The sequence below is a fragment of the Hyperolius riggenbachi genome, chromosome 1 (assembly GCF_040937935.1).
Source record: "Hyperolius riggenbachi isolate aHypRig1 chromosome 1, aHypRig1.pri, whole genome shotgun sequence".
NCBI lineage: Eukaryota > Metazoa > Chordata > Amphibia > Anura > Hyperoliidae > Hyperolius > Hyperolius riggenbachi.
Window position 1 is genome coordinate 541,236,493 of NC_090646.1, and position 144,179 is coordinate 541,380,671.

The window sequence follows — 144,179 nt, forward strand, 5'->3', positions numbered from 1 at the left end:
ACCCCTTACCACCCCCACTCTCCCATAGTTACCAAAATAAAACACTTAATGATATAGTGTAAACGCACAACAAAACTGAAAAATATACCTTTATTTCTAAATCAAAGATTGTCACCATACATTGCATTAGGGACATAATTTGAATGTTGTAATAAGAAAAAATAGGCTAATAAATTGTGTGGGTTTTATCCACAGAAGCACATTTTATTATAAAACTATAATCAGGGCCGGATTTACAATTCAGGAGCCTGTAGGCACAGGGGTTTCTGGCGCCCTAAGCTCCTCCCTCAACACAGACCACACCCTCAAACACACCCATTTTACCTTATGACACATAAAGCACTCAACCTGTTTTTGGAATCAAAATTACACTAAGGCCTCGTTCACATAAAGATGTGCAGATGGCCATGCGATCGGAATGCAACGTGTACGATCGCATGCCATCTGCATTTCTATGCGTTGTGTGGCTGATCCCATTCACTGAAGTGAATGGGTCAGGAGTACGTTTTGCCAAAAAATGCGTGCAGCATGCATTCGCGCATCACACTGCTATGCAACGCATGTAACGTGAACATCAAACAGTGCAGTCTATGCACTTCTGATGCCCGCGCATGTCTGCCTCTGTACGCGTGCAATGTGAACGAGGCGTAACACAGTTACAATCAAGCCAACTAAAGTTCTTCTGTTTCAACAGCAAACATTTTGATATTGTTGCATGACTACATAATTTATCTAGAACCATAGAACAGGGGTCTTCAAACTATGTAAACTGGGGGCCAGTTCACGCTCAGACTGTTGCAAGGCTAGAATTATCATTAAAAAAAAACTATTACTACAGTGGGTTGCAAAAGTATTCGGCCTCCTTGAAGTTTTCCACATTTTGTCACATTACTGCCACAAACATGCATCAATTTTATTGGAATTCCACATGAAAGACCAATACAAAGTGGTGTACATGTGAGAAGTGGATCGAAAATCATACATCATTCCAAACATTTTTTACAAATAAATAACTGCAAAGTGGAGTGTGCGTAATTATTCGGCCCCCTGCAATTACAGCTGCCAGTCTTTTAGGGTATGTCTCTACCAGCTTTGCACATCTAGAGAATGAAATCCTTGGCCATTTTTCTTTGCAAAAAAGCTCCAGCTCAGTCAGATTAGATGGACAGCGTTTGTGAACAGCAGTTTTCAGATCTTGCCACAGATTCTCGATTAGATTTAGATCTGGACTTTGACTGGGCCATTCTAACACATGGATATGTTTTGTTTTAAACCATTCCATTGTTGCCCTGGCTTTATGTTTAGGGTCATTGTCCTGCTGGAAGGTGAACCTCCGCCCCAGTCTCAAGTCTTTTGCAGTCTCCAAGAGGTTTTCTTCCAAGTTTGCCCTGTATTTGGCTCCATCCATCTTCCCATCAACTCTGACCAGCTTCCCTGTCCCTGCTGAAGACAGAGATGCACCCCCCGAGCATGGTGCTGCCACCACCATATTTGACAGTGGGGATGGTGTGTTCAGAGTGATGTGCAGTGTTAGTTTTCCGCCACACATAGCGTTTTGCATTTTGGCCAAAAAGTTCCATTTTGGTCTCATCTGACCAGAGCACCTTCTTCCACATGGTTGCTGTGTCCCCCACATGGCTTGTGGCAAACTGCAAACGGGACTTCTTATGCTTTCTATTAACAATGCCTTTCTTCTTGCCACTCTTCCATAAAGGCCAACTTTGTACAGTGCATGACTAATAGTTGTCCCATGGGCAGAGTCTCCCACCTGAGCTGTAGATCTCTGCAGCTCGTCCAGAGTCACCATGGGCCTCTTGACTGCATTTCTGATCAGTGCTCTCCTTGTTCGGCTTGTGAGTTTAGGTGGATGGCCTTATCTTGGTAGGTTTACAGTTGTGCCATACTCCTTCCATTTCTGAATGATCGCTTGAACATTGCTCCGTGGGATGTTCAAGGCTCTGGAAATCTTTTTGTAGCCTAAGCCTGCTTTAAATTTCTCAATAACTTGATCCCTGACCTGTCTTGGACCTGTCTTGTGTGTTCTTTGGACTTCACGGTGTTGTTGCTCCCAATATTCTCTTAGACAACCTCTGAGGCCCTCACAGAGCAGCTGTATTTGTACTGACATTAGATTACACATAGGTGCACTCTATTTAGTCATTAGCACTCATCAGGCAATGTCTATAGGCAACTGACTGCACTCAGATCAAAGGGGGCCGAATAATTATGCACACACCACTTTGCAGTTATTTATTTGTAAAAAATGTTTGGAATCATGTATGATTTTCGTTCCACTTCTCATGTGTACACCACTTTGTATTGGTCTTTCATGTGGAATTCCAATAAAATTGATTCATGTTTGTGGCAGTAATATGACAAAATGTGGAAAAGTTTAAGTTGGCCGAATACTTTTGCAACCCACTGTATGTATACTGAAAACAAAAGTTTGCTTTCTTAAAATAGAAAGAATTTGCGATCATTCAGGTTGGAGTGAGCTCCCAGATTTCTCTCAGTGCATCACTGCTGAATGTTAGCCATGGGGGGTTATGCGGTGGCGGGGACAGTTAAGGTCAGGTGTGGGGCAGGGGTTGGTAAAGGTTAGGCATCTGTATTGGGAGGGTTCAGTTTGAGAACAGGCTTAGGTTTCGGTATAGTAAAATATCAGTATTTAATAACGATATCTCACTATCACTTTTACACATTAATAGTAAAATATCAGTAAATTTACTGATATTCCATTATGGTATTACTGGGCTCCCAAATTTCTGGGCATCCTTTTTGACATACTTTGACCTTCCGATGTTCCAGCACTGACACTCCCTTGTCCTCCCCACTCAGTCTTTGTTAAATGGTCAGTGAGATACCCACAACCCTGGCCTGCATGCAAGCCATCAAATTGCATGCCTAATGACAGTACAGCGGCAGCAGTGAGCAATCAAATCTGGGGACACTACCAGATGGTCAGTATGATTTTTCGCTGAACATCTGGCAGTGTCCCCAGATTTGATGGCTCATTGTCTTTAGGCATAGTGTACAATATGATGGCCTGCATGCAGAGCTGTAGCCTGAACATGAGAAAAGATGGAGGGGGGGAGGGGGAAGTAGAGCTGTAGCCTGGGGGGGAGAGGGGTGACGGCAGAGCTGTAGCCTGGACAAGGGGGGGGGGGCAGAGCTGTAGCCTGTACAGGGTGAAGGGGGGCAGAGCTGTAGCCTCCTGTACAAGGGAACAGAGCTTTAGTCTGTACAGGCGGAAAGGTGGGGGGCAGAGCTGTAGCTTGTACAGGGGAAAGGAGGGGGCGGAGGCATAGCTGTAGTCTGGACAGGGGAAGGGGGTAGAGCTGTAGCCTGGGGTAGGGAAGGGGGGGGGAGAGCTGTAGCCTGTAGTGGGGGGGGCATAGCTGTAGTCTGTACATGGGAAGGGAGGCAGGGCTGTAGCCTGGAGCAGGGAAGGGGGGGGGGGGCAGAGCTTTAGCCTGTAGGGGGGCATATCTGTATTCTGTACATGGGAAGGGGGCAGAGCTGTAGCCTGTAGGGAGGGCACAGCTGTAGTCTGTACATGGGAAGGGGGGCAGAGCTGTAGCCTGTGAGGGGGGGGGGCATAGCTGTAGTCTGTACATGGGAAGGGGGGCAGAGCTGTAGCCTGTAGGGAGGGGGGACATAGCTGTATTCTGTACATGGGAAGGGGGGCAGAGCTGTAGCCTGGGGCAGAGGTGTCACCTGGGGCAGGGAAGGGGCCCTGTACAAGCTATAGCATTGCTCCCTCCTCCCTTGTACATGCTACAGCTCTGTCCCCCCCCCCCCCCCCCGGCAGAGCTGTAGCATGTACAAGGGAGGAGGGAGCAGTGCTATAGCCTGTACAGGGATAATGGTTCCTGAGCTGCTCCATGCTGCCCTCCTCCACTCCTGCCTGTCACTATGCACTAGGCTGCCTATCCCTGTACTACGTGAAGAAACGGAGCTGTAAAATCCTGTGCAGGGATACTTGACACTGAGCTGCTCCACGATGCCCCCCTCCTCCCTGTTTGTCACTATGCACTGGCCTGCCATATCCCTGAAACATGTGAAGAGAGGAGCTGTAACCTGTGCAGGGATACTTGACACTGAGCTACTCCATGATGCCCCCCTCTTCTCCCTGCCTATCACTAAACACTAGGCTGCCTGCTGTAACCTGTGCAGGGATACTAGTTGACACTGAGCTGCTCCACGCTGGTGCTGACCCCCTCTTCTCCCTGCCTGTCACACATGCTTTTTTCACAGGTGAATCCGGTTCCCAGCAGCAGAAGCAGCCAGAGTCTTCACTGAGCCAGTGTTCCGCCCCCCCCCCCCCCCCTGGATGTCTATGCACGCAGCTGAAGTTACAGAGCTGCGTGCATGAATCATTGAATTACTGCATCAGGTGGCTGCTGGAGATTGGGACACACTAGCCTCAGCTTCTCACATGTGCGGTTGGGACTATGAGGCACGATCGCGACATGAGTGGGCGGGGCCAGCGGCGGTAACACTGACATCTTGTTCCCTGCTTTACAATTGGGGGACATTTGGAAAGCCTGCCTCTGCCCCATAAGGCGCTTGTAGACGCGTGCCTACAGTGCCTTATGGTAAATCCGGCCCTGACTAGTAATAGTTGAAAACTAAGAAATTTTTTTTTCCATTTTTTTCTTATTCTCATTAAAATACATATAGATTAAAATAATTCTTAGCAAAAAGTACCACCCAAAGAAAGCCTAATTGGTGGCGAAAAAATAAGATTGTCAGGCGTGTCTGGTCGCCTGCTGTGAGTCAGACTGTATGCCCATATGACTGACATATAACCCAGCCCTAACATCTGCAAAAGCTCCTGCCTAATACGAGCTACAACACCCTGCAGGCAGATGTAGCATACAAACTAGCAGACAGCAATCACCAAACACAGCAAGGCAATGTAACACAGTATACTGAATAGTCACCTGAGGCCTATAGGCAGAGGCAATCCAGACGAAGACAAGATGGCAGGGAATGGCTGAAGTATAATCTCTAGATGCGAGGTCAATCAGGTCAGGGTCAGTGCAGGCAGCGTTCATGCGAATCCTTTAAACAAGCCAGGTCGGTAACAGGGTATCCAATACAGTAGCATGGTCAGGTTCAAGCCGGGGCAGTAACAGGTAATCCAGTCTAGAAGAAGCTTAGTCAAGAGACAGGCACAAGTTTGCAGCAAGACAAGCACTTGGTGTGAGCACAATCTCAGCAACAAGCCCAGCATAGGCTATCACGGGCGATGACAGAGGGCGCTCACCTTTCCTTTATACTAGCACTAACCAATCAGAGACTAAAGGAATCCAAAGTGGTCATGGTTTACACCAGCGGAGCGCGTACTGAGAGCGTGTCCGCCGCTTATCCAATGGGAGCTGAGAGCCATGCACTCCAGTGATGTCATAGACAGGCCGAGACCCAGAGGCTTGCGCCTCAGCGTGGGTCTCGGCGTTCCGCCGCCATGAGCGGCCAGTGAACCTTACAAAGATATAGATCATTTTGGTGTGATAAGTAGTGATAAAGTTATTGGTGAATGAATGGGAGGAGTGCTGAAATGTGAAAATTGCTCTGGTCGATAAGGGGAACACTGCCTGTAGTGGTCAAGTGGTTCATAAATGATGACCTATATTTGAAACAAGAGATGCCATTAAGTAAGTAAGTTTGCTTTTCCAAGTTTTTTTTTCTTTTCACTAAAAATATCTCAAATGTACTAGCCTCTCCATCAGAAGAAGGATTATCTATATTTACATAAAGACACTACTTTTTGGTTTGGGAAACAATCTTGGATCCTGGCAGAAGATATGTCATAGTACAGGGAATTCTAATAGGTAAGAACATATTCTTATCTTCTTTACAAGCATTCATTGAAAACCACTCCAATTTCTCGAAAATATTTTTCTCCATCATCAGTCAGTTTCTTTGGAACTTTGTATCTCCTCTATCTATTGTACAGCACTGCATAATATGCTAGTGCTTTATAAATAAGTTTATTAATAGTAATATTGTTAGGAAGACACTATAATATAATACTTAATTCTGATCTAGAGAAGCATGAAATGAGACCTGGTGGAGTCTTCTCCACTAAGGACACAAGACTTTGTCAGCAGTGGAAGAAGGGACATACCCTAAAGGTGGCCATACACTACGCAAAATTGCGGTCCAATCAACCTTCCGGTTCACTAATTTTAATCAGAAGAGAATTGATGCCAGAACATGGCGCCCAATCCATCTTTCGATCATTTTACAGCCAAAACCATTCAAAAGGATCAACTGGACATGCTGGAAAATCTCAGACGCAAGTGCTCTATGGGGTGCATGGTGATAATTTGCGCTCAATATCTTGACAATCAACATCCCCAAAGAACCCCTGGCCTATGTTCCCCTAAATGTAAAAGTGTCCTCCATGCCCGTTTGCAGTGTAAAAGTCTCACCTCTCCACCTACGTGACGCCTGGTGTCACTACATGCGCCTGGTGCCACGTGGTACAGGCGCTCGCGGTGAAACTGAGCACTGGAAGAGGCTAGGGGTTACGCCGGTGAACAGGTGAGACTTAACTCGGCACGGGCACTGGGGAAAACACTTTTACACTTGGGAGGGTGGCCAGTGCTAAAATTATTGTACCTTATATCAGCAGGAAAAAGATCCCTATCTGATCAGATGCAATCAAAGAAGGATCTATCCTTCATGGCTGATCTGTCCATACATTGAACAGTGTATGGCTACCTTAACAGACTCCTGAATATGCATTCTAGAATAAATTGTTTTCTAAGTAGCATCAGATTTTTTCCATGAACTCCGAAAGTAGGGTATGACGAAATAGCATGGTTAGATCATAAAATTGCTCAGATTATTTATTTATTTATTTAAGTATTTATATAGCACTGACATATTATGCAGCGCTGTACAGACTATATTGTCTTGTCCCTAACTGTCCCTCAGAGGGGCTCACTATTTATTCCCTACCATAGTCATATGTCATGTAGTGCATGTATCATAGTCTAGGGCCATTTTTTTTAGGGGAAGCCAATTGACTTATCTGTATGTTTTTGAGATGTGGGAATAAATCGGAGTGCCCGGAGGAAACCCATGCAGACACAGGGAAAACATACAAACTCAGATGTTGACCTGGCTGGGATTCAAACCAGGGACCCAGCGGAGCAAGGCGAGAGCGCTAACCACTACGCCACCATGCTGCCACTGAGAGTTTCAAAGACAGGATAGTCTCCAAGAACGCTGAGGTTCTATGATAAACAGCTCCGGGAATCAGCAATAAGCAAGGAAATAGTTTTTTTTTTTAGAAAACTGAAGCTGACGATTGTCCATATTTACCCTAGAAAGTGCTATTAAAATACTTATAAAGAGGATATACAATCTTGAAATGAAAAAAAAAAGTAAAAAAATATGGTAACAAAATAAATATTTAATATATAATTACCTAAGTTGCAGAAGGAATGTAGAAACCTTGCAAAAGTTCCAAGATGTAAACTCTCAGGAACTTCTGAAGGAGTTAAATGAAATTAGATATATACGGTAAACGTGGCTATGGAACTGCCAGAAACTCAAAAGGCACACAAAACAAAACCCATTTTTTACATGAAAAGAACTAAGCCAAGCCGTTAAATTGCTAAAAAAAAAAAAAGAAAAATGAAAAAGGCACACTATTAATTAAGGCTTAATTTACTTGCTTATAGAAACTAGAGAATATCTATAGTTGGGATAAAACTTGTTCTATACAGAAGCAGAAGTATTATCTTTCTTAAACCATAATTCTGTATCAACCCAAATTGATAAGGAGGAGATACGGGATATGGCTTTTCAAAATCATTCAAAATATAAGGCCCAGATGTCCTTTCTAAATTATTTTACGAAAAACAAAAGTTTGCTTTCTTAAAACAGAAAGAATTTGCGATAATTCAGGTTGGAGTGAGCTTGAGATGTCTCCCAGAGCATCACTGCTAAATATATGCAAATTAACCATTGTACACTTAGAAGCTAAACACACCTCCAGAACCGCTGGAATGCAATGATGTGTCAGCTTGTTAATTTGTACAGAGCCATAATAATCCAACATGCATACAGACTGTTTCGGATTGTTTGACCCTCATCAGTGCATGGCATGGATTAATTTGGCTCTATGCAGTAGGGCTTGTAAAACCGAGAGGTACAGACTAACCAGCAGGCTCATGGTGACTCAGAACTCATTGTAGTGTGTAAGGGACTACAATGGTCCTAAAAGCCCCCTTACTAAGATGTTAAGAAAAACAAAAGTTTGCTTTCTTAAAACAGAAAGAATTTGCAATAATTCAGGTTGGAGTGAGCTTGAGATGTCTCCCAGGGCATCACTGCTTTTACAAAACTATAAGGTTTTAATTTGGACCATTTGAAAAGAGAAATGAAAATCTTTTTGGCTATCCAGGATGGCAACTCACCACTGTCTGAGATGTTCTCAGGTGACTGGAGTGAAAGTAGAAGAAAAAGGGAAGTCCCTTCAGTTCAATGTGCACCCAAAAATAAAGCTTTCAAAGAAAGTAACACCATACCAACTGTGAAACCTGACAGAGGCTCAATTACATTTTTTACTGATGTGTCTGTCTTAAGTCTGTGCAGTGAAAAATGAATCTCAAGACTATGAAGACATTCTGTAGCAAAAGATATTGGGCTTGATTCACAAAAGCGTGCTAAAGCACAGCATGACCGTGCTATGCGTTTAGCGTGCAATGTACCGCGTGTGAAGGTTTGCGAGCATACAGATTTACGTGCGCGCACTATCGCAGCAAAGGGCCTACGACAATCTACGTTAGCGCGTGTACGTAAATCTCTACGTGCGCAAACCTTCACGCGCAGTACATTGCGTGCTAAACGCATAGCACAGTCGTGTTATGCTTTAGCAAACTTCTGTGAAACAAAAGCCCATTGTCTCAGTCACATGGCAAGAATCCTCCAGCAGGATAATGACCCAAAACATACAGCTAAAACATCCAAGAAATGTTAAGAACAAAACATTGGACTATTGTGAAACTAACTTTTATAAGTCATGATTTGATTCCTATCCTGGAAAGAAATGAAACATGCAGTCTGGACAAAGCACCATTTAAACCTGACATCTGGAGAAGTTTACTCAGGGTCAAACTACCTGTTGCAAGCGCAAAAGTCTCACTGAGAGACGTAAGATTGGTTGGTTTGCAGTGATGGCTTCTAGAGGTTGGGCATGAAAATATTAGGCTAAAGGTGCCATCATTTTAGTCCATGCCATTTCCTTTGTGTTATTGTTTAAAACATTCATTTGACTCAAAACCAAAGTCTGATTTTTGTTAACTATGGAATAAACAATGATGGGTGCCAACTTCTTTTGTCAGTTTCAAGTTATTTCAGGGACAATTGTGGCTTCTTTTTTTGTTGAGGAGTACCAGCACATTTGTCCACATCTGTGGCAAAACCATTCCTAATACACACACTATTTTGCAATTTAATATTACAGGAATTACTTTTCCATTTCAGTCTGCAGCCAGCTATGATTTTACAGTCGTGCCAAATGATTCAAATTAAGTTTTGCTGCAACCACAACGCAATTAGTGAATCACATGCCCTAAATTCTCATTTAAAAAGCCTTAAAGCCCAAATTCAGGCACAGTTTTTATATGCATTTCATAGAACATTGCTTTATATGAATTATGCATAAACAATTTTGCAAAAAAAATATTTATGCGGCAAACAGTCTATCACATACATAATCCTCCTGTATCTGAGCTGAACACTACTAATGGATCACCCTGTGAGGAACTGTACAGGTCTGCTGGTCCTAAAAAGGTTTTTAATAAACTAAATATGCACTTGCTAGGGTTCAAGACAGGAAGGGGAACTGCTTAGCTTTTATTCTACCCTTAAAGCGGTATAAAACCCTGATATTATATTCAATAAAAACATGTTTTCCTACTGTTTATCATATTTGCATTTGTGCATAAGTATAATTCATTTAGAAATTACAAGTTCCCAAAAGTACAGTTTTTTGCTTTGAGAGCTGACTTTGCATTTTATTCACAACTGGTTTTATTCATTATGTATTGAAGGCAGAAATGCTTTGAGTGTCTTTCTGTGTCCAGGAGCTTCTGCACAGACAGATAATGTGTCACATTCCTCACTTGATGCAATTAAGTAAACACAATATAACATCATCTCCACTTCAGATGCCTCCAGATTTCTCTGCACTGAACTTTTAAGTCCTGTGTGTAACCCTTTGAATGCTGTTCTAGAAAAAAAAATGCTGGCTATATATAATATGCTGTAAATCATTTTCTAGAGCAAAGAAGAAATGCTGGGGTTCATTCCACTTTAAACACAATCACAGATGCACAGAACATGATGGTACGTCGTAAGCAACTTACCTCAGTATCCAATCTTTCAAGAGTTGTCTCAAGCAGCCGGCTTCCTCTTTCCCCACCGAGTAGCATCCCTGCATGAGCGTGTGCATGCAGCAGCAGGGATGATAGACAGGCACCTGTGTCTTATCCCCTCCAGTGGCACGACTAGCTGATGGAGAGCAGTGGGCTAAATCAAGGATGTCCAACTCCAGTACTGAGAAATAGCAAAAGTGTTCTACTTGATGATACACACCTTTCCTGTTTCAGTCCCATCAATAAAATTGAGCTGTGCCAAAAGTGTGTGAGGATCTCGGCCCTTGAGGACTGGAGGTGGGCATCCCTAGGCTAAATAATGTGTGGCCAATGAGCTGCTGTACTTCTGGTCCTACCTGATTGATTCCCACTCCAATAGAGTTCTGCAACTGTCCAGTGAGCCATTGCCCATGATAGTGTTTAGTTCTTGTGTGCTACTCTGCTGTGTGCCAATTCTGGAATGCTCTTGTGGACCTTGAATATGATTGCGGCTTGGACAGACCTTTATTGTGTACCTTGACCTGGTCTTTTTCTAGCTCCTCGTATACTAAGAACCTCTGACCTCTCATGTATGACCCTTGCTTGTTGGACCACTCTTTTGTTCAAGGGATTTGTACTGCCCTTCTATGTGAGATTTCCTGTCGCCAAGTTGGACAGCCTGATTACCTCTCTTGCCCAAACCGTGCCTGCTGGCACTATCATATCGGGACCCGGGTATGCTGCATAGAGTGAGTTGCTGCCAGAAGGAAGAGGAGACTTGATGCAGTAGAAGATGGTAAACATTACAGAGCTACCTGCGCTACTCTGCTGCCCGGGAATGGGGTGGGAAGTTGTTGGTGTTTGAAGTTTGATTGGCCACTACACCCGCGAGAAAGGATTTAGGGGTGCATGGGACCCCATGATAATTTTGCTTAGTGGTCCAGAGGTCTTTTGTTATGACCCTGCCTAGTGAGGTTCTGGTTGTAATTCTCCTTCAGACCATATACCTTGCGCACTCAAGGCCTGGGTGTAACAGACAGCTAGGAAGACACATAAAGTCTACCAAGACTGAGCAGGGATGCGCCACTTAGAGTAAATACTGTGGTGAATATTGGGTCATAGGGACAGAAAAGAAAGCAGGAGATCTGCCATACCTTACTTACAGCTTTATTTGTAGTCAGACTATGCTGAGGCTTTGATGTCAGTTTTCTGTATAGATCTAGAACATCTGGCCTTGCCATATTTCTCCATACCTGTGAAGTGTGATGTTACACTAGCATGTGGAACCTGACAGTTTTCCCAGTGTTTACATTTTCATTACTCTCAGCATACACGGGATTTAGATGAGTCATAATGCCTCATAGTGTTAAAATGGTTTTGTTAAAGTCATATTGCACACAGATGTGAAATATTAGTTTTTTAATTAGATTTTTCCCGCTTGCTCGTATACGGATGTTTGACAGTGGAAATAAAGAAAAATATGCCAGAACTGACCCGAAATAGTATTAATCTGGAGGTGTTTTGTCTCCCTTCAAAATTACTGCTGTCCAGCATGATGCCAAGATGCGTCTGCTGTCCTGAATATTTGTGTTGCTCTATAGTCGGCTCATCTTTAGGAAAAACAGAAGTTTGTCTTCTTAAAACAGAATATATTTTTGATTATTCAGGTTGGAGTGAGCTCCAAGATGTCCCACATTGCATCACTGCTGAATATGCAAATCATCTCTTTGTTGTCCCTTATAATAAACACACATCCAGAACCGCTGGAATGCAATGATGTGTCAGCTTGCTAATATTACAGAGTCAAACTATTCCAACATGCATACAGACTGTTTTGGATTGGATGATCCTCATCAGTGCATGGCATGGATTAAAATGGTTCTATGTGGTAGGACTTGATACACCTGAGTTACAGATTGGCCAGCAAGCTCATGGTGAACCAGAATTCCTAGAGTGTGTAAGGGTCTGAAAGATATCAAAAAGACCTCTTATTAAAATGCTTTGCAAAACAAAAGTCTGCCTTCTTAAAACAGAAAGTATTTGCGATCATTCAGGTTGGAGTGAGCTTTGAGGTGCTCCACAGGGCATCACTGCTGAATATGCAAACCATCCTATTGTTGTCCCTGATAGCTTAACACCCCCCCCCCCCCCCCCAGAACTGCTGGAAAGATGTGTTAGCTTTTTAATTACAGAGCCAAACTAATCCATCCAACATGAATACATGAGCTCTGTAAGCATGCTGGGCACAATGTAACTTTAGGCAAAGTACACCTTAGTACCCATAACTGCACACATATAGAATAAATATAAGATACTATTGTAGATATTATTGTGCACTGAGGTGATGTATGACTAACCTGTCCATTTACCCGAAATATGAACAAAGCACAATGTGGAAATTGTAAAGAGTGTTGAATAGTTATTTTCAACAGAAGATAAAGAATGGTCTCTTAGGAGAAAACTTAGGAGAAAAAGTGAATTGAATAAGGTCCCTTGACTTATTCAAGCACCATGTTTGTCAGTCCTTTATGCAGGCTTGGATATTTGTTTCTGAATCTTAATGGGTAAATTCAATGTGCTGACTATTATGATATTTATAATGAGAAAAGCATGATTTCTATTGCTTTGTATGTTTTGTTTTTTTTCAAGTCCTGCCTTCCTGAAGGTTCATTTCATCATGACGTTAGTGTGAGAGCCTCATGTCCTGATTTTCAACTGCTTGTTTGGACTAGTGTTGAAGGAAATTGAAATAGTGCTTTTCTACCGCCCTCTAGTGGCCATATATCAATAATGCCGGGTTACTGTTTCTCAATTTTGCTGTTCAGTTTTATTTATTTTTTGAATGCAATAACAAAAGATTTTGTCTAAGGCAAAAAGTTTTTTAGGATCATTTAAAACTGATGTATGTACAATAAAGCCACTTAGGATCTCTGAAAGTGAATCTATTATAAAAGTAATATAGGATTGTCCACAAGAGCCCATATGCATTTAACTTTTTTCTCCTGAGTTATCTCCTAGGAAATAATTTTTATATTTTCTTTAAAATAACTTTTAAGAGGTTTACAATTGAAAAAGTACTATCAAAATTATTTTGAGTATTTTCTTGCTTGCTGTTGGTTTAAAGGGTATTTTATGACAAGACGTGAAAATATCAAGTTGGAGAAAACTCAGGAGAAAAAAAAAGTAAATTGCATACAGGCCAGTATCTGATTAATTTTCTTTCTTACTTATTTTGACTGTATCTAAAAAAAAATTTTCCAACTAAGATTAAGCTGTTTCAGATAAAAAGGGTGAATACACTGTACGTCATTTAAAAAAAAATTGCAGGTTTTTCTATACAAACATATGAGCATGCACGGGTGTGTGCACCTGCCGATGCTCCAGTCAACGGAAGCAAGACCCTGAGCGGCGCATGCATGCACCTATGCATGTGCAGAAGCCACTGGCCCTGCTGGGACACTAACGGAGGTGACAGCAGAAGGCGGAATGACAGGGGAAAACATAGAGACTTCTAGGGTCTGGAAGAAGACCTAGGTAAGTAAATCTTTATCTGCCGTGTTCAGCTATTGTATCTTTTAAACTTGATGTTACTTCTCCCACCTTATTTTCTATTACATTATTGCTTCTTGGGTAAGTAAATGGTTTTATATAGATAAGGTAATATTATTCATCAAAGTGTGAAGGAATCACTGAGTGTCATGCTTATCCCAACACTTCACTGTCTACTAACTTAGTGGTTCTTATTCACGACATTGTTTTCTTGAGTTTTTATCAAAATAATAGATTTTCTGATGCAAGACAGCAAAAAAAGCACTGAAGTAGGCCGACCCAAAGTTACCCAAATATGATACATGTTACTGTTATAAACAATTCTTTAGTACTATATTACTTCCTAGGCTAGGCCCGAGGCACTGAAAACGTATTCTGTCAAAAAGATGAGAAAACATCTCCTTTGAGTAAAGTCAGGAGAAAAGTTAAAGCAAACCTGAAGTGAGAATAAACTGATTATAGTCTTAAGCGCAAATATCATTTTCCTATTTTCCTATATTCCATAGTCTTATTTTGTGTTTAAAGCTAAAAAAATATTGGTTTATTGTTGATTGTTTTTGTCTCAGACTCTCAGGTGAATGATGACAGTTTTTCAATGTTTTACAGCTTCCATGCACACGCATTTTAAACAATTAACTTTTCTATCTATTTCCTGCTCTCAGATGTGCTTCTTTGCCGTGCAAGAGTTTTATGGCCTGTAGTTAGTTATCAGTGAGAATAACAGTATGGTCTTGCTGGAGTTCGAATGGAGAGGAACTGTCATTTAGGGCACTGGATAGTTACATGTGACTTCAGATACCCATTAAAGTGAAACCGAGGTGAAATAAAAAACAAACAACAGATACTTACTTAGGTAGAGTGAAGCCTCTGGATAGTCCATAGGCTTCCAGTGTCCTCCTCACCCATCCTCCTCATCTGCACATATCCAAGAGCTCGCAGGATAAGTTCTCGTGCCCACACTCCCTGCTGTGTAGGAAGGGTGTACTGAACATACAGGAGTACAGCTGCTCCTGCGCCGTAAGCTGCAGCTGCTTGTTCACAAGCAGCTTCATGCTTCATGCCACTGCACACACGTGGCTGTACTCACTCAGGCACAGTACCGCCATTCTCCTGTAAAAAGGTGAGTGTGGCCGTGATCTATAAAAGGGTTCCAGCCAGTGGAGGTTAGTTCAAGCCTATTATCAAGTCTATGGCTAGCTTAGGCAGTGTTATTAGAGCTAAGAAGGATTCATTTAATTCAGTGTTAAAAAGGACAATGACATAATTAATAAAATTGCTTGTTGTTTACAATATTCATTTATAGATTATTTAGTCAATGTTTGCCTATTGTAAAATCTTTCTTCTCCCTGATTTACGTTCTGAAATTTATCACTGGTGGTGACATCTTTAGTTCTGCCAGGTAAACTATACAGAATGTTCATTACTGAGAGTTCTATGCACAAAGGAAGATATTGCTTGCTTGGTACAATGCAATGAGGTTTACAGACAGCAAACTGTCAGGACCATGGTCATGATATCACACTGTGGCAGGGGTTTCACCACAATATCAGCCATACAGACATCCATGATGATCTACTTTTTTGAGAAAAGGTAAACATTTATCTTGGGAAAGTGGGTATCAGCTACTGATTGGAATGAAGTTCAATCCTTGGTTAAAGTTCCTCTTTAGGGCTATATTCTCTGCAAGTTGTTATGCTGTATTTAGAACAAGCTTGCAACAAGATAAGCACATTTTTTGTGTTTTGTCATTTGACTCCTCATCTCATTCATTCAACACATTCACTCTCTGACCATCTCCTGTCATCTCCAATTCAAGAGCATAAATGACATTGCTAAAAGCATTGGGACAGATGCCTTTACACATGTATGAACCTGAATAACTTCCCTTTCTTAATCCATAGGATTCAATATAGATTTGGTCCACCCTTTGCAGCTACAGCAGTTTCAACTCTTGTGGGAAGGCTTTCCACAACGTTTAGAAGTCTGTTAATAGGAAAGTTTGACTATTCTTTCAGAAGGACATTTGTGAGGTCAGGCACTGATGTTGGATGAAAAGGCCTGGCTCACAGTCTCCACTCTTATTCATCCCAAAGGTGTTCTGTAGGGTTGGGGTCACGGTTCTGTGCAGACAAGTCAAGTTCCTCCATACCAAACTTGCTCACTCATGTCTTTGTGGACCTCGGTTTGTTGACTTGTGCCCAGTCATGTTGGAGCAAAGAGGTGCATCTCCAAACTGTTCCCACAAAGTTTAGAGCTTGAAATTGCCCAAAAATGTCTTAGTATCCTGAAGCATTCAGAGATCCTTTCACTGGAACTAATGGGCCAAGCCTGAGCCTTAAAAAACTTGCTGTACCTTTTGTTAGTCACAATCAGGGATGGTCAATGCTATGCAAATAGTTCAGTTGAGTTAATGGAGTTGATGCAAATTGTATGCACATGTAAACAGATTGAACATGGATTAATTAAATCCCGTCAAGGTGGATAATGATTGCATTTTCAAGCTGTATAAATATGTAAGCAGCATTTTCACATTCCTGCATCTTCTTGGAATTAATTGCATCTCATTAGCCTTCTCTACTTCTAGTGTAATATTGTAGCTACTGTGTGAAGTGTATGTTGTCTACTAACTACAGCACCACATAAATCCAATAGATTGTTTTGTAGCTGCAATGAAGAACTATTTCTTAAATAGCCACTTTAAATACTTAATGGGTTGTGGCATCCTAAAAAGACCAGAAGCATTGACATCCACAGGGAAAAATAATTCAACGCTAAAGGGGTTTGGGGAATATTTGCGGAATGTCTTCAAGCAAGAGACATCAGTGGTGGTACATGAAATGTCTCTCTATTATTATTATTATGATTATTATCACCATCATTATTATCTATTATATTTCTCTCTATTATTATTATGTATTTCATACTATTATCTATTTCTTACTGTAAATTATGTTTTTCAAAATATTACAGGATACTATCACAAAAAATTATAAAATGTAACCAGTTCCCAATCCCTACCATGAATATAATTTGCGGATATGGTGTGTAGATTTGCGTCTTTGTTTATTTACCTTCGCTGTTTGCGGTCGTGTATGTGCACCCATTTGCTATTTTGCCGATCTGTGCATAGAAACGTGTGTCCCCAAAACCGATCAAAGTTCTTGTAATGAGTGAACTCCAGCATCAGCGAGATGCTGGAGCTCATTCAGAAAATAAAAGTTAAAAAAATGAAAGTAAAAAACAAAGGGACAGCATTTTTTAAAAAAAGCATAAATAGTTACCTTAGCGGCTCAGCTTTTTGTCATTAGAATAGCATGAGGGTATATTACTGTTATTTTTTAAAATAAGAGCATTATTGATATAGTATACAGAAACACAAAAAATACACCCTTATTTCCAAATAAAATATTGTCGCCATATATTGTACTAGGGGCATCATTTAAATGTTGTAATAACCAAGACAAATGGGCAAATAAAATGTGTGGATTTTATCTACAGTATCACTTTTTTATTTTTAAACTATAATGACTTAAAACTGAGAAATAATGACTTTTTTCCATTTTTTTTATTTTTATCCCCTGTAAAATGCATATAAAATAATTCTTGGCAAAAAGTACCACCCAAAGAAAGCTTAATTTGTGGCAAAAAAACAATATATAGATCATTTCGGTGTGATAAGAAGTGATAACATTATTGGTGAATGAATGGGAGGAGCATGTGAAAATTGCTGTGTTTTTTTAAGGGGAAATAACCTGTGGTGGGGAAATGTGTACAAAAAGTACATTTTTCCCAAATTAAAATGCACAATACATTAATTTTCTCCTATGTCATTGTCGCTTACAGTAACCAGTAAAAATCTGACAGATCTGTCAGGTACTGGACTACTCAGTCTCCTCATGGGGAATTATCTGGGTTTTCTTTATTTTCAGAAGCACTTACTGAATGGCAGTTACTCAGTCCAACTGTCAAAATAGTATGCAAATTAGTAGGCAGGGTTGCTAACATCTTTGTACAGATCCTTTCCAGGAACTGCTTTTATAAAGAATAAAGGAGACAATGAGAACCCCCTCTGAGGAGATAGACTAATCCAAAACTGATCTGGCAGATTTTTGCTACCTTCTATAAGTGACAGCAACATAGGAGAAAAGTAATTTATGGAGTATTTTACTCTGGGAGAAGTGTACTACTTATAATTACTGTATGTGTACATATGTATTTTAAATTGTACTTTTTTTTTTTTTTTTTTGAAATAGTGGTCCTTTAAGATATCTTTCCAGCGCACTTAACAAACAAAAACACACCAAACAATAATTTTCTGAATAATTAAAGATCAATGTTTACTTTCATACCTAATATTTGGCATATATTAAGGAAAAACATACCATTTTGTATGATTGTGATTGCAGGACTGTTTTTAGTAAAGATTTTAAATGTATAACTAAAAATACAATTCTCTTCAGACGTTATTGTCTTCAAGCCTTTTTGATGTTAATAGTTTAAGACAATTAGTTGACTTTTGCCTTGGATGTGAAGCCGTAAATACTGTGATTATTTGATTTTTCATTCTAATCCACAACTTCTGATTTTCTCCATTGAGTTATAGCAGCGGTAATTTCACATACTGGCTTTACTTAATTACACGAGTTGAATGTTGAACTTCTTTATGATGGACAAACTACAAGAAAACTGAGAATGAAGCCAGAGAGCATTTATCTGATGTTCATGTGCACAGAAATGGAAAATCATTTTTCTTTAATCTGTACCTATTGCTATTGACGGTGACATTACTGTGATGTCAGTGTGTTTGGACCAGTGGCAGCTGCGGAGTGCCCACTGATGTGGTTCCAGAGACCATACAGAGGTGTTGACATTTTATGTAAGAGTTATTTCATCTTTACTCTGCAGACAAACATTGGTTTTGAATTGAATTTAGAATGGGATGTACCTCGTATTTATGTATAATGCCAATTCGTTGGTTTTTTTTTTTTTGTTTTATTTTCATTTTGCCTCATTTCTTTTTACCCTTTCCTTCTTTTTCCTTTAATCTTTTTTTCCCCTCCACCCTCCTTCCTTTCCTTTTCCCCACTACCCTTTCACTAACAGTAGGTCCACACTTGTCCGTGCACAGATCGGATCCATTTGAAACGGATCCGGTTTGGTAAATCTTCCCCCCCAGCATACATTTCCTGTGGGAACGTATGCCCGGGGGGGGGGGGAGGCGCCAAAGTGGGGGGGGGGACAGCCAGGACGGGGTGACAGCGGTTGGCGGGAAGGGTGGTCCCCCCCCTCCCTTACCTGGTTTCCCCGTCCCCACTTCCCTCCAGCTATTTGCGCAAATTGTTAAAATATACTGTAGTGTCGGCAGTAAGCGGGGACGCATCCCTCCTCTCTTTGCGTTCCACCGCCGCTTGACTTCCTGCCATGCCACCCTCTATACTTCGGAGCTGAGGAAGTAGAGAGAAGGTAATCTTCCTCAATCACTGCAGACATTATATTTTAACAAATTTTGCACAAATAGCTGGAGGGGGAGCGGGACCGTGTCCCAGGTGAGGAGGAGGGGGCGACTCGCCTCCCCGCCGCCTGCTGTTACCCCTGTCCTGGCTGCTACCCCCTCCAGCATGGTAGCCCCCTCCCCACCCACAGGCTGGGACACAGAAACAGATCAGTTTCTGTGTCCAGATCTGCCTGTGTAGAGGGGGATCCGTTTTGCCATTGATTTTCACTACCCCTCCGTGTATCCGGGGTCCGTGAAAATCATGCAAATTGAACTGCTTATTCCAATAGTAAAATATCAGTAAATGATACCAATATTTTACAAAAGCTAAATCTAACCCTATTCTTACACAGCACCCTCCCTCTACCATTGCCTAACCACCCTCCACTCCAATGCCTAACAATACCTAACCCTAACCACCCCCTCCGATACCTAACCCTAACCAACCCCCTCTGATGCCTAACCCTAAACACCCTCACCTCACGATGCCTAACCTTGTAAGACCCCTCATGCCTAACCTTACCCCTCCACTGCAAAAATGACAAATATCAGGTGCAGTGAAAGAGCCCATGCCCACTGTTTGTAGCCACAATTTGCATAGCAGACAGCCTCAGTGCCTGCTATGTTACCTATATTACCCACATTTCCCCCATAGCCAAACTTTAGCGTGCACCCATTTTTGGTTGCACTTGTGCTACAATCAGCTCTGGGTCCAGAGGCCCTTGTAAGGTAGCTACATCTACATCCCCTATTGCTACACCACTGTAGAGGGCAAAAAACAAATGAATCTGTCCCCTTCAAAGCTCTTTTAATCTTGCTAGAACCTTGGGTGCCAAAGCATGAGCCCCTGCATATTCTTTCTAGGACTCGAGCCGAGGGGAATCCCTTCTCTGGGCCTCTTTCACCTCTTTTCTTTACGTTCAGTTACTGAAAATGTGCCCTGCCACCTTGCTGCAGCATTTATAGGGAATTAAGGATAAGTTTATTTTAATGAGGGCAGAATTTTTATGTGTTTAGTTTGGTACACAATCCCCATAAAGAGCAGAATAACGTGTTACCTTCTTGTATTAGAAGAGTAAAAAAAAAGTTTTTCCTTAAAATTTCATTTCCAAAGCAGTAGAGCTATTGGAATGAACCTTACTAATCATTCCCCTGATGTCTGGAGCCTGGATGAGATTCAGTATAAGCAAGGCGGTGTGAAGTTGTCAATAGCAGCTGAGCGAACAACTGCAACAAGGCTGTTGAAATTGGCTGTTAACACCCACTGCGGACATGCATGTTCTTGCACTGCACTTTTCACACCCAAACTTTTACGCATTACTCAATTTATGGCCTGCGTAAGGAGGAAATTTGTTTGACTCTTACTGCTGTTTTGTTAGTGTAAAGAAAGGGGAGGGGGATTGATTGAAGAAATAAAATGCTTACTAAAGTTTAGTGTCTAATACACAAACTAGAACGCCCTTGTAATCTCCAAAGAGAAAGTGTGCTATGTGATGATATACCTAAGCATGGAGCCCCAAAGCTAAAGGAAATCAGTTAGCAATTTGATGGAACCACACCTACAAAATGTCACGTCTGCCAAGCAATCTGCATTTAAACATGGTAAGAGTGTAGCACAGTTCAGCCAAACATCACTTTAGAATACAATCTCTGACTACTTTACTAGCCTTTTGAAGGAAACTTGGACTGGGATGTGTATGGAGGCTGCCAGTTTGCTGGGTAAAGGTGCCAGTGTTTTATTTTAACACCTGCAGCATGCATGCAGCCAATGAGCTCACAGTAGAGTCAGCTCACCTGATCTACATACTTTTTTTTAGGTCAGTGATGGCTCCAGCATCTATCTAATGACAGCTTAATGTAACGCAAATGCTTAACCAAGGTCCAAGCAAGATAAGGATCACTCCTAATCCGTATATAATCTTTTCTCCTTTAAGATCACAATCGCGATTTATGACATACTCATAGCCGGCCTTTGACCTGAGTGACCGGTGCGGTCGCTCAGGGCGCCGGCTTCCAAGGGGGCACCTAGAGCTGGCTATCTAACTGAGGGAGGCCATCTACTCCTGGCTACCTATACTGAGGGCACCAACACCTGGCTATCTATACTGGAGGCACTGACGCCTGGCTACCTATGGAGGGAGACCTACACCTGACTTCCTATAATGGGGCGCCTATACTTGACTACCTATATTGAGGTCACCTACACATGAGATCCTATACTGGGGGCACCTATACCTGGCTACCTACCTATACTGAGTCTAAGGGTTATTTGATTATTTTTTTTTGGGGGGGGGGGGGGGGGCGCACTGCGGCTATAATGCATGGTGAAAATTGGCGGTACTGTACTATTATTCCAAATTTGAGGGGGGGGGGGGGGTGCCTAACTGTCCCACTAATTGTTTTTATTAATATTCCTGAAAGTTTCTATCCTTCATTTTTAAGTGTATTCATGATAATGCACTCTGTCCATCCATTTTGTGCTTATTAGTATTTTTGTTTTATACATATGTAATGTGTCACAGAGATCTGAGTGTTTGGTGTGATGTGTCACAACAACTTCAAAAAGGTTGAGATTCACTGTACTAGGAAGTAACTCAGGAGAAAAGGTGCATTGCATACGGGCCTCTGTATGTGTGTGTGTGTGCATATGCAAAGAGGATGAGAGGGGCACCAAAAACAGGTTTCGCTCGGGGTGCTGTGAAACCTAGGGCCGGCCCTGCATACTGAATAATGGAGAATAGAGCCAATGGATGATGGGCCTGGTATATATCAATAGATTCATCCGCATGCTGTGAATTGGGATGGACAAAATTGTCATACTGTGACCATGGTAATCAATCAATACCAGCTACATCTTCTCTTCAATCCTCCCTCAGGCAATGGTGTACCTTAAATATAAGCTAGCCCTAATGACTGCTTTTTGTGCATAAAATGCACAGCAACTGCACATACTTAATGGTTTGAGCCACAGCTATCTAGTGCCATTCTGTAGTGGTTAGTAGTGATGATCCTAATCTACTAATTGTGATTATGTGACATTTCACATACATTTTCACAATTATGGCCTTACAAAATTACGATTTGGAAACTCGATTTTGTGTAATCCATTCGTCATTTCCCATAATTTTTACATCATTGTGTGCCAAATTTAACGGTTAATAGAAAAGCCTCCATATACGCTGTCATAACCAAACTTGCTACATATGTTCAGGGGAATAGTGGCAACAAAGATACCATATCGTTTTTGAGAAAATTGATTTAAAGTGCAAAGAAAAAATATTTTTAAACTCAAAAAAATGACAATTTGAAAAAAAAGGACTTTTTGAAAAAAATGTTTTGTCTCATTCCCACTATTCCCATTACCGGTAACATACATAGCAGTTTTGATGATGGTAGCATGTATGGGGCCTTTAATAGTAACCCCTAACCGACACAACATTATGCAAAAATTATGTGAAAAGCAAAGTTACAGCTGCTGATTATGTTCATATACAAAATTAACTACGATTTTCTCCAAAATTTTGCACTATGATTTTGCACCGTAATTTGCGAATTATGATGCGAAATTACGCTTATGCGAGATGTGTGCTTATCACTAGTGGTTAGCTGTGTCCCATACATAGATGGCAAGTGGGGAAGGTATATAATGGGAGCTGGGCTGGTCAGAGCATGAGTGATGTCCCACTCCATTAGCCACAATGTATATCATGCTGCTCAGGTTTTATCTGCCTGGACTACCATCCTACCACTGCCAACCTAGTCACATGAGTCCTCCACATGATTCAGTTGTGTGATTGCTTTTACCAGTTTGGAATTCATAGTAAAGACAGGTTTGTGTACCTCTAAATGCCCACTTCAGGTAAATTCACAAGATATTCAATTTTTTATTCAACACTCTTGATTCCGGAAGCAAGGCTTGCACTGTCACACTCCATGAGAGAGGTCCGCTTTTTATGAAGATGTTTACCGATTGTGAATTGTCCCATTTTTATGAAATGATGAGCAACCAAAAACATGTTCCTATCCCTCATCTTGACACCACCTGTTATCTGGAAATGACTGGTTTGCTTGCATTCTCTCTCCACCTGCTCCAGAGCTCGGTGCAGAATACCAGACAGTGCGCTCTGCTGTCACAGACACACTCCACGCATGAAAATTAATATCTTAACATTTTAATGAGTTTAGCACACACATGTGTACATTGGCTATACACACTATCAAAGAATCTCATCATTTCAAGGGTATCCAATGGAAATCACGTCACCGCCAATATAGGAATATAATGTGTTATCCTGAAGGCACACTTACTGTGCAGAGATTTTATGGCTCCCACAAGTCCTTTATTACATTATTACACAGGACTGTGACTTGCACTACTTTGTTTTTTTGGGTTTACAGGACCTTTGGTGGATGAGGAGTCTGTCTGACAGGAAGGTACGTCCACAAATATCGCAGGCAACCAGTTGACTCTGGGCACTCTGCCAGGCAGCCTCATTTATGGCAACAATATCGTAGGAACCTTTTGCTGGGAAAAAGAGAAAAAAAGAGGGAGAGAATATCAATTTTCATCTCAGTCAAAGTAGGAAAATATTTTCAGGAAATACCTGTAGACCCAGTCATATTGCTTGTACAAGACGTTCTGGTTATTGTCTGGGGGAATGGTGAAAGGGAACACAGTTACACTCAGTTCCTTGTCGTGACAGAACGCTGCCTACAGATTGGCTTTGCATTGTTTATGTAACAGTATGAATATATGCCATCTATTTCTTGAGGCAGTTTAAAAGGATGAAAGTTAAAAATAAAAGCAATTGAATTGAAATGCTTTCTCCAGGCATACTATAAAGGCCATTACTATAATATGCTGCCCCCGTCTGCCCATGCTTGCATATTCAACCACTTTTTCCAAGAAAGGCTAAATCAGTGTTTTCATGAGGCCAGAATAGCATATATCAAATAAGGGTGCCAGGAAAAAAGGGTGCGGGGTATAGCTAAAATGTTAAGGTATTGTCTATAACAATGTTTTTATTGTTTCTTCATCTTTAGCTGAGATAGAATAATAAGTATGTTAAGATAACTGTAATAAAATTGCCAAATGTCATCTATAACAATGAAAATAAAAAATGTACTGTATTTACAGTCATAATTAGCATAGTAAAACATTGGAAAATATTACCGATATTATACTACAACTAAACCTAACCCTACTCTCATACAGAACCCTCCCTCTACCAATGCCTAACCCTAAGACCCCCCCCCCCCCTGGTGGTGCCTAACCCTAAGACCCCCCCCCCCTTGTGGTGCCTAACCCTAACACCCCCCTGTTAGTCCCTAACCCTAAGACCCCCCTTGTTTTGCCTAATCCTGAGACCCCCCCCCCCCTTGTGGTGCCTAACCCTAAAACTCCCCTTTCTGGCGCAGAACCCTAAAACCCCTTTCTCCTCTGCAAATAACATTAATACAATAAGGTGAGCACAGAGGTATGTTTATGCTGGATTCACATGTTCTGCTCCTTGTTCTGCCTGGTCTCATAATCACCGTTCGCTAAAGTCACATTTTCAGACAGGAAAAGGCAAGCTTGCAGTAATGTACCCTCATATCACCCACCCATTCCCTTCTCTTCTTCCCCCCATTCTTCACCCCATTCACTACCCTAAAGAGGAGGGAATGAAAGAATGATAGGAGAGAAGAAGCCTGCCTCTTACTGTCTGAAAATGTGAAAGCAAAAAGTCATATTTTTGAAGGAGTGATTTCTGGGACCAGTGAGGGGTGTGGAGAGGAAGGAAATAACGCACAGAGGTATGAGGATCGAGCATGAACATAACTCTGTGCTTAGCTTAAGTAGCTTTGCCTTGGGTCAGGTATCCTTTGAAAATGACAGATCTTTTACAGGAAACCTGAAGTCAGAGAAATATCGGAACTGGAATTTGTATATCCTTCCATAAAGATGCCAGTTGGCTCTCTATCAGTAGTCTTTAGGGTTTTCAGTAGGATTGCTCACCTTTCCGATAGGAATGAATCTTATGCCAATTCATACTTGCTATTTTTGGACTTAGTAATGACAAACCAAATTATGACAGAACAGTGATGTTTATAAGCTCAAGACTTCTGAATGCTGAATGCAGGGGTATTGTGCTAAGCCTTATTGCAACATGGTTTTAGCAGGGATAAATTATTTATGGGCTCTGCTGGGCCTCTCCACAGGTACTTTTTCTCTGAGCTTCATTAATAAAGCATCAGGATTGTATTTGGCAATCCTTTGACTCTTATTGCCCGGCAATAGAGCTTATCAGTGGCAGCTGAGGTGCTGGCATCACTGGGATGCTGGTGCATTCATTGTCCACCTCCTTCCTCTCTCCCATGTGATCATACCATTTGGAATACATTATCTGAAGAAAGCTGGTATATCTAGAGTAAATAGGAATCATGCTGCTTGCCCTTTTCTGATGAGAATGTACAAAGATGGTGTAATAATAATTCCTTTATTTGTATATAGCGGTTTTCTCCTATCAGACTCATAGTGCTTGCAAGGCAGCCACTAGAGCACAGTCAGTAGGCAGTAGCATTGTTAGGGAGTCTCGCACAAGAAATCCTTACTGAATAGGTGCTGGCTTACTGAACAAGAAGAGCTGTGAACCCAGGTCTTCTGTGTCAGAGGCAAAGCTCTTAACCACTTGCGGACCAGGCCCGTTGAATCAACGTCCAGCAGGTGGTGGTACCGTTCTGACCGGACATTGATTCAACGTCCAGCACTAACAAACCATCCCGACGCGATCGTGCGCACCCGGAGGGGGAGATTAAGCTGTCATCTCCCCCGAGTGATCAGCAGCCATCGCGTATGGCTGCTGATCACGTGATCACTACGATCGCCGTTGGATCATAGTGATCCACTTTGACAGCGGCGGCGGCAGGGGGGAAAGAAGAGGATCCACTCACCTCCCTGCCGTTCCAGCGACAATCGGCGCTCTTCTCTGCTCTGGCCGGCATCTCTGCTCCGTCTGGAGCGGATATGCCGGCTGGAGAAGTAGGGGGTACTGCGGCTCATCGCTGGAGCCTGGAAGGTGAGTGATGGCTGCTGCGCACAGGGGGGACACCTGGCCATACAGGGGGGAGACAGCCCAGCCAGCCACAGACGGGATTCGGCCACCTGACCCCCCCAAACGCGTGCACCCCCCTCCACCGCAAAATGCCCTGGTCCTTAAGGGGGTTTAGGCGGCCGGTCCCGAAGTGGTTAACCATTACACTATCTTTCCAGCAGCCACTGCTCCCTCAATCACACTACAGTTTATAAACGAGTAGCTAAAAACAAGACAAGGGTTTCAACTGCGTGAGTTTCCACACTTATGCTTAAATGCTACCACTGGCACTGTGGCATATTGGCTACTTGTTTTATATACACCTGTCATTCTGTATGGGTTTTTATTTGGCTTAAGTCTCTTAAGTTTTATCTTATACTGTGGAAACTTCATTAATTAAAACTCTAATTTGATTTTAGCTACTCATGCATAATTTTTCTGCTATAGATTCGAAGATAACCTTACATTGCACTAGGCTATTTCTCAGGTAGGCCAGAGATGTTATATTGTAATATAAATTGACTAATTAGAGTTTTAAACTGTAGGAAATCACTACAGCCAATAGATCCCTCTTTGATCAGATTCGATCACAGAGGGATCTATCTGCTGGTCGATCTGGTGGCAATCGACCAGTGTATGGCTGCCTTTGCTTTCTATACTTTCTTTTGGTACTTGCCTGTCCATTTTTCTTGGATGTCTCATCAGTCCATGCGTGTACCGCAAGTCCTCCTTTGCCTTTTAATAACTTTAGAAGCTGCTTGCATTTGCACTAATCTGCACAGGCCAGATTTATATAGTTTCTGACCAGGACAATTTTCTTGTGGCTCCCATTTCATGCACAGCAACCCTTCCCACAGTGTTGCCAACCGTCAGTAAATTTACTGACAGTCAGTAAAAAAGTCAACAAATCTGGACCGTCAGTAAAGTCCATGAAAAACCTTGTGGTGTCAGTAAAAAAAAAAACCTCTCTCTTTCCCAGAAGATCACAGCACTTACTGCTGTTCAGTTTACGTATCACTGTAGAATGTACACTGCTCTAGTTAAAGGTGGCCATACATCTGTAGACTTGGTGGCCGATCGACCATCAGATAAGACAATTATTATTATAAAAATCGGTGCCACCAATAGCATGCCTTATTGACAATCAAACCAATGTTGGGTCGATAATCGAGAACAAACGTGACGGAAACCCCCAGTCGCATCCCCCAAATGTAAATGTATCAAAGTCCCCCTCCCACAGATGCTGTGCATTGATACTTCACCTGTCCAGTGTCCGCCACTACACTCTTCTTCCTCACTCACGCCTCACGTGGTTGCATGTGGGGCGCATGTGTGATATCTTTCATTTAATTTCAGTAATATTAGATGTCAGTAAAAAAAAAGTGTTCTGTCAGTAAATTTTTTGTGCTTTGTCAGTAAAAATGTATTTCCGAAGTTGGCAGCACTGCCCTCCCATTCCATGCACAGCAGCCCCTCCCATTCCATGTGCAGGCCCTGCTTTAATATGTAACATTAATATTAACCACTTGAGGACCCACCCTTTACCCCCCCTTAAGGACCAGCGCTGTTGTAGCTGATCTGTGCTGGGTGGGCTCTGCAGCCCCCAGCACAGATCAGCGTGCAGGCAGAGCGACCAGATCGCCCCCCTTTTTTCCCCACTAGGGGGATGATGTGCTGGGGGGGTCTGATCGCTCCTGCCTGCCGGGTGTTGCGGGGGGGGGCACCTCAAAGCCCCCCTCCGCGGCGAAATCCTCCCCCTCCCTCTCCTACCTGGCCCCCCCCTGGAGATCCGGGCTGCACAGGACGCTATCCGTCCTGTGCAGCCAGTGACGGGATGTCCCCTGTCACATGGCGGTGATCCCCGGCCGCTGATTGGCCGGGGATCGCCGATCTGCCTTACGGCGCTGCTGCGCAGCAGCGCCGTACAAATGTAAACAAAGCGGATTATTTCCGCTTGTGTTTACATTTAGCCTGCGAGCCGCCATCGGCGGCCCGCAGGCTATTCACGGAGCCCCCCGCCGTGATTTGACAGGAAGCAGCCGCTCGCACGAGCGGCTGCTTCCTGATTAATCAGCCTGCAGCTGGCGACGCAATACTGCGTCGCTGGTCCTGCAGCTGCCACTTTGCCGACGCGCGTTATGAGTGCGCGGTCGGCAAGTGGTTAAACACATAAAAAGATAATTCTCCTGGTGGTTACTATAACTCCATGATCCTTTAAAAACAATAATAGGGATCAGGTACCCAAGGGTGCAGTATCTTCGGGTTAGTTGGTAAGTGCTATCAAATATTGTTGTTATACTCACAAAGTGGGTTGCAGCCTACCGGGAAATACAATCCTCGCTAGGTTTTTCCAAATCTGCTGGGTAGGAACTAGAGATGGCCCGAACGGTTCGCTGGCGAATGGTTCCAGACGAACTTTGGGTGGTTCGCCTTCTCCGGCGAAGGCGAACTTTCCCGGAAGTTCGATATGCCCCATAATGCTCCATTAGGGTCAACTTTGACTCTCTACATCACAGTCAGCAGGCACATTGTAGCCAATCAGGCTGCAGTCAGTCCTGGAGCCACTCCCCCCTTATATAAGGCAGGCTCCTCTGGTCATTACACTCACTCGTGTGCCTGCAATAGTGAGAGTAGGGCGAGCTGCTTCAGACTGTTTCTCATAGGGAAAGATTAGTTAGGCTCTTGGCTTGTTAGCTTGCTCCTGGCTGAAGCTTATTGCTATAATAGCACCCCTCAACAGCTCTTTTGAGAGCTAATGTTCTCCTGATGTGTTTTATTTTTGTGTTGCCCACTGACACTGACATTATACAGCCCTATCTGTTGCAGCTGGACCTTGGTAATTGTTATTACTGTGCCAGCCAGGCCCTGCCTAACTATCTATTCTGGGACACCTACCTATGCCTACCTAACTACTGGGGCACCTACTTATGCCTACCTACGTACCTATACTAGGGGACCTACCTATGCCTACCTACCTATACTGGGACTCCTACCTATGCCTAGCTAATTACTGGGACACCTACCTATGCCTACCTACCTATACTGGGACTCCTACCTATGCCTAGCTAACTACTGGGACACCTACCTATGCCTACCTACCTATACTGGGACTCCTATCTATGCCTAGCTAACTACTGGGACACCTACCTATGCCTACCTACCTATACTGGGACTCCTACCTATGCCTAGCTAACTACTGGGGCACCTTCCTATGCCTACCTACCTATACTGGGACTCCTACCCAGTGTTGCTCGTAATGGAAAAATCTACGCTTACGGATCATTACGCGTAATTTTACGCTATTATGCATTACGGAATTACGCTTACGGCGTAGACATTTACCTACGGTTCATGTCTGTAATTACGCATGGCCCTTACGCAATTACGCGTAAGAATACCGTAATGCAGGTTGTTACGTTATTGCCTTACGCATAATTTCCTACTAGCAATTAATGCGTAAGGCAATGCTCCCAAGCGGAGAAGTTGACGCATGGATCAATGTCAGGTAGCCGCCGACTTTAAGGGTTAATAGCAAAGCCCCCTTAATTGCTGAGAGCCTCAAATTTGGAGAATATATTAAGGAGATCAGAAGGAATAAGAGGAAAACATTTTTTTTCAAAAAGACCTTATAGTTTTTGAGAAAATCGATGTTTCAAAGGAAAAATATATACATTTAAAAACCCGCCGACTTTAACGATTAATAGCAAAGCCTGCTTAAAATTTAGGAACACCAAATGCCCAGGGTATATTAAGGGGATCAGTGGGAATAAGAGGGAAAAACATTTTTTCAAAAAGACCTTATAGTTTTTGAGAAAATCGATTTTTAAGTTTCAAGGGCAAAAATGTCTTTTAAATGCGGAAAATGTCAGTTTTTTTTGCACAGGTAACAATAGTGTATTATTTTCATAGATTCCCCCAAGTGGGAAGAGTTTTACTTACTTCGTTCTGAGTGTGGGAAATATAAAAAAAAAACGACGTGGGGTCCCCCCTCCAAGACCTCTTTAACCCCTTGTCCCCCATGCAGGCTGGGATAGCCAGAATGCGGAGCACCGGCCGCGTAGGGCTCCGCACCCTGACTATACCAGCCCGCATGGTCCATGGATTGGGGGGTCTCGGAAGGGGAGGGGCAGCCAAGCTTTCCCCTCCCCCTCCGAGCCCTTGTCCAATCCAAGGACAAGGGGCTCTTCTCCACCTCCGATGGGCGGTGGAGGCCGCGATTTCCTGGGGGGGGGGGTTCATGGTGGCATCTGGGAGTCCCCTTAAAAAGGGGTCCCCCAGATGCCCACCCCCCCTCCCAGGAGAAATGAGTATAGGGGTACTTGTACCTCTTACCCATTTCCTTTAAGAGTTAAAAGTAAATAAACACACAAACACTTAGAAAAAGTATTTTAATTGAACAAAAAACATAACCACGAAAAAAGTCCTTTAATATTCTTAAAGGGGAACTGAAGAGAGAGGTATATGGAGGCTGTCATGTTTATTTCCTTTTAGACAATACCAGTTGCCTGGCAGCCCTGCTGACCCTCTGCCTCTAATACTATTAGCCATAGCCCCTGAACAAGCATGCAGCAGATCAGGTGTTTCAGACTTTAAAGTCAGATCTGACAAGACTAGCTGCATGCTTGTTTCTGGTGTTATTCAGATACTACTGCAGAGAAATAGACCAGCAGGGCTGCCAGGCAACTGGTATTGATTAAAAGGAAATAAATATGGCAGCCTCCGTATTCCTCTTACTTCAGTTCCCCTTTAATTAACCATTAATACTTACCTGTCCCTTTAAATAAATGATCCCTCGCAATAGCCTCGGAAATGTTCTATCAGTTACAATGTAACAAAGTTATTACAATGTAACAACTTTGTTACATTGTAACTACGCCGCACCCGACGTCACTCGCCGCTCAGCCGCCGCATACACTTACGCGTCCGTGCAGGATGCTAAGTCCCCGCCAGCTCCCGCCGTCCACCCCGCCCACATCTGTCACCCACATGTGGGTGACATGTGGGTGACATGTGGGTGACATGTGGGTGACATGTGGGAGAGGCGGGGAGGGCAGCAGGAGCCGGCGGAACTTAGCGTCCTGCACGGACCCGACAGAGCTCTGAGCTATATAGCTCAGAGCTCTCTAAGCATCTTTGTATTTGGGCTCCAAGGAGCCCCATTGCTCCTTAGCAGACCAATGGGGTTCCTTTAAATCAGAAGGAAGCTCCTTGGAGCCCAAATACAAAGATGCTTAGAGAGCTCTGAGCTATATAGCTCAGAGCTCTGTCGGGTCCGGACTCCGTGCAGGACGCTAAGTCCCCGCCGGCTCCCACTGCCCTCCCCGCCTCTCCCACATGTCACCCACATGTCACCCACATGTGGGTGACAGATGTGGGCGGGGTGGACGGCGGGAGCCGGCGGGAACTTAGCGTCCTGCACGGACGCGTAAGTGTATGCGGCGGCTGAGCGGCGAGTGACGTCGGGTGCGGCGTAGTTACAATGTAACAAAGTTGTTACATTGTAATAACTTTGTTACATTGTAACTGATTAGCCAATTTCCGAGGATATTACGAGGGATCGTTTATTTAAAGGGACAGGTAAGTATTAATGGTTAATTAAGAATATTAAAGGACTTTTTTCGTGGTTATGTTTTTTGTTCAATTAAAATACTTTTTCTAAGTGTTTGTGTGTTTATTTACTTTTAACTCTTAAAGGAAATGGGTAAGGGGTACAAGTACCTCTATACTCATTTCTCCTGGGAGGGGGGGTGGGCATCTGGGGGACCCCTTTTTAAAGGGGACTCCCAGATGCCACCATGAAACCCCCCCCCCCCCCCCAGGAAATCGCGGCCTCCACCTCCACCGCCCATCGGAGGTGGAGAAGAGCCCCTTGTCCTTGGATTGGACAAGGGCTCGGAGGGGGAGGGGAAAGCTTGGCTGCCCCTCCCCTTCCGAGACCCCCCAATCCATGGACCATGCGGGCTGGTATAGTCAGCAGCCCCACGCGGCCGGTGCTCCGCATTCTGGCTATCCCCGCCTGCATGGGGGACAAGGGGTTAAAGAGGTCTGGGAGGGGGGACCCCACGCCGTTTTTTTTAAATATTTCCCACACTCAGAACGAAGTAAGTAAAACTCTTCCCACTTGGGGGAATCTATGAAAATAATACACTATTGTTACCTGTGCAAAAAAAAAACTGACATTTTCCGCATTTAAAAGACATTTTTGCCCTTGAAACTTAAAAATCGATTTTCTCAAAAACTATAAGGTCTTTTTGAAGAAATGTTTTTCCTCTTATTCCCACTGATCCCCTTAATATACCCTGGTCATTTGGTGTTCCTAAATTTTAAGCAGGCTTTGCTATTAACCGTTAAAGTCGGCAGGTTTTTAAATGTATATATTTTTCCTTTGAAACTTTAACATCGATTTTCTCAAAAACTATAAGGTCTTTTTGAAAAAAAAATGTTTCCTCTTATTCCTTCTGATCTCCTTAATATATTCTCCAAATTTGAGGCCCTTAGCACTTAAGGGGGCTTTGCTATTAACCCTTAAAGTCGGCGGCTTTTTTATATTATACGGGAGCGTAATATTACGCGATTACGGCAGACTGTGTAATTTCAATAGGAGTTTACTGTCTTACGCGTAATTTGTTACGCGTAATAACGTAACCTACGGTCTAATTACGTGTAATACTGTAACCTTACACGTAATGCTTACGGTTCATTTGTAGTGAATTACAATGCGTAATTACGCTAATGCGTAATTTCGGCCCAGCACTGCTCCTACCTATGCCTAGCTAACTACTGGGGCACCTACCTATGCCTACCTACCTATACTGGGACTCCTACCTATGCCTAGCTAACTACTGGGACACCTACCTATGCCTACCTACCTATACTGGGACTCCTATCCATGTCTAGCTAACTACTGGGACACCTACCTATGCCTACCTACCTATACTGGGACTCCTACCTATGCCTAGCTAACTACTGGGGCACCTACCTATGCCTACCTACCTATACTGGGACTCCTACCTATGCCTAGCTATCTACTGGGGCACCTACCTATGCCTACCTACCTATACTGGGACTCCTACCTATGCCTAGCTAACTACTGGGGCACCTACCTATGCCTACATACCTATACTGGGACTCCTACCTATGCCTACCTACATACAAGAAGATAATAAGGTTGTTGCTTCATTGTGGACAGAGCAAATTTGATCAGCTGGACAGTCACTGTTGTTCTATCATTGAGCTACCACAGCCCGGCGACCATATAGGCTTGAACACCGCCACGGCCTGCACTCTCGCCATGGTGCGCATCAGTCCAGCATGGCCGTCACTACACAAACAGCTGTTTGCGGTGCATTACACAGTGAGTTTGGTGTGTCAGTGTGAAGCAGTACTCTAATTACACTCCCTGATTGATGTATACACATGCAAGATGTTTTAAAGCACTTTAGGCCTGCAATTTAGCATTCAATGTGATTTCTGCCCTTAAAACGCTGCTTTGCGTCAAATCCAGATTTTTCCCCCGGGACTTTTGGCATGTATCCCACTCCGCCATGCCCCTCCTCCAGGTGTTAGACCCCTTGAAACATCTTTTCCATCACTTTTGTGGCCAACATAATTTTTTCTAGTGTTCAAAGTTCGCCTCCCCATTGAAGTCTATTGCGGTTCGCGAAAGTTCGTGCGAACCGAACCTTCCGCGAAAGTTTGCGAACCGAAAATCGCAAGTTCCGGCCATCTCTAGTAGGAACTGGTTGGTCCAACTGTTTTAATATTCTTTCAAAAAATGGACTAAAAAAAGACTACCTCCCATTTGAGGTGTGTTGTAACTAGAAAAAGCCAAAGCAGCGAAGCCCTGGGAATATATGTTATGGCCAGAACCCGAAGTCTAGCCACTTCCGGTTCAGGCCTGTCAAAACACGAAGTGGCCGTGCACCTGCGGCCAATGTTAGAAATGAAAGATTCCCGGCCGCATCGTGTTCTGGCCGTAACATATATACAAAACACATTAAAACAGTTTAATAAGAAGAGTTAGTGTTGACTGGAATGTATTTTTTATTCATGCACTAATATAGACAACGCATTTGATGAGTTGTATCGTGCTTCCTCAGGTCAGTGCATTTCAGTATGGCTAAACGTGCGTGAGCCAAAATTAAAAGGGGAATATGAAGCATGAAGTTTGAGGGTACAGCTGCATTGGCTGTTATACCAAAGATCAGTACTTAAAGGGACACTTAAGTCATCCCAAAAAATGAGTTTTACTCACCTGGGTCTTCCAGTAGCCCCCCTGCAGCTGTACGGTGCCCACGCCGTCTCCCTCCGATGCTCCTGGCCCCGCTGACAGCCACTTCTGGTTTCGGCGACAGGAGCCGACAGGTTGGGAACGCGAGTGATTCTTCGCGTTCCCGGCCACAATAGCGCCCTCTATGCTGCTATATAATATATCCTCTATGCTATAGCAGCATAGAGTGCGCTATTGTGGCCGGGAACGCGAAGAATTACTCACGTTCCCAGCCTGTCGGCTCCTGTCGCTGAAACCGGAAGTGGCTGCCGGCGGGGCCAGGAGGATCAGAGGGAGACGGCGTGGGCACCGTACAGCTGCAGGGGGCTATTGGAAGCCCCAGGTGGGTCAAACTCATTTTTTTTGAATGATTCAAGTGTCCCTTTAAGGCTAACCATAATGAAGCCTTATGACCAGTTTGACTTTTTGGGCCATCATGTTTACTTCAAACCAAAAAAGTTATGCGGGCCAAACATGTGGCATTTTTTTTTAAATCATCCAGTGCTTATGTTTCTGTTTAATTATTTTTTATTCCGTTTTCAGAAAATTATTGAATTACCGGTATCCCCGAGTAAAACCACTCACAAGTGCAGTAATTTGATTAAAAGAATTTGAAAAATGTCCCCCGTCTGTTGAGAAATCAAAATGTGCATTATATTGAATAGAAATGATCATTATTAAAGCTATTTCTAGACAATGTGCTGTAATAACATGATCACGAGACTTATACAACTATCACATGATCAAATCGATCACACGGCTTTCCAAAATTCTCCTTGTAGGTGAACATCTCTACTCTAGAGTGCCCTGTTATGAAATAAATATGTATATTGGCACCTGGGTAGCTTCTCCTATGAAAATGTTAATTTACGTATACTTGTTTCATTATGGGCTCTTTTAGATACAATAGTGAGTATCAATGGCCCTTATTCAATTCATTTTTTCTCCTAAGATTTATCCTAGGAGATAATTTTTCATCTTCTGTTTTACTTTTCAGCACTCTGCAATTGAAAAAGTACCAAAAAGTAGGAAAAAAAAGTACTGTCAGAATTATTCTAGTATTTTCTTGCTTACTGGTGGCTTAGCTCAGGGACGGATCTAGACCAAGTTGCGCCTGGGGCAAGGTCAGGTTTTGGCGCCTAAAAGTCAGGTTTTGGTGCCTAAACTGCCATTCACCATCCAGTTTTGGCGCGAAAAGGTCAGGTTTTGGTGCCTAAACTGCCATTCCCCATCCAGTTTTGGCGCCTAAAGGTCAGGTTTTGGTGCCTAAAGATCAGGTTTTGGCGCCTAAACTGCCATTCCCCATCCAAATTTTGACCGCCTTTTTAACAATTCAACAAACTGCGCCTGGGGCAAGGGACCCGTCTGCCCCCCCCTAGATCCGTCCCTGGCTTAACTATTTGCCGACTACCAATTGGCGTGAATGCGGCGGCTCCCCAAAGACCGCTCAACGCCAAATGGCTTGAAGTCCTGGGGGTGTGTTGTGTTTTGCAGGAGATCGAGATTGCGTACGCTGATGCGTGCGCATCTCCGCTTGAATGACAGAGCTCCGTCATCAGCCTCCCAGCGGCAATCGCCGCTAGGAGACTGTTAGACGGCAAAACCTCTGTCTGTTTACAATGTACAGCAGCACCAGTGGAGTAGCTAAGGAGCTGTGGGCCCCAATGCAAGTTTTACATTGGGCCCCCCTAAGCACTCTACATATAACAATTGATACGGTGCACCAAAACCTGCTAATGGCAACTACAGTGTCAGAGGTGCAAGAAGGGGATGGAGAACAGTTTGTTAAAGTGTAACTGTCGGGCATAAAATCAAAAATCAATTCTTTATTTTTATCTGGTAAACAAGTAATAAGCATGCTAACCAGGCAATCCAAAAGTACTTTAATGATTACCGCTATTCAAAGTATCTATAGAAGTGATTATTATGAACACAGGACCAATAAAGAGCTAATACTGCAGTTGAGGGAGGTCCCTTCAGGGCCCCTCTGGCCCAAGGGCCCCGATGCAGTCGCAACCTCTGCAACCCCTACTGTTACGCCCCTGTGCAGCGCTGCTATCTAAGTTGGGTGGGCAGAAAAGGTGGGGAGGGAATTACTTGTGTGCTGAGTTGTACAGCCCTGCAGTGAGCCCTTAAAGCTGCTGTGGCCTATTTTGTAAATATGTGCCTGGTCACTGGGGGGGGAGCCTTAAGTGGTTGAAGGGCATTTTATTGATAAGGTGTGAAAAAATCACCTAGGAGAAAACATCTGTGAATTCGATAAGGCCGAATGTGCTTATTTTACACCTCTTTTAAAAAGAATCATTTTGCATGTTGTTTACATACTTCAGTTTGCGTGACCTCTTGTTTACATGGCATATAATGGTTGTGTGTAATGCTTCCAAGTACAAGTGTATCTGTTTCCTAACAGTATTTTCCTGGCATGGCAGACAATGAAATGTTGTATCAATTTAAAACTATTTTGCATTTTCAAAGTCAGAGCAGCAGACATTGCTCATTTCATGTAAGTCCTGTGCATTTTTCACATATTACACTGTCTCTGCTGTTGGCAGAGCCTGGATGTCTCTGCTGCCCAGTTCTAGAGTGACTCATATCCCACAGCTTATGCTGTTAGAGGAAACCAGGCACACAGGCTGTTTTAGAAGCATATTTTTAATTTTAGTGCAGAATATTTGATGTGGTTTTCATATGTTATTTTGTGTATGAGACAGAAAACACTCATGGATCTATTTATAAAAGGATTGGAGAAATTCTGTCGTGTCATTTGGTCCTATTTTGCCTAAAGCTAAATAATTACTTTAACTGTCTGTCAGATGTGCAAAGCACAATCCAATTACTCTCCTGATCGTGTGATTGGCTTGGGCTGTGGAGGACAGAAAAGATCTCCTTATTTATGGTCTCAGCACCATTTAATTGGCACAGGATATTGGGTTAACTCAATAACCTAATCCTAGGCCCTCTCCCCAACTTCTTCTCTTTACTGACCTTTACACCCCTCTTAACAATATTTGTGCTCCTAGGTAGGCACTGATTATCACAAAGCTTAAAGCAGACCTGAACTCAGAACTTCCTCTCTGCTTTAACCATTTGAGGACCGCGGTGTTAACGCCTTCTAGTTACCAGGACATTTATTAATAAAATGGTCACTGCAGCTTTAAAGGGGAACTGAAGAGAGAGGTATATGGAGGCTGCCCTGTTTATTTCCTTTTAAGCAATACCAGTTGCCTGGCAGCCCCGCTGATCCTCTGCCTCTAATACTATTAGCCATAGCCCCTGAACAAGCATGCAGCAGATCAGGTGTTTCAGACTTTAAAGTCAGATCTGACCAGACTAGCTGCATGCTTGTTTCTGGTGTTATTCAGATACTACTGCAGAGAAATAGACCAGCAGGGCTGCCAGGCAACTGGTATTGATTAAAAGGAAATAAATATGGCAGCCTCCGTATACCTCTTACTTCAGTTCCCCTTTAAAGAGATTCTAACAAAATTTTGAGCCTTATTTCTTCTATCCTATAAGTTCCTATACATATTCTAATGTGGTCTGGATTACTGCAGCCTTTCCTAGTTGCACAGTGGCTGTATTATCTCTGTTATATAATCTAATCTTCTTTCCTCTGACGGCTTTGTCGGGCTCAGGCACTCAGGCCGGAATGTGCTGAACTGCTTGTGATAGGATAGAAGCTATACACACCCTCTCCAGGCCCCCTGCAGACTCTATATGAGTCACACACTGAGCTACTTTCAGCCTATCACATGCTGTTAGCAGCCAATGGCCATGTCTTTTGTTTGTAAACACTGCCTAAAACTGGCAATTGCAGCAGGGAGTGGCAGAAACACCACAAAGGGGCCCAGGAGAACATAATGAATAGAATTTTATGCTTTTTATTGTAAGAATTTTAGAGTACAGATTCTCTTCAAGGCCAAGCTGCAGGGCCGGACAACTCAGCACACGAGTGATCCCCCCCTCCTTTTCTCCCCACCAACAGAGCTAACTGTTGGTGAGGTTTGATTGCCCCACAGGTGTTTGTTTGTTTTTTTGTAAATATTTATTTTATTAAATTTTGAATAAAATGTCCTGTTTTTTTTATTTATTTGATATCCCTCCCTCCCCCCGCCAGCCAATCAGCGTGATCAGCTGTCATAGGCTTCAGCCTATGACAGCCGATCAGTATTTTGCCTGCCAGGGGACAGCCATGTCACACGGCTGTCCCCAGTACAGCGCTGCTGCAGATCGCAGCACTGTACAAAGTAATTAGACAGCGGTTCCGCAATCTAACAGTCTCCCGAGAGGTGAACGCCGCTCGGAGACTGAAGGCGGAGCGGAGCTCTGACTTCTAAGCAGGAGGTGCGCGCACAGCCTGCACGCGATCTCCTGCTAGCCCCATAGACAGCCGTTCATGCCAATCAGCGTGGAGCGGTCCTGGGGCTGCCGCACTGCTCACGCCAATTGGCGTGGAGCAGTCGGCGAGTAGTTAAAGGATCTCTGTTGCGAAAATCTTAAAATTTGAAATACATGTAAACATATACAAATAAAATGTATGCTTCTTCCAGAGTAAAATGAGCTTTAGATTACTTTTCTCCTATTTTGCTGTCACTTACAGTAAGTAGTAGAAATCTAACATTACAGACAGATTTTGGACTAGCCCATCTTCTCGTGGGAAGAGGGGGGTTATCAGGGGTTTCTTTATTTTTAAAAGCACCTAGTGAATTGCACTTGCTCCGTCCAACGGCCAAAAAAGTGTGCAGCGAGCACGGAGGCAAGCCAGCATCTTTATATAAATCTTTTTCAGGGAATGTCTTTATAAAGAATAAAAGCCATGCTGAGAATCCCCTATGAAGAGATGGACTAGCCCAAAATCTGTGGGTAATGTCAGATTTATACTACTTACTGGAAGTGACAGCAGCAAAGGAGAAAAGTAATAAATGGCTCATTTTACTCTGGAAGAAATGAACTTCTTATTTGTATGTGTTTCAAATTTTAAGATTTTCGCAAAAGTTCCTCTTTAAAAGAGACTTAAAGCGCATCCGAGATGAAAAACTAACTATAACAAGTAACTTGTCTATATATTTTACCTAAAGTTTAGATGGTTTACACAGCAAATCTAGCTGCAAACAGTTTTAATAGAATATGATTATTTATTCCTGTGATACAATGACAACGGCCATGTTGTTTGTAAACATTACACAGAGGCAGGCTTATCTGTATCTTGAGCCATCAGCCTAATCCCCTCTCCTCCTCCCTCCTCCCCTCTGCCTCTGAAATCAATGGCTAGCAACACCTCCCCCTCCTCCTGCCCAGACTGAGCTCCCATGAGCCCTTGCTACTGCCTTGGCTCTCTGAAAACCTGTAGGCGTGGCTTTTTTAGTTTATAGGGAATTAGAGTAGTAAAACAAAAACAAAAAAGTATTTGGCTTGAGGAATGCCCTATAAACAATAGGAAAGGAACACAATGATACAATGTGTAAAAGTTCACCTCGGATCCACTTTAAGTGAGTTTTCTTTTTTGTAAGAGGGAGGTAAGTCCACCCTAACATCTCCCTCTGCTTTTAAGCGGTTTTTAAAATGTTTAGCATATCACTGTAGAAAAATGCATAGTCTACCGATTCCACGGCGTACACCAGCGTTACATAGTCCAGAGTGTCCAATGAGTCGAAGTTTGTGGATGTTACATGTGAATCCAAGTGTTGGGGACCATTTGTAATCCAGATGGGTGTGAGGTAGCTCGTGTTCAGAATGAGTGTCCGTCAATGCAGGATAGCTCCAAACGGAAGTTCAGCGTGGGAGCAAGGTGTGCACTGCGAAAGTAGGCTGAGAATGGCGGAGACAGCAGAGGGAGGTCGCACTTCACGTGGGTCATACAAGCACGCCGCTTGACATGTTTTGTCGGCTAACTTCCGGCTTTCTCGTCAACAGATTAGCTTCATCACACACACACTTCCTCTTTGTGCAGAATGCCTGCCAATTACTGCGCAGAGCCGCCCAAACTCCCGGCAAACCAATGGACTGCAAGCCGCGGTGAGAGGTAAGGGGGAGGGAAGGAGGGAGCGCAGTGCGGCCATCAATACAACAATAGAAACTTTATTTAGCTTTAACAAAAAAATACGCAACGTCAGCCAGGGAACAATGCTCCCAGCCACACAGGCCAGGAGGGTAATGCCACACAGTCAGTCACACCATAAGTCCATGGTGCACTGACGGACGCAGGATGCCAGGGAAGGGACACACTATAAGGGTAAAAAAGAGGCGTAACTTTGAGAGTCATTTAAACCCGGAGGGACAGTAGCTTTCAACTCAAAAATCCAGCGTGCCTCCCTCTGAAGAGCTAGCCTATCAAAATTACCTCCACAAATATTAGTGTGAATGCGATCAAGACCGATAACTTAAGTTTTTATAATTCCCACCGTGGGCCGTTTTAAAGTGGCAAGCCACCAGTGACAGAACCTCTGGATCTTTACTTTTGATCTTAGTTATGTGTTCATTAACCAGTCTCCTTAGTTCCCTCTTGGTCTTCCCCACGTAGAAGGCCCCACATGGGCAGACCAAGAGGTAGATCACCAGGATTGTGTCTCAGTTGACAAAATGGGATAAGGTCCAGGTTCTGCCATTCGGTAGCTCGACCACTCTACCCACTTGCATGTATTGACAGATCGTGCAACCCCTGCACTAGTAGGTACCCGTGACCTTACAGTGTCTAGGGGTGCCGTCTGTTCCTGGGAAGTGGCTACTAACCAGAAGGTCTCTGTAATGATCTGTTCTGCTGTCTGCACAGGCAGACAGCTGTTTGACCATTCTTTAGGTCTGAGTGCTGCAGGCCTCTGGAAAAGAGACCTGTCTTCACTATCCAAGTTTCAGAGTTGCTCTGCTGGTGAGGAATTTGCATCTACTTGTCATGCAAATTGCCTAGCTGCTTCCTCTGATGGCTTGCAGTATAAAAACCATTTCTTCCCAGAATTCCCTGCTGGTCATGATGGTTTGTTCCTGCTAACTTGCCTGGAGTCTCAGCTCTCTGCTCATTGTTGGTTATTATTGCTAGCTTAGAGTAGATACCCTTTGGGAGAGCTCCTTGCATTCCTGTTTAGTGCAGTCAGGATTGTGTATATTTGTACTGCCTATTCTGTCGTGTCTTGTTCTTGCGATTGCGCTGTCGCCAGCGGTTGGCGGTAGCGAATCGTTTTGTCTGTTGGGATCGCACTTGCTCTTGCGGAGGAGCAGTGGATCCAATCTGACTTGCTCCTTCTGTCTGTCTCGTCTGGTACGAAGGCTTGCTGTAGGCTCGGTGAGGTAACCGTCTAGCAAGCGTTCGCGTACTCTATTTCATGTTTGTGTTACATTGGTTAGTTAGGGTGGCACGCTTATCACTGGGCGCCTAACGCGCAGTGATCATGTCTTAAACGCGTTCGCTGTTGCGAATGAGTGCGGTGTTCGCGTTTAGCTAGCGTTTGTTATTTTCCTTGATGTTCTGATCGTTGTTATTTGCTATGTCTTTCTTGCTACACGTGTGCTCTGTCTAATTCGGTCTTGTGTCACTTTTGGCAATCGCCACTCTTGCGATTGCGTTCCCAATTCGGCTCTGTTGTTGTGTGTTCACCGTCGCTGGGTGGCGACTAGATTGGTGGACACACATACATTCTGTCTCTGTGCTCTCTCTCTTTAAGGGCTATCTTGCCCTGCATTGCTTCAACTCGTACAATTCCCATCTGGCTTCTGTGGCCGTGCAGAGGCTGTGTTTGTCTGCACTCCACAGCTCCATCTGCTGGTGGGAATTGCCCTCTACAGGTGCATTGCACCCAAGCTGGGTTCTGTCAAATAACACGCTTGTGGAGGATTTCCGCAGTGTCAGCGCGCATCTTGTGCGCTGACCACGGAAATAATTCCCCAAACGTTACAGTATGACCTGCCAAACCGAAATTCCCAGTGTAGAGGGAATTTCCGATTTGTATGTGTTTGTCAAATATGGTTCTTATACCTTTAAGAGCTTTAAAAGACTTGACACTGAAACTAAAGAGGACTTCCTTTCTGAATGTGTAAGATTTTTTCTGAATCCTACTTTTCAAATTACTGACCCGTCCACGTCAGCTCTCCAATTCGCTTATACTCTATTGCAAGGAGATCTGTTTGTGTGGGCTTATGAGATATTGAAAAGCAATTCCTGGAATGATAATCTTTATCAGTTTCTTACATTGATTTTTTCCCACTGGTTTAAACTGCCTGGTTTACCACCCATTTTTGATGAGTATGTATCTGCTAATCAGTCACCTGTTCTATCCCTTCCATGCAAAACCATTCAGTGTGATGATAAATGCAGTAACAGCTTCCTTGTATCTAGACAGCAGCCACTTGTAGCGGCTAAAACTAAAAGAAGAAAATCTAGGAAGGCTTCCCAGCGGAAAAATCCATTGCCCATAACAACTACACATAAAGAAATTATTTCTGTCAACTCTGAAATGTGGAACACACTTGAATGTGATGAATCCAGAGAGATTTCTCAGTCTCTGGTTTTATTACCCCAAGCAAAAACATATGTGGATCCTATGATAGGCAGAATTATTCAGTATATTAAAGGTGTAGGAAAATCTATGCATGTTCCTGATCCCTACCCGTATGAGTGTTACCTTGATACAGGATTGTTTGAGCCTCCATTTGCTTCATGGGAGATTGGGGCTTTAATTGAGGAGTTCGAGATTGATTGGAAGGGTTTTGCGATTTTTATATCGCAGAAAGTGAAGAGATTCTTAATGCTTGTATTAATTCCGTGTACACTTTGATCGAATCTGGTGAATGTGACGAATGTTTTGTGGACCCGGTGATTTGTCTGTGGCAGACGATTTTGGATGAATTGCACACACACCAACCAATTGACTCCAATAAAGAGACACCGTTATCGGATGATTGTTCCTGCCTTTCTGGGGTAAAGCAAGTGAGTTTTGACACTGTGTGATCTGAAATGAATGAGTGTGCTACTGTTGTTGACACCAGTGTGAATTCTGAAAGATTCTTTCCCATGGGAACAGCTTGTGTGGAGTTTGAATCTGTGCGATCTAATGCCTTTTTCTCAGGTGTTCCTGCAGATTATGGTCGGCATGGATGTGTCAGTTTTGTCAAAGATATGTGGGATCCTTTGTCCTTTAAAAAACGATCTTTTTCTCCCAGTAATTTTTTAAGATCTTCCATCTATGATCTTGCTATGGGGAAAATTCCTAAACTGCGCAACCTCAAGAGTAATGTTATTATGACTATTAAAAATCCTCATGTTGTTGTCGCAACTTCTTCTGCAAATAAATCTATGCCTCACTCTGTTCACACCGGTGAAAGCACATTGCCTGATGAAAATTGTTCCCGTGTTCCTGTTCTGAACCCTTTACAGTCTGGTCCACAGATTGCGGAGGCTTGCACTTTAGAAGCGTCAGTTTCACAACCTAAAGCGATCTTGAATTCGCAAATTTTGTGTTCTGACTCCTCGGATTCGACATTGTTAGCCGAGTCTAAGGGTGAGATAGCGCTTTGGTTTTGCGAATCTGATTCTGAGGGATCTTTGCTTTGTCCAGAGAATATTTCTGTGAGCCTACCCTGTACCATGAATGAAGCTATGATGTCCACTCGCACTGACATTTGTGAGTCCCTTTCTTGCTCTGAGGAAAGTACTGGTTCTTCACCCTGTACTCTGGATGAGTCAATAGTGCCTTGCAATGAACCTCCTGCAGAGAGCCCAGAGGCTCCTCTAGGTATTGCAGCTAGTTGCGTCTGTTCTGCCATTTCAGAATTGCAGTCTGATTTGACTGCTATACAATACAATACAATACAATAACATTTGTAAAGCGCTTTTCTCCCATAGGACTCAAAGCGCATAGCTGTGTCTCAGATTAATACAGGGTTTCAGGCTGGGTTGTGTTACAGAGGAGATAGTCAGATGTTCATGAATGCCAGACTGAAAAGGTAGGTTTTCAGTTTAGACTTAAATGTTTCCAGGGATGGGGCTGTCCTGATTGGGTGTGGCAGGGAGTTCCAAAGTGTAGGGGCAGCATGACAAAAGGCTCTGTCTCCAAAGGTTTTGAGGTGGACTCTGGGGGTGACCAAGGTGTTACGTCCTAGATTGTGGGGGGTGTGATGTAGTTGCAACAAGTCCTTCAGGTATCCAGGGCCCAGATTGTGCAAGGATTTGAATGTCAGTAAGCCAATCTTAAACAGAATTCTCCATTTTATCGGTAGCCAGTGGAGTGAGCTCAGGGTTGGTGTTATGTGGCAATGGCGGGGTTGGCTCATTAACAGCCTTGCGGCAGCATTCTGTACTAATTGCAGGCGGCGTAAGTCTTTCTTATGCAGGCCTGTGTAGAGGACGTTGCAGTAGTCTAACCTTGATGTGACGAAGGCATGAACTAGGGTTGGAAGATCCTCTGAAGGAATTAGGTGTTTAATCCTTGCAATATTCCTTAGGTGAAAGAAGGATTGTTTCACAACAGCAGAGATTTGATTCCTGAAGCTTAATTTCCCATCAATCAGTACTCCCAGGCTGCGCACACAGTCTGAGTTGTTCAGGTCTGAGCTCCCTATCCTTAGCGGTGTTGGTTGAGACTGGAGCTGCTTTGCTGTTGAGCCCTGGCCCTCGATAACAAGAACCTCAGTTTTGTCAGCATTAAGTTTTAGCCAATTATTATTCATCCACTCCTGAAGCTCAGCTAAGCATGCGTTTATTTGTGGAGTAGGGTTTGTGACGTCAGGTTTAAATGAAAAATATAGCTGGGTGTCATCAGCATAGCAATGATATGTCAGGCCATGTTATGAAGGATTCTGCCTGCAGTGAGGCTAATCTCAGGGAGTCAGTATTGGTTTCACTAGATATTCCTGTGCATCCTGTTCTAGATGATGAAATTCAGTCTAAGCATATGGTAGAACCACCCCTGGGACATTTGCCTTGTCCGCAAGAGGTATTTGATGTTCGGCCCTGTAACATGGATAGTTCAGAATCCTTGTCAGAAAACTTGGGAAATTATGCTTCTGAGGTCTTGATCGATGTTCTGGAGGTCTCCGAGTTCCTCCCGAAGGGTGCATAACTTTTAGGAGGTGCCTCCTGCCCCGCAGGGCCATTTGAGTTTTTGCCCACTTCGGTAGGCATTGCTATTATGCTGACTACTTTTGCAGCTCTTGTGGAGCTTCAGTCATGCGTAGTCAATGATGAGTTTTAGTTAGATACTATTACAGTCACAGAAACTTCTAAGTCTGAGTCCAAGTCTTCTTTTGAAAGACCAGTACCTGTGACCACTACTCGTGATGATTTTCTGCCCGGTCCTGGTTTTGATCTTGTCGTGACGGACTCTGAGGTTGGCAGTTCCTCGACGTGTCCTGAGGGTTCTCTTGTGCTAGTGTACCCCAATGTGCTCTGTGAGCCAGAATGCCCAAGTGTGTCTCGGTTATCAGCATGTTCAGATGCTTCTGATTTTGCCTGCCTGCCCACCCAGAATTGGTCCCTGAAAGCCCTGATCTTGATGGTTGTCCTGGTAATCCTGAATCCGGAATTGTCATTGGTTCCATAGGGGTTCTTGATAGTTCTCCATGTGAGCCTGGTGAGCGTTCTGGTCTCTTGGGATCTCTACGGAGCTTCAAAGTGTTCTGGGAGATTCCAGGAGAAATTTTGCTTGGTACCCTGGATGGGATCAACAGTGGCTTTTGTGTTGAAAGGGAACTTCGAATAGGTATTGTGGCAGGTTTGGTATTTTTGGACGGTCCCTGGAAGGTGGTGGGTGTTGCTTGGAGGGTGTGGATGGGTTTTTCTCTGGCATTCGCAGTTCTGATGGGTGTTACGCTGAGACTTGTAGTGCTGATGGGCATGTTTCGGTGGCTTCTGCTTCTCACGAGGTCGGTTTCGGGAGGATTGACTCTGGAATTGGGACTTGTCGGGCTGACCCGACCTTCATGAGTGTTCAGTCAGATTTTTTTGGAAACGTCAGTTTTGAGAGACGTCTGGAAGCCGTCCCTAGAGGGGGGGGGGGGGTATTGGAATTATCTGTTCTGCTGTCTGCACAGGCAGACAGCTGTTTGACCATTCTTTAGGTCTGAGTGCTGCAGGCCTCTGGAAAAGAGACCTGTCTTCACTATCCAAGTTTCAGAGTTGCTCTGCTGGTGAGGAATTTGCATCTACTTGTCATGCAAATTGCCTAGCTGCTTTTACTGATGGCTTGCAGTATAAAAACCATTTCTTCCCAGAATTCCCTGCTGGTCATGATGGTTTGTTCCTGCTAACTTGCCTGGAGTCTCAGCCCTCTGCTCATTGTTGGTTATTATTGCTAGCTTAGAGTAGATACCCTCTGGGAGAGCTCCTTGCATTCCTGTTTAGTGCAGTCAGGATTATGTATATTTGTACTGCCTATTCTGTCGTGTCTTGTTCTTGCGATTGCGCTGTCGCCAGCAGTTGGCGGTAGCGAATCGTTTTGTCTGTTGGGATCGCACTTGCTCTTGCGGAGGAGCAGTGGACCCAATCTGACTTGCTCCTTCTGTCTGTCTCGTCTGGTACGAACGCTTGCTGTAGGCTCGGTGAGGTAACCGTCTAGCAAGCGTTCGCGTTCTCTATTTTGTGTTTGTGTTACATTGGTTAGTTAGGGTGGCACGCTTATCACTGGGCACCTAACGCGCGGTGATCGTGTCTTAAACGCGTTCGCTGTTGCGAATGAGTGCGGTGTTCGCGTTTAGCTAGCGTTTGTTATTTTCCTTGATGTTCTGATCGTTGTTATTTGCTATGTCTTTCTTGCTACACTTGTGCTCTGTCTAATTCAGTCTTGTGTCACTTTTGGCAATCGCCACTCTTGCGATTGCGTTCCCAATTCGGTTCCGTTGTTGTGTGTTCACCGTTGCTGGGTGGCGACTAGATTGGTGGACACACATACATTCTGTCTCTGTGCTCTCTCTCTTTAAGGGCTATCTTGCCCTGTATTGCTTCAACTCGTACAATTCCCATCTGACATCTGTGGCCGTGCAGAGGCTGCGTTCGTCTGCACTCCACAGCTCCATCTGCCGGTGGGAATTGCCCTCTACAGGTGCATTGCACCCAAGCGGGGTTCTGTCAAATTACACGCTTGTGGAGGATTTCCGCAGTGTCAGCGCGCATCTTGTGCGCTGACCACGGAAATAATTCCCCAATCATTACAGTCTCTTAAAGAGGGTGCACTTCTAAAGAAAACTCTGGGGGACTCGGGAACGAGGGCACCTAAATTAGGGTCATTATGTAAAATATACCAGTGACGTTAGAGAACGTCAGTAATCAGGCCATGCTGGACACAAAATCTCGTACAAAAACGAATGTTGTTTTCTGCGCGTGTAGAATGATGTTGTGCACCGATTAGTGCCTCGCGGTCAGCATGAACTGTGCGTTGATATGCGTCTCAGGTGGACGTCCCAATATCCCTTATCTCACTCTGAACCTATTACGTAAATCTCTGGCCCTGTCTCAAACGTGGCCAGATCTGAGCAGTTCTTTCGTACCCTAAGATACTGCCCAGTGGGGATCCCCTTGACAGTATGCGAGGGGTGGAAACTATCTGCTCTTAACAGTGAATTGGTGGCCATCTCCTTACTATATAGGTTGTGGAGACATTGCCCTCACCATCAATAAGGATTCTTAGGTCCAGGAAGGGGACAGTCGCATCATCCACCTGGAACGTAAAATGCTAATTTCACTTATTCACGTTCAGACAACTCTCGAAGTCCGTGAGCAGATTGTGCCCACCAGTCCAGAACAGCAAGATGTCGTCGATGTACCTGTGCCACGTGATGATGTGGCACAGGTACATTGACAAAGAGTCATCAGAAAAAATCTGTCGCTCCCACTCCCCCAGTTACAGGTTCGCATACGATGGGGCACAAGTGGTCCCCATCGCCGTGCCCTGCACCTGGAGGTTGTGAGTCCCCTCAAATACAAAAATATTGTTCCTTAGCAAAAACTCTAGCAATGACCGTAGGAACCCATTATGTGCTGTGTGTGAAATACTCAGTTCACTTAAAAAGATGCCAACCGCCTCAACTCAGCGATCATGGGGGATACTGGAGTAGAGGGTCTCCACGTCGAGGGACATTAATAAGGTGCCAGCGGGGACCTGCAAGCCATCAAGAATCTGTAATAAATGCAAAGTATCTCTGACATAAGATGGCAAAGCCTGCACATGCGATTGGAGATGCCTGTCCAAATAAATGCTGATCTTTTCAGTAAGTGAGCCCCTGCCTGACACAATCGGGTGACCCAGTGGCTTATTTAGACATTTATGTACTTTGGGTAAGGCATAAAAGGTAGGCGTAACTGCATTTGCCACCTTAAGAAATTGGTTAGTTTCATCATTTATTATGTTACGCCGAAACGCATCGTCGATAATGGCGGCCGACCTATTTCGCAACCCAATATCTCCAAGACGTGGTTGATAAAGATTGCTCTCCCTGTCTCTTCCACCTCGGGTATTTCCTGGCTGGTGGGGTTAACTTCCAATTCCTCCAGGATTCTGAGGGCCCTCAAGTCATCCTCTGTCCAGAGCTCACCTGGGGAAAACATCTCACGATCTTTAGTTTTATCACCAAATAGTGATTGTAGGAGGATATTTCTGCCAAAGATAGGAAGGTCAGTGATGACTTCAAATTTGTCCATATTGTGGGTCAGACAAAATCCTAACCCCCTGGACAGAAGTACAATCATTAATTCAGGCAACTGGGTTAGGTTAATAACCTGTAAACAATTCTGTTCTTTGGCAGAGGTTTCATCCACTCTTGAATTGATGTCTATACCCCCAGGTGGCTCTGATCTGAAAAAAGAAATGGCAGAGGACGAGGCAGAGTCCCCAGTGCCCACAGACCGCCCCCGCCCCTCGAGTATCCCCTGAGCCGCTTGGCTCCTCTTCCTCCAGTGAGGTGTATGATTATCTTCTCCCGTCCCTCTTTTTCTTCTCTTTCCTCTGTTTAGATTTGGATCTAGTGTAGTAACGACCCGCACTGTCTCTATTTAAATCTGAACTTTGTGTTTCAGCCCCACTAGTGCCACTAAAAGAGAAATCTGACTCCTCGGTCGCTGGTGGTCGGGCCGGATCCTTTTCCCCCTGTGGCTTAGGTCTACCCGGTGAGGGGCGCTTGATCCCACATCTGTATGCTGTACCGATTTTGTAAGCTGTTTTGTCCCTGAAGACTTTCTGGTCTCTGGCAATGACCAGGCCCTTATTAAATTGACTTATGTGACTCTCCAATTCAGAGTTTTGTTTATTATATAGAGGGTCTGTACTAAATTCTTCAAAGGGACTCCGTAATACGTAAAATATCGTTCTCCGTAGAATCTAGATCTCCTCCATCTAATTCGTTCATCGGCGTAAGGCACGTTTCTGCGCATGCCTCAAAGTTATTTTCCTATCTTTTTTTAAAATCATCACTTATATTCTAAAACTAAAGTTGTGTACGCATGCATGTGTTTGCATATTGTGTTGTTTGATAGTTTTTTCCCATTCAGTAAACAAACGTTTCTGCAAAAACCTTGTCATCCCTTAGCATTCATGGTAAAATAAATAATATTAATTTGCAGAAAGCAAAACACTACCTTATATTAACCACATACTGCACCAGGTGCAGTATAATCACAGCCTGGGAAAACTTCACTTGAAGTCCCAGGGCCGTGAATATTCATCTTCAGCGGCGGGCGGCCGCCGATCACTCCCGCATGTGCTCCCGTTGCCGCCCGTTAGGGGGGAGATGAATGAATGGGAATGCAATTATTCATGAATCTAAGTCGCTATGTCAATGAATGCCGGCATCTATGTGATGCCTGTGTCATTGTATTTTCTGGAGTCACAGTGCCACTTACATACGTGGATAGTAAATAATGCGCGAGGACATCTTGTGGCCAAATAGTAAAACTACAGCTATAGTCATTTTATTTAATACAAATAACATACCCTTACATTTAAAATTAACTGCTTCCCTCCCACACTCTCACAAAGTGCCCAAATATTTTTTTTTGTATTAAAAAAAATATGACATAAATAAATACATAAACAGTTAGCTTAGGGACTGAACATTTTTAATATGTATGTCAAGAGGGTATAATACTATTATTTTTTAATTTATGAGCTTGTAATTAGTGATGGATGCAAAACAGAAAAAATGCACCTTTATTTCCATATAAATTATTGGCACCATACATTGTACTAAGGAAATATTTTAATTGTTGCAACAACCAGGAAAAATGGCCAAATAAAATGTTTTTTTTTCCATTTCTTTCTTATTATTTCAATTAAAGTGCATTTAGAATAAAATAATTCTTAGCATAATGTACCTCCCAAAGAAAGCCTAATTGGTGGCAAAATATTGATCATTTCGTTGTGATTAGTAGCGATTAAGTTATTGGCGAAAGAAAGGGAGGTGAAAATTGTTCTGGTCCTAAAGGGGTAAAAATCCCTTAGTGGTCAAGTGGGTAATATCTGGGGCATAGCTACTTAATTTCTGTGTCTAGGGGGTACCTGAAATCATATGAAAGAAGCAGTGATTGACAGAGACATCTGGCATGCAGAAGTAAATATATAGTTACATAGTTATTTTGGTTGAAAAAAGACATACGTCCATCGAGTTCAACCAGTATCATGAAGAGTCTGAGTCCACTAAACGTATGAGGAGAAGGATACAAATACATATTGCCTTAAAGTGGACTTAAGAAGTAATGAAAGCGACTATTCCTGACCCCATGCTTAATTTCATTTTGCTACCATATTTTCACAGAATACAGGCAGAGCAGTAAACCGCCTTGCTGAGCACCATTAGTGCCTGTCCCTTGTTAGTATGTTGTTTTGACACCAATCCCTTAAAGGGACACTGTAGGGGGGTCGGGGGAAAATGAGTTGAAGTTACCCGGGGCCCCCCACAGATATCTTGTGGCCGTGCAGCCACTCCCCAATGCTCCGGCCCCACCTCCTGTTCACTTTTGGAATTTCAGACTTTAAAGTCTGAAAACCACTGCGCCTGCATTGCTGTGTCCTCGCTCCCGCTGATGTCACCAGGAGCATACTGCGCATGCCCAGTATGGTCTGTGCCTGCGTCGTGCTCTCCTGGTGACATCAGGGGAAGCGAGGACACGGCAATGCAGGCGCTGTGGTTTTCAGACTTTACAGTCTGAAATTCCAGAAGTGAACAGGAGGCGGGACCGGAGCATCGGTGAGTGGCTGCACGGGCACAGGATGCCTGCGGGGGACCATTAGAAGCCCTGGGTAACTTCAACTCATTTTCCCCCAACCCCCTACAGTATCCCTTAACCTTCTGCCGCCCGCGTCACGCCAGTAGGCGTGGCCGCGGCGGCAGCCCCAGGACAGCCTAACGCCAATTGGCGTAAAGTCCTGGGGCTCTGTTTAGCATGAGATCGCGCGCATGGTGCGCGCGCATCTCATGCTCGGAGGGCGGAGCTCCGCCCCGCCTTCAGTCTCCGAGCGGCTGTTGCCGCTCGGGAGACTGTTAGACGGCGATCACGCCGTCTATTTACTTGGTGCAGCGCTGCGATGAGCAGCAGCGCTGCACTGGGGACAGCCGTGTGACACGGCTGTCCCCATGGGGGACAAGAGAGCGATCGGCTCTCATAGGCAGAAGCCTATGACAGCCGATCGCCATAATTGGCCGGCTGTGGGGAGGGAGGGAGCGAGGGAGGGAAAGGAATTAAAGGAAGAGGTTTTTTTTTTAAAAAGTGACAACATAAATATTTATTTAAAAAAAATAAACATGGAGGGAGCGATCAGACCCCACCAACAGAGAGCTCTGTTGGTGGGGAGAAAAGGGGGGGGAATCACTTGTGTGCTGAGTTGTGCGGCCCTGCAGCTTGGCCTTAAAGCTGCAGTGGCCAATTTTGCTTAAAATGGCCTGGTCACTAGGGGGGTTTAGCCCTGCAGTCCTCAAGTGGTTAAAAAGGACCTTGAAGGGAGAGAGTAGGGAGGTTGACATCTTCATTCTCTTGTAAACAGTGCCAGTTGCCTGGCTATCATGCTGAGCTTTTGACTTTTATTGTTTTAGAGTCACCGACCTGAAACAAGCATGCAGCCAGTGCAATCAGACGAGTCTCAAATCATCTGCTCTGCATGCTCATTTTGGGCCAGCATCTTATTTACTTATTTAGCATTGTAGGAAGAGCATCAGCACAGAACTCAGGCAACTGGCATTATTTATTAAAGAATGAAGATGGCAGCCTCCATATGCCTATCACTTCAGGATCTTATCAAAGGCATCAATTCTCAGGGCCATATGCAGTTCACCTTTTCACCTGAGTTTTCTCCTAGGTGATATTTTTAAATTGATTGCAAAAAGAGTGTGTGCATCAAACACCAAGTGAACCCTTATATACCTGGCTTTGCATATAAGGCCTAATTAGCTTATTCATGAGACACTGCTCAAGGAAATCTGCATTTGCTTTTGCATGCCAGGATATGCAGGGTTTTGCCAACTGACTAACCGCAAAATTTTTGCCCTCCGGGGGTTAGTTTGCGCAGCAATTAGCACTTATCCAGGATCGCAATCTTTTTAAATTTGTCAATAAAATGCCTTTTAAGCCACCAGTGAGCAAAAAAATACTCAAAATAATTTTGATAGTACTTTTGCACTTACTTCTCAGTACTTTTTCAGTTGAAAAGTGCTGGAAAATGATTTAATATAGAAGATGAAAAATGATCTCCTAGGAGAAAACGTAGGAGAAAAGTGGAATTGCATATGGGCCTCGGTGTCTTACCTAGTCTACAAAAATATATTTTTTCTTTCTAATCTTACCTCCAATCGGTCTGACCTCTGGCTTTTTTGGCTCAGGCCTTTGCATATTCTTGGGTAACTTGTCATTTTCCAGATGCCACTTCTTCAGACACTGAGGTTCATGTATACTGATAGACTTTGATCCAAACTCTCGGCCACAGATGTAGCATATAACTGTCGGAGGTGGTTTTGTAACAGGTGACTAAAAATATAAATGATTTGAAAAATTATACAAAGTTATCTTCTTCTTCCTGATCTGCATTGTATTACAATAAACCCTAACTGTAAAAAAAATATTTAATAATAATAATACAACTACATGTTAATATAATCAAGCAATGCTTATCCCTGAGGCAGTGGAATATTTGTATGCCGCATGCCTAAAATATCTTGTATTTTACAAGAGGCACAATGTCTCCCAGCAAGAGCTGAAGTCACTGGGGAATGAACGTTGTATAACTGTACTGACAAGGCATTCATGCCTACCCAGATGGCGAGACAGGTGCTCGGTAAATGAAAATAGATTTGAAGAAATTCTAGTTCTGCTATGAACAACAACAATAACTTTAGAAGCAATGGAAATAACACAAATGTAGCTGTATCGACTTAGTTTGGCCATTTAAAGTGAACCTTAATTCTGAAAAAAAAAAAGAGTTTTACTCACCTGGGGCTTTCCTCAGCCCCCTGCAGCTGATCGGTGCTTTCGCTGTGTCCCTCCGATCTTCCTGTCCCCGCCGGCGTCCACTTCCGGTTTCGCCATCACCGGCCGTCAGGCTGGGAACGCGAGTGATACTTCGCGTTCCCAGCCACAATATCTCCCCCTATGCTGCTATTGCGGCATTCCTATCCACAATAGCAGCATAGGGGGCGATATTGTGGCTGGGAACGCGAAGAATCACTCGCGTTCCCAGCCTGAAGGCCGGTGACAGCGAAACCGGAAGTGGCCACCGGCGGGGACAGGAAGATCGGAGGAACATGGCAAGGGCACCGATCAGCTGCAGGGGGCGGAGGAAAGCCCCAGGTGAGTAAAACTCGTTTTTTTCAGACTTAAGGTTCACTTTAAGTGAAGTGAATTATGTCACAAAATGCACTTAAAGTATACCTGACCCCCCCCCCCCCCCCCCCCCAAAAAAAAACAAAAGCTACCTCAGGTAATCACAGTGGCATGTTTATGCTAAGTCCACATACCTCTCTTAAAGCGGGATTGTCAGCCATAAAATCAAATTCCATTTACCCACTGCTCTGTGTTTATTATGTAGGCTACAGTACATCCTGATGCTGCATAGCAAGCATTCCAATATAATAATTCATGTTTCTGATGTAATTAATCTTCTCTGTCAGAATGGCTCTATTCTGGTACATTGCCGGGGAGAGGGAAGCTTGTTTTCTCTCCTCCCATATTCCATCCTAGTCACTGATTGCTGAGGGCAGTTCAGTGTGACACGTGGCTGAGAAGGGAAATACAGCTCACCTCTCTGCACAAGCTGTGTTTACAAAGAAAGCTACATGATGGTGCAGAAGTTTCCACAAAGCTCAGTGGGTAGGAGGGATGGAAATGGATACATGATATCAGGCAGGAGAGAAAAAAGAGTAAGGGAGGAAACTACATCGAGATTAGCTTCAGTCAGAGGCAGCAAAGATGAAAAATACCTGGTTTTCTCTTTATTTACTATATAAAAGTCACTATAATTAAAATGTAAACAGTACAAATCATATGTTATGTAAGTAGAACAAGTATTTATCTACTTATTGCCTGCGGGAAGGGCTAGGGGAGGAGGCGCCTGAAGATGGCAGCTCGGCAGCTTGCTCTGTCTTTTAATGTTTGTTTTATGTATTTTTATTTTTCAACATTGCCTCGTGCAACCCAACTTGGATAACCTTCACCAGTGAACAACTACTGAGCATTTGGAACTTAGCTAAATATAACCACTTCACCCCAAGGCGGTTTTTGCACTAATGAACAAGAGCAATTTTCACCTTTCAGTGCTCATCCCTTTCATTTGCCAATAGCTTAATCACTACTAATCACAATGAAATGATCTATATCTTGTTTTTTTCACCACCAATTGAGCTTTTGGGGGTTGATATTTGTTTTCAGTAATTACTTTATTTTCTATGCATTTTAAAGGGAAATACAAGGAAAAAAATACACTATTTCTCCAATTTCATCCCCTATAGTTTTAATATAAACACTGCTATTGTGCATAAAACCCACACATTTTATCTGCCTATTTGTCCTGGTTATCACAAGATTTTAATTATGTCCCTAGAACAAAGTATGGTGACAATATATTATTTGGAAATAAAGGTGTATTTTTTCTTTGGTGGGTTTTTTTCCCACTATTTTCATGTGCACGTGCACGGGAATGCACGTGCACACGCGCGCATGCACGTGCACATGTACATGCACACCGCGGCAGCAGCACTGTCTGACTTATAAAAACGGCTCTAGCAGGACTTTTTATAAGTCAGCATGTCATTAAGTGGTTAATCTACCCCTGGATATTTCATCTAATCTTGATCTTCTGGGGATTCTAACCAGTGGAGCTACTGTGCTGAATCAGGCAGTGAAGCTTAGAACAAGAGGCAAGCGCTCCGCGATCCAGACTCGCTTTCGACGCAGAGGACTGCGCTCTCCTGGAATCATACTCTCTAATGTTAGATCCATATGTAACAAACTAGATGAGCATCGCCGTCAACTACTGATCAGAACAAAGAAGGACTTTCATCTCTCTGCTGATCTTTGCTTCACAGAAACTTGGCTATCTGAGCTTATTCCAGACTGCGCTCTGCAGATGAATGGATTTACACTCTACAGATCTGACCGGGACCCACTTATTTCTGGTAAAACCAAAGGAGGAGGACTCTGTTTCTATATTAATGATAGGCGGTGCACGGATGTTACAGTTATTAAGAGGACATGCTCGACTGGGCTGGAAACACTCTTCATAAACTGCAGACCCTACTATTCACCCCGTGAGATCTCTTCACTTATTTTGGTTGCTGAGTACATCCCTCCACAAATATGTAAGCAGCCTGCGCTCCAAGATCTCGCAAATAAAATCACTGAGTAGGAAAGGGAGTACCCCAATTCTTTTTTTATCATACTAGGAGATTTCAACAGTGCTAACCTTTCCAAAGAACTCCCCAAATACAAGTAACTCGTCACAAGTGCAACTAGAGAAGGTAAGACACTTCATCACTGTTACACTACGACTAAGGACTCGTATAACTCTGTCAGCAGGGCAGCTTTGGGGAACTCAGATCATGCTGTTGTACAGCTTATCCCAACATACATCCAAAGATTAAAAACTGCCAAACCTGTTGTGACCACAGTTAACCTCCTTGCCGGTTATCCCGAGCTCAGCTCGGGGTAACCTGCCGCGGAGGATTCCTCAGGCCCTGCTGGGCCGATTTGCATAATTTTTTTTTGTTACACGCAGCTAGCACTTTGCTAGCTGTGTGTAACTTACGATCGCCGCCGCTCCGCGCCGATTCGCCGCAACCCGCCACATCAGAGGGTGCCCCCACCCGAGACCCGTGCGCTGCCTGGCCAATCAGTGCCAGGAAGCATCGAGGGGTGGTTCGGGACTCCCTCTGACGTCACGACGGGGGAAGCCCTCATGGAAATCCCGTTCAGAACGGGATTTCCGGATGGGTATATGCGCCGGCGGCGATCGCCGCATTCGGGGGGACGCCGCAGGGAGGGGGGAAGCATGTAGCTAGCGCTAGGCTAGCTACATGCTAAACAAAAAAAAATGCAGAAAAACACCCTCCCTGCCGTGCGCAGCAAATTTTATAACGGCAGGGAGGTTAAAGAGAAACTCCGACCTAGAATTGAACTTTATCCCAATCAGTAGCTGATACCCCCTTTTACATGAGAAATATAATGCTTTTCACAAACAGACCATCAGGGGGCGCTGTATGAATAATTTTGTGCTGAAACCCCTCCCACAAGAAGCCCTGGGACCGCGGTACTCTGGGCAAACTGCCACAATGTAACAATGTTCACAGATAGGAAATGGCTGTTTACAGCTGTCTCTAACAGCCAAAACAGTTAGGATCAGCTACATAACCTGCCCACAGTAAAAATGTCACCATGTAATAAATGTCAGAATGTAAATCGGGGAGAGGAAAGATTTTACAATGAGCAAACACTGACTAAATCATTTATACATAATTATGGTAAAAAATGAAGCACTTTTTTTACTGCATGTTTTTCACTGGAGTTCCTCTTTAAGAAATGGACTAGCGAAGCTGTAGAAAAACTACAGAGCTGCTTTGATTTGACTGACTGGAATATATTCAAAGAATCCACCAGTGACCTAAATGAATACACTGACGCTGTGACATCACATATATTACTTTTTGCGAAGACTCCTGTATCCCCACTAAAAAGTGCATCAGGTACAATAATGATAAACCCCGGTTTACATCACATCTTAGGAAGCTGCGCCTCTACAAAGAAAGGGCAAATCGTACAGGCGATAAAGTCCTCTACAAAGCTGCGAAATACAAACTGCAGAGAGCCATTACTGACGCAAAAAAAGATTATTCTAAAAAACTTGAGGAAAAATGTTGCACGGCCGACTCGTCCACAATATGGAAATCTCTACACGAAATTACCAACTACAGAAAGAAATCTCCACAATCACTACAAAACCTGCAGCTTGCAAATGAACTGAATATATTTTATTGCAGATTTGACACTACCAAAAAAAGCCAAACACACCAAATCTATTTGCATAATTTGAATCTCTGCATCAGGCAAACTGAGGACTCCTCCAGCCAGCCAACTTCTCCACCCCCTGCAGTGCCTCAGCATCTACACAACACAAGAGACCAGACACAATCTGCTAACCTGTCCCCAGATGTGCATGCTCCACCAATACGCCAATCAGATGTAAACAAACTCTTCAAGAGACAGAAAACAAACAAAGCACCAGGACCAGACTCTGTAACTGCGAAATGTCTGAAACTCTGTGCCGATCAATTAGCGCCTGTATTCAGAGACATATTTAAATCATCTCTAGAACTCTCAATTGTCCCTGTCTGTTTTAAAAGCTCAATCATTGTACCAATTCCACAAAAATCAGAACCTACATGTTTAAACGATTACAGGCCTGTTGCCCTGACATCATTGGTTATGAAAGCATTAGAAAAACTGATAATGCCTTATCTGAAGTCCATCACAGATCCCCTGCTGGGCTCTCTGCAATTTGCCTACAGGCCCAATAGATCAGCAGAAAATGCCGTTAACATGTGTATGCATTATGTACTACAACATCTAGACACCCCAGGAACCTACACCAGGATTTTATATATAGATTTCAGCTCGGCATTTAATACCATAATACCATCCCTGCTACACAGCAAGTTCTCCCAGCTACACATACCTGAATCCATCTGCAAATGGATAACCAATTTCTTAACAGACAGGAGACAGCATGTTAGACTTGAAACACACATCAAGCTCCCTGACAGTCAGTACTGGTGCTCCCCAGGGCTGTGTGCTTTCCCCACTGCTCTACTCACTTTACACCAATGACTGCATCTCCACAGATCCATCTGTTAAGGTTCTGAAGATTGCAGACGACACAACAGTAGTTGGTCTCATTCAAAACGGGGATGAGTCTGCATACAGGCATGTAGTGGGACAGCTTTCCCTCTGGTGCAGCAGCAACAACTTGGAACGAAATGCTCTCAAAACCATGGAGATAATAATAGACTTTAGGAGATCTATCCCCCAGCACCTCCCCTTAACCATGAATGGATCCACAATAACCCAGGTAGAGTCATTCAAATTTCTTGGGTCCACGATCTCAAACAACCTAAAATGGGATAACAATATGGCCACTATCGTCAAGAAAGCGCAGCAGAGGATGTACCATCTACGGCAGCTGAGAAAGTTTGGCCTACCCAAAAATCTAATGGTGCAGTTCTACACTGCAATCATCGAATCCACCATAACATCATCTATGACTGTATGGTTCGGCTCCTGCTCAGCATTAGAAAAAGGGAGGCTGCAGTGCATCATCCGATCAGTGGAAAGGATACTTGGCTGTAGCTTACCTTCCCTGCAGGATCTTTACGCTAGCAGGTGCCGAAAGAGAGCAACCAAAATTGCCTCTGACCCCTCTCAACCAGCTCACTCCATCTTCCAGCTCATGTCTTAAGGAGTAAGATTCCGGTCAATCGCTACTAAAACCTCTAGACACAAGAACAGCTTTTTTCCTCAGATGGTAGCCATACTTCATGCTGAACCACGTTAGAGCTGCTAGGACTTGAAAGTAATCAGCATAGAACTGAAAATGAACAATTCTCACCTTGCTTACTGCCACTATACTCACATACTGTCATTGACTTGTAATATGCACACTGTCTGTCCTTGTATTTTTTTGTTTGTGTTTGCGTTTGTTAAGCAACTGCCAAGACAAAATCCTTGTAGGTGCAAACTTACTTGGCGAAATAAATTGATTATGATTGATTCTGAATCTGATATATGTTTTTTTTATGGGATAGTATTGGCTATCCCTGCTGCTTTAACATTTTTAGATAGGAACACAGAGGCTTGCCGCCATGGTCCCTTCTATCAACCTTCCATTCCCTCCTCTTCCTTTAAGGGTACTGAATGGGGTAGGAAAGAGGAGGCAATCGAAGGGTGATTTACTTTTATTTTTATAGGCTGCAATCACTTAGAGAGATTCAACATGTGCCTTCCCTATTGAAATGTGAACAGGAGGATATTGCAATCAAAACAGAAGCAGCAGCTCCACCTAAAGAGACTTCAACTTAGATGCTTCATGTCATTGTAAATCATGAGTTTTTGCTGCAGAAGACTTCTTTCACCCCCAAATGTTATCATTTTAGCACTTTATTTATTATACTGAGATCTGTGCTGAGAGATGGGTTTTACAGGCAGCCCTTGCAGATTTTCCTTCATTAGTAAAGTTGACACGCAAATTTCATGTCTGCAGCAGCTGTTCTAGAAAACTTAACTTTTGGAAAATGAGTCATGTGACCCATGGATCCATTCAAAAGGTCAAAACTGCAGCTACAGCTCAGCACAGTCTTATCTTCCTGTCCAGTTCCTCCTTAGTGCATGATAGAACATTTAACCCTTCTGGCACACTCCCCTGGAAAAGGATTAAAGTGTGTCTTTGTTAACTAGGGATGAGCTCAGTTTGGAGTGTAATCAGTGTTGCTGACAATACTGTCATAATTAGCAGAAAAATATTTTTGGGCAAGTCCTGTACAAACTACACAGGATATATCCTGGTAACTGTGCTCTTTGTTTTAAGGATTTCGGTTCCTGGGGTACAGTGGTTCATATATTCTGGTTCAAGCTTTCTTTTGGGAGGTATGGAGGCTTTTAAACCAGTAACTAATTTAGAAACCTCTTGTACTGTGCTGCAAGCCTGACCTGAAGGGTCTAGAACAAAATATTTTGCATGCAAACTATTTTGGAAGTGAACATCCTCCATAAGTGCAAGTTTGTAGCACCTGTCTCAGCTTGATTGCAGACTTCTGTCTTCTCTATGCGGCTTCCTCTAGTGATGGGCTTCTAATGATCGCGTCATCATTAGAAGCCTGTCACTAGAGCCAGCTGCATGTAGAAGAAGGAAGTCTGCAATCTCCGTGGGCATAGCGGATAGGTAAGCCGGTGGCTGCTGCTGCATGCATGGGGACCAGGAGACACAACGGGGAGGGGGAGACAGCACGTGGGGGGGGGGGGGGGGGTAAAGGACACACTGCGCATCAGAAGGGGAGGCATGGGGGACACAGGAGGACACAGGGACACATGTGGGACATGGGGACATGAGGATACATAGGGGACACATGGGAGACATGGGGACACAGGAGGATACATAGGGGACACATGAGGAGACATGGGGACACAGGAGGACACATGGGGTAACTCAGGAGGAGACATGGGTGACACAGGAGGACACCACTTGGGGCAGAACATGTAAAAGGTGCTCCTGGAACATGGACGCACCAGGTTTAGTATGTATAATTTTTTATCCTGGTTTTTACTTTCTAAACCTGGGTGCGTCTTATATTTGACAGCATCTTATATAGAGGAAAATGCAGTACATCATAATATTCTAAGGTACACGCCATAAATGTCTATGTGATTGACAGGGAAGGGCTGCCTGTCTACACTGATAAGCCTCTTGTTCTACTTACATACTTGTGTACCTATGCCACAAACAGTAAGCCAAGTTAGTTACTTTGTCCTGTTTTTTTTTTTTTTTTTAAATATATTGGCTTTCTGCTCTATTGTTGCTTTTTTTGCAATTTTCTTTACATGTATACCATGTTCAGTGGATAACTGTTTAAAATTGTTATGATGGCTGTTTGTTTCTAATAAAGATCTTTTGTAAACAGAAGTAAATCTTGCTACTGAATCAAATGTAATTTTATGGGCAAGTGGAACAAAAATAAATCTCTTGTTACACTGGGGCGGCTGATTCAGCAAACGTCTCTATAATGCCTGTTATATTTCCATTTTACAGGTTCTGCTGCCTTCAGTGTATCTCCAAATTGAGAAAGATGTAACAGCCATTAACAAAGTGTTGCATTAATCTAGTGCCTAATTATGTGCATAAATTAACACATTTAGCTATTTTCCACACATATTAATGTGTCTTGAATTGCTAAATGATTTATAAAAGCTTTACAGCTCATGTGTGGCTTAAGAGACTGTATTAAGGTAGAATTGAATACAGCAGCCTTTACTGATGACACACAGCAGAGTAGTGCTTTTGTCATGTGTAATAATGCAGAATAAACCCTCCTGCAGTTCAGATCTATTTGTGTTCTTTTTGTTTACAAAAATAAAGAAAAACTGTGTCCCTTCCCTATCCCTACTGTACTATCCCCCCCCCCCCCCCCCCCCGCGCCTCCCAGGCTAGCCATATCCCTGGGCAGTGGTGCTCAACACGATTTCGGATATCCGAACTACCCAGATAATCCGAACTTTTTCCACTATCCGAACTTTGAATAGCAATAGCGAGAGAGAGGGAGAGAGATCCGAATCCGGCTGGATATTGGGTTCGGATATCCGATTCCAACCAAAAAGTTTGGATTCGGATATATACAATTCGGTTCCGGATATCTGGGTATCCGGATCTGAATCAATTCGGATTTTAAAGAGGGGTATCCGAGCACCCCTGTCCCTGGGCTGTAGGTAATGTTTGAACTTCAGTCAGAAACATCTGATCTGCATGCTTGTTCAGGGTCTACACAGAAGGATCCGCAGACCAAGTACTGGTAGAAAAACGCTGATGTTCTTTATTCAAAAATTCCACATGGCAATAGCAATAAAACCACAAGGTTCAACTGACGCGTGTCGGGCTTACAATCTGCCCTTAGTCATAGTTAAAAATGAACCTGCAAGGGGAAGGCTTTATGTAGGTGGGAGAAGGACTTGCTCCACCCCATACCTCAACCAGCCTTCACCTTAAAGGAGACATTACAAATATACATTGTACATAAATACATAAGAAGATATTGAGATTATCAAATAGATTAAAAAGTTATCTATGTAAAAAATCACCGCTGGAAGGAACATTAGTGCCTCAAATTTGTTCAGGGTCTATGGCTAAAAGTATTAGATGCAGAGGATCAGCAGTATAGCCAGGCAATTGTAATTGTGTAAAAGGAAATAAATATGGCAGCCTCCATATGTTTCTCAGTTTAGTTGTCCTTTAAGCTGCTGTCACTGAGCAAATGTGTAATAACTGTACAATCAGGATTCATGCTAACAGTGTATTTCTTTTGCGTATAAATAGGCAATAAATACGCAATACTATTTGACTATCTATGACTCCCCTAAGTTTGCCATGGGGTGGTGGTGTCTAGACTCTGTATTACAGTAAAGATCCAGTTTAGAGATCTTATCCTTCATTAGTGAGAACGCCATCATAACAATGCATGTCAAAAGAAAACTTTTTCTTTTATGATTTTTCTTTTGTTTCATAAAGGTGAATGTTTATTTTTAAGTAAGCCAGTGTTTTTGTTACGATAAAACCTTGTTTTGGTTATCTATAGAATTAGTATAAATAACATGCTTTGAAGTTTGAATTATCCTAGTTGCAGTCCATCACCCTTGCCATGACTGGTCTAAGCTACTCTCAGTTGAAATAGATAACAGGAAACGAAGGGTTAACATCTGAATTCTGACCGACGTCAATACTATGGAAAGTTCAAAGAAATATGACTGTGAGCTCTACAGTGACTTAATGTGAGAGACAAAATTAATCAATGATATTTAGGGAAAGGTACAGATTTAAAGTAAACCTGAGGCAAAAAAAAGGTCAAAGTTACAGATACTTGTTTGTTCTTCATGTCCTCAGAGTCTTAGTGGGTCCTTTTTGCGGCCAACCTCCTCTCCCTGCTGCTGCCCATGTTTGTGCACCTTTTAGCATGACTAAGGTGTAACAGCCGCTGCTGGGAGCGCACTGGGTATACATGGTCACTGATGTTTCAGAACCGAGCATGCCCAGGATTGAAGGCACAAAGATTTGCAACAACAAAAAAAGTTATTTACAAAAATCTTGTCACTTAAAGAAAACCTGTAGCAAAAAAAGTTCCCCTGGGGGGGTACTCACCTTGGTAGGGGGAAGCTTTAGGGTCCCAATGAGGCTTTCCCCTCTGCTGTAGCTGCAGGCAATCCAGCACTGGCTCCCCCTGAAGTCTCCTGCAATCCTGGCTCGACAAGCCTGACAAGGCTTGCTATATTTACCTTATCCGGAGATAGGCGGAAATAGCCGATCTCCGTCGGGTTAGCTCTACTACGCAGGCGCAGGAGACTTGCGTAGTAGAGCTAAAAGAGAGATCAAGAAATGATTGATCTATAACTACACCCCCTAACCATGTGGTAGGTTAAAATATTGTTTTTTTCATAGATAAACATATGCACAGTGGGAGATACTGGTTGATTGGCAGTTGGAAACAGCTGTTATTTCCCACAATGCAACAAGGCTCACAAACGGGAAACTGTCAGGACCTAGGTCCTGACATCACACATCACACTGTGGGAGAGGTTTCACCACAATATCAACCAGACAGACCTCCCTGATGACCTATTTGAGAAAAGGTATGGATTTCTCACGGAAAAGGAGGTATCAGCTATTGATTGGGATGAAGTTCAATCCTTGGTTACAGTTCCTCTTTAAATCTTAAATGTACATGTTTAAAAAAGTTCCAGTGTTATAGTGTGCAAAGACAGTATGAATGTCATAGTGCTCCAGTCTATTGGAGGACTGATACACTATAAGGATCTAGTTACCTCGACAGGAGCAGCAGCCAACTCAAGGACTAATGCATCATGGAATTTATGAAGTGTTAATAGCAGTATCATGGCGAACCAGACAGATTATGTTTTATAGCGCACCACAGAGCACATAGCACTTCTCCCGTATTTTTATATTTTGACAAAAAAGAGAAATGTAACAGTTAGTAATTTACTGAGAGATGAAACACATCTATCGTATTTGTACAACAGAACATGTGTGCATAGCTTGATCCATAAGATCAAAGAACAGGCCTTCAACAATCTGACTTTTCACAGGTCACATTTCTGTAAATTCCACGAGATCTGTGGTGTCTAATGACCGATGTGGAAGTGCTAGCGAGCTAAGTGCTGACATTTCTCATGTAATTCAATAACAGTAGAAATCTCCAACTTCCAAAGTCCCGCCAAGACCTTTTCAAGAAACTGTTTCTTGTTCTCACGACACAGCGTCTGGGCTAAACGTGTCTTTAATAAAGGGATTGTCAATGACCTCCATGATCTGTTAATACACTTAGCATTTGTTTTAATTTCTTCTGAAAAGACTAAGAATATTTTTTTTGACACCACAAATGTATTTTAGACATCAGTTAAGTGTCTTCAAGAGTAAATAAGTGCATATTATTGAGGGAAAAATTAGTGAGCTCCTGTCTTAAAAGGGATTGCATTTTTGTATTATTCATTAATTAGCTTTGCACTAAAAATATTTGAAATACATTATTTAATAATTTTATCAGGAATATAGAAACATTTTGGGTGTTGATAGTTTAAAGCAAACCTGTAGTGGGGAGTAACGGAGAGTTAGATACTTACTTCAGTAGTGGGAAGCCTCCGGGGGCTTCTCAGACCCTCATAGAACCCACCATTCCAGCGCTGAGTTGATATTTATCTTCTGGCCATGCTCTTAGCTGTGGCTGAGGACACCCAGACTAAGCATGTGCTAGTTAGTTTCGCTCATGCCCAGTAGAACAAAGACACTCATGCATTGCTCTTTTTCCTCTATGTACAAGCTCTTCTTTCTTCTGAGCATTTTTGTAGACTATAAGACGCACCTTTGCTTCCCCAAACCTTATAGTGAGAATATACGATAAGAAGTGCCATGGTAGTGCAGAGTGCGCAGCAAAAGCACTTACTGATCCAGCCAGCGTGCTCCTCTCCTCCTCTGTCTCCATCACTACCCACTCCAGTTCTGCCACTCTACATGCAGTGGTCCTCCCAGGTCTCCATTCTTCCTGATGGGCTTCGTACTTCCTGGATACTGGGGCCCTCTTACTGCATTTCCTGATGGTGCACATGTGCCTGGGTCTCACATGACTTGCGGTGCACATGCACTGCTGGGGTCATGCAGGAAGAGGGAACCACTAACCAGGAAGTACAGAGCCCACCAGGAAGCACAGGGCCCTCAGAGGACCGGAGAGTATAGTGATGAAGACAGAAGAGTAGAGGAGCACAGCGGCAGGGGTCACGCAGTGAGGAGGACAGAGCCTTCAGAGGACTGGAAAGTGTAGAGCAGCCGGAGTTGTAATAGCAGAGGCAGACGCAGACGGAGGAGAGGAGCACAGCGGCTGGATCAATTGAGAGCTTACACTGAAGTTGTAGGGTTGTTATTGTAGCTGGGGGAAAGCAGGTGTTAGTGTTGTGTAATGTAGGGCAGTGTAGTGCACTGTAACTGGTGGGGGCAGCAGGGGTTAGTGCAGTGTAGTACAGTGTAACTGGTGGGGGCAGCATGGGTTAGTGCAGTGTAGTGCAGTGCAGTGCAGTGTAACTGGTGGGGCAGCAGAGGTTAGTGTAGTGCAGTGCAGTGTAACTGGTGGGGCAGCAGGGGTTAGTGCAGTGTAGTGTAGTGCAGTGTAACTGGTGGAGGCAGCAGGGGTTAGTGTAGTGTAATGCAGTGCAGTGTAACTGGTGGTGGCAGTTTATTCTTTATTTATTTACTTTTCAATTGAAAAAGAAAAGTATTTTTTTCTCATGAAATAATTTAGTGTGCATTCTCTTTAAGTGTGTGTGAATTAGTTGCTCATAATTTCCCTGCTTCAAGGAACAAATATTTTATTTTGGTGATAATTCATAAGGTTTTTTTATTTTCAGTCGAGGACAGAAAATGTTGTATTTAAAATCATGACATTTGCAAGCCATTGTCACCACGTCTTCAGTTAATTGAACGCAGTGGTGTCTGTACCACAAGCTAGACCTTTTGTAGACAGTAAAAATAAGTTCCAACAGCTGCCAGGAGAGGGCAGTAGAGCAGCATCTGTCCCTACTGCCAAAATGGTCAATTCAGTTCTCCTCTGAATTAATTTTGACAACATGAACATTCGTCAGACAAATGATTCAAATCTCTTCTAGAATATGAGATGAGAACAGGTGAAAATAGAAGGTATATTGAAGTAAATGTCTTTCTTAGAGCCTATTCTGTCATTCTAATAGTAAACAATGCTTTTTACGTTGCATTCCTTTGCTAAAGTAGAGATTCCAAATCTCTCCTATTTGTCAATTTATTTCAAGTACTACCTAAGCTGTGTACTGTAATAAACCTAATTATCCAAGTGTGTCTTCTCTCTTTCTGTTTTATCCATAAGTGAAACTTAATGAATTCACTCATATGTAATATTAGTTATCTAACAAAGTGACTTTGGGTTCAGTTTTAAGGCAAATGTACTCCCAAATCAAATACACAGATCTCACCTCCAGAGTCTCTGAGAAACAGTCTAAGGCCCGGTTCACATCTGCAAAATGAGCCAAAAGGATCCGGTGAGCGGATCCGGTCTCCGCTCAGTCCGTGGTCTGGTTCACATAGTGAAAACGGATCTGATCTGAGGGGAGGGTGCAGCAGCATAGGGTTTATACATACCTAATCGTCATAGGCAGCCGGCGGTAGAAGCTTCCGTCTTCTTCCACTGTGACTACACAGCGCGTCATATGACTAGTCACATGACGCGGAAGAAGACGGAAGCCTCTACCGCCAGCTGCTACGGAAGATCAGGTATGTATAAACCCTCCCTAGCCCACCCGCCCGGCTGCTGCACCCTCCCGTCACTAGATTCACGTCGAGCCATGCCCCCACCCCCCGTGGAACGGTCCGTTTCTTCACTTGTGTGAAGAAACGTTCCGTTTCCCATTGCCCCCAGTGCTGCAGTATTTTTGTCCGGATCCATTCCACTAAGCAGAACGGTCCGGAAAATTAGGGCCTGGAGCAATTTTTAGGTCCGGGGACCGGAACGTCCAGAACGCAGGGGCGTAACTAGAAGTCACTAGGCCCCCTGCAAAACTTTGACTGGGGCACCCCAGCTGTCATTGTTGGAGGGGGCGAGCGCTGGTGGTAGCCTGTTTGTGCCTGCTACTTTTAGTTCCTGTGCTGAGCCCCCTTCTGCCCCTAAAAATGGCCTTGGAAGGCCCCAGGGCCAGGGGCCCCCCTCAGGCTTCTCCCCTTAAGGGCCTCCCTGCAGCTGCTTCCCTTGCAGGGGCTATTGTTACGCCCCTGCCAGAACGTATCCGTACTAACGGACGCATGAGAATGGATGCATAGGTTAACATTGGATCCATTCACATCCGTTCCGTTTGTACAGTATACGTTCTGGTTACGTTCCGGAAAAAACACTAATGTGATTCGAGCCTAATGCTCTATCATCTGTCAGCAATTCCAACTGCTTCTTTTTTTTTCTAATTTTGAATATGGTAGGAGTGTTTTGAAACTACATTTTTTTATCTCTGTCCTTGTTTTGGTGAATTTAAAGAGGAACTTAAACCAAGGATTGACATTCATTCCAATCAGTAGCTGTTACCCACTTTACCACAATAAATAGTTACCTTTTTTCAAATAGATCATCAGGGGGGTCTGTATGGTTGATATTGGGGTGAAACCCCTCCCAAGGTGCTGTCTGTGAATCTCATTAAATTGTGGGTATTAGGTAATAACATCTGTTTCCAACTGCCAAGCAAGTAATATATCCCTCTGTGCACAGAACTGTCAGTAACAAACATTCTGTACAGATCACCTGGCAGAACGAAAGATGTCACCACCAGTGGTACATTTCAGAATGTAAATCAGAAGATTGTACAATGGGCAAACACTTACTAAATAATCTATAAATGAATATTGTAAACAAACAATAAACAATTGTATTTATTATGTTATTTTCACTACAGTTCCTCTTTAAGTTAAAGTGTCAGCAGCTCTCCTTAACCACTTTTTTTCTACACCTATTTTTCCCTGATTGACTAGAACAGTTTTGATGTTTTCTCTTGACCCCTATTTAATCAGCAATAACTTTATCACTACTTATAATGATATGTACGATTCTTTTTTGGGGAGAAAGTAGACTTTCTTTGGGTGCCTTTTTCCCCTCAGGATTATTTTATTTCTTATGCATTTTGAAGAAAAAAAAGTAGCAGAAAATGGAACTCACAATGACATGGGATTCCTCCTAGAAAGCCTGTTCCATTCTTACAAGTATGATGTAGTACTTGCCAAATCACTGCATACGGTAGCTTTGGGCAACTGCATCTCTGTCCCACTTGGCTAATTAAATGGGACTTTGCAAGCACACCAAAAATCTCTTTTTTTTCCTGTGTGCTATGGGATTTGCAGTTGGAACAAGCCTTCACAGGTCCGAAAACTGCAAGGGAAGCACTGGGATTTTGCAGAAGTACACCTACAGGGGGCGTATGGTAAAATGGGCATGAGGAAATGCCAAGAGTAGAAAATCAGCACTTTTACTGATATCCTTCTTTTACTGTGTTGGAATGGGTATTTAGCAACAACAGTCTATATATATATATGCATTTTTAGCTATAACTCAGGGTGGCAGTGTGTTCTAGTAACAAAGGTCTGACTACATCCTGTGTCTTCAAAAAGAAGTTGTGAAAAGGCATTGCTGCCTACCACAGTGCCCAATTATCAAGCACAGCATTTTACCTCTTCCGATCAGCAGAGGAAAGTTATAAAAAGCCAGCACAAGCTACAGGAGAACTGGGCTGGCTCTGATTATACAAAGGCAAATAATCTGGGAAGTGAACTTTGATATCTCACACATGAGAGCTAATCATCAGCTAATGGCAGTGAATAAAAAGCACAATGCCTTATGAAGGTTCAAGAAAAATCTTATGTGGACTTGAGGCGGAGCATTGAGCTGATGCTGGTGATAACCTGGTGGTTGCCAGAATTAACATAAACCTGTGCAGTGATGATGGTAATGGATTACTGAACAAGGGCTGCAACTCCCTTACTTGAAATAAAACCCAAGCAATGTATTGCTTGAACATTGTGAGTTTCCACATGTTTAAAGCCCTAGTATGCCCCATCTTTCAAATTTTCTGTTACAAAATTTTTTTATTAGTTTTTAAATAGGAACAATACCATATCATATCATATAATAAACATAACAGTTTAGTGCAATTGTTTTAAGGTACAATAAAGTTGCTTAGGCAAAATACAATACACGTACAAAGAACTTTTCGATGTCAGCAGCGCTAAGGCATCATGTACTGACATCTAAACGAGTCAACTGTAAAAACTAGAATAATAAAATTGTAATAAAGAAACCACCATGTAGGGCCGGCGGTCCAATGATCTTGACCTGGTGTACCCTGATATTCTTCTGGGCAGCCTTAGGGTTGCATCTCTATTGGTTATCGGTATTGTGAAAAAGTCCAAAGGCTGTGCTATAAGTGTAACTGTTTTTATATGGTTCTTATTGTAGTTATAAAAGTGGATCTGATGGGATAGACCCCATCAGGTAGAGGGGGATAGAGATAAGGGGACCTAGGGAGAGAAGTAGGGAAAGGAGTGTTAGTATTGGTGTAAGTGGGGGGTATAGGAAGAAAGGGGGGGGGGCTGCCGAACTACCATTAACCCCACTTAGTTGTTAGACTGAACTATTGTGGAGGTTGTCAGGTGAAATTGTATGTGTTATACAGATGTCAGGGAGTTGGGAAGCCAGTGTGAATAGTGCTCAAAGTAGGGTTTCCATACCCTTTCAAACTGAGGGAGCTTGTCATCTACTATAGCTTTCATCCGATCAAAGCATAATGCATGACTAAGGTTACTTCTAAAGATATGAAGAGGGAGCGCAGTTGACTTCCAGGAGTGAGCAATCACTCGTTTAGCTGCAAGGCAGATGTGCGCCAGGAGTTTATACTGTGAATTAGAGACGTCTGGTGGTTTTAGGCCCAGTAAGGCTACTCCTGGTAGCTTGGGGATTTGCAATCTGACCGTAGAATAAATAACTTGGTAGATTCTGTTCCAAAATCTACGTGCCCTTGGGCATGACCACCACACATGCAGAAGGGTGCCCCTCTGACCACAAGTCCTGAAACATAGACCCTCACTACTGGGGTTGAACTTCTTGATACGATCCGGTGTCAGGTACCATCTCAGTAGAACCTTATATTGTGTCTCTACTAGGGCAGAGCTGATCGAGATGCTAGGTGCACCCTTCCACATGTATTCAAATTTTCATTGTTAAAGTGAACAGGGGTCTATGCCATTACTGACACAGTTTTCATATTTGATTCAACTGTTCTACATAGATTGCATAGATTGTCGATGGAAAGATCAGTCACATGACCCAGAAATATGTTCTTTTGCTTCCTCTGGTGATACACATGTTGGAGATGGGCATGGTCAACTCTTTTTTTCACAGAAGTACTATAATAAATAGTGCAAAATATCTCCGATCTTCTAATATGGGTAGTGATGGTCATGTATAAGAGAACTCATAGAGAAGCATGTGATTTTTTGATCAGCTGATAGATTTTCAAAGCTCTGATTTGCTGTGATCATATCCTGCTTTAGCACATGATCATGACTAGCAAATCAAAGACTTACATATCTGTCACCTGACCAAACTGATCACATGCTTCTGCACGGGTTCTCCTAGACATGACCATCATTAAATATGGGTCTACAGCTTGACCTTGCATCCCAAATGGCATTATTTATTGTGCATGTTGTATTCTCTTGGTCTGCCTGCTAGTTCACACACAAAAAAAAAAAAAGACGTCCACAAATCCTCAAGCTTCATATGAACCTATCATGAACGTAAATATTTTGTTTGTTGTCCTTCCATACTTTTTGCCATAAATGCACTTACTGGCTGGCTCCCGTAGCTCCATTTTCTGTTAAGGTAGCGAATTTGGAAATCTGGAGAGACAGCTTTTCAAACTCCTTCCCCAGTCCCATTGTCTCCTACATGGGGTAAGAGGGAGCTAAGGGGCAGGGAGGGGGGGGGGCAGCACAGCAGACACCTGATCACCTAACAACATCCTCATCCTAAAGGTGGCCACTAACGGTCCAATTTCTAGCGAAAAATCGTTTGAGCGATCAGAAATTCTGATTGGAAGAAAAATCGTTTACTACACCATCAAAGAACCAATCTTTGCTTCCTATCTATCACAACCAATCAAGAAAATCCAAATTTTGGTTTGACAAAAATCGAGTTGGATGATTTTTTTTATAATCATTCATAATCGATGGTGCCCATCAAATGAGATTAATTTCAACTAATCCAATCAGAATTTCTGATCGATCAAACGATTTTTCGCTAGAAATTAGACAGTTATTGGCCACCTTAACACTTTTGGCAAGGTTAACTCCTTGCGTCCATTACTGCAGACAGCATCTTATCCCTCTGTTCTTGCTCGGGTCATGAGATCTGCTTTATGCTAGAAGAGGGATGGCAACAAAAAGCAACCCAGAGGCCTAAGGAAGGAGCCAGCCAGACAGGTACTTTAAATGTATTTACTGTAAAGAGTACAATCATACAACGCACAACACATTGGTAATGAATGGGAATTTACTACCGATAGATCAAAAATATTAGGCTGGTTGGTAATAGAGAGAATATTTGAGCACAGATGAAGGAGTTGCAAGAAGCATGTGGTGAGAATAAGTTATCATTCTGGTACACATTTACTTCAAACGAATATGCAGATAGACTTCCTGAGATATAGAAGAGATTATTGACTAAAAATAGTCTTAGGAGTAATAAAACACAGCAAAAGAACAGACACATGTTAGCAGAAGTTTATTCTGATCAAGATGGGGACATGTTCAAAGAGTGTTAAAGCAAGACACATTCTGACAGTGATGTTTGAAGCAACTGTTAGGATTGTACTGTTACAAGAGCAACTACAATTAGCTTTTTCTGTTCTTCTTAATAACGACACAAGGTTATGAGTCTCATGACAAATACAGGTTAGAATTTGTAAGCAAATATTACTCTATATATCTGACTATAAGTCAACTTTGTGTATAAGTCAACCCAGTACTTGAGCTGAAATCAACCCCTCTGGTCCCTGAGTGCAGAAATTATAAACTCCCCCCCCCCCCCCTTTAGTATGCAGTGCGACATGTAAGAAGTTCGGACAGTATCTGCTCCCCTCCACTCCTAGAATACAGTGCAACCAGTGTCTGTCCTTCCTTCCTCAAAAAACATGGCCTGCCTCTCTCTCCCCCATTTGAATAACCTATTTCCCCCATGTGAATAGCAATCAATACAATATTTGGTGTGACTACTCTTTGCCTTCAATACAGCGTCGGTTCTTATGCTGTAGGTACGCTTGTACAAGGTCATGGATTTCGCAAGACTACCGTAAGGTGTACGATTAACCAGAACATACCAAACAGGTGCGAATGATCATCATTTTCATATGTCGGTTGAACACAAACACATCAACTGGAAACCAAAATAGTTGTATTAGTTTAATAACCAGGTGAGAAACAACAAAACTTTGCTACCAAAGTGAGTTTATGATAAACAATTTCATGGCACGGGTCATACATCATGGCAAGACAAGCAAAAAGAGATGTAATTATACTACATCAGCAAGGTCTCTGCCGGGTAAAGAGTAACAAAGCATTAGTAAGAAAACAAAACAGCTACTAGTACTAACCTGTCTGCTCCGGGCTTCTCTCCTGACTGTGTAGTAAGTTATGTGCTATACATGGATGTTGCTGTACTTGACAGATTATACACTTAATTATTAATGATTAAATTAGAAGGATTTGAAGCAGCCTATATTCACAGAGCATCTGTGATTAGATCTCTAAAGGTTTGGAACAACCCACCTGGCTAGTTCTATTTTTAAGGCAAAGGGTGGTCACACTAAACATTGATTTGATTTAAGGTGGAGGAGCTGGTCCAGAGGGTAAATGTCACTGCCTGCTAATCACAAGGTTAGCGGTTCAAGTACCACCCAGGACATGGGCAGGTGGCAAAAAAAAAAACATTGATTTGATTTAGATTGATTTAGATTTCCCTTTCGTTCATTCACTATGCATTTCTAGTTGATAACAATTTTGTGGAAGTACTTTTACTATACATCATTTTGTGACAACTGCCTAAAACTGTGCATAGTATTGTATATTAACCCTAGACTGACCAATGTGGTTGCCGGATATAGGATGGAGCTCTGAGCCAGAGGCAGACATGGACAGCTAATGTATACTGCACTGGGCACCGGGAGGGGGCACACTGGACATTAGGGGGACAGCATTGGGGGTTTCATTGCATTCGTTGCTCATCCCGATATCGTTTGGCGTTACCGCTGTGCACCTGGTTGACCACAAAGGTCCGACATCTAGCAGCATGTCCGATCGACATGCTTGGCCCAAAACTTCCAAGAGGCATGCAGAGAAATACTCTTTAACAGGACATTGGTCTACATGCATCTTTTCATTCTTCAGTCTGTGTAAGGTTTTCTTGAGATTATCATCATTAATTAATTAAAATATACTAATTTGATCAAAATCCGCTTTTCCAGACATCAGAATTTTGTTCTACCCACAGCAGAGCTTACATAAAACTTTACCCCCTTTACCTTATCACCTCTGTGCTCTACATCTTCATTTTTCTGCTTTTCTTTGTCAGCGGGCGTAAGTTTGACCTTGGAATCTATACTTTTACTTTTGCAGCCTCTCTGGTGAACTGGAAGCCGGTCGCTTGCAAATTTCCTGCCGCAGTTTGGACATGGCAGCAACTGATCTTTAAAGCTCTGCCAAGCTACTTCATTTTGCTCCTCTCGGCTCATTCCTTTTGATGGACCCATTTGAGGTTTCTGAGGAATGGGTCTTCTCTGGCCTTTAGGTAACCTGTCATTTTGTATTTTCCATTTCTCAAGGCATTTCGGTTCATGTATTGGAAGAGACTTGGTGCCAAATTCTCTTCCACAGATGTAACAAATTAGTGTTTTTGGCTTTGCTGGAGTGTGTGTGTCAGAAAAACCACTAGCTGCTTTAGATGCTGTCAAGGAACTGGTATTTGTTACAGTCGTGTTAATTATGGAAGGGGGAGAGCCTAAACTCTTGCCTTTTGGTTTACAGCTTTTCTGGTGCACAAGGAGACGATCTGGAAGAAATGTGCGACCACAGTTCCCACATGGTAAGAGTTGTGCTTGAGAACTTTTCCAGGCTGCTTCATTCTCATCATTGCGTGAGCCAAAGGCAGCAGCCTGAGGCTTTACTGGAACAGCTCTTCTGAGATGCCTGGGCAGATTTTCATTCTCCACGTGCCACTTCTCCAGACATTTGGGCTCATGTATATCGATAGATTTAGATCCAAATTCCCTTCCACAGATGTAACACACTTTGAAACCTGGTCTTCTAGGAGGGATAACTGGTCGGTTGGACTGACTCTGTGCCATTCCTCCAGCAGCAGATCTTTTAACTAGTATTGCAGTTTCTGGTCTGATGGGTCTATGCTGGTGTGATATTGTATTGCTAGATTCGGCATCTACCTCGTTATTGGCATTTGATGTGTTTCTGCTGTTGATCATGAGGAAGCATTTGCTAATTTTATGTATCTAATTTTATTTGGTTGTAAAAAAAAATAATTTTCTCCTGAAAATCCTTTGTCTAGTATTATTTTTTGCAAATCAAATAACATTTATACCCAAATTGTAGTTACTTGACATCCAGTTATGTAAGCTCCTTTTCTGTTTTCTGCCCTGAAACACATACAAATCGATATTATTGTATCTACTATATTGTCTAGCTGGTATGTACTTTAAATAGGCACTCCAGTGAAAATAATGTAATAAAAAAAGTGCTTAATTTTTACAATAATTATGTATCAATGATTTAGTCAGTGTTTGCTAAGTGTAAAATCTTTCCTCTCCCTGATTTACATTCAGACATTTATCACATGGTGACATTCTTCCTGCTGGCAGGTGGTGTCACTGGAAGGAGATGCTGCTTGCTTTTTTGGCAGTTAGAATGGAAACAGGTGTTATTTCCCACAATGCAACAAGGCTCCCACAATGTGATGTCAGGAGCTGCTGACATCACATGTGGGAGGGGTTTCACCACAAAATCAGCCATACAGAGCCCCCTGATAATCTGTTTGAGAAAAGGAATATATTTATCATGGGAAAGGGGGTATTAGCTACTGATTGGTATGAAGTTCAATTCTTGATTTTGGTTTCTCTTTAACTCCTTTACTATCATTTTGTGTACATCATTTGTGTTTTCTGCACAAATGCAGCAATATAGACAGTCAATGAGATACAAATAATTCTAAATTGAATGTAGAGTTAAATGGAACCCCAGCAAAGAGTGATATGGAGACTGACATATTTATTTCTATTTATACAATGCAAGTTGCATGACTGTCCTCCTGATTCTGTGTATCTAATACTTTTAGCCATAGACCCTGAACAAGGATGCAGATCAGGTGCTCTGAGTCTGACTCAAGTCTGACTGAAACGAGCCACAATCTCGTTTCAGGGTTGTAACTCAAGACACTACTTACGCCAGAAGATCAACACGACTACCAGGCAACTGGCATGGTTTGGATATGGAAAGAAAATGAATATGGTGCCTTCCATATCACTCTCACCTCTGGTTTACTTTAACATAAATTGTGCACAGCTTGTAATTGGTGATGAGAGTATGGCCTTTTTCGTTTCGCCGTCATTTTCATCAAAATTTCACATTTTCGCACAAAGGAGAATCTTGGTGGAAATATAAGGTTATAAGAAACACTTTTTCACCAAATGAGTATATGTGTGAAAATGTATGGGCATGCATGGAAAACACACTTTCACCAAATGCACCAACATCTATGGCCATGAGGAAACACTTTTTTTTACCAAATGCACTAAAGTCTATTGGTACATGAAAACACATTTTCACCAAATGCACGACTGTTTATGGACATACATGCAAAAACGTATTTTCTTCCAAATGCATTAAAGTCAATAGGCATAAGAAAAAAACATTTTTAAGACAGCTTTTTTCATGAAAATGTGTACTATATGCTACGAAAATTCAATTCTACATATGCAAACATTTAGAGTCAGGCGTAAATGAACATTTCAATGCCGAAATGACTTTGGTGAAAATTCAATCTCATGCCTGCTTATCACATTCAATGCCCGCTGAATCTAAGGACCTTCACAACATGAACACGTTACAATATCCCAGGTCAACAGCAATCACTTTAATGAATGATTCTGATAAAGTTCAAATTTTAGGGACGTGTCTACATTCAGTTGCAGTTACACTACTGGCAATACTCTTTCACAGGTCTGTGATAAATCTCTGGTTTACAATGATGTTGGTAATTCACAGATACACTGTGTACAAGCAACAGAGACCTTGTGGCTGTGAACCGTCTTTGTGACAAGTCAATGGGAATATAAAGTACTTACTCTTAACTGTGAAACTAAAAATAATGCTTCTGAAAGCCGAACTAGACTAGGGAGATAAACAGAGCTCTCTGGATCATTTACATTATGTGAAAACTAAGGACATTTTTCGAGGGAAGATTGGGATGTGCTTTTGTTCAGCCTGTCATGCTGTGTAGGACTCATCTGCTGACATATGGGCACCTGATTTGCAGTTTTGAGAATGTGCTTGCAATGATACTGCTCAGTAAATAGAAGGCAGTGTTGCTTGCAAATTTTCGCGAAAGTCATTTTCAAATCCAAAATGCTATTTTTGATTTCGAAAATATAATCAATGTATTTTTGCAATATAGTTATAAGAAACATTTTTTTCTTTCCATCATGAAAAATGCAAATTTGTAAAAAACAAAACAAAAAAAACCTCACAAGTACTGTGTTTCCCCGAAAATAAGACACTGGGCCAGATTTCTCAAGAGTGTCTGAGACAAAATATTAGTAGGTTTTTAGAAATCCATGCAAAACTGTCTCAGGCATCTTAAAAAATCATTAGATTCCTTATAAAACTGTTGTATAATAGGAGGAGCTAGGAAGGTCTCTCAGATAGTGCAGTGTGTGAGGGGAATTGTTGTTGCTGAGGTAACCAACACACCTGCTGTATTGATAGCAGCAGGCTCTGAGGAGGAATTCAGCAGGGGGGAGGAGCACCACACAAATCATGTCTAGCCTGCACTCTGCAATCATGTCTAGCCAGCAGTTCTACATCTGTAGAACTGCTATCAAGCACTTCTTAATCTGTGCCAGTTTAGGGATGGATTTGCACTTTTCTTAACTGTAGTTAAGGTAAAAGGTAATTAATTAAAGTCAATAAAGCGGACCCCACAGAGTGATTTGCTGAAATCGCTAACACAGCCCTGCATGGTTTTCTGAGTTATTTCATAGAGGAAGGCAACGGTCCAAAATTGCTTTCCTCTAAATCGCTCCATTTTAAGTTGCAAAGTCACTCTCAGCATTTTGAAAGTGATTTTTGCAATCGCAAGTGGGCATACAACTTAATACAACAGTTATTCTAACTTACACATTATGGCCTCTATTCATAAAGCCTTCCCGCATGCGGTAATGCTCAAAACAGCTAACTTTACCAACCATTTAACAAAGTGTCAATTCATAAAAGCTGTTTCGGCATGAAAAGCTACAATTCCTGAGCAGTGCGGGAAATTACCACCTCGTGCGGTGATTATCTCAACACATGTCACTACATGTCAATTCATAAAGATTAGAGCAAGTGGAATTGGGACGGAGAATACTGGCTGTTTAGAAAAGGAGATAAGCCAGCGGATAACAGCTAAGTTAATGGAGACAGACCTCCCAGGCAGCAGCAATGAGAGCAGAACAAAAAAGGCATCCCAGAATACCCAGGCTATGTTTTTTAACCTCTTGGGTTCCTGTTTTCAGATAAATTTCACATCAGAAAGCCTGCATCTGTAACATTTCTTGAAGTTCTTCTAAAGCTGGCCACTAATGGTCCAATTTATAGCGAAAAATCGTTCGAGCGATCAGAAATTCTGATCGGATTGGTTGTAAATAATCTCCATTGGTGGACACAATCGATTATGAATGAGTGAAAAAAATGTCGCCCTGTTAGGCTTACTGGTATATCCTCCACAGTCAGCACGTAGTGTATATCCTGACGTGGAGAAGGTACACACGCTAGCACCAGGAACCAGGATATCCCCAGTTTAGTGGAGGAGAGGACAGAGCAAGCGTAGATCCGAGCAACATCAACAATACTAAAATACAATGGATACGATATTCCTAGCGTATTACGATTACAGCTATCAATGAAGCTACAAATGACTGACTGACATATGTATATATCGGTGATAAACCGATATATGACATAAGCAAGGAACGCTAGCTAGGAACTGGAACAATACAAGAAACAGGACTCAGAAGGATTCACTACTTCCACGCAGAAGTGAGCGCAATCCACACAAGGTAACAGGAACAGGACTAGGAGGGATTCGCTACTTCTATGCAGAAGTGAGCGCAATCCACACAAGGCAACAGGAACAAGACTAGGAGGAATTCGCTACCTCTACGCAGAAGTGAGCGCAATCCACACAAGGTAACAGGAGCAAAACTGCGCTAACTAGCACGGGTGATCACGATACGCGCAACCTACCAAAACGTGCTGGAAGCTAACTGACTGAACACAGGATATAAACAGTCCGTGTATGTGTATATCAGCGACACTGATGTATTAACGTAACACGAATACAAGGTAAATAACAAACGTGCTAGTATGCGTAATATATTGTCGATGAACCAATATATGACGCAAAACAAGCAAAGTAACAATTTCTGATAACAAGAGCAGGACTAGGAGAACTCGCTGACCCCTTTGCAGGAGTCAGCGCAGTCCACACGGACTAGGAACGAGGTGAGGTGAGGTGAGAGTAACAGACTGAATCTGAGACCATGATAGCCCATGGAGCACTGCAGGAAGCAGTCCTTTATACTGAGGTCATCCAATGAGAGCAGACATGCAGATTCCCACACAGGTGAATGGTAATCAATCACAGGCTGACAGCAGGAAAAGGCAGACAAAGCTATGCAGCCTGCAAGAAAGGGATTGCAGCCCCACAGACAATGTTTGTTTTCACAAAAGCATATAAAACTGTCATTAACTTCACAGTGACTGCAGATGGAATCAGCAACTAGTTTGAGTGCAAACCAAACTATGCAAGCAAATGCATGTAATGACATCAGAACTGCTTGGGTTGCAATACCACTGCAGCCAGCAGTAAACGCTGCAGAAGCGATCGTGACACTCCCGAATAAATTTTCGTTGAGCGAAAATTTGGATTTTCTTGGCGGTCGTGATAGATAGGAAGCAATGATTGGTTAGTTGATGGTGTAGTGAACGATTTTTCGTTCGATCAGAATTTCTGAATTCGAACGATTTTTGCTAGAAATTGGACCGTTAGTGGCCACCTTAAGCTGCGGCAATTAAATCGATTGTTTAGAAAGACTATTAAGCTGGCCACTAACGGTCCAATTTCTAGCGAAAAATCATTCGAGCGATCAGAAATTCTGATTGGACATGAAATATTGTAATACATCGTTCACTACACCATCAACGAACCAATCTTTGCTTCCTATCTATCACAACCAACAAGAAAATACAAATTTTGGTTTGACGAAAATTCATTCGGACGACATATTTTTCACTCGGTTATAATCGATTGTGTCCACAAATGGAAAATTTATAACTAATCCGATCAGAATTTCTGATCGCTCTAACGATTTTTCGCTAGAAATTAGACCGTTAGTGGCCACTTTTAGACAGATTCAGAGAAGATTCAGGGCAAGGAGAGTCCGTTTTAAAAAAAAATGTTAAAGGCAAGTTGAGGCTGCCTCGTTTATTGTAACTCTGTCTCTGCACTGAGAAAATGTATCAACTCAGGCAGCACCGCCAGTTTAGGTCGGGAATTCCCCGACCTTGTATCGCAAGTGTAAACATTTTTATGAATTAGCACACAAAAGTCTAAAATATCGATGCGGTATTTTCCCTCCAAGATTTTTTTTAACGCAAAAAAATTATGAATAGAGCCCTATATCTTCATGGCAAGAAAGTGGATTACACAAAATGTGCTTATTATAGCCAGCTAGATTCTGCAATAATGTAGCTACAGTAATGTGAGCAACAGCATTGTTATCTTGACACTATTTTCTTTAGGTTTGCCTGTCATATCTCAATTTCCTTTTGGTTAAAAGTGAACAAATCCATACAGCACACTTTTATGAAAAACAGGCAATTAATGTATTGCTTTAAAGGACAACTGAAGTGAGAAGAATATGGAGGCTGCCATATTTATTTCCTTTTAAACAATACCAGTTGCCTGGCAGCCCTGCTGATCTTTCATGCATCAGTAATTTGCATTGTTTAAACGGAAATACTGTAAATATGGAAGCCTCCATATCACTCTCATTTCGGTGTCCTTTAAGAAACAAACAAACAGAAAAAAACAAGATATATACAGTAGTACAATGCTTTAATCAAGTCCTGCTGGTGAATAGGAGTTCTCTTCCTGTGCATATGTCAGTGTACTTGAACAAAGCAGAGTCAGAGATACAAAACACTGCTATGTCTGTGCACTGGCTCACCCATAGAGTAGGAAACAGTATATTGTAGCCACCAGCATCCTACAATTGAGTTGCCTTTTGTTTATTTGATAAAAAATAGTGTGACTGTTTTTCCCCTTTATTACTTACCAGTTGCATGTACAGAATCTATCAGTGTCTGAGCGTGCAGACAGCCTGCTCTCCTTCCTTGCAGCAGAGGAATGCTAGCGTTGTCATGTTGCTATGGTAACTATTATCCAGCTGCTATCTCCTTGTATCTAGGCAACATGTCAACAAACCTGATGAAACTGCATCTTTGAGTGAGAATTAGGAAGTTGTTCAGCAAATAATCATACAAATGTTTTATCTGAAGCTTTCTATAGACTGCTACAGCATGTACAGACATGTAAGCAGTATTTACACATACAGTAATAGTCATACAAAAATGAGGGCAATTTTTTTCCAGTCTACATCTAAGTTCAAATCCCATACCTTTTTTTTTTCATTAAACCAGCAAAGCTTTAATGTGGCCACCAGTGATACAATTTGCAGATCGTTTAGGATTCGTTTATATGATTCATACGATTCTTCGTATAAATATCCAGAAATGATCATTTGGGACCACTAATGGACAAAAACCTCCTAAACTGATCAGATTAATGAATTCAATCTGATTTTCGAATCGATCTGTCAATCTGATTGGATTGGTTAGGAGATTTTTGTCTATTAATGGTCTCAAATGATAATTTCTGATTATTCATACGAGGAATCGTTCAGAAACGATCCTTTGGAAAATTGTACTGTTAGTGGCCACCTTTAAGGTGCCTATTATTGGTACAATTTGTAGTGACAGATCATATTTTTGATCAGATGATTCAGACCGCATTGTAATGAAACAGAGCAGCTGGTGTGTCCAATCAGTCCTGAACGACTGCATTATCGATCGTTTCCAGGTCAGTCAGCATTGCAGATTTTTTTCATTGACATGATTGCAACTGGTTTTGATACCAGGAATAGTTCGGATTTTTTAATGCTGTGGACTGATTAAAAGCAAGTTTTTCTTCTGATCTGAAAAAATATTGTTTGCTAAAAATGGCATTGTTAACCCTTTAGCAGCCAAATAAAGTAAAACTTTGTTTGGCTGCAGAGTAAAAATTTTCCTGCCGCTGGAGAAGTGTTCCTTCCCAGCCTGGCAGGCTCAGCAGGGTAGAGCGGCAACAGGAAACTCTCATGCATACGTGTCCGGACGGCTGGATCGGCTTCTTCTTCCTCCACCATGGCGGCGATGTACTCCTGACATAACTTCTTGGTTCTCATGATTTGACATGTGATTGGGATCCAGGAGTCTATGCCAGCGTTTCAGCACCACCTGGTGGTAGAAGAGGGCCGATGGAAGAGTCTCTGTAATGCTAATATGGTCTCCTAGATCCAGATCACGTCATATCATGTGATTGGAACCCAAAGTTCAGAACCGCCAGCAGAGGAAGGGAAGGGGTACATTCAAAAATGGCGGGGGGATGCCGATAATGGCATTTTGCTACTAAGGGTATTTAACATTTCAGAATTATCCTAAACCATTAAATAACCTTAGCAATAAAATGTCATTATCAGCATCTCTAATATATTTGTTTGAAAGCGCTGCCATGTATCCCACTGTGCATATTGAACGTTAGTATACTAGTGGCTGACTGCATTCACTGCTTCAAATTCACTTCCAAATTTTTAGATTAGAATTAGCACATAATTTGCATCTGATTTGCATTCAAGGCATGTATTTAGTTCCGGAGGGGCTCTGCATTGCCTCTGTTGGCTGACACTTCAGATGCATCCTTGAGCACTGTCACTTGTCTGCCTGACTATCTCTAATACATTACCTGGTCCCGGCGACCGTGTCTCTTCCTCCACTTCCTGTTTAGTGTGCAGGAGTCCTGCAGCCAGCCAATCACCATGCGGGGACTGAAGCCGCATGGAAATTAAATGGCTGCAGAACAGCTGTAATAGTACAAGCCCCAATTAGCGACAAGAAGTTTAAACTATGCTGCCCGATAAATAGCGGGTGCTAGCCTAGGTCCCCGCTATTTATCAAGTACCATCATTTAACCTTCTTGCCGCTAATCGCGGCTTGTACTATTGCCACATATGGCGGCGCCATTTTCATAGGCACTTGTCCTGCTTCATTTTTATCTGATCCCGAAGAGAAGAAGCTGTCCGGAACAGATAACTAGAACTGCTCCCTGCCACCCGCGTTTTTGCTGCGCTAGGCAGCCAAATGAGAGATGCCAACAGAGGCTCTCTTCGCACAAGCAGCTTTCAAACTAAACATTTGATTTGAAGCTGCTAATGTGTTAATGGGCACCTTTAGAGGTAAGTGAAATGTGACCCCTCTCCGTGGCTCATCTCCTCAGAGCAAAATACTGGCATTAGGCATAAGTGCTCAATGCAGCCAAACATTCTATTATTCATATGGAGTGAAGCGGGAATGAGTAGTCAGTTTTGTGCATTGCATGTCTGTACATCTGTGCACTAAATATATTTCAAATCCCTGCTTCATGTTATAATGCAGGGAGTGGAGTGAGAGATTCCTCTCTCTTTCCTTTCTCTAGGATTCAGAGGTTGCAGCCGCACCAGGGCCTCTGGACCAGAGGGGCCCCTCAGGGGCTCTCTATCAACTGCTCGATTAGCTCTTCAATAATGCTCTTCAGTGGTGCTATAGTTGTAATGATCACCTTCACCTCTGTATTTGCCTTCAGTAGTAGTAAAGAAAGGCTAACTGTTCCCCTCCCCAGCTTCAAGCTCTTTGAGGCCTAGTGCACACCAAAATTGCAATCATTAGCGCTTGCAGATTGCGATTTTGTAAATTGATTTTCAGAGCGATTTTTAAATTAATGAGCATTTTTGCACAATTCATTTAAGCTATATTGCTTCAAAAAACACTGCTGTGGGAACACCCTCATAGGGTTACAGTAGCCAAGGAGGGGGAACTAAAGGGAAGATGAGGGAAGATGAGGGGAAACTAAAGGGAAGATGAGGAAGGAGGGGGAACTAAAGGGAAGCTCTTGGTGTGCACCAGCCCTGTCCTTGTCTGGTTTTAGTGTCCTATATCTCGGCCAAGTGCGCCCCCTATCATGCTCCTGTAGCCAGAAGCGTTCTGCGCCTGCCAAGAACGCGATAGGGGAGCGCATGGGGCCACGCTCCAAATGCGCAGTTCCCCCAGACTGCCTGGGTTACTGGCCCACCTAATGCAGGATCCAGGTGGCACAGGAGGACGGATATATGTATATATTTTTTTTTCTTTTGATCTCAGGTTTACTTTAAAGTGGGATTGTCACCATAAAAATCAAATTTCAACAGTAACTGGTATGAGTGTATTTAGTGATAAAGATGTTAATCCTGCACTTTAAACTTTCAAAACTTTTTCTGCTGGTATGGTTTGGAGTTATTACAAACCTTAGGAGCACTGACTCCTTAAGTGCCATTGCCAAACAGTTGCATGCTGAGGGGTCTTTTTATATAGTAATATATTCCTCATCTTCCCTTTAGTTCCCCCTCCTTCTAATGACATAAGACAGTGCACTTCCTAGTATAGATCTCAGTGGGAGTGTCTTAAGACTCTGTGAGGAAGGCGGGTAATGAATACACAATTAGTAAGAGGAGAAAAAAAGTCAGGGTTGAAATCAATGATGTCAGGAGGTCAAAGGTAACAAAGATGGAAACTGCCTAGAATAGGATTATCTGTTTTTCCTTTATGAAGTTCACTGGAATCATAGCGTGGACAGTGCAATACATCTGTTATATAAGTAGATAAATACTACTTATGCTCACATATTTGTTTTTTATTTCTAGGTTAGCATGGGTGTCACTTGTTCTTTAAGAAAGGGGTTGCTTCAAAGGGGTTAATTTGATACTAGCAAACTAAACAGTTTATGAACAAAAGCACTGTCATTGAGCGGCAGGACTGGCTAAACATTTCTGCCTGTATTACTAATACTTAAGGGAAACATTATTTGAAAACATTTTATTTACTTATGATCAGATTTCTTGTAGTCCTGAAAAATAGGAAAGGATTATATTTCATTCTAAAAATTTCTGACTGGTGACTCTCTTTTTGCAGTTATATGAAACCTTGTTCTGACAAAGGAACACAATGATCTGGCCTGTGTTGTTTGCAACTTATTTTTGTAATGGGAGAACCATAAGTCTACTGTTTGAGAATGTAGACTGGATCCATCAAAATATCTGCTGTAACCATTAAGTGGAAAGAAATACTCAATTTTATACAACTAAATATCCAGACAAGTAATGCTCAAAATCCAGAGCTCATATGAACATATACACGTTGTTTCATTTCTTATGAGAAATCTCTTTTAAATCTGTTATATGCTGAAGGCTATTGACAAATACCAGCGCTGCGTAATATGTTGGCGCTTTATAAATACAATAAATAAATAAGCTGGTAGAAGATGTGGCTGGGCACTGAATTCTCAAACTAGAAATGGAATAGGGCACGTGAACTGGTTTACAAAAGCTCACCTAATGTCATCACCCGTAAACAGAATTTTAAACTCCTTTTGGGTTGGTATGTGACCCCGGTTAAGTTACATAAAATCTCTAATGGATTCTTTGATAAGTGCTGGAGGTATCTCAATAATGCACAGAATCTCCTCCATATCTGGTGGACTCGCCCAAAATTAACTGGTTTCTGGGTTAAGTTGAGGATGTTAGCAGAAGAGATTACTGGAGAATAACTGAACCTGACCCATGAAACCTTTCTATTGCATCATACACCTAAGTCCTTAAGATAATACAAGAAATATCTGCTCAGGCATTTGCTCATTGCTGCAAAGGCCTGCATTCCTGTCCTATGGAAATCAGTCTCCCCTCCCATCAGGGCTGGATTTCTGAGAAGGCCACAAATGCCATGTCCCTGGGTGCTAAAAATCAGATAGAATCTGAAAGACGGCAGGAGTTGGAGAGAGATGAGGTCCTATGTCACAGTAAATAATCTCTCCTGGCTGATCTGTAGCGTATTCTAGCCGATCTGCTTTGCTCTGTTGCTCTGATGCTTGAATTCCAGATATCCCAATCCCTGCACCTCCCTTACTTCCTGGTGTGTTAAGACAGTCAGCATCTGTTGTCACCTAATGATCCTGTCCTCTGTATGCTAGACATACATGCTCAGTGTTCTCCCCAGGAAATAGCCGGGTGGGGTGCAAGGCGGAAATGCAGGGCAGATGCAGCTCTGCTTAGCGCATAGGAGGAGGATGAGTAGGTGAGCCGAAGACAGCCAGGTGCTCACCAAAATTAGCCGGGTGGAGCACCCGGCTAAATAAGTCTGGGGAGAACACTGATGCTGCTATGTGAAAAGTGGCAGTTTACAGTAGAAAGCACTACTGCAGCCACAGATATCAGAAGGACTTCCAGGCATATCCCTTTCAGTTAAGGTTCCCTTTCAGGAATGGTTCACTAGGATCAAACATATCAAACAGTATCTGCCACTAAAAAAAATCCACTGTAATTGACAAATGTATTTTCCCTTGGGCAGCTTGGATAGAGTTTAAAGATAGTGCAAATTATAAAAAGGTTTTATGCTGAGTCTGAGAGCTCCTGGGGACATCTGTCCTGATCCTTTCACTAGTGGTGACCTTGCTGGTGGAGGAATTGTGTGACAGTAGCTGAATCGTTGTACACGACACACGAGGCATGCTCTCCATAGTGATAAGGATAAAGATTTTCCTTGCATTCTTCAACACTCCTTTATTTTCATATCTTCAATCCCTCATTTCTTCATCTTATGTTCTAACCTTCTTTCTCCCCATTTTCTGCATTTCTGGAGCCGGCGAGGGGAAACAAATCTGTGTACTGTATTATGGAGGTCTCCTCCCTCTCTGCCTGGCCGGCTAACAGTAGATTACGCTACTTACATTATAAACCTTATGTTGTTACTGATTGAATATTCTTGCTGTTGCATTTCTTATCTGATTGCTATTTTCATTTGGACTTGGTAGTATTCCCATATTTGATTGTATTTCTGAATGATTTGAATCTGCTTACAATCAGATGTATTGTTAATGTGGGGAGGTCAGCGCAATGGTGGTGGAGGTTGTCTGATACAAGCGAAACTGGGGAGGGTGATTATGATGATGATGATTATGATGATACGGATGTCACGTGGGTTCCCAATACAGGTGATGAACAGGGGGACAGTTCAGAGGGGGAGTCAGAGAGGAGTAGGAAGAGATGAGTTCTTGAAAGAAGCAGGGGAAGCTCATTGTCAGAAGCAGCTTTTGGCAGTGTCCGGTGCCAATGTATCGCCACCTATGGACAGCCAGCCAACATGCCCTTCAACGTCAGCTGCTGACGCCACCATAGTGCCATCACCCCAGTGCTCAGCGGTGTGGAAATTTTTTTGCGTGTTTGCCTCAGATAAGAGCAATGCCATCTGTTCTCTCTGCTACCAAAAATTGAGCCATAGAAAGGCCAACACCTGCGTAGGGACAACTGCCTTACGAAGGCACATGGAGAAAAGGCACAAACTGCAATGGAAAGACCACCTGAGGAAAAGCAGCACACAAAAGCAAAGCCTCCCTCCTTCTCCTCTTCCTCCTTCAGGTGAATCATCTTCAGCCGCTTTCTCCCTTGCACCTTCACAGCCACCCTCCTTTACTCTGCCTCTCACCTTGAGCAGTTACTGCTCCTCTGCCCATAGCAGCCGCCAGGTGTCCGTGAGGGAAATCTTTAAGCGGAAGAAGCCAATGTCTGCCAGTCACCCCTTGTCCGGCGTCTGACAGATGGCTTGGCAGAACTGTTAGCTCGCCAGCTGTTACCATACCAGCTGGTGGACTTTGAGGCCTTCCAAAAATTTGTTGCCATTGGGACACTACAGGGGTACCAGGCCGCAATTATTTCTCTAAAAAGGCGATACCCAAACTGTACCGTGAAGATGAGAGGCAAGAGGTGTCATCTCTGGCACACAGCGTTGGGTCAAGCGTCCATCTGACCACGGATGCCTGGTCTGCCAAGCACGGTCAGGGCAGGTACATTACTTACACAGCCCATTGGGTCAACCTGGTGACCACTGGCAAGCAGGGAGTACGTGGCTGTGCAGCGGACCTAGTTGTGACACCTCCACGGCTTGCAGGCAAGCCTGCTGCCACCTCCTCTCCTGCTACATCCTGTTCGCTGTCATCCTCCTCCTCCTCCTCCTTGGCTGAGTGGCAGTGCAACTCTACTGGTGCTGCGATCTCCTCTCCAGCTACACAGCCTCAGCTCCCCAGGGCCTATGCTGCATGCCAGGTATGACGGTGTCACACCATCTTAGACATGTCTTGCCTCAAAGCGGAGAGTCACACTGGAGCAGCTCTCCTGGCTGCTCTTAACAAACAGGTGGATCAGTGGCTGATCCCGCACCAACTGGAGATCAGCAACGTGGTGTGTGACAATGGCAGCAATCTCATTTCAGCTTTGAATTTGGGAGAGTTGACACATGTACCCTGCATGGCACCTGTGCTGAATCTAGTCATTCAGAGATTTGTGTCTAAGTACCAAGGCTTACCGGACATCCTGAAGCAGTCTAGGAAGATAAGTGGGCATTTCAGGCGGTCTTATACGGCCATGGCACGCTTGGCCGATATTCAGCGGACAAACAACTTGCCGGTGAGACGCTTGATTCGTGATAGCCCGACTCGCTGGAATTCAGCGCTCCTGATGTTTAAACACTTCACATGTGAGGGGTTTTACCCCTTCAGCATCCGAGCAATTTTCTCCGTTCAGCTCTCCTCCCATTCATTCACGTATAACTTTATCATTACTTATCACAATGAAATGAACTATATCTTGTTTTTTTTCGCCACCAATTAGGCTTTTTTTAGGTGGGACATTATGCCAAGAATTATTTTTTTCTAAATGTGTTTTAATGGGAAAATAGGAAAACATTTGGGGAAATGTTCAGTTTTCGGCCATTATAGTTTTTAAATAATACATGCTACTGTAATTAAAATCCATGTAATTTATTTGCCCATTTGTCCTGGTTATTACACCATTTAAATCATGTCCCTATCAAAATGTTTGGCGCCAATATTTTATTTGCAAATAAAGGTGCATTTTTTCAGTTTTGCATCCATCCCTAATTACAAGCCCATAATTTATAAAGTAACAGTGTTATGCCCTCTTGACATAAATATTTAAAGAGTTCAGTCCCTAAGGTAGCTGTTTATGTTTTTGTTTTGTTTTTTGTCATTTTTTTTTAATTACAAAAAAAAAATTGGTAACAATTGGGGAGTGTGGGAGTTAATGAGTTCATTTATATTGTAAAATAATGTATTTGTATATGAAAAATGTTTTTGAGTGTAGTTTTACTTTGTGGCCACAAGATGGCCACAGTAATTTTTTGTGCATGTGTCCTGTAAGCTTAGGACGTAAGCTTACAGGATGTTCAGGGAGGCTGGGAAACTTTTTTTCTCACAATGATAGCGCTCATTGCTGGGGGGCTGAGATCAACGAGGGGGAACGGTTTTTCTCATTCATTGATTTCCGGGCGAGCGTGTGGCGGCGTGCACGAGCGCGGGAGCGCGGACAGCGGCGGACATCGGCGGTAGCGGCGGGGGTGCGTATATCTACGCTCCGGGCGGAGAAATGAAGTTAAAAGGAGCGTAGATATACTGTACCCGGGCGGAGAAGTAGTTAACCACCTGCTACAACAGAAGAAACCCGTCAACCAGTATCTCTACAACTACAGTGAAAGGACATGCTCTGGGGAGATGGGGATGTTCTGGCCAAAGTACTGGACACTCATGCAAAATGCCTGCAGGCTCATGCGAGGAGGTAACAAACATGGTGAGTCGCAGTGAAGGCGCCATCAGCGACTTGATCCCATATGCTTTCTTCCTGGAGCCTGCTGTGCGTAGAGTGGTGGATCAAGCTGTGAAGGAGCGTAAACAGAAACAGGAGGAAGAGTTGTGGGATCAATTCTCAGCAGAACTAGATGTTTCCTCAATACCTGCAGCAGCGCAGAAGGGGGAGGTGGAAGAGTTGTGTGGGGAAGAGGAGTCGGATGATGAGGACGGTGTTTTTTTTAAAGAGGAGGCGGAAGAACAACCACAGCAGGCATTGCAGGGGGCTTGTGCTGCTCAACGTTTCCGTGGTATTCTTCGTGGCTGGGGAGAGGAGGAGAACTTACCTGACATCACTGAGGAAGAGCAAGAGGAGATGGATAGTACGTGTGCATCCAACTTTGTGCAGATGGCGTCTTTCATGCTGTCCAGCCTGTTGAGGGACCCCCATATAAAAAAACTCAAGGGGAATGAGCTGTACTGTGTGGCCACGCTACTAGACCCTCGGTATAAGCACAAAGTGGCAGAGATGGTACCAACTTACTTGAAGGCAGAAAGGATGCAGCACTTACAGAACAAGCTGGCAACTATGCTTTACAGTGCGTTTAAGGGTGATGTCAAAGCACAATGGAATAAAGGTACCACTGTCAGTAATCCTTCTCCCATGTCCACGCAGGCAAGGACAGGATGCTCCAGCGATCTCATGGTGATGTCAGACATGCGGACATTCTTTAGTCCAACGCCTCGCCTTAGCCCTTCCGGATCCACCCTCCACCAACACCTCAACCGGCAGGTAGCCAACTACGTGGCCTTAAGTCTGGATGTAAACACTATGAGCAGCGATGAACCCCTGGACTACAGGGTGCGCAGGCTTGACCTGTAGCCAGAGCTGTCACAATGTGCCATCCAACTTCTGTCTTGCCCTGCCTCAAGTGTCCTGTCAGAAAGCACCTTCAGCGCAGCTGGAGGCATTGTCACTGAGAAGAGAAGTCACCCAGGTCACAAAAGTGTTCAGTACCTCACATTTATCAAAATGAATGAGGCATGAATCCTGGAGGGCTACTGCTCGCCCGAAGACTAAGTCAGTCCCCACACACAGCATCTCTGCCTGCACGCCATGTGACTGCCTGCCCCAAAACTAAGTCGCTCCCCACACAGCATATCTGCCTGCAGGCCGCTTGACTGCCTTCTCCACCACCACCAACAGGGTCCAGGACTCCAGACGGATTCCTGATTTTTTAAGGCTAGCAGCGGCCGCTATAATAATTTTTCTGGTGCGTGTACATGCCTGTCTAATTTTTCTGGCTGCACTGCGGCTGCAACAACAAAACAAAAGGCTTGTATATGTGTCAATTCCCCTTCGTGATCATTACCTTGCCGCGGTGAAGGGGCTTGCGTATCACAATGAAGCAATGACCGCCGGCTATATAAGTGTCTCGGGGGGGGGGTCGTTGCTTCATTGTGGACAGACCAAGTTCAATCAGCCGGACAGTCACTGTTGTTCTGTCATTGAGCTACCTCAGCCTGGCGACCATATGGGCTTGAAAACCGCTATCGCTGCACTCTGACCTCCCTATGTTTTAAAGCACTTTAGGCCTCCAATTCAGCATGCAATGTGATTTCTGCCTTAAAACGCTGCTGTGCGTCAAATCCGGATTTTCCCCCGGGACTTTTAGCCTGTATTCCACTCCGCCATGCCCCCCCCCAGGTGTTAGACCCCTTGAAACATATTTTCCATCACTTTTGTGATCAGAGGTTCGAGCCATCTCTATCAATAATGCTTGCTGCTAGGAATAGGCAGGCAGTCATCTATGAACCGCTTCCAAAAGTTGAGGATTCCCTTCTTGTATTCTTCAAGCAATTCCTTTACCCAACCTGCCATATACAGGTGGGCTATATTCGGGGCATGCTTTGACCCCAGAACTACGCCTCTTTATTTGCTATAATTGTAGTTGAACCAGAAGCAGGGGCGGACATACAGCCGTTCAGGCCATGCTGCCGCACGAGGGCCCCTGAAGTTCCGTTGCTTCAGGGGCCCATTAAGTATTGCTGTTTTTTTATATTATTTTTTTTTTTTAATTTTCCTGGGGGGCCCCGACTCCTATCCTCCCCCCCCTCACCTCGGGGCCCCCCTCATGCGGCGGGAGAGCCGAGCCGAGCGACTAAACCAGGAAGTAGCGAGCAGTATACAGAGGAGAGAGACAGCGGAGACCAAGCGGCTGAGCCTCTAGCGCCTGCTGGAACCCCTGAGACTTCCTGTATTTGCCGCTCTCCCGCCGCGCATACCGGGAGGGGGGCCCACCGAGGTGAGGGAGGATAAGGTTCGGAGCCCCGACCCGGATAGCTACCTACCCGGCTACCTACCTACCCACCCGGCTACCTACCCACCCACTCACCCACCTGGCTACCTACCTACCAGGCTAACTACCCACCCACCCGCCAACCAGGCTACCTACCCACCCGGCTACCTACCCACCCACCAGGCTACCTACCTACCAGGCTAACTACCCACCCACTCGCCAACCAGGCTACCTACCCACCCGGCTACCTACCCACCCACCAGGCTACCTACCTACCCACCCGGCTACCTAACCACCCACCCGGCTACCTACCTACCCACCCACCAGGCTACCTACCTACCCACCCAGCTACCTACCTACCGGGCTAGTTACCAACCCACCCACCTGGCTACCTAACCACCCACCCACCAGGCTACCTACCCACCCACCAACCAGGCTACCTACCCACCAGGCTACCTATGCTACCTACCTACCTAACCACCCCCCAGGCTACCTACCCACCCACCAGGTTACCTACCCACCTGGCTACCTACCCACCTACCCTCCAGGCTACCCAGCCACCCACCCGGCTACCTAGCCACCCGCCCATCAGGCTTCCTACCCACCCGGCTACCCACACACCAGGCTACCTACCTACCCACCCACTAGGCTACCTACCTAACTACCCACCCACCAGGCTACCTACCTACCTACGTACCCACCAGGCTACCTACCTACCCACCCACCCACCCACCAGGCTACCTACCCACCCAACCACCCATGGGAGCTGCGCGCCGGATGGAGGCTGGGACAGGAGGTCTGCTGCTGCAGGTGAGTAAATGTTTTTTTTTTAATTTATATTAGCAGGTGTATGTTCTGGGCAGGTCTGCCACATGATTGCACGTATTTTCTGGGCAAATGTGCCGACATGATTGCACATATTTTCTGGGCAAATCTGCCGACATGATTGCACGTATTTTCTGGGCATATCTGCCGACATGATTGCACGTATTTTCTGGGCATATCTGCCGACATGATTGCACGTATTTTCTGGGCATATCTGCCGACATGATTGCACGTATTTTCTGGGCAAATCTGCCAACATGATTGAATGTATTTTCTGGGCAAATCTGCTCACATTATGTATATTTTCTTGAGAAAACCTGCACAATTATGTGAATTTTCTGGGGAAAGGGTTACCAAAACTTGGGCCCACTGTGTAACGATTGTGGGATATCTCCGTGTTCAGCGCACAAAGATGTGCGCTGACACTGCGGAGGTCCTCCACAAGCGTGTCAAGATACTAGAACCCAGCTTTTGGTGCAAGCACCAGTAGAGGGAAATTCCTGTCGGCAGATGGCGCTGGGGAGTGCAGAGGAACCAATCCTCTGTACCTCCACAAATGCCAGACAGGAATTGTACGAAGCGCAGAACGCAATCGCAAGAGAAGCGATTGCGAATGAGAACGAGCAAAGGGACAGGTTGTATGTGTGTGCGCCAATCTAGTCGCTACCCCGCAACCGCGCACACACAACAGCAGATGCGAAACAGAAACGCAACCGCAAGAACGGCGATTGCCAGAAGTGACACAAGGCAGATCAGAACAGAATACGAGGATAGCAAAGGCACAGCAAATCATACAATGAGAAGATACGGAAAATAATAAACGCTAGCTAACCGCGAACACCGCACTCATTCGCAACAGTGCACGCGGTTATGCGCGGTCTCCACGTGATAAGCACAATAGAGACAAGCACGCCTAACTAACCATCAACAGACAAACACGAAACAAAGAACGTGAACGCTTGCTTAACGGTTACCTCATTGAGCCTACAGCAAGCGCCCGTATCAGACAAGACAGACAAACGAGAAACAGGAACTAGGCAGAAAGGATCCACCGCTCTTCCGCCAGAGCAAGTGTTATCCAAGCAGGAACACAGATCAGAAAGATCCACAGCCGCTAACGCTAGCGGCTAGTGTGATCTAAACAAGACAGATCAGATGAGGTAGCTGGTAGCAACCACTGCTCCAGCTTACACTCCAGGAACTAGATCAGAAGGATCCACAGCCACTACCGCTAGAGGCTAGTGCGATCCAAACAAGACAGAGCGATTCGCTATCAACCGCCGCTGGTGACAGCGCAATCGCGACAGACAAGACAGGACAGAATAGGCAGTACAAATTATACACAAACTGACTGCACTAACTAGGAATGCAAGGAGCACTCCCCAAGAATTAACTATACTAAGATAGCAGTGGCTGACACTCCAGGTGAGTCCAGCAGGAACAAACCTCTATGAGCAGCGAAGCATTGTGGGACACACATAGTACTTATAGTACACGCCTCCAATGAATGTGGCCAGGCAATTTGCATGACAACGTATGCAAATTCCTCAGCAAGCACAAGCTGCAAAACTGACAGAAGGTCTTCTTTCCAGAGTCCTGCAGCATGCAGACCTGAATAATGATCAAAAGGCTGCCTGCCTGCGCAGGCAGCTGAGCGGATCGTTACAGTACCCCCCCCCCCCTCTAGGGACGAATTCCAGACGTCTTTCAAAACTGGCGTAACCAAAAAACTCTAACTGAAGACTCATGAAGGTCGGGGCAGCCCGACAAGGTCCAATTCCAGAGTCAGTCCACCCAAAACCGACCTCATCGGAAACAGAAGCCACCGAAACATGCCCATCAGTACTACCAGTCTTGGCGTAACACCCATCAGGACTGTGGATACCAGAGAAAAAGCCATCGACACCCTCCAGACAATACCCACCACCTTCCAAGGAGCGTCCGAAAATACCAAACCTGCCACAATACCTGTTCGAAGTGTCCCTTACAACACAAAAGCCACCGTTGATCTTATCCAGGGGACCAAGCAAAATTTCTCCCGGAATCTCCCAGAACCTTTTGAAGCTCCACAGAGATCCCAAGAGGGCAGAACAATCACCAGGCTCACATGGAGAATTACCAAGAACCCCCATGGAACCAATGACAATTCCGGATTCAGAATTACGAGGACACCCATCAAGATCAAGACTTTCAGGGACCACTTCTGGGCATGCAAGCAGGCAGGCTAAATCAGAGCATGTCTCCACCGAGGAAGCATCTGAGTATGCTGGTAACCGAGGCACACTTGGGCTTTCTGGGTCACAGAGCACACTGGGGTACACCAGCACAGGAGAAACCTCAGTACATGTCGGGGAACTGCCAACCTCAGAGTCCGGCACGACAAGACCGAAACCAGTACCGGACAGAGAATCATCATGAGTGGAAGTCACAGGCACTGGACTTTCACAAGAAGACTCGGATACAAATTCAAAAATTTCTGTGACAATAATATCATCATTGACTACATATGAGTGAAGCTCCATCAGAGCTGAAAAGGTAGCCAGCAAGGCAGCAATGCCTACGGAAGAGGGTAACACCTCAGAAGGACTTGGGGGGCAGGAGACCTCTCCTACAAGTTCTGCACCCTTTGGGAGGAACTGGGAGACCTCCAGAACATCAAACAAGACCTCAGGAACATCATTTTTCAAGTTTTCTCGGAAGGATTCTGAACTATCCATGTTACAGGGCAAAACTGGAACTTTATTTTGTGGACAGGGCAGATGTCCCAGGAATGGTTCCACCATAACCTGAGACTGGATCTCATCATCATGAGGGGAATGTACAGGTATATTTACTGGAACACACACTGACTCCCTAACTTCATTCTCACTGTACCCAGAATTCTGTGTGGCAGTCAAACTAGCTTGTAACTCCAAAACTGCAGAAAAACAGGTGAGTATAGTGGCAATACCTAGACGAGCCTCTAGGGACACTGCAGGAGACTCTAAACAAGGCCACCTTAACTCATCCAGAGTACAGGGTGCAGAATCAGCACTTTCCTCAGAACAAGAAAGGGACTCACAAATGTCAGTGTGATTGGACATCATATTGTTATTCATGGTACAGGGCAGGCTCAGAGAAACTTTCTCTGGACCCAGCAAAGATGTTTCAGAGTCAGATTCGCAAAACCGAAGCGCTGTCTCACTCTTAGATTCGGCTAACAATGTCAAATCCGAGGAGCCAGAACGCAAAACCTGCGAATCCAAGATCGCTTTAGATTGTGAAACTGACGCTTCCATAGCGCAAATCTCCGCGATCTGCGGAGCAGACTGCAAGGCATCTAGGGTCGAAACACTGGAGCAATTGTCCCCAGGCAACGGGCCCTTACAGGTGTGAACAGGGTGAGACAGAGACTCATCTGCAGAAGAAATAGCGACATCAACAGAATAAACTTTATTAGGCATATTAATTTCACTTTTGATGCTGCATAGTTTAGGAGTTTTTCCCATAGCAGGATCATAAATGGAAGATCTTAAAGATCTGTTCTTAGATGACAAGGGATCCCACATATCTTTGAGAAAACTGGCACATTCATGTTGATCACAATCTGCAGGAACATCTGAGAAACAGGCATTACATCGCATAGATTCAAACTTCACGCAATCAGGAGAGAATCTTTCAAGATTCGCACAGGAATCAACCACAGTAGTGCACCCATTCATGTCAGGTCGCACAATATCTAGACTCACATGCTTTACCCCAGAAAGGCAGGAACAATCATCCGATAACGATGTCTCTTTATTGAAGTCAATTGATTGGTGTGTGTGCAATTCATCCAAAATCGTCTGCCACACATAAGTCACCGGATTCACAAAACATTCGTCACACTCATCAGAGTCAATCAAAGCGTACACCGAATCAAGACAAGCATAAAGAATCTATGCGCTTTTTGCGATGTAGAAATCGCAAAACGCCTTCCAATCAATCTCGAACTCCTCAATTAATGCTCCAATGTCCCATGGAGCAAATGGGGGTTCAAACAACCCGGTTTCCAAGAAACCCTCATAAGGGTTGGGGTCAGGAACATGCAAAGACTTTCTTACTCCTTTAATATAGAAAATAATTCTGCCTATCAAAGGATCCACAAATGCCCTTTCTTGGGGTAATGAAACCTGAGACTGAGAAATTTCAGACTTTACAGAAACAATTTTTTTATTTGTAGTTGCTATAGGCAACAGATTTTTCAGCTGAGAAGTCTTCCTTTTTTTCCTGCTTTTAGTCCTTGCTGCTTTAGGTGGCTGCTGTTTAGACACAGGGGAATAGTTACTGCATTCATTTTCAAACTGAATGGTTTTGCATGAAGTAGGTAGAGCAGCTGACTCATTAGCAACTACACACTCATACAGGGCAGGTGGCAAGCAAGGCAACTCAAACCAGTAGGAGAATGTAAATGTAAGAAACTGATACAGATTATCATTCCAAGAATTGTCTTGCAATATTTCATGAGCCCATACAAACAGATCGTCTTTCAAAAGCACATAAGCTAATTGGAGAGCAGACGTGGACGGATCAGTAATTTGAAAAGTAGGATTCAGACAAAATTTTACGCATTCAGAGAGAAAATCCTCTTTCGTCTCTGAATTTAATATTTTGAAACTCTTAAAGACACAGGAACCATACTCAGCAAAATCGTACAAATCAGAAATTCCCTCTACACTGGGGTTTTGGGTTGGGCTGCTCATAATGTAACGATTGTGGGATATCTCCGTGTACAGCGCACAAAGATGCAAAGGGACGAGCAAAGGGACAGGTTGTATGTGTGTGCGCCAATCTAGTCGCTACCCCGCAACCGCGCACACACAACAGCAGATGCGAAACAGAAACGCAACCGCAAGAACGGCGATTGCCAGAAGTGACACAAGGCAGATCAGAACAGAATACGAGGATAGCAAAGGCACAGCAAATCATACAATGAGAAGATACGGAAAATAATAAATGCTAGCTAACCGCGAACACCGCACTCATTCGCAACAGTGCACGCGGTTATGCGCGGTCTCCACGTGATAAGCACAATAGAGACAAGCACGCCTAACTAACCATCAACAGACAAACACGAAACAAAGAACGTGAACGCTTGCTTAACGGTTACCTCATCGAGCCTACAGCAAGCGCCCGTATCAGACAAGACAGACAAACGAGAAACAGGAACTAGGCAGAAAGGATCCACCGCTCTTCCGCCAGAGCAAGTGTGATCCAAGCAGGAACACAGATCAGAAAGATCCACAGCCGCTAACGCTAGCGGCTAGTGCGATCTAAACAAGACAGATCAGATAAGGTAGCTGGTAGCAACCACTGCTCCAGCTTACACTCCAGGAACTAGATCAGAAGGATCCACAGCCGCTACCGCTAGAGGCTAGTGCGATCCAAACAAGACAGAGCGATTCGCTATCAACCGCTGCTGGTGACAGCGCAATCACGACAGACAAGACAGGACAGAATAGGCAGTACAAATTATACACAATCTGACTGCACTAACTAGGAATGCAAGGAGCACTCCCCAAGAATTAACTATACTAAGATAGCAGTGGCTGACACTCCAGGTGAGTCCAGCAGGAACAAACCTCTATGAGCAGCGAAGCATTGTGGGACACACATAGTACTTATAGTACACGCCTCCAATGAATGTGGCCAGGCAATTTGCATGACAACGTATGCAAATTCCTCAGCAAGCACAAGCTGCAAAACTGACAGAAGGTCTTCTTTCCAGAGTCCTGCAGCATGCAGACCTGAATAATGATTAAAAGGCTGCCTGCCTGCGCAGGCAGCTGAGCGGATCGTTACACACTGTCTTTGCGTTGCACTTTTCAAGGGAACCTGAGGTGAGAATAATATTGAGGCTGCCATATTTCTCTCCTTTTAAGCAGTGCTGGTCCTCTGCCTCTTAAGTTTCAACCATAGACCCTGAACAAGCATGCAGCAGGTCAGGGGTTTCTGACAATCAAATACAATTCACAGAGGCTATATGACAGGGTTTTAAATGAACCAGGAGTCTTTAATTCTTCAATTTTCAAATATCTTCAAGATTGCGGACAGGTACATAGACAACCAATACAGGACTCCACATCATAAAAAAGGACTGCATGACACGTGTTTCACGGCCAAAGACCGCTTCCTCAGAGGCATACACTGTACACACATATCAACTGTCGGTTCAACGACAATATCACCACGCAATCTGTAGAGTCAGTAGAAATGCACTCCTAGCCGGGATCCTAGACGCAGAGACGCATCTAGGAAAAGTTAAATTAAATTAAAGACTCCTGGTTCATTTAAAACCCCGTCATATAGCCTCTGTGAATTGTATTTGATACTGCATTTGGGGTGGAACCATACTATTGTATTTTAAGTGATCTTGTATTGGTTTCTGACAATATTGTCAGAACTGAGAAGATTAGCTGCATGCTTGTTGCTGGTATAATTCAGTTTATTACTGCAGCCAAATAGATCAGCAGGGCCGCCAGGCAACTAGTATTGTTTAAAAGGAAATAAATATGGCAGCCTCCATATCACTCTCACCCCGGGTTCACTTTAAATTACAGTTAGCTCCGCCCTCATACGGTCATTGCCATGCCCATTTTGCCGCGGTGCTACGCGCCGCAGGTTGTATCCACACCCATTGCTGCAGGGCCACACCCATTTTTGCCGCGGCGCGCTTTGTGCGCCGCAGGTCGTAGGGGCCCACAATTAAAATTTTGCACAGGGGCCCACTGCTGGCTGTGTCCGCCACTGCAGAAGTAATTCCTTTTGGTAGAAAAATAAAAAAGTTTTGTCAAAAAGGATATCTGTTCCGCATACATTATTGAATCCACATAGTATTGGATCAGAGGTACTGTAACTGACATAAGCCACTGCGCTGATTGCATGCATACATCTCAGAATATTGAGATTTCAGGTACTTTGACATTCTTTTGGCCATTACGGCACAGAAGGTTTATTAACAGTTATCAATTGAGAGACACATAGAGGTCTATCCTTTGCACTAGGATTAAAAGGTGAAACTAATTTATAAAATGAGTAATGCTTTGCAGGTGTTTTGGATAAATTATCTGATAAGAGTCTGACAAGCCAAGGATATTGAACACTTTCACTGTATTCTAATGGTCTGAGATTATGATTTTGGGGTTTTCAAAAGCTGTAAGCCATAATTATTAAAGTTATAACAAACTAGCCGACCCGCGGCATAGCATATGCCGCAAAAGGGGGTAGCGGGCAGGAAGGGGGTATTGGGCACAGCGGCCAGGAGGGGGTCGGACCCCCCTCCCTCACCTGGGTCCCCCATGTGCGCTCCCTCTCCAGCTTACGTTTGCGGCTGGGAGGGGGGTCGGACCCCCCCTGCCTAACCTGGTTCCTGAATGTGCGCTCCCCCTCCAGCTTAAGTTTGTGGCAGGGAGTGGGGTCGGACCCCACCCCTCCCTCACCTGGGTCCCCCATCTGTGCTCCCCTTCTATCTGTATTGTAAGTGGACGGCATTGCAGGAAGTGGCGACAGTGGAACGCACACTGAAACGCGGAAGAGGTGAGTCATCCCCGCTGCCTCTTACTAATAGCGGCGGCTGCTGCTCAACTTAAGCTAGAGGGGGGAGCGCGGATGGGGGACCCAGGTGAGGGAGAGGGGGGTCCGCCCCCCTCCTCGCCGCTGTGCCCCATACCCCCTTCCTGCCGGCTACCCCCTCCAGCTCGGCGGCAAGTCTAGGACCGCCCCTGGAGGCAGGGCGTTACTTCTTCTTCTTGCTTGGACTGGCCTCTTGTTCTGCTTGGACCAGCCCTGGGGGCAGGGCAATACTTCTTCTTCTTGCTTGGACCGGCCTCTTCTTCTGCTTGGACTGGCCCTGGGGGCAGGGCGATACTTCTTCTTGCTCGAAGGTTGAGGCACGTAGCCTATTATATATATAGATAAAGGCTTGAAATATCTCCCTCGAATGTAATGAATCTATTTTCTATATTAGTTTCACCTTTTATGTTGAATTACTGAAATTAATGGACTTTTGCATGATATTCTAATTTTTCGAGTTTCGCATGTATAGCTGTGTGTGCTCTTGTCAGTATACAGGATTCCAGTCTAATGAAGGCTGAATAGCCGAAAAGCTTATTCCTAATTCTTTTAAATTAGCCAATAAATGGTATCATCTTGATTCAAAACTCTTTGCCATCACATACAGTAGGGGTACATTTCATTTTTGCTTGTCAATTAGATATATAACACTGCTATTCTCTCATAACTCAGCAGAGGGCGCTAATAGAATACATTACAAAAAAATTACATTTTGTGAAAACATTTAGCAGTGTTTTGTCAGGAAAAAGAACAGATAAACAGCAAACAAACCTGCTTTGCTTATTAAATTACTTTCAGTATTCTTCAAAAGCCAGACTAACACATTTTATCTGAATCACTCATCTTTCCAGCACGTACAGATTTTTCACGGATGTTTATCACGGCGTAATACCAACGTGTTTACAGCACCACCACCAAGAAAAATAGGATGCTTAAAATTAAGAACTGTGTCAATAAGCCCTTCTACGTAAAATGTCAACAACATGCGCAGAGATATTTCGTTTTTTTAGTAATCAATGATGGAAGAATGCGGTAAATACTGTTTTTGGCTCCTCCGCTAAGTTTTAAACTCTGGATGAACTCTCAAGCGGGAATCTATCCACATTTGACTCCTGCTGACGTTTACTGTATATGCTGCCCTTTTCCCTGCACACGGTTTTGCGCTGACCAGTCTGTTTTTACAATCACGACAGACATAAACAGCAGTAAACTCTTATTTGCCATACCCAAAACCATATAATTGTGCTTCCTCCTGAACTAGAAACTCCCTTGTTAAACAGAGTGAACTCCTGTTTGGCTGACAGTGAGACACAACCGTTAACAGTATAAGAGTGCCTATAAATACTTTAAATAAGCCCCAAGTTGTAGCTTTTAGTTTTATTGTTTTTATTACACATTTATACAATACTGCCATTTCCACCAACATCAGTAACTGAAAGCCATAATAACACACAGTGGCGTAACGAAGATGTTTGGTTGCCTATTGCGAGTTTTACATGGGGCCCCAAGCACTCTATTGATATGGAGCCCAAAAACCTACCAAGGACAGCTGCCGTGTTAGAGAGGTGTAATCTGAGTAACAGAATAGCTTGTTAAAGGACAACTGAACTGAGAGGGATATGGAGGCTGCCATATTAATTTCCTTTTAAGCAATACCGGTTGCCTGGATATCCTGCTGATCCTCTACCACTAATACTTGTAGCCATATACCCTGAACAGGCATGCAGCGGATCTGGTGTTTCTGACATTATTGTCAGATCTGACAAGATTAGCTCCTCCACACACTATATAAGGGCAGTTAGGATGGATGTAGCTTAGCAGGCTGTTTCTTTACGGCCATCTTCCTGTCAGTTTGTTATACCCAATTATGTGATATGTATTTAATGTAACTTGTTTGTAGCACTATGGCACTCTAGCACTGAGCACTTTTTTCTCCTGACGAAATTTCCAATTTAGGAAATGAAACATGCCGAGTTTTGTGTAGAGTAATAGGTTTTGAATGGGAAAAAGGAGAGGATGGTTATTTTTTAGCCACTGTTACTTATCCCCCCTTCCCATGCATCACTATATATGTGTATAGCAAAATAGGTCTTATTTTAGAAATACTTTATTAAAAGTTAAGTTTTAATACTTGTCCTCTCAGGAAAAGGTTTATTTGTTAATTATTAAAGAATCAGGTGTGTTTTTGGTATTTGAAATTTTTGGGCGACCTGACGCCTTTAACCTTGAGTGGCGAGGTAAATTGAACGAACAACTACATTTGTAGAATGGCAGGGTTTTTAGACAGTATCCCTGACATATCGGACCTACTGGCAGAGGCTAAAGAAGTGTTCTCATGTGAGGATATACCTATCTCGCAACCCAATGCTGCTCAACCTTCTCCTTCTGAGATAGATGATGCCTTTAAAACTATTCTTAATCTGTATAAAGAACACAACCGTAGTTGGTGGGAGATATCTAGTTTTAGTAAATATATTAAGGATCAGATCACTTTTCGGGGCCTTCGTAACTAATGTCCCTAACACACATACTGATGATAATGAGTTCATGAAAGGGTGGAATGCTCTTAAGACAAAACAAACTTTAGAACTCATGACGTATCTGAGGGATTATGAGGTTAAATGTTTGGAGAAAATTAATGTGAAATTGGCAGCCGAACACCAAAAGGTTACCAGTTTTAAAGAACATCCTGATTATAAGAAACTGGAAGGAAAGTTACAGAAAAAGGTATCGAACCATAGAGAAACTATTTAAAATAAAAAACATAAAAAGTTCGTAAGGGATTGTCGGGATTTTAAGAACGGAAAGGTTTATACTTGGAAAACCCCAGTAAGGGATCCCTCTGTACCTATATCTACTCCATCGGGGGATGAAAAAACCACTGAGACTGAAACCGAATCTGAGTCAGAGAAGGGTACAAAATCAGGGGAGCAACCCGTAAAGCTCAAAAAACCACGGGGCAGGGGCAGACCAAAGGGTCGCAATCCCCCCTCACCAGAAACCCCCTCGTCAACTCAGAAACAGGGACAAGTGGGGTTACAAACCTCGCCAATGGAGACGGAGGGAGGAGGAATGGTAATCTCTGACATGACTGACACAATGCGAATTATTAATCTGACTGACTATACGCTTAATCAACATGAGATCTCTGTCCTCTCCAGGGGTTTGACTTTTGTTCCCACCCCTGATTTCGATTTGTTTGACACCGTCAAAGACGTCAACTTATTTGCTAGGAAACTAGCAGTTTAAAAGTATATGAATTCCCCCACAATGCAGGCAAAAAGGCTAGAGGAAATGGATGCAAATGCCTTAGACACTCTTAATGACCTTCTAGAGGAGAATAGGACCGGTGACATACAATTAGGAGCACCTAAGAGCAACTTGAAAAGCAAAAGCAAGTTTTTTCCCAGTATTAGTGGTTACCCCACTATTCAAACATTTGTAGATACTGTGGTAAAGGATCTAGAGGATCTGGCAAAATCAAGACCCCATACTGAATGTAATCTTAGTATGAATGAACAACTGGCCCTGAAACAATTGATGGCTAATGATAATATGGTAATCAAGAAATCTGACAAGGGTGGCAATATTGTTTTACAGTCTCGGGATGCATATGTTAATATGTGTAATGTGATCCTCTCAGATGAGAGACAATATAAGAAGTTAGAAGGGAACCCCATACAGACCTTCTATAAGAAACTGGAAAACTTGTTGAAAGAGGCATTGAGAAAGGGTGTCCTGGATAAAACTGATTTTGACTGTATGCTTAATAGGTCTCCCACAGTAGCCACCTTTTACGCCCTCCCAAAAATCCACAAAAATATATCGAATCCACCTGGTCGCCCTATTGTGTCAGGTAACAATTGCCTCACTGAACAGATCAGTAAATACGTAGACTCTTTTTTGAGACCTTTTGTAGAAAGCCTCCCAGCATATCTACGTGATACGATGGATCTTCTAAACAAACTACATGATGTGCATATTGGGGATCAGGTTTGGTTGGCCAGTTTAGATGTAGAGGCCCTATATAATAACATCGATCATAAGCTGGGCCTGGATGCCACCGGTTATTACCTACAATCTAGAAGTGTCCATCTGGCGGAGCATTCAGCTTTTATCCTGGAGCTTTTGTCATTTATATTGAGCCACAACTATTTTCTGTTCCAGAATAAATATTACCTGCAGAAGAGAGGCTGTGCAATGGGGACGGCTTGCGCCCCTTCATATGCGAACCTCTTCCTAGGATGGTGGGAGGACACTATCGTCTTCGGAGAGGACCTGGCAGTATACACCTCTCGTGATTTTCTGGGGCCGTTTCATAGATGACATCTTCATCTTGTGGGACGGCCCCAGGCAGTTGTTTGCCGATTTCGTTGAACAGTTAAATTCTAACGAGATCGGGATGTTCTTTACTCACGAGATACATAAGGATAGCATTAACTTTTTGGATGTACAGATTCGGAAAAACGACATGGGTGGTCTAGACACTAAGATTTTCCGCAAACCCACGGCAACCAACTCACTCCTGGAATGGCGAAGTTTTCACCCTGAACCTCTAAAAAGGGGTATCCCTAAAGGCCAGTTCCTGCGGGCCCGCAGGAACTGTACGAATGAACCTGACTTTAAAGAGGAGTGCCTGACCTTAGAGAAACGTTTTATTGATCGGGGGTACCCCAGAGAAGTGATTAGGGAGGCATATGAAAAGGCACAGGCTGTCGAACGTAAGGATCTCCTTGTCCCGAAAAATAGGGACTTCTCTAAAGAAAGCGCAAATGTGAGATTGGTTAGTACCTTTTCCAATCAATCAAGTAACATTAAACGAATTCTGGCAAGACATTGGTCCATTTTGAAATTGGACACACAATTAAAAGATTATTTGCCAAGAGCACCCCTAATCACCTACAGAAGAGGGAAAAACTTGGGGGATAATCTGACACATTCTTTTTTGCCCACTTCTAACAGTGAAACTACAGGGGTAAGAAAGACCTGGTTAAATTCTAACCCCCCTAAAGGGATGTACAAATGCGGGAGATGTAAGGCTTGTCCTAATGTTCTCAACTGCAAGAGCTTTGTGGCCCCCAAAGATGGTCGTACTTTTGATCTGTGGGACTTTTTTAACTGTAACAGTGAGGGAGTGGTATACGCAATTCAATGCCCGTGCCCCCTAATCTATGTGGGGGAGACTACAAGAGTTGTCAAAGAGAGAATACTTGAGCATCTAGGAGATGTCAATCACAAATGCAACACCTCGGTTGCCAGACATTGCCATGATAAACATGGCGGTAACCCGTCTTGTCTGAAATTCTGGGTCATACAAAAATGGAAGATGGGACCCCGAGGGGGTAATTTAGACCAAAAATTGAGACATCTTGAGGCCCACTGGATATATAGGTTGGGCACGTTGAGCCCTAAGGGCCTCAATGAGGGGTTTACGTTTTCCCCCTTCCTGTAATATTGGGACTTAGTTCCCTGCAATACTTACCTTCTCGTAGAGATGTATATTGGTCCCCCTGTTTGGTTGACAAATCACGTGTTTAGATTTAGGTATTTCTATCCTCCATGTAAACATTTACTGCCATTATAATGCTTACCCCCTAGCCCTTGTACTGGGTGTTTAATGCCTCTGTACTTGTGTATAGTTATGTGATAAGAGGCTTACTATTAACCACCTTGCCCTCTGTTTTGCCTTCCCTTATTATGGTGGTTGGCAATTCACAGAGGTCTGGGTCATCGTAGGTTCATCCAATAAGCTGTATGAGATTTATGTATCTGTCTCCCTTCACTGCGTGTGTGCACGCATTTAGCTTGCATCGATTTAGATGGCTATTTTGCCCTGTTAGTTTCTTCAGCACATTATTCCCGTATACTTGCGGCCACATACACACGTTGCCATGACTACCGGTATCCAGCCTAGTATAGAAGGCGTACATTTGATGCGCTTCCGCCTTCATGGCTGCGGTTACCGTGGCAACGCGTCCTGACGTACTTGCGCATGTGACCACGCTCTCACAGGCGTACATGCGTTTCAGGGCAAGAAAGGACGGAGGTTAGCAGCAGCCTATTGGCTGCTGCACGATTACGTTGGCCTCAGCACGTCCCGCTCAACCACGCCCCCAGCTATTCCGCTGGACCAATCGGAGGGTCCGAAATACGGATTTTAAAATTTATGTATGTAGCAACAGTCTGCTACTTTGTTCTGTCGCATGAGTGTGATCCTTTCATGCTGAAGGGTAGATAGGGGGAAAAACCCAAGTTTATAGTGGTACAGAATTACAGGTACATTTTATATTAATCTCTATGGCCAAATTGCGGATTGGATACCAGTAATGATTGACTATATGCTGGACCTATCAGGTGAGGGGATACCCCCTCCCTGTGAGGAGGAGCAGGCTTCCGCCCTACCCAGAAGCCTCTGGGCTCCTCCACACACTAAGGGCAGTTAGGATGGATGTAGCTTAGCAGGCTGTTTCTTTACGGCCATCTTCCTGTCAGTTTGTTATACCCAATTATGTGATATGTATTTAATGTAACTTGTTTGTAGCACTATGGCACTCTAGCACTGAGCACTTTTTTCTCCTGACGAAATTTCCAATTTAGGAAATGAAACATGTCGAGTTTTGTGTAGAGTAATAGGTTTTGATTGGGAAAAGGAGAGGATGGTTATTTTTTAGCCACTGTTACTTATCCCCCCTTCCCATGCATCACTATATATGTGTATAGCAAAATAGGTCTTATTTTAGAAATACTTTATTAAAAGTTAAGTTTTAATACTTGTCCTCTCTGGAAAAGGTTTATTTGTTAATTATTAAAGAATCAGGTGTGTTTTTGGTATTTAAGATTAGCTGCATAACAGAACACAGAGTAGGGACACCAAGAGCCAAATATAGTGTAGTATGTACTGGTAGTTGAATTGAAGTATGATAGAGTAATAAGCTATACTCACAAAGCAGGGTTACCTCCAAGGCAACCACTGTATAGGCAGGTGGGGAGATTAGACCTGACCCCACTCAGGATTAAGAAGTTGCTCTCTGTAGATAAGGAAAAAAGGGGGTAACACCCCTCCACCAGGGGTGGACTTAATATAGCGTAGTATGGATACAGAGGTGCCAAAAGGATAAAATAATCTAAAAAGTTTAAAACATGAGGAGGCAGTGGTGGACTTCCCCTTAAAAAACTAGAGCAATTTTAACCTGCCATTGCTCTTTCCATTCATTCACCTATAACTTTATTACTACTTATCACAACAAAACAATCTATATCTTGTTTGTTCGTCACCAATTAGACTTTCATTGGGGGTACTTTTTGCTAAGAATTGTTTTTTATAAATGTGTTTTAACAGGAAAATTAAGAAAAATGGAAAAAAATCATTATTTCTCAGTTTTTGGCCCTTATAGATTTAAAATAATACATGCTAACTTAATTAAAATCCACACATTTTATTTGCTCATTTTGCCCAGTTATTGCAAGGTTTAAAATGTTTCCCTAGTACAATGTATGGCACCAATATATTATTTGGAAATAAAGGTGCATTTTTTCAGTTTTGCATCCATCTCTAATTACAAGCCCATGATTTCTAAAGTAATAGTAATATACCATCTTTACATACATATTAAAAATGTTCAGTCCCTAAGGTAACTATTTATGTTTTTCTGTTATTTGTAAAAAAAAATTCTTCCCTACCACCCCCCCCCCCCGCAAAAAAACAATTGTAGCTAATGGGGAGTGTGGGAAGTCAGGGGTTAATTAGCTATGAAAAAGTAAGTTAAAAATAGGGCCTTTATAGAAAAAAAATGTACATGTAATTTTACTTTTGGCCACAACATGTCCTCGCCACTAACTTTATGATGTGTGGACGTTCTTTGTGAATAGCAACTGTGTTCCCATTCATTGACCTAGCAGCTACTGATCGGCGGTGGTAACAAGCGCGTGGGGAGAGGGGGCACGGGAGGGCGAGTGGGAACGCGGTGGGGAGGGAAATAGTAGCTTTGCCCCTGCAAGCACTATAGTTGTCCTTTAAGGATTACCACTATTCGATGCACATATGCAGTAAAGGTGTTAAAAATTAGCAGAGCGCCAATAAAAAGCTAATAAGATGGATAAAGAAGGACCTCTAGGGGGCCCTTCTAGCCCAAGGACCCTGATGCGGTCACAACCTCTGCATCTGCTATTGCTACGCCACTGAAAATACATCATGGTATAGCAGCATTTTGCATAGGAACACTTCAGGAATAATATTGTTGTGCTTATGGATTTATATAACACCATCTTCTGAAGCACTTTACAGGGCCCATAGTAATGTCACTAATGTCACTCATGTCACAATCTAATCCCAATTATAGTCATAGACATAGTCAAACATACAGTGCGCAAAGCTTATGAAGGCACAAACGATAAAAAAATGAAGCTGGTTTTCACAGCAGTTTGTACTTTAACCACTTCCCGACCGCCTAACGCACAGGGGCGGCCGGGAAGTGGAGCCCGCAAGGACTAGCTCACCCACAGAGGCGGCGGTCCTTGTAAGGGCATGGGCGGAGCGATCGCATCATCCGTGACGCGATCCTCCGCCGGCGCCTGTCTCCGCTCACCCGCCGCAACATCCCGCCGGCCATACGGAAGCGCCGGCGGGATGTTAACCCCGCGATCGCCGCATACAAAGTGTATAATACACTTTGTAATGTTTACAAAGTGTATTATACAGGCTGCCTCCTGCCCTGGTGGTCCCAATGTCCGAGGGACCACCAGGGCAGGCTGCAGCCACCCTATGTCGCACCCAAGCACACTGATTTCTCCCCCCCTGCCCCAGATCGCCCACAGCACCCCTCAGACCCCCCCCTGCCCACCCCCCAGACCCCTGTTTGCACCCAATCACCCCCCTAATCACCCATCAATCACTCCCTGTCACTATCTGTAAACGCTATTTTTTTTATCCCCCCCTGCCCCCTCCTGATCACCCCCTCACCCCTCAGATTCTCCCCAGACCCCCCCCCCAGACCCCCCCCCCTGTGTACTGTATGCATCTATCCCCCTGATCACCTGTCAATTACCCATCAATCACCCATCAATCACCCCCTGTCACTGCCACCCATCAATCAGCCCCTAACCTGCCCCTTGCGGGCAATCTGATCACCCACCCACACCAATAGATCGCCCGCAGATCCGACGTCAGATCACCTCCCAAGTGCAGTGCTTACATCTGTTATCTACCCTAAACACCCACTAATTACCCATCAATCACCCATCAATCACCCCCTATCACCACCTGTCACTGTTACCCATCAGATCAGACCCTAATCTGCCCCTTGCGGGCACCCAATCACCCGCCTACACGCTCAGATTGCCCTCAGACCCCCCCTTATCAATTCGCCAGTGCATTAGTTACATCTGTTCTTCCCTGTAATAACCCACTGATCACCTGTCAATCACCTGTCAATCACCCCCTGTCACTGCCACCCATCAATCACCCCCTGGCACTGCCACCCATTAATCACCCCCTGTCACTGCCACTCATCAATCAGCCCCTAACCTGCCCCTTGCGGGCAATCTGATCACCCACCCACACCAATAGTTCGCTCGCAGATCCGACGTCAGATCACCTCCCAAGTGCAGTGTTTATATCTGTTCTCTACCCTAAACACCCACTAATTACCCATCAATCACCCCCTGTCACTGCTACCTATCAGATTAGACCCCTATCTGCCCCTAGGGCACTCAATCACTCGCCCACACCCTCAGAATGCCCTCAGGCCCCAGCCCTGATCACCTCGCCAGTGCATTGCTTGCATCTATTCCCCCCTCTAATCACACCTTGAGACACCCATCAATAACCTCCTGTCACCCCCTAGCACACCTACCCATCAGATCAGGCCCTAATTTGCCCCGTGTGGGCTCCTGATCACTCGGCCAAACCCTCAGATCCCCCTCAGACCCTCTTCCGATCACCTCCCCAGTGCATTGAGTGCATCTATTTTCCCCTCTAACCACCCCCGGAGACACCCATCAATCACCTCCTGTCACCCCCCCTAGCACTCCTATCCATCAGATCAGGCCCAATACAACCTGTCATCTAAAAGGCCACCCTGCATATGACCGGTTCCACAAAATTCACCCCCTCATAGACCACCTGTCATCAAAATTTGCAGATGCTTATACCCCTGAACAGTCATTTTGAGACATTTGGTTTCCAGACTACTCACGGTTTTGGGCCCGTAAAATGCCAGGGCGGTATAGGAACCCCACAAACTGACCCCATTTTAGAAAAAAAGACACCCCAATGTATTCTGTTAGGTGTATGACGAGTTCATAGAAGATTTTATTTTTTGTCAAAAGTTAGTGGAAATTGATTTTTTTTTTTTTCACAAAGTGTCATTTTTCACTAACTTGTGACAAAAAAATAAAATCTTCTATGAACTCGCCATACACCTAACGGAATACCTTGGGGTGTCTTCTTTCTAAAATGGGGTCACTTGTGGGGTTCCTATACTGCCCTGGCATTTTAGGGGCCCTAAACCGTGAGGAGTAGTCTAGAAAACAAATGCCTCAAAATGACCTGTGATTAGGACGTTGGGCCCCTTAGCGCACCTAGGCTGCAAAAAAGTGTCACACATGTGGTATCGCCGTACTCAGGAGAAGTAGTATAATGTGTTTTGGGGTGTATTTTTACACATACCCATGCTGGGTGGGAGAAATCTCTCTGTAAATGGACAATTGTGTGTAAAAACAAATCAAACAATTGTCATTTACAGAGATACAGTGGTGTGAAAAACTATTTGCCCCCTTCCTGATTTCTTATTCTTTTGCATGTTTGTCACACTTAAATGTTTCTGCTCATCAAAAACCGTTAACTATTAGTCAAAGATAACATAATTGAACACAAAATACAGTTTTAAATGATGGTTTTTATTATTTAGTGAGAAAAAAAACTCCAAATCTACATGGCCCTGTGTGAAAAAGTGATTGCCCCCCTTGTTAAAAAATAACTTAACTGTGGTTTATCACACCTGAGTTCAATTTCTGTAGTCACCCGCAGGCCAGATTACTGCCACACCTGTTTCAATCAAGAAATCACTTAAATAGGAGGTATCTGACACAGAGAAGTAGACCAAAAGCACCTCAAAAGCTAGACATCATGCCAATCCAAAGAAATTCAGGAACAAATGAGAACAAAAGTACTGTAATTGAGATCTATCAGTCTGGTAAAGATTATAAAGCCATTTCTAAAGCTTTGGGACTCCAGCGAACCACAGTGAGAGCCATTATTCACAAATGGCAAAAACATGGAACAGTGATGAACCTTCCCAGGAGTGGCTGGCCGACCAAAATTACCCCAAGAGCGCAGAGAAAACTCATCCGAGAGGCCAAAAAAGGCCCCAGGACAACATCTAAAGAACTGCAGGCCTCACTTGCCTCAATTAAGGTCAGTGTTCACAACTCCACCATAAGAAAGAGACTGGGCAAAAATGGCCTGCATGGCAGATATCCAGGGCGCAAACCACTTTTAAGCAAAAAGAACATTAAGGCTCGTCTCAATTTTGCTAAAAAAAACATCTCAATGATTGCCAAGACTTGTGGGAAAATACCTTGTGGACCGCCGAGACAAAAGTTGAACTTTTTGGAAGGTGCGTGTCCTGTTAAATCTGTCGTAGAAGTAACACAGCATTTCAGCAAAAGAACATCATACCAACAGTAAAATATGGTGGTGGTAGTGTGATGGTCTGGGGTTGTTTTGCTGCTTCAGGACCTGGAAGGCTTGCTGTGATAGATGGAACCATGAATTCTACTGTCTACCAATAAATCCTGAAGGAGAATGTCCGGCCATCTGTTTGTCAACTCAAGCTGAAGCGATCTTGGGTGCTGCAGCAGGACAATGACCCAAAAGACACCAGCAAATCCACCTCTGAATGGCTGAAGAAAAACAAAATGAAGACTTTGGAGTGGCCTAGTCAAAGCCCTGACCTGAATCCTATTGAGATGTTGTGGCATGACCTTAAAAAGGCAGTTCATGCTAGAAAACCCTCAAATAAAGCTGAATTACAACAATTCTGCAAAGATGAGTGGGCCAAAATTCCTCCAGAGCGCTGTAAAAGACTTGTTGCAAGTTATCGCAAATGCTTGATTGCAGTTATTGCTGCTAAGGGTGGTCCAACCAGTTATTAGGCTCAGGGGGCAATTTCTTTTTCACACAGGGCCATGTAGGTTTTGAGTTTTATTTCTCACTAAATAATAAAAACCATCATTTAAAACTGCATTTTGTATTCAATTATGTTATCTTTAACTAATGGTTAACGGTTTTTGATGAGCAGAAACATTTAAGTGTGACAAACATGCAAAAGAATAAGAAATCAGGAAGGGGGCAAATAGTTTTTCACACCACTGTATTTCTCCCACCCAGCATGGGTATGTGTAAAAATACACCCCAAAACACATTATGCTACTTCTCCTGAGTACGGCGGTACCACATATGTGGCACTTTTTTACACCCTAAGTACGCTAAGGGGCCCAAAGTCCAATGAGTACCTTTAGGATTTCACAGGTCATTTTGCGACATTTGGTTTCAAGACTACTCCTCACGGTTTAGGGCCCCTAAAATGCCAGGGCAGTATAGGAACCCCACAAATGACCCCATTCTAGAAAGAAGACACCAAAACGTATTCCGTTAGGAGTATGGTGAGTTCATAGAAGATTTTATTTTTTGTCACAAGTTAGCGGAAAATGACACTTTGTGAAAAAAAAAACAATTAAAATCAATTTCCGCTAACTTGTGACAAAAAAATAAAAACTTCTATGAACTCACCATACTCCTAACGGAATACCTTGGGGTGTCTTCTTTCTAAAATGGGGTCATTAGTGGGGTTCCTATACTGCCCTGGCATTTTAGGGGCCCTAAACCGTGAGGAGTAGTCTTGAAACAAAAATGACCTGTGAAATCCTGAAGGTACTAATTGGACTTTGGGCCCCTTAGCGCAGTTAGGCTGCAAAAAATTGCCAATCATGTGGTATTGCCGTACTCGGGAGAAGTAGTATAATGTGTTTTGGGGTGTATTTTTACACATACCCATGCTGGGTGGGAGAAATACCTCTGTAAATGACAATCTTTTGATTTTTTTACACACAATTGTCCATTTACAGAGTTATTTCTCCCACCCAGCATGGGTATGTGTAAAAATACACCCCAAAACACATTGTACTACTTCTCCCGAGTACGGCGATACCACATGTGTGGCTGCGGCACTTTTTTGCACCCTAACTGCGCTAAGGGGCCCAAAGTCCAATGAGTACCTTTAGGATTTCACAGGTCATTTTGAGAAATTTTGTTTCAAGACTACTCCTCACGGTTTAGGGCCCCTAAAATGCCAGGACAGTATAGGAACCCCACAAATGACTGCATTTTAGAAAGAAGACACCCCAAGGTATTCTGTTAGTAGTACGGTGAGTTCATAGAAGATTTTATTTTTTGTCACAAGTTAGCGGAAATTGATTTTTATTGTTTTTTTTCACAAAGTGTCATTTTCCGCTAACTTGTGACAAAAAAATAAAATCTTCTATGTCATTTACAGAGATATTTCTCCCACCCAGCATCGGTATGTGTAAAAATACACCCCAAAACACATTATACTACTTCTCCTGAGTACGGCAATACCACATGTGTGGCACTTTTTTGCAGCCTAACTGCGCTAAGGGGCCCAACGTCCAATGAGCACCTTTAGGCTTTACAGGGGTGCTTACAAATTAGCACCCCCCAAAATGCGAGGACAGTAAACACACCCCACAAATGACCCCATTTTGGAAAGTAGACACTTCAAGGTATTCAGAGAGGGGCATGGTGAGTCCGTGGCAGATTTCATTTTTTTTGTCGCAAGTTAGAAGAAATGGAAACTTTTTTTTTTTGTCACAAAGTGTAATTTTCCGCTTACTTGTGACAAAAATTAATATCTTCTATGAACTCAGTGAATACTTTGGGATGTCTTCTTTCCAAAATGGGGTCATTTGGGGGGTATTTATACTATCCTGGAATTCTAGCCCCTCATGAAACATGTCAGGTGGTCAGAAAAGTCATAGATGCTTGAAAATGGGAAAATTCACTTTTTGCACCATAGTTTGTAAACGCTATAACTTTTACCCAAACCAATAAATATACACTGAATGGTTTTTTTTAATCAAAAACATGTTTGCCCACATTTTTCGCGCTGCATGTATACAGAAATTTTACTTTATTTGAAAAATGTCTGCACAGAAAGTTAAAAAAATCATTTTTTTGCCAAAATTCATGTCTTTTTTGATGAATATAATAAAAAGTAAAAATCGCAGGAGCAATTAAATAGCACCAAAAGAAAGCTTTATTAGTGACAAGAAAAGGAGCCAAAATTCATTTAGGTGGTAGGTTGTATGAGCGAGCAATAAACCGTGAAAGCTGCAGTGGTCTGAATGGAAAAAAAGTGGCCGGTCATTAAGGGGGGTAAAGCCCACCGTCCTCAAGTAGTTAAATAGCTATCAACTGGGCTATTGTTATGTCCCTATACTTAGGCTGGGGGCTCACTGACAGCGCTTTTGCAGTGCTTGCCAATCAGGATCAACCGCGGTCCACAAAGTGCTGCACCAATGCAACCCTATGGGCCCATTTGCTCCTCCAATTGTAAAACTGGATTGCAATTGCCTTTGCATCGATTGTAAAGTGATTGCAATTTGTGATTCTCATTTGGTGGAATGAGAATTGCATCACAATTGCTCCAAAAATGATGCATGCCGCGTGTTTGCGATTTCCACAAAAAGCAAATGCTGCAGTGTGGATAACCCTGTAGGGATACATTGTACACAACACTTTGCTGATCACCAGTGATCAGCAAAGTGATGCAAAATGCCTGCAAAACACTCCAGTGTAAATGGGCCCTAAGGAGGTGGTTGTACCGCAGCATTGCAATTGTCTCTAAAATAGCCCTCTATAGGTAGAGAAAAACAAAGTCTTGTAAAAGTAATACCTTTTAATGGCTAACTGATAAAGTTAAATAATACAAGCTTTCTGGGATCTAGTCCCCTTCTTCAGGCATATTTCCAGATGTAAGCTGAAGTAAAACACTGATGCAGGTAAATAGTAAACACAATGATGGCAGTTGCGCTGGTTACGGTTTAGCAGTTAGATGTCAAGTGATCAGCAGGATGGAGCCAGTAAGCTCATGCAAGCAAACATGAAATCTAGCAGGTTTCTGAAGATCATGAAGCCAAGTAAATCATGTTGCATAAGGAGCCATGAATCCCATTCCACAATTTAAACCCTCTGTTAATGTCTTAAACATTTTCATAAATTTGTACTCAGAAATCTTTCTTGCTTGTTCATTTTATAAGTTCCCCTTAAGAATAAGTACTTTGAGATCTTGCATGCTGTGTCCTGGTTCACAGAAGTGTTGGCCCACTGGTGTGTCCATTTTACCCTCATTAATTTTGAAGCGGTGATGGTTCATTTTTGTGCGAAGTTTTTGTCCTGTTTCTCCTATATAGATTCCTTTTGAGGGGCATTTCATGCAGCGTATCATGTATACAACATTGTATGACTCACAGGAAAATTGGTCTTGCATTTGATGATATTTCTGTGAGTTTGGTATTTGTATTTGGCTTGTGCATAAGATATAAGGGCAGGTCTCACACCTAAACAACAGATTTTTTTGGTGTGTTCCGGGTGGAAACTATTCCACTTCAGGTAAATATGCCGGTCAGTTGGTTTACTGTAGATTGATGTTTGTAAAAATCTATCTTGTATATAAATTGTAGTGTCCAGGAAACTGACATGGGAGGATGAAAAGTTGAGCGTTAACTTGATGTTCTTGTGGTGCTCTGAGAAGTTTTTGTGGAATTTGATTAATTCTTTCTGTGATGCTGTCCAGATTAATAATATATCATCTATAAATCTGAAGTAAACCCATGGTTTAATTTCACTTTTTTTTTACTTCAGATTTATAGACGATATCCTATGAATCTGGACAGCATCATAGGAAGAATTAATCAAAGTCCACAAAAACTTCTCAGAGCACCACAAGAACATCAAGTTACGGTAACTCTCAACTTTTCATCCTCCCATGTCAGTTTCCTGGATACTACAATTTATATACAAGATAGATTTTTACAAACATCAATCTACCGTAAAGCAACTGACCGGCATATTTACCTGAAGTGGAATAGTTTCCACCCGGAACACACCAAAAAATCTATTATTTACAGCCAGGCTCTGAGGTATAAATGAATATGTTCTAATTCAGAGGACAGAGACAGACAACTTGTGTCGCTACGTAATATATTCATAGATCAGGGATATCATCCACAAATCGGTGACGATCAAATACACAGCGCAACTTTAAACTCTAGAGAGGAACTATTGAAGTACACCCCAAAGACTGAAAACAACAGAGTCCCAATAGTGGTCACCTACAATCCAAGATTAAAGATGCTGAGGAAGATATCGAAAGCCCTGCAACCAATACTCCACAAAGACAAACGCCTGAAAGAAGTTTTTCCTGATTTACCACTGCTTGCTTTCAGACAACCTCCCAATTTGAGACAAATGATTATCAGAAGTGCATTATCTACACCAGAAACTCCAGGCACATTACCCTGCAATAACACAAGGTGTGAGACCTGCCCTTATATCTTATGCACAAGCCAAATACAAATACCAAACTCACAGAAATATCATCAAATGCAAGACCAATTTTCCTGTGAGTCATCCAATGTTGTATACATGATACGCTGCATGAAATGCCCTTCAAAAGGAATCTATATAGGAGAAACAGGACAAAAACTGCGCACAAGAATGAACCATCACCGCTTCAAAATTAATGAGGGTAAAATGGACACACCAGTGGGCCAACAATTCTGTGAACCAGGACACAGCATGCAAGATCTCAAAGTACTTATTCTGGCGCTAGTCTACTTTAGGGGACCCACAGCAAATCCCCATAGACACTTTCAGCTGGGCTGCAAAACAGAACAATTTTTTTCCGTTTGCTTGTTTAAACCCCCGCAGGCCTTATATCCCCGGGTTGCTAAGCATGTCCTGTAACGAATTTTGCGGGTTTCGGTAAAAGAAAAGTTTGAACTGACTGTATAGGAGCCGCGGAACGGCCGCAATTTCGGGTCCGTCGGCCATCTTGGTTGTGCTCTGCAGGTCATTTCTTCCTCCTCATTGGAGGGATTGTTAGGTGGGGGCGTGCCAGCTTCTGTCGGCAGCTAACAAACCCTCCAATGAGGAGGAAGAAAAGACCTGCACAGCACAATTAAGATGGGCGACGGAACCAAGATTTAGGCCGTTCGGTGGCTCCTACACGGCCAATTTCAACTTTTTGTTACCGAACACTTCCAAATTCGTTCGAGGACATGCTTACCTATCCATGGGTATATGGCTTGTGGGGGTTTAAACAAGCAAACGGAAGACATTTGTTCCGTTTTGCAGCCCAGCTGAAAGTGTCTATGGGGATTTGCGGTGGGTCCCCTGAAGTAGACTAGCGCCCTTATTCTTAACCACTTGAGGACCGCGGGCTTTACCCCCCTTAAGGACCAGACACTTTTTTTCCATTCAGACCACTGCAGCTTTCACAGTTTATTGCTCGCTCATACAACCTACCACCTAAATGAATTTTGGCTCCTTTTCTTGTCACTAATAAAGCTTTCTTTTGGTGCTATTTGATTGCTGCTGCGATTTTTACTTTTTATTATATTCATCAAAAAAGACATGAATTTTGGCAAAAAAATGATTTTTTTAACTTTCTGTGCTGACATTTTTCAAATAAAGTAAAATTTCTGTATACATGCAGCGCGAAAAATGTGGACAAACATGTTTTTGATTAAAAAAAAAACATTCAGTGTATATTTATTGGTTTGGGGAAAAGTTATAGCGTTTACAAACTATGGTGCAAAAAGTGAATTTTCCCATTTTCAAGCATCTATGACTTTTCTGACCCCTTGTCATGTTTCATGAGGGGCTAGAATTCCAGGATAGTATAAATACCCCCCAAATGACCTCATTTTGGAAAGAAGACATCCCAAAGTATTCACTGAGAGGCATAGTGAGTCCATAGAAGATATTATTTTTTGTCACAAGTAAGCGGAAAATGACTCTTTGTGACAGAAAAAAAAAAAGTTTCCATTTCTTCTAACTCGCGACCAAAAAAAAATGAAATCGGCCACGGACTCACCATGCCCCTCTCTGAATACCTTGAAGTGTCTACTTTCCAAAATGGGGTCATTTGTGGGGTGTGTTTACTGTCCTCGCATTTTGGGGGTGCTAATTTGTAACCACCCCTGTAAAGCCTAAATGTGCTCATTGGACTTTGGGCCCCTTAGCGCAGTTAGGATGCAAAAAAGTGCCACACATGTGGTATTGCCGTACTCAGGAGAAGTAGTATAATGTGTTTTAGGGTGTATTTTTACACATACCGATGCTGGGTGGGAGAAATCTCTCTGTAAATGACAATTTTTTAATTTTTTTTACACACAATTGTCATTTACAGAGATATTTCTCCCACTCAGCATGGGTATGTGTAAACATACACCCCAAAACACATTATACTACTTCTCCTGAGTACGGCGATACCACATGTGTGGCACTTTTTTGCACCCTAACTGCGCTAAGGGGCCCAAAGTCCAATGAGTACCTTTAGGATTTCACAGGTCATTTTGAGAAATTTCGTTTCAAGACTACTCCTCACGGTTTAGGGCCCCTAAAATGCCAGGACAGTATAGGAACCCCACAAATAACCCCATTTTAGAAAGAAGACACCCCAAGGTATTCCGTTAGTAGTACGGTGAGTTCATAGAAAATTTTATTTTTTGTCACAAGTTAGCGGAAAATGACACTTTGTGAAAAAAACCAATAAAAACCAATTTCCGCTAATTTGTGACAAAAAAATAAAATCTTCTATGAACTCACCGTACTAATAACAGAATACCTTGGGGTGTCTTCTTTCTAAAATGGAGTCATTTGTGGGGTTCCTATACTGTCCTGGCATTTTAGGGGCCCTAAACCGCAAGGAGTAGTCTTGAAACAAAATTTCTCAAAATGACCTGTGAAATCCTAAAGGTACTCATTGGACTTTGGGCCCCTTAGCGCAGTTAGGGTGCAAAAAAGTGCCACACATGTGGTATCGCCGTACTCGGGAGAAGTAGTACAATGTGTTTTGGGGTGTATTTTTACACATACCCATGCTGGGTGGGAGAAATAACTCTGTAAATGGACAATTGTGTGTAAAAAAATCAAAAGATTGTAATTTACAGAGGTATTTCTCCCACCCAGCATGGGTATGTGTAAAAATACACCCCAAAACACATTATACTACTTCTACCGTGTACAGCAATACCACTTTTTTGCACCCTAACTGCGCTAAGGGGCCCAAAGTCCAATGAGTACCTTTAGGATTTCACAGGTCATTTTTGTTTCAAGACTACTCCTCACGGTTTAGGGCCCCTAAAATGCCAGGGCAGTATAGGAACCCCACTAATGACCCCATTTTAGAAAGAAGACACCCCAAGGTATTCCGTTAGGATTATGGTGAGTTCATAGAAGTTTTTATTTTTTTGTCACAAGTTAGCGGAAATTGATTTTAATTGTTTTTTTTTCACAAAGTGTCATTTTCCGCTAACTTGTGACAAAAAATAAAATCTTCTATGAACTCACCATACTCCTAACGGAATACCTTTTGGTCTCTTCTTTCTAGAATGGGGTCATTTGTGGGGTTCCTATACTGCCCTGGCATTTTAGGGGCCCTAAACCGTGAGGAGTAGTCTTGAAACCAAATGTCGCAAAATGACCTGTGAAATCCTAAAGCTACTCATTGGACTTTGGGCCCCTTAGCATACTTAGGGTATAAAAAAGTGCCACACATGTGGTACCGCCGTACTCAGGAGAAGTAGTATAATGTGTTTTGGGGTGTATTTTTACACATACCCATGCTGGGTGGGAGAAATATCTCTGTAAATGACAATTGTTTGATTTTTTTTACACACAGTTCCATTTACAGAGATATTTCTCCCACCCAGCATGGGTATGTGTAAAAATACACCACAAAACACATTATGCTACTTCTCCTGAGTACGGCGATACCACATGTGTGACACTTTTTTGCAGCCTAGGTGCGCTAAGGGGCCCAACGTCCTATTCACAGGTCATTTTGAGGCATTTGTTTTCTAGACTAATTCTCACGGTTTAGGGCCCCTAAAATGCCAGGGCAGTATAGGAACCCCACAAGTGACCCCATTTTAGAAAGAAGACACCCCAAGGTATTCCGTTAGGTGTATGGCGAGTTCATAGAAGATTTTATTTTTTGTCACAAGTTAGTGAAAAATGACACTTTGTGAAAAAAAAAAAACAATAAAAATCAATTTCCGCTAACTTTTGACAAAAAATAAAATCTTCTATGAACTTGTCATACACCTAACAGAATACATTGAGGTGTCTTTTTTCTAAAATGGGGTCACTTGTGGGGTTCCTATACCGCCCTGGCATTTTACGGGCCCAAAACCGTGAGTAGTCTGGAAACCAAATGTCTCAAAATGACTGTTCAGGGGTATAAGCATCTGCAAATTTTGATGACAGGTGGTGTATGAGGGGGCGAATTTTGTGGAACCGGTCATAAGCAGGGTGACCTTTTAGATGACAGGTTGTATTGGGCCTGATCTGATGGATAGGAGTGCTAAGGGGGTGACAGGAGGTGATTGATGGGTGTCTCAGGGGGTGGTTAGAGGGGAAAATAGATGCAATCAATGCACTGGGGAGGTGATCGGAAGGGGGTCTGAGGGGGATCTGAGGGTATGGCCGAGTGATCAGGAGCCCACACGGGGCAAATTAGGGCCTGATCTGATGGGTAGGTGTGCTAGGGGGTGACAGGAGGTGATTGATGGGTGTCTCAAGGTGTGATTAGAGGGGGGAATAGATGCAAGCAATGCACTGGCGAGGTGATCAGGGCTGGGGTCTGAGGGCGTTCTGAGGGTGTGGGCGGGTGATTGAGTGCCCTAGGGACAGATAGGGGTCTAATCTGATGGATAGCAGTGACAGGGGGTGATTGATGGGTAATTAGTGGGTGTTTGGAGGAGAGAACAGATGTAAACAATGCACTTGGGAGGTGATCTGACGTCGGATCTGAGGGCGATCTATTGGTGTGGGTGGGTGATCAGATTGCCCGCAAGGGGCAGGTTAGGGGCTGATTGATGGGTGGCAGTGACAGGGGGTGATTGATGGGTGGCAGTGCCAGGGGGTGATTGATGGGTGGCAGTGACAGGGGGTGATTGATGGGTGATTGACAGGTGATTGACAGGTGATCAGTGGGTTATTACAGGGAAGAACAGATGTAACTAATGCACTGGCGAATTGATAAGGGGGGGGGGGGGGGGCTGAGGGCAATCTGAGCGTGTAGGCGGGTGATTGGGTGCCCACAAGGGGCAGATTAGGGTCTGATCTAATGGGTAACAGTGACAGGTGGTGATAGGGGGTGATTGATGGGTAATTAGTGGGTGTTTAGGGTAGAGAACAGATGTAAACACTGCACTTGGGAGGTGATCTGATGTCGGATCTACGGGCGATCTATTGGTGTGGGTGGGTGATCAGATTGCCCGCAAGGGGCAGGTTAGGGGCTGATTGATGGGTGGCAGTGCCAGGGGGTGATTGATGGGTGGCAGTGACAGGGGGTGATTGATGGATGATTGACAGGTGATTGACAGGTGATCAGTGGGTTATTACAGGGAAGCACAGATGTAAATACTGCACTGGCGAATTGATAAGGGGGGTCTGAGGGCAATCTGAGCGTGTAGGCGGGTGATTGGGTGCCCGCAAGGGGCAGATTAGGGTCTGATCTGATGGGTAACAGTGACAGGTGGTGATAGGGGGTGATTGATGGGTGATTGATGGGTAATTAGTGGGTGTTTAGGGTAGATAACAGATGTAAACACTGCACTTGGGAGGTGATCTGACGTCGGATCTGCGGGCGATCTATTGGTGTGGGTGGGTGATCAGATTGCCCGCAAGGGGCAGGTTAGGGGCTGATTGATGGGTGGCAGTGACAGGGGGTGATTGATGGGTGATTGACGGGTGATTGGCAGGTGATTGACAGGTGATTGACAGGTGATCAGGGGGATAGATGCATACAGTACACGGGGGGTGTCTGGGGAGAATCTGAGGGGTGGGGGGGTGATCAGGAGGGGGCAGGGGGGGCAGGGGGGGATAAAAAAAATAGTGTTGACAGATAGTGACAGGGTCAGGGAGTGATTGATGGGTGATTAGGGGGGTGATTGGGTGCAAACAGGGGTCTGGGGGGTGGGCAGGGGGGGGGTGCTGTGGGCAATCTGGGGCTATTTAGCGTTATAAGTGTTAAAAAATGGCGCAGGCAGTGTGCCTCACACTTATAACGCTAAATAGCATTATAAGTGTTCAAAAATGCAAAGGGCAGCGGGGGTCGGGGGGGAGGGGGGGAGAGGCAGCGGGACACTGGAGGGCATAGACATCGGGGGAGAATGTGTGCAGACGAATACGTTACCTTGTCCTGGGTCGTCGATCGCTCCTTCCCTCCGCTCATTCACTTCTTCCATTCGTTTGCTGTAGTCCTGCAGCCGGCTAATCACCATGTGGCTTCAGTCTCCGCATGGTGATTGGCCGGCTGCAGGACTACAGCAAACGAATAGAAGGAGCGGAGGGAAGGAGCGATCGCCGTCCCAGGACAAGGTAGCGTATGCCTCTGCACACCTCTGATGCCTATTAGAGCCCTCCAGTGTCCCGTTGCCTCTCTCCCCCAATCCTTGCTGCCTATACTAGCAGCCCCCTGCATGTTTTTCATGGCGCACCGCTCTGCAATCAATGTATCATAAAACGAAATTTACCGTTTTATTGTATTTACATTAAAACTGTAAATTGCGTTTTATGATACATTTATCGGCAGAACGGCGCACCATTTTTCTCCCTGCGCCATTTTCAGATGGACCCTGCATTATTTAAATTTATCAGTTAGCCATTAAAAGGTATTATTGTAATGATCCGCTCAGCTGTTTGCACAGACAGACAGCTGTTTGACCATTCCTTAAAGAGAACCTGTACTGAGTAAAAATATTTAAAATAAACACATGAGGTAACTTGAAATGAACATTACACAGTTCCTCTCAGAAGCTCACCATTTTCTTCTGGCATTAATCCCTTCCAGTTCTGACCATATTTTGTCAGATCTGAAATATATCAGTTGCTGTCAGTAAAATATCAGTTGCTGTCAGTTATAGCTGAGAGGAAAACTGATGTACCAAGTAAATGTCCATGTTTCCCTATAGCTCAAGTGGGCGATGTTACAGTTTAACTGTGTGCTGACCAGAAAGCTGTTATGGGTAATGGCCATTTTCAAAATGGAGGACAGAAAATTCCCTTGATCACAGTGAACAAACAGGACGCGGGAGAGGAGAAAGACACTGAGGAGTAGACTACATGGAAGGTAAGTATGACTTGTGTATGCTTATTTTGAGTTTTATTTTCAGTTCAGGTTTTCTTTAAGTCTGAGGGCTGCAGGTCTCTGGAAAAGAGACCTGTCTTTTCCTTGAAAGTTTCAGACCTGCTCTGCTGCTGAGGAATTTGCATACATTTGTCATGCAAATTGCCTAGCTGCCTCCTTTGAAGGCCTGCAGTATAAAAGCCATGTTCTCCCAGAATCCTTTGCTGGTCATCTTAATGGTTTGTTACTGCTAAACACTCCTAGAGTGTCAGCCTTGCCTGTTTGTTAAAGATTATCTTGGAGTAATTCTTGGGACTGTACTAGGCATTCCCTCTAGTGCAGTCGGATTGTATTATCTGTTTTGCCTGTACAGTCTTTGTGTCTCGATTGCCTTGTCACCAGCGGCGGTCGACAGGGAATAGTTCTGTCTGTCTGGGGGTGCTAACCAGAGCAGCGGTTGCTACTGGTAGCCCCTTCTGTTCATCTGTTTGGGTCGCACTTGCCCTAGTGGTAGTGGCAGTGCCTCCTTCTGTATTCTGTCTGTCTGGGAGTGTAGGCCAGAGCTGCGGTTGCTACTGGCTGCTCCATCTGTCTGGATCGCACTCGCCCTAGTGGTAGTGGCAGTGCCTCCTTCTGTATTCTGCCCTTTGGGGTGCTAACCAGAGCAGCGGTTGCTACTGGTAGCCCCTTCTGTTTATCTGTCTGGATCGCACTTGCCCTAGTGGTAGTGGCAGTGCCTCCTTCTGTATTCTGCCCTTTGGGGTGCTAGCCAGAGCAGCGGTTGCTACTGGCAGCCCCACCTGTCTGTCTGTCTTGTCTGATATGAACGCTTGCTGTAGGCTCGGTGAGGTAACCGTTTAGCAAGCGTTCGCGTTCTCTATTTCGTGTTTGTGTGTCATTGGTCAGTTAGGGTGGCATGCTTATCACTGGGCGACTAACGCGCGGTGATCGTGCAGAAACGCGTTCGCTGTTGCGAATGAGTGCGGTGTTCGAGTTTAGCTAGCGTTTGTTATTTTCTTTATCTTCTCATTTTTGTTTGCTGTGCCTTTGCTACTCTCATGTTCTGTTCTGTTCAGCCTTGTGTCACTTCTGGCAATCGCCTCTCTCTTGTGATTGCGTTCCCGCTTTGTTTCTGCTGTTGTGTGTTCACCGTCGCTGGGTGGCGACTAGATTGGTGGACATACATACAATCTATCTCGTTGCTCTCTCGGTCTGGTGTCACTGTTGGCAATCGCCTCTCTTGCGATTGCGCTTCCCACTTCGTTTGTGCTGTGTTCACCGTCGCTGGGTGGCGACTAGATTGATGGACACGTATACATTCTATCTCTGTGCTCGTTCAGTCTTGTGTCGCTGTTGGCAATCGCCACTCTTGCGATTGCGTTCCCACTTGGTTTCTGCTGTTGTGTGTTCACCGTCGCTGGGTGGCGACTAGATTGGTGGACACGCACACACATTCTGTCTCTGTGCTTACTCTTCCCTCTACAGGTGCATTGCACCAAATCTGGGTTCTCTCGTTTAATACGCTTGTGGAGGACTTCCGCAGTGTCAGCGCACATCTTGTGCGCTGACCACGGAGATATCCCACAATCGTCACAATAACTTTTACAAGACTTTGTTTTTTTTCTACCTACATAATTTGTTTGGCTAACACGGTACAGAAACATTTTTACTACTAAAATAGCCTTGAAATTTGGTTTGTAGAAGGTGACTAGAGTATGCCTGCTGATCATGCAGATTTCATGTTGGGTGGGATTTTAGTGGTGTCAAATGAGAGTACCTTGAACCAGCAAGTCAACTTGATCAATATTACAGTTTTAATGAACAATAAGAGCCTGTACACTGAGTGCACTGCGCAACCGGGCTACATTGACTGCACTTTATTCTTACCCACTCCCTCATCTTCCTAAACACCCTCATCTACTGTTCATCTCATCTCATCAATGTGAAAGTTTTGCTTTTCCTCTTTCAGGCCTGGTGCACACCAAAAACCGCTAGCAGATCCGCAAAATGCTGGCAGATTTTGAAACGCTTTTTCTGTAGCGTTTCAGCTAGCGTTTTGCGGTTTTGTTTAGCGGTTTTGGTGTAGTAGATTTCATATATTGTTACAGTAAAGCTGTTACTGAACAGCTTCTGTAACAAAAACGCCGGCAAAACTGCTCTGAACAGGCGTTTTTCAGAGTGGTTTGCGTTTTTCCCAGGGGCGTTTCTAGGGTCCTTGGAGATCGGGGGCACCTGTAGAACCAGGCGGGGAGGTAAAAAAATGGGCGTGGCCATGAGGTGAGTGGGCGTGGCCATGGGTGGGGCCAAATGTACATGAACTTAGCAGCGGTGCAAGCTACAGATAACGGGCCTGCCCATCGTAATATTGGATGGAGCCCCCTGTCCTTTATTTAGATAAATTACAATCAGTGTAGGCATAGGTCAAAGATGTATACGCACATACAATTTTGATTGGTCAATCACTGACCCCCAATTTTACCACCCCCGTGCAGTAAGTGGGCCAACAGACAATGAATTTTATGAACAGAGCTAAAATTGGCTAATCAAAATTGTATGTGTGTACCAGGCTTTACAGCTAATACTGTACATATTGAAAGTAGCAGGGATCAGCATACAATATAGCTGGTTTACAATCAGTAAAAGCACAGAGTAACACCTTACACTGTACACACTGGAGGTAAATCAGCACACAGTGCAGGCACTAGAGAACAGCGTATACTGTACATACTGTAGGCAGCAGAATTCAGCACACTGCAGCTAGCGTGCCAAAAATATGAGGATCACGTTGTCCGGCGTGCTTATCGCGCCGCACCGAAAAATGGGTGGGTCATGGACCAGAATATAGGTGTGGTAACGGGTGGAGACAAATTTACATGAACCTAGCAATGGTGGGACATTAGATTATGACAGTGGTGGCGAACCTTTTGGAGGCTGAGTGCCCAAACTGCAACCCAAAAGTCACTTATCTATCGCAAAGTGGCAACAGCAATTTAAACTATATACTGTACAAACGTTTTAACTCATACATGAACATTATGGAAAATCCAAGTTGAAAATAAACTGTGAAGATAAACAATTTCATCCATCCTGCTCCTGAAAAATGTATTCAATTTTTTAGAACCTCCCAGTTTTATTTTCTGTTTTAAAAATCTAAAAAAGTAGGTTTAATGCTATTGTCTCATATGATAAGGATTCCGCTTTTCCCATAGTCTCGCAGTTAGCAATCATGTGACCCCCAGCAAGACAAATTCAGCAATCATGAGGCCCTCAACAAATCATGAGGCCCCCAACAAGACAAATTAAGCAATCATGAGGCCGCCAACAAATCATGAGGCCCCCAACAAGACAAATTCAGCAATCATGAGGCCCCCAACAAATCATGTGGCCCCCAACAAGACAAATTCAGCAATCTTGAGGCCCCCAACAAATCATAAGGCTCCCAACAGGACAAATTCAGCAGTCATGAGGCACATAAATACACAGCATTTCACATAAATAGGCAGAATGCCCCCTTAATATGGTAGCCCCCCAAGTTAGGTAGTGAGTGACAGGGACCCCCAGGTTAGCTAGTGAGTGACAGGCGCCTCCAGTTAGGTAGTGAGTGACAGGGACCCCGATAGTGAGTGACAGGGAGCCCCTTTAGGTAGTGAGTGAGTGCCAGGGAGCCCCTTTAGGTATTGAGTGAGTGCCAGGGAGCCCCTTTAGGCAGTGAGTGAGTGCCAGGGAGCCCCTTCAGGCAGTGAGTGAGTGCCAGGGAGCCCCTTCAGGCAGTGAGTGAGTGCCAGGGAGCCCCTTTAGGTAGTGAGTGAGTGCCAGGGAGCCCCTTTAGGAAGTGAGTGAGTGTCAGGGAGCCCCATTAGGGAGTGAGTGACAGGGAGGCCCTTTAGGTAGTGAGTGAGTGACAGGGAGCCCCATTAGGGAGTGAGTGAGTGCCAGGGAGCCCCTTTAGGTAGTGAGTGAGTGACAGGGAGTCCCTTTAGGTAGTGAGTGAGTGACAGGGAGTCCCTTTAGGTAGTGAGTGAGTGACAGGGAGGCCCTTTAGATAGTAAGTGAGTGACAGGGAGTCCCTTTAGGTAGTGAGTGAGGGATAGGGAGCCCCATTAGGGAGTGAGTGAGTGCCAGGGAGCCCCTTTAGGTAGTGAGTGAGTGCCAGGGAGCCCCTTTAGGTAGTGAGTGAGTGACAGGGAGCCCCTTTAGGTAGTGAGTGAGTGACAGGGAGCCCCATTAGGCAGTGAGTGAGTGACAGGGAGTCCCTTTAGGTAGTGAGTGAGTGCCAGGGAGCCCCTTTAGGTAGTGAGCGAGTGACAGGGAGGCCCTTTAGGTAATGAGTGAGTGACAGGGAGCCCCTTTAGGTAGTGAGTAAGTGACAGGGAGGCCCTTTAGGCAGTGAGTGAGTGACAGGGAGCCCCTTTAGGTAGTGAGTGAATGACAGGGAGGCCCTTTAGGTAGTGAGTGAGTGACAGGGAGGCCCTTTAGGTAGTGAGTGAGTGACAGGGAGGCCCTTTAGGTAATGAGTGAGTGACAGGGAGCCTCTTTAGGCAGTGAGTAAGTGACAGGGAGGCCCTTTAGGCAGTGAGTGAGTGACAGGGAGCCCCTTTAGGCAGTGAGTGAGTGACAGGGAGGCCCTTTAGGTACTGAGTGAGTGACAGGGAGCCCCTTTAGGTAGTGAGTGAGTGACAGGGAGGCCCTATAGGTAGTAAGTGAGTGCCAGGGAGCCCCTTTAGGTAGTGAGTGAGTTACAGGGAGGCCCTTTAGGTAGTGAGTGAGTGACAGGGAGGCCCTTTAGGTAGTGAGTGAGTGACAGGGAGCCCCTTTAGGTAGTGAGTGAGTGACAGGGAGGCCCTTTAGGCAGTGAGTGAGTGACAGGGAGCCCCTTTAGGCAGTGAGTGAGTGACAGGGAGGCCCATTAGGTAGTGAGTGAGTGACAGGGAGCCCCTTTAGGTAGTGAGTGAGTGACAGGGAGGCCCTTTAGGTAGTAAGTGAGTGCCAGGGAGGCCCTTTAGGTAGTGAGTGAGTGACAGGGAGGCCCTTTAGGTAGTGAGTGAGTGACAGGGAGGCCCTTTAGGTAGTGAGTGAGTGACAGGGAGGCCCCCCTCTAGCCGCCGCTGCTCCCCCCTCACCTGGCAGTGTAGTCAGACCTTAGGATCAGCGGCGACCCGACCAGTACTAGCGGGCGCCGGACGCACCCGCTCGATATGCGGAAGTGATGTCACTTCCGCATATCAGTGCGGGCGCTGGGTCCTAGCGCCCGCACGATTGGTCGCCGGCTCACCGCCTGATCCTGAGGTCTGAGTGACGCGGCGGCGGCTGGAGGGAGCCGCTGACAGAGGGGGTGGTGGCGCGAAGAGATTCGTGGCACCCCAGGACAGATTGGGGGCACGTGCCCCCCCAAAATAGGGCTAGCGATGCCCCTGGTTCTTCCTATACTTAACATTGAGGCAGAAACGCATCCACAATCCAAAAAATGCCTCACCCCGGGAGTATGCGTTTCTGCAAAACGCCTCCCACTCTGGTGTGCACCAGCCCATTGAAATGCATTACCCAAGCGTATCCGCAGCCGCAAGCGGATTGCAAAACGCAGCCGAACCGCTCTGGTGTGCACTAGGCCTCAGTGACTATTGTCAGCACACAGACAGCTTATGCTGGTGTGTGTGCATGGTACATATGGATGTATTTTGGTAACTCTCTTGTGGGATTAGTTTGGTGCACTATCTCTCCCAGGAGAGGATGGTAAGGATATGTGCTCCCAATCCCTATATAGGTTTGATGCACTTAAAGCAAACCTGAAGTGAAAAGAAACATATGGTATAATGAATTGTATTTTTGGTACAGCTAAGAAATAGAACATTAATAGCAAAGATAAGAGTCTCATATTGATTTCCTGTACAGGAAAAGTTAAGAAACTTCAGTTGTTATCTATGCAAGAGAGCTTCTCTGAGCTCTTCGACCCGACTTGGGTCAAATACAGTCCTGTTTTTTTGATACACTTAAAGAGAACCTGAGATGAAACACACAAAAACATTCATACCTACCTGGGGCTTCCTCCAGGCTCCCTTTGTGCCATCCTCCACCTCCTGGATCCTCCGTAACGGGATTCTGTTAACTTCGGGAGTCGTGGTTCACTGCGCATTCGCGGCCCGCCACATGCGCCCTCCATGCTGCGCTCCCATTCTGCTCCTGTGCCACCTGCGTGGCGCATAACTCTCTTGCCCATGGGAACACAATGGTGGAGCGCATGCGGTCACACTGCGCATGTGCCGACTGGCCGAAGTTACCAGGAGCCTTTACAGAGGATCCAGGTGGCGGAGGAAGGCACAGAGGGAGCGATCAGGCCAAAGGGTGCTGGATAAAGCCCCAGGTATGTTTCATCTCAGGTACACTTTAAACATCAAAGAAACAGCGGGAGACAGCTTGAGGGCTCAAACTAGCTAGCGATTTCCCTAAACGCTCAGCTGATGTTAATGGATGGGCTAATTCAACTGGAGCGATTGCAATTATCGCAAGATGCAGAACATGCAGCATATTTCAGAATCAGAATCATTTATTTCGCCATGCCCAGAATTGGATTTGGCACGTACAAACTCAGAGCAAAGCAAGACAGTGGATAAAAGCACAATAAGACAATAGATAATACTACAATAAAACAATAGATAAAAGCACAATAAGATAGTAACACTAACAGACCGTGGACACTGGACAGCAAGACAGACACTGGACACTAGACAGCCAAAAGAGGTGGTGACATAGTAGCTACAGTATAGTTTCCCAGCTTCAGGTCCCTTCAATTACAGTTCAGTTACAGTTCAGGGGGACCCTGGTGGAGTGGGGGTACGTGGCTGTAGTTTAGGAGGAGTTTAAGAGGTCGACAGCGGAGGGGAAGAAAGAGTTCCTGTGCCTTTCGGTCTTGGTGGCAATGACCCGAAACCTCCGGCCTGATGGAAGCCTGTTAAAGTAGCGTTGGCCTGGGTAAGATGGATCGCTAGTGATCTGCAGGGCTCTAGAGCGCAGTATTGTGGCGTAGAGGAGGTCGAGTGGAGGGAGAGGTTTCCCAATGATTTTCTCTGCTGTTTTGATAACCCTCTGTAATTTGCATCTGTCGCTGGCAGAGGAGCCAGCGTACCAGACCAGAATAGATGAGCAGAGGACAGATTCAGTGGTGGCAGTGTAGAATCTTGTCAGAACCTCTTTGGCCATACCGAACTTCTTCAGCTGGCGAAGGAAGAAGAGCCTTTTTTGAGCTTTTACCAGGGTGGAGCTGGTGTGGGCCTTCCAGCTCAGGTCATTGGAGATAGTAGTGCCCAAGAGGTGAACACAGGGAACTCTTGCCACCTCAGTGCCGTCAATGTGGATTGGAAGTGGTTTGGGGGCATTCTTTCTAAAGTCTATGATCATCTCTACAGTTTTGGCCGTGTTGAGGACCAATCTGTTCTCCTTGCACCAGTAACATATTCTGTCAACCTGCTGGCGATAGGCCTGCTCGTCGTTGTTTGTGACAAGGCCGACAATGGTAGTGTCATCAGCAAATTTGATGACCTTGACGGAGTCTGCTGTAGATCTACAGTCATTCGTGTACAGGGAGAACAGCATCGGCGACAGGACACAGCCTTGCGGCGCGCCTGTGTTAGTAGTCCTTTGTTTTGAGAAGATGTCACCCAGCTTGACTATTTGCGACCTGTTGGTTAGGAAGTCCATAATCCAGAGGCGTAGAGTTGAGTGGACCCCCAGTGCTGCCAGATCCTCCTGAAGTAAGCGTAGGCATATGGTGTTAAAAGCTGAACTGAAGTCCAGGAGGAGGATTCTGGCATACGAGTCTGATCTGTCCCGGTGATCGCTGATATACTCCAGGCAGATATTTATGGCATCATCCGTGGACCTGTTGGCCCTGTACGCAAACTGAAGGGGGTCCAGAAGAGGCATGGTGGAGAGTTTCAGGAGAGAGAGGGCAACTCTTTCAAGGGTCTTCATGATAACAGATGTTAGTGCCACAGGCCTGTAATTGTTCAGGTCGGAGACTTCCTGCTTTTTGGGGACAGGGATGATGGTGGACCTCTTGAAGCATGCAGGGACTCTGCCCTCCTGAAGTGACTTGTTGAAGATGGCCGTTAGGGTGGGAGCTAGTTGTCGTGAGCAGGTCCTTAAGCAGTATCCACAACCAACTACAGCGCTTAAGCTCCTATTGGACCCAAACCACAAAAAGCTGATTCCACAAACACTAATTACATGCAACAGGAACTATGGGGTTACCACGATATAGAGTCACCTATAAGGGAAAACAAAGTTCAAAGTCTGTCTATGTGAGGATTGATAGATCAATATGATCAAATAGTGTCCATCAATATGATGTATTCCAGCGTCCTAAGAACAATACATGTATGTGCACATATATAGGTGCGCTTCTGCCAAAGAATGAGTTGTTTCTTCACATAAATGCCTTAATATCAGATCAGCGCTTCCTATAACCATCTGTTGGTCTGCTACACCTCCACCGATATCACCCTGTGAGATCCTCACTCACCAACGGTAGAGGGCCTGGATTACATCGGCCAAAGACGCTTTTGGGGCATTAATGGGTTCCCCTCACCCTCGATCCTCCTTATCCTCTTTCCCACCAGCAGCTTCTTCAAAGGTTAGACTGGATACTTGCTTCACACAATGTACCTCAATGAATAATAATAAAACCTCATTGCGCAGCTTGCTAAAAACAACAGTACTTTATTGGGCTATTGCACTCACGTTTAGGAGGTATTTCAGAAAGCTTTTGGAGTACATGAACGGGCTCCCCCCCGTGCGACCTCCCGGTCTGGCCGCCGCTTAGATGTTAGATGCAGGGTCCCGTTCCGGCGTGTCCTCCGCAAGTCCTCACCCTCCACGCGTACCCTTACTTCCGCATGTGGCTCCTCCCTATCGATTTCGTCACCAGCGTGACTCATTCAGGGGATGGAGCCACCATGCGGATAGAGCCAAAATATACTACTCAGACGCTCCTCCCCAGTGTGACTAATCCGGCGCGGTGCGCTCCACGCCTTACTCCTCTATGCGCTCCACCACTCACTTCCGCGTTCCGGGAGTTCGCACTTACAACATGCCCATACATTTATGACATATTGTCCCATACATATTAAAACATATTAAAACTTCATCACAATTTGACATTCAAAGTTATACATTCAATCTTATACATTCATGATTAAAATGTTACAATTTATTTGTAACCAAAAATTGCACACATGACTGTCTGCATATTACTATAAAAATGGCTGCTCAGATATTAACCTATTTCTTTACCCTTCATAAGTCAGGTATCCTATAAATATACCAGCCCAAAAACTTTAGTGAACCCCTACTTCCCTATCCAACCCCCATATCCTTCTGATTCCATATGCACCCCACCAGGGGTACCCTCCCTCGCTATGTTATACCAATGCCTCCCCCATACCATTAATTAACCTAAACCGGTGGTTACAAGGCCCCCTATGTGCAAACTGCTGATACTCAATTAGCTCTCATCAATAAAACAGTTGAGATCTACCTCCACGTTTAATCCCTTCGGGTACAACGTTTCCATGTTAAATATCCATTGCGTTTCTTTTCTAGAAATTAGCCTAATTCTATTCCCTCCCCTCCAGGGTATACTCACCTTTTCAATTGCACAAAAATGCAATGAACTCGGGTCACAACTATGCTTTCGCCTAAAATGGTCCGATACACTGTGCCCTTTCACCCCTCTTCGTATATTTCTCACATGTTCCCCTATTCTTTCTGATAGGGTTCTTTTGGTCCTACCAATATATTGTATGCCACAGTTGCACCAAAGGAGATATACCACCCCCTTAGAGTGGCACGTGATACACTGCCTAATCTTAAAAGATCTGCCGCTGAAGTGTGATACCACGGTGTCTGTCCTGGTCCCCCTAGCCTCCCTACAAGGGACACACCCCCCACAGGGAGAGAAACCCTTTCTTTGCCATGGTGCCAGCCCAGGTCCCTGGGGTGGATTTACACAGCTTGGTGCAACTATTGATTTCAAATTATGTGCTCTTCTATAAATCATCTTAGGTCTTATTGGTAGCATCCCCCTTAGTATTTCATCCTCCAGTAGTATATTCCAATGTTTAGTCATAATCCTCTCCAACATCCTAAACTGACCATTAAATTCCGTAATAAATGCAACCTGATACCCATTATTCTCCTCTTTCTTATCTCTATTTCCCAATAACTCTCCCCTATCTCTCCTACCTATCTCCATCATGGTTCTTTGTAGGCCTACCTCATCATACCCTTTGTCACAGAATCTATCTATCAGGGTCTGTGATTGTTCTACGTAGTCTTCCAAGTGACTACAATTTCGCCTCATCCTCACCATCTGGCCCCCTGGTATTCCACCAATCCACCTAGGGTGATGATTACTAATAGTTGGAATGTATCCATTTCTATCCGTATCTTTAAAGTGACTTTTGGTGACAAGCCTATTCTCCTCTTTCTTGATACATAGATCCAAAAAGTGAATTTCCTTAGCATTGTATTCCACACTTAGTGTAATATTCCATGTATTTTGATTCAAAGTCGTGATAAAATTCATTAGTGATTCTGTGTCCCCCTGCCACAGCCAGAAGAGGTCATCTATGTACCTCGACCAGTGTGGCAGGGGTGATGCACTGTGCTGCTCCAAAAACCCTTCCTCCCATCGTGACATAAATATATTGGCTAAGCATGGGGCAAACCCCGCCCCCATAGCACAGCCTTTGATCTGTAAAAAGTAATCTCCTGAGTGCCAAAAATAATTGTGCTTCAAAGCAAATTCGAGTAATTCTAATATAAACAAAATTTGTGTCTCCGCAATTTCATCATCCTTACGAAAATAATATTCAACTGCTTCCAAGGCCAGATGATGGGGTATAATGGTGTATAATGACGAAACATCGGCAGTCACCATAATGGTGTGTTCTGTCGGTGTCATCCTCTCAATACCTTGTAACATCTGTTTGGTATCCTTGATCACAAATGGAAGTTTTTCTACCAAAGGTTGGAGAAAACCATTCAGGTACTTGCCTATCCTATGGGTAATTGATCCAATCCCACTGATTATGGGCCTACCCGGTGGATTAATTCTATCTTTATGAATTTTGGGGACCTGGTAAATAATTGGTATCCTTGGGGCAGAAGGAATCAGGTATGAAAATTCATGATCATTTACAATGCCCTCATCAAGGCCTTTTCTCAGAATTGTTCTCAGTTCCATCGTGTATTCTTTTGTGGGGTTTCCTCTCAGTTTTTTATATGTGGTGGGGTCACCCACCAATCTGTTTAACTCCTGTAGATATTGTTCTTTGCTGAGTACCACTACCCCTCCACCTTTATCTGCTGGACGGACCACCAGGTTTTTCTTTTCCAACATATCTTTAGCAATTTCCTTCTCTCCATTATATTTACCTTCTGGTATCTTCCTTATATCGGCCTCCACCATTTTTTTAAAAACATCTATAGCTTTACTGTTAGTTTGCGGATTAAATGTGGAAGGATTTTTTAGGGGTAAATGTTTATACGGATCAATGCTGTTCGCTCTAGAATTAGGGCCCTCCCTTTGGGCAAAATATTTTTTGATGTTTAACTTACGAGTAAATTTATGTAAATCAATATAAGTATTGAATTTATTTAATCCATTTTTTGGGGCATACTTTAGACCTTTATCGAGTAATTTGATTTCACTTTTATCCAACTCCACTCCACTCAGGTTGTAAATCCCCTCACCCCCTAATATCTTCTTTTTTTGTTGTCTCCACCCTCCCCTGGATCCTCTTCTGCTCCTCTTTTCCTTTCCCCTGTGTATATGTGTTCCCCCTCTCCCCCCTCCCCCTCCCCCTGGGCTCTCCAATTCTGGGGTGATCTCATCCCCCCAGGTCCTTAAGCAGGCTGGAGATGCGTCTAGCATTAGCGATTAGCGTTAGTGTTTCTGCAATGTAAAGTATATAAACGCTGTCATAATCGCAAAACCTGCACAGAGCGATTTTGCTACAGTTTTGAAGTTACTGTACACTGTAACAAAATTAGAATTAATTGAAAGGACCAATCAGAATTAAAAACGCTATTTGCTAATCGCTCCTCAACCGCTGGTAAATAGAATACACTTTTTAAAATTGCTACTGAAAAAGCTCATGGAATCGTTTACAAACCGCTCATACAAAACGCTAGCGATTGCGATTAGCGATAGCGTTTTGTAGTGGGTTCCAGGCCTGAGAAAAGGTTTTAGTACTGGAAAGTTCAAAGGGTCATTATTCTGCTCTGTTTTATAGTTTAAAAGCCAGAGTGTGCTTTTAAAACTGCAACTGTGACTGAATGATGCAATGTTATAAAAAAAAACCCTGTATAACTGAAAATAAAAATATGAGACTCTTTTCTTTGTTCTAATACTTATTGTACTACACATACAATTCATTATATCGTACTTGTTTTCCCCTCAGGTTTGCTTTAATGCTCGCATGTTAGTTTATGCATGTTACAGGATCAGAGTCTGGACACAAACTAACAACTGGAACCTCTGCGCGGTATATGTGACTGCGAAGAGATTGTACTCTTGTAAGGAAGACCAGTACTGGGTAAAGGGCTCTGCCTTTGACATGGGAGACCAGGGTTCGAATCCTGGCTAGGTCAAGTACCTGTTCAGTAAGGAGTTCAAGGCAAGACTCCCTAACATTGCAGGGTGGCCTCTTGAGCGCGTCCCAGTGGCTGCAGCTCTTGAGCGCTTTGAGTCCGACAGGAGAAAAGCGCTATACAAATGTTCAGATTATTATTATTATTATTACTTTTGACTTAGCTGTAGGGATAGCATGAATTGTGTGAAAGAATTTGCATTAGAATTTGCAAGTGAGTGTGCAGAGGGTTAACTGTCTTTGCCGTGAAAGTTTTGCTCACACATCTATTATCTGTAGATCAGGTCTCATCACTGCTCTCTGAATATCCATTTCTGTTCTTTGTTCTACCCAGAAAGCAGCAGTAGCAATAACAGGAAAGTATGAATACTATATATAAAGAGCAATAATATCTGATCTATTGATCATAAATGTGACAAAGACACATGCAATTTCTTACTTAGCAAGTGATCATTTGCAAAGCATAAGCAGAATCTACAATGGTAGGTAAATCAATCTCTCTCGCTCAGAGCAATGTGCTGGATTATTTCTATCTATGCAATCTCAGCAGCATTTCAGTAAATAACAGAGCAGACATAATGATTTGTGATTCTATACTGAATATTTTCAATTATATGTGGGTTATTTCTCACTAGTGGTGACATCACTAGGGTGGAAATGAACTCTGACTTTAGGGATGGGACCTACTACAAAGCACAAAGCACTATCGCAATTGCTAGCGATTTGTGGTAGTGCTTTGTATGCGATTTTAGAAACAAGTTCCCTAAATGATGCATGTCCTGCGATTGCAATTCCCCTAATCGCAATTGCTCCAATAGGCTCTGCTCCATCCACTTACATTGGCAAAACGTTTTGGGAAATTGCTAGCGATTGAAAACGTTCCCAAATTACTGCCAAAAGTGCTGTAGTGAGCCCTTAAGGTTTGTACACATGTACAATTACTGTCGCTCATAGGGATCAGGACTCCATTCCTTGGGTGTTTGTTTGGGGCCGAGTGATGTACAGAGGCATTGCTGGCCTATAGGCTAGTGGCTTGTCTGCTGCTATGGAAGGCCAAAGGGATGACAGCGTGGTTTCTAGTGGGCAGGTTGACGAAGGGAACAATGCACTCATGGATTAGTAGGGCATCGCTGCTGTTAAATATCCAGCATCCCGGATGCTTAGGCATTGTACACATGCTAGACTTGAGGTTGAGATGGTCTTTAGCAGTATTGTATGTACCTAGCTTTGGGCCTAAATATTTTTCAAAGAGATTATCATTCATGGATGTTTTGCAGGAAGTTGGAAAAGACATAGGGAAGCTGTCAGATTAGCAGAATGCCATCATGGTAGTCCTGGTGTATAGTGCACACAATGCATAGACTGTTATTAAAGGGAATATCTGAGCTGCATAAAAGAGGACATCTACTTACCCAGGGCTTCCTCCAGCCCCTAGCAGCCGTTATTATCCTCGCCGCAGCTCCATTGTCAATCACTCGCACGTGATGTGGAGTGTACTGCGCAGATGCAGAACTACTGGGCCTGCTCAGTACATGCCACACCACGTGCGAGTGAGTGACAGCGGCGCTTGCGCAGGTGCAGTAGAGGATGACCTGGCAAGGTCGGCCTCTGCACCATCAGAGACCGGGAGCCAGTGGCTGGGAGCGTAGCTACGGCGAGGGACATAGCGGCTGTTGGGGCTGGAGGAAGCCCCGAGTAAGTAGCCATCCTTTTTTTACTCCTTTAAAGAGTAACTAAATTATAAATTACAGTTTGCTTTAAAAATAATAAGTCGCCAATATATATAAAATCACACATAATAAAGTGCGATTTTTTCACCCCCAGGGTCCGTATTCAACAAATGGTCTTGAAATCCCCACCCCCAGCGTGCAATTGGGCCCAGGTGATTTTAGATTTTTTTTCTTTCCAAGCCTAAGTGCAAAGTATGCTGAAGGATTGATGTCATAACTCCACCCGCTTGTCCATCTCCCAGCCCACACTAATCCAGGCAGGCAGGCAGACATCTGAAAAAATAATTATAGCAAACAGACATGATAAGACAGGCTGCAGCAGTTCTTGTGTATCTCTTCTCTGTGAAAAGATATGTAATTTGATACAGGCAGGCAGAGAGCAGGGGAGGGAGGGGCAGGGGAGGGCACCAAGCTGGAGGGGAGGACACAATGCTGAGGGTGTATGCTGAGGGTGTACTTAGCAAGGCTTTAGCATGAGAAAGAAAGAATTGCTGCTACAGATATAAATGTGATGCCCAGTGCACACCAAAAACCTCTAGCAGATCCGCAAAACGCTAGAGGTTTTTGAAGCAGATTTTCAGAGCAATTCTAGGCATGTATAGAGAGGTTTTCTAAACATGCCTAGCATTTTTTGCAGTGTGTTTGTGTAGCAGAGTTCAAATATTGTTACAGTAAAAGCTCTTACTGAACAGCTTCTGTAATAAAAAACGCCTGGAAAACCGCTCTGATCTAGCGTTTTTCAGAGCTGTTTTCCACTTTCCAATACTTTAACATTGAGGCAGAAACACCTCAGAAATCTAAAAGATGCTGCAGCCCCCGAGTTTGCGTTTGTGGAAAAAACGAGCCGCTCTGGTGTGCACCATCCCATTCACTTTCATTAGCCAATCGGTTTTCCCCCTGCAAGCATTTTCAAAAACGCTTCAGAACCGCTCTGGTGTGCACCAGCCCTTATCTGTTCTATCCACTACGATGTACCAGATGTAAACTTTATATGTTCATCCAATTGTATACAGTGCATAGACTGCATATATGTATTGCCATTCACACCTTTTTTTGACCGGAGGTGCTCTTTAAAGGGGAATGATGTAAATAATAGGCAGCCAATAAGGGGTTTCTGATCTTTTCATTGGGGCAAAATCAGTAGTTTTTTTATAATTACTTTATTCACTGTCTGGGTCTGGGGCAATGATGATCTAATATATTTTGTAAGATAACTCTTCCTTTAAACCAAATACAGTGTAGGGAGATGATGCTGTGTACAGACAGGTAATCCCATTGCTAGTTATAATTATCACTAGACTGCTTATTTTCCTCAAATAGTGTTTCCTTTTTGACCCAACAAGAAACTAGGAAAAGCTTTTCTATAATTAACATAAAACAAACTCGCTGGCAAAGATCTTGTGTTGACTTTGTAGGCCTGGTTTCTGTGTTTAGAACTTTAGTGTTATTGGAGGACTCCATGAAAAGGTGCACTTGCATAAACATAACACCAAGACACCAGTAAATATTTACAGGTGTGTGCTTCAATGTCTCGCCTCGAAATGGAAGCAATTTAGACATTACCAGATACTAAATATGGAAGCCACAAAGTGAGAGTAATGGGTTTATACAGAGAGTTAAGAGACTTTGAAGGGCAATCTAATATTTATTTTTTTTAAACATGAATGAAGCCCAAGGCTAACCTTTGAACAATAGCAACACTTTATTTTTTAGTTGTGCACAGTATAGAAATATAGAGTTCCTTAAAGAGAAGCCATAACCAAGAATTGAATTTCATCCCAATCAGTAGCTGATACCCCTTTCCCATAAGAAATCTTTTCCTTTTTACAAATTGATCATCAGGGGGCTCTGCATCTCTCACATGTGACTCGGCGGCGGCTGCTCTGCGGTGGCTGCGCTAGAAGTGCTCCCGCTCTCTCTCCGTGTCAGAGCGGTCAGCTGTTTGGAGTGAGCATATATCGGCACCTGGACCTGGGGGGGAGAGGGGGGTCGGGCAGAGCTAGGCATGCTATGCATGCTCAGCAGTATCTGCTATGCGGCTTTGCGTCCGAAGCTGGGGTAAAAGGATACATAGTAAAAAAATTATATTGATTTTTAACTTCTACAATGCCTTTTTGGCTCATTTAAATAGTAAATAAAAGATTGCAAGAGAGATTTCATTTTCAGTTTTGGGGCTAACAGTTACTCTTTAACACTCCATTAAAACAACAATCAAAAACATTCTAACAGACTATATAAATAGTATGTGGGTAAAAAAAAAATCAGATATACTAAATCCTAAATCTAGGGTTACAGTAGTAAATCAAAGATGGTGGCAGCAATATCAACTAGTGTTTGACAGTAGTCACCACTGGCTATTGATGTTGTTGCACTTTGGGCTACAGAATTCAGTTTTCAACCAGTTTTTAAACAGAGTACTTGATAAGGGATGATGAACCAGCAGGTCTAGTGCACACTGGGCTGCTTTGCTGCAGGGATCCACCAGGACATGATCCCTTGCCCAAACAGAAGTGTCAAAACCAGGAAGGTAATGATGAGTAGATAAGACCTGGCAACGAGTAGATTGGTTGTGGTAGATAGTGTTGGGCGAACACCTAGATGTTCGGGTTCGCGAACGTTCGCCGAACATCGCCGCGATGTTCGGGTGTTCGCGCCGAACTCCGAACATAATGGAAGTCAATGGGGACCCGAACTTTCGTGCTTTGTAAAGCTTCCTTACATGCTACATACCCCAAATTAGCAGGGTATGTGCACCTTGGGAGTGGGTACAAGAGGAAAAAAAATTTGAAAAAGAGCTTATAGTTTTTGAGAAAATTGATTGTAAAGTTTCAAAGGAAAAACTGTCTTTTAAATGTGGAAAATGTCATGTTTCTTTGCACAGGTAACACGCTTTTTTTTCCGCCATGCAGTCATAAATGTAATACAGAGAAGAGGTTCCAGGAAAAGGGACCGGTAACGCTAACCCAGCACCAGCAGCAGCACACGTGATGGAACAGGAGGAGGCGCAGGAGGAGAAGGCCACGCTTTGTGAGACACAACAACCCAGGCCTTGCATGAGGACAAGAAGCGTGCGGATAGCATGCTTTGTACCACCATGCAGTCATAAATGTAATAAAGATAAGTGGTTCAATAAACAGGGACCACAAGGCAACGCTAACCCAGCAGCAGCAGACGTGATGGAACAGGAGGAGGCGCAGGAGGAGAAGGCCACGCTTTGTGAGACACAACAACCCAGGCCTTGCATGAGGTACCGCCATGCAGTCATAAATGTAATAAAGATAAGTGGTTCAATAAACAGGGACCACGCGGCAACGCTAACCCAGCAGCAGCAGACGTGATGGAACAGGAGGAGGCGCAGGAGGAGAAGGCCACGCTTTGTGAGACACAACAACCCAGGCCTTGCATGAGGACAAGAAGCGTGCGGATAGCATGCTTTGTACCGCCATGCAGTCATAAATGTAATAAAGATAAGAGGTTCCATAAACAGGGACCGGCAACGCTAACCCAGCAGCAGCAGCAGCAGCAGCACACGTGATGGAACAGGAGCAGGCGCAGGAGGAGAAGGCCATGCTTTTTGAGACACAACAACCCAGGCCTTGCATGAGGACAAAAAGCGTGCGGATAGCATGCTTTGTACTGCCATGCAGTCATAAATGTAATAAAGATAAGTGGTTCCATAAACAGGGACCACGCGGCAACGCTAACCCAGCAGCAGCAGACGTGATGGAACAGGAGGAGGCGCAGGAGGAGAAGGCCACGCTTTGTGAGACACAACAACCCAGGCCTTGCATGAGGACAAGAAGCGTGCGGATAGCATGCTTTGTACCGCCATGCAGTCATAAATGTAATAAAGATAAGTGGTTCAATAAACAGGGACCACGCGGCAACGCTAACCCAGCAGCAGCAGACGTGATGGAACAGGAGGAGGCGCAGGAGGAGAAGGCCACGCTTTGTGAGACACAACAACCCAGGCCTTGCATGAGGACAAGAAGCGTGCGGATAGCATGCTTTGTACCGCCATGCAGTCATAAATGTAATAAAGATAAGTGGTTCAATAAACAGGGACCACGCGGCAATGCTAACCCAGCAGCAGCAGACGTGATGGAACAGGAGGAGGCGCAGGAGGAGAAGGCCACGCTTTGTGAGACACAACAACCCAGGCCTTGCATGAGGACAAGAAGCGTGCGGATAGCATGCTTTGTACCGCCATGCAGTCATAAATGTAATAAAGATAAGAGGTTCCATAAACAGGGACCGGCAACGCTAACCCAGCAGCAGCAGCAGCAGCAGCACACGTGATGGAACAGGAGCAGGCGCAGGAGGAGAAGGCCATGCTTTTTGAGACACAACAACCCAGGCCTTGCATGAGGACAAAAAGCGTGCGGATAGCATGGTTTGTACCGCCATGCAGTCATAAATGTAATAAAGATAAGTGGTTCAATAAACAGGGACCACGCGGCAACGCTAACCCAGCAGCAGCAGACGTGATGGAACAGGAGGAGGCGCAGGAGGAGAAGGCCACGCTTTTTGAGACACAGCAACCCAGGCCTTGCATGAGGACAAAAAGCGTGTGGATATAGCAGCAATGCTTTTTGCCGCCATGCAGTCATAAATGTAATACAGATGAGAGGTTCAATAAACAGGGACCGGAAACGCTACACCATCCCAGATGTTCATTGGTCATGTTACTTGGTTGGGGTCCTGGAGTGTTGCGTAGTCATTTCCAATCCAGGATTGATTCATTTTAATTTGAGTCAGACGGTCTGCATTTTCTGTGGAGAGGCGGATACGCCGATCTGTGATGATGCCTCCGGCAGCACTGAAACAGCGTTCCGACATAACGCTGGCTGCTGGGCAAGCCAGCACCTCTATTGCGTACATTGCCAGTTCGTGCCAGGTGTCTAGCTTCGATACCCAATAGTTGAAGGGGGCAGATGGATTGTTCGACACAGCTACGCCATCTGACATGTAGTCCTTGACCATCTTCTCCAGGCGATCGGTGTTGGAGGTGGATCTGCACGCTTGCTGTTCAGTGGGCTGCTGCTGCATGGGTGTCAGAAAATTTTCCCACTCCAAGGACACTGCCGATACCATTCCCTTTTGGGCACTAGCTGCGGCTTGCGTTGTTTGCTGCCCTCCTGGTCGTCCTGGGTTTGCGGAAGTCAGTCTGTCGGCGTACAAATGGCTAGAGGAGGGGGAGGATGTCAATCTCCTCTCTAAAGTCTCCACAAGGGCCTGCTGGTATTCTTCCATTTTGACCTGTCTGACTCTTTCTTCAAG

General features: G+C 43.9%; 1 protein-coding gene across 2 annotated transcripts; it reads right to left on the reverse strand.

Moving 5' to 3' along the window:
- Positions 1–23,578: 23,578 nt before the first annotated feature.
- ZNF475 (zinc finger protein 475) lies at positions 23,579–81,799 on the reverse strand. Of its 2 annotated transcripts, XM_068247052.1 has the most exons (4): positions 81,692–81,799; positions 74,612–75,736; positions 53,515–53,695; positions 23,579–23,947 (listed from the first exon to the last, which is right to left on the reverse strand). In XM_068247052.1, exons 2-4 carry the CDS (start codon positions 75,563–75,565, stop codon positions 23,796–23,798), a joined length of 1,287 nt encoding a protein of 428 aa, XP_068103153.1. In that variant the 5' UTR covers positions 75,566–75,736; positions 81,692–81,799; the 3' UTR covers positions 23,579–23,795. The 2 variants fall into 2 exon arrangements, with proteins under 2 accessions (XP_068103153.1, XP_068103160.1); XM_068247059.1 differs by lacking the exon at positions 74,612–75,736 and having other exon boundaries at positions 81,692–81,792.
- Positions 81,800–144,179: the final 62,380 nt, after the last annotated feature.

Coding starts and splice junctions, on each gene's coding strand:
- ZNF475 (XM_068247052.1), bottom strand. CDS start 75,565: ATGATCAACAGCAGAAACACATCAAATGCCAATAACGAGGTAGATGCC. Junction 53,696..74,611: donor TAGAGCACAGAGGTGATAAG/GTAAAGGGGGTA, acceptor TTATATTTTTAG/TCACCTGTTACAAAACCACC. Junction 23,948..53,514: donor AGAGGTCAGACCGATTGGAG/GTAAGATTAGAA, acceptor TCTTTTTCCCAG/CAAAAGGTTCCTACGATATT.